The sequence below is a fragment of the Nycticebus coucang genome, chromosome 18, assembly GCF_027406575.1.
Source record: "Nycticebus coucang isolate mNycCou1 chromosome 18, mNycCou1.pri, whole genome shotgun sequence".
Classification (NCBI taxonomy): domain Eukaryota; kingdom Metazoa; phylum Chordata; class Mammalia; order Primates; family Lorisidae; genus Nycticebus; species Nycticebus coucang.
The window spans coordinates 11,492,564-11,636,742 of record NC_069797.1 but is presented as its reverse complement, the minus strand read 5'-3'; the positions used below and the strand labels follow the sequence as shown (position 1 = coordinate 11,636,742).

The window sequence follows — 144,179 nt, the reverse complement described above, 5'->3', positions numbered from 1 at the left end:
TTTTCACAAACATAGACTTGTCCATCTTGGCCCTCTTCAGCCTGTTATAATTAGACTCTTTCTGGTAGAGAATCTTCCTCATCTGTTCCTGCTCAGCTTCACAGAATCCAGCTTTGGCCATTTCTTGTTCAAGCTGCAACCTCCGGTTGACCTTCTGCTGGTAGGTTTTTATGACGTTTTCCACATGCTGCTCCATGAAGAACTTAAAGGCATAGGGCGAGTAGCTCTTGATGCGGGATTCTCTCTTCTCTTTGTCTCTGCTGTTTTTGCGCACAGGAACAGGAGAGGTCTGGATCTGCTTTTTATCCTTCCCACCTTTGTCCCCCTTGGCGCTCTTGTGGCTCTTGTTGCTCCTGTCGCCAGGCTCTGCCGCCCGGCCCCCAAGAAAGCTCTGCTCCACACCCACGCACAGGCTGTTCAGGTCGTACTGCTCCGACTTACTGCGCAGCAGCAGGTGCTTTGGGTAGGGCGGCGGGGGGCACCTGCGGTCCGGACTACAGTAGTCCACATCCAGGGGGTAGGTGCCCGCACTGCCCAGGACCAGGACGTGCTCGTCCTTGGAGTCCAGGGCCTCTGCGGCTGGGGCAGGCACCCAGGCGGGGTGTGAGGGCCCCACAGCTGTCTGCGGCTCAGGCCTGAGCACACGCATGCTTTTCACAGGGTGCAGGATGTGCGTGTGCGTGGCCGAAACCGCTGTGACGGTGTTAGGGGTTGGCAGGGAGGGCTCAGCCTTGCTGGGTGGGCCGGTCTGCGGCTGGTGGCTATTAAAAGAGTTGGTTCTGCTGGGCACTGGACCATCGGGGAGGAAGGCTACGTGCTGTCATGGGGGCACCTCCAGGCCTGGCTTCTGCAGGGAGTCGCGGCGAGCCAGGGTAGCGGTCGGCCGCTGCTGGACGGGGGTGCTGCCCAGCTCATACAGGTCTGAGTTGAGGCTGTTCCGGGAGGGAGCAAGCAGGCTCTGTGGGGGGCTGTCTCCGGAGAACACTGGGCGGGAGCCCATCGCGTGCAGCTGGTGAGCGGCAGGGCCTGCCTGCTTGTGGTGCGGGTGTGGAACGCAGACAGTGGCCGGAAAGGCGAGGCTGGCGCTTGCTGGGCCCTGGCCCTTGGTGGGCAGGCTGGCGTAGGCCCCCGGCTGGGATGGCGCTTGACTCTGGAAGGAGGGGCTGCGCTGCAGGCCATAGCCCAAGGGCTCTGCTGGCACCAGTAGGTGAGGCCGGCCGTAGTGCGCCTGCAGCGAGAAGTGCGCTGCCTCCGCGCCGGGGCCGTAGCCCTTGAGCTGGAGCTGGTGACCCTGCACACCGTGAGGCCCGGCTCCGGAGAAGAGGAAATCCATGTATTGCCGTGGTACCTCCTCCAGGGCTGTGGGGCCATCGGGGCTGAACTCAGGCCTCTCATAGGCCGCGCCGCTCGGCTGGTGGTAGGATGCAAAGGAATCGCTGGTTCTTTCAAAGCTGGGCCTCCGTGTCACAGGGGCTGGCAGCAGGCCCTTTCCTGGGGCGGTCTGCTTAATGACGCGCACGATCTGCTCATTCCTCGGGTCCAGGTAGCCCATCTTGCTGATGTACTCCAGGGTGGCCTCAATACTCCTGCTGCCAGTTTGCTGCCAGTTTGCTTGAGTGCTCTGCCAGCCATCTCCTGGTCACATCCTGCATTCACGAGCTCCTGCAGCATTTGCCGATTGACTTCTGCAGCTGCTGTAGTGCCCGATTCGTTAGCAAAAGGCAACAAGGAATATCTGATTTCCCTCAATGCTTTCTGGTAAGGTCCAAACTTTGGGGTGGCTCTCATCTGCTGCTGCTGCCTGGCAGCATCCTTGCTCCCCAGGACTTTGGCATCCAGGGGAGTGTCACTGTTTGGTCCCACGGGTAACCCCGAGCCGAAGACTTGGACGGCTGCTTTAACCCTTCTCGAATCTCTTGCAATCGCTGCCTACTATTTCCAGAATAAGTCGTGGCAGGAAAAGTCTTTGGCCTCATTGTTAGTCCAGTTTCCTTTTACCATAAATACAATCTTATTAAAAAAAAGAAAGAAAGAAAGAAAGAAAGAAACCTGTCAACAGTATCAGTTCATTGTAAACATACTTTCAAAACAATTTCCTTTTCAAAGTTTTCTTTCCTTCAATTTTTGTAGTTCCTATTGAGAACCTAAAATTCTCCAGAGTCTTCATTTTGAAGATCATCACTCTCTCCTGGGGCGCCGTCTACACCCTCGGGGGCATTCTGGCTCGCGGCTCCGGGGCCTCGCGCACCGGGAGACCAGACGCTGGTGGCTGGAGCTGCTGCTGACGCCGCAGGGACGGGGGAGCCCCGGGCGGTGGCGTGGAGGGCGACTGCTCCATCTTCCCGGGGCGCTCAAGCCGCGGTTCCAACGCGCAAACCCCGTGGTCATTTTCTTGACCCTTTGATTTTTGGTTTTCTTTTTCCACTGAGGATCTGGTCTTCTCGTCCTCATTATTATTTAATGTGGAGGACTTTAATTCATTGTCCTGACTGCTTTGTTTTATTTTCGAGAATGGATTTTGATCTCTGTCAGCCTTTTTTTCTCTGCTATTACTTGAGCTATTATGATCACAATTTTTAGAGTACATTTTTTTCTCACCCTCAGAATTTTCTTTTCTGTAAGAACTCTTACTTTCTTGGTTTCTGTACTTTTCTTTGTTCCTGCTTTGCCTTTCTTCTCTCTCTGAGCTCCGTGAATCTCTCCTCCTCCTCTTCCTCTCTTTACTTCTTCTCTCGTGTTGCTCTTCTCTCGGCTGCGTGGCCGTCCTCTTCTCCTGTTCTCTGTGTCCGTGGTACTCTTGCTCCTGCTGCGATCTCTGTCCCGGCTTCGCACTCTTCTGCTCCGGTCCCTGGTTCTGCTCTTGTAACTGTGTTTACCTTTAGTTACGTCACATTCTCTACTCCTGCACTGTGCACGTCTATCCTTTTCCTTACCTTTATTGTGATCATGCGCGTTACTTTTTGATTCTGTTTAGACTTTTCTTTACTTCTACTCCTTTCCTAATCTTTTCCTTTAGAATCAGACTGTTTTTCTTTTTCTTTAACATTCTCATGATCCCTTTCTTCTTGACCTCATCCTCTTTTCTTCATGTCTATTATGTTTTGACTCTCTTTCCTTACTTTTTGATTTCTCTTTGCTCTCACTCCTACTTTTAGATTTCACGCTTTTCTTCACTTTGTTTTTATTATATTTATCATCTTTTTCTGAATTTCTTCTGATGTTTCTCTCTTTGCTGTTAGATTTATGGTCTTTAACTTTCTTTTCCTTTTCACTTTTTCTGTTTGGACTCTCAGACACATGCCTGTGATCAATTGTTTTTCTCTCTTTTACTCTAACTGGGCTTCTTTGATTTTCTTTTATTTCATTCAACTCGCTTCCTCATTCTTTGAGCTCTCTGCATCTCTTGCCTCCAATGTGGAGGAGTCTCACTACGTCTGAAATGATCCCTTGATCTGGACCTGGAAGGGGTTTGATAACGCCTTGGTCCTCTTCCTTTAATTTTTCTGCCAGATCTAGTTACTAAAAGTCATCTCTGGTAGGAAGCTGGCTGGGAGTTAGGTGGATTACACTCTCTTTCTCTCTCTTGTTCTCTGTTTTTCCTTTACTTTTCATCAGCTTTAGGAAGACTCTTTCTCATTAGGAACCTATTTTCAGGTATAGGGGGGATCTCTTCTGGACAGACAGTAGACTGGGGTTGTGCTTCAAGATTTTCAGCCTCACTTTCACTTGATGCACTTTTCTTGCTTTTCTTTTGCTTCTTCTTTTCTTTCTTGTGTTTTCGGGAATTTTTCCTATGTTTCTTTTTTCTTTTCTTTTCTTTTTTTTTTTTTTTGATTTCTCTTCAGAAGCACTTTCAGAATCTGAAGAATCAGAAGAAGACTGAGAATCGCTTGAGCTATCAGTCACTGGATGAAGATGAAGAAGATGATGATAACTTATGCCTTTTCTTTTCTTCTTTCTTAACTTTAGATTTGGGAATTAGCTCTCCACAACTGAGTATCCGTACCTCAGCAAATGGTTTGCTAGCTGCATCTGTTTTCTGGTTTTCTATCTCTCTTACAACTTCTTGACCAGAGATCACTTGCCCAAATACAACATGATGCTCATCTAAATGAGGAGTTGGTTTGTGGTTATGAAGAACTGTGAGCCATTTGTATCCTTCCCTCTCTTGGCCATTGATAAGAGAAATTCTTTGTTGTGTTTAACAGTAAAACTCTCATCTTCAAAAAATCCTCCGTAAATAGATTCCCCTCCTCGTCCATTTCATTCACTGAAGTCACCACCTTGAACCATAAAATCCTTGGCAACTCTGTGAAACAGACAACTCTTATAATGTAATGGCTTCTGTGTTGATTACCCCGTCCCCTTTTCACCTATACAAAGACAAGGAAAGTTCTCACATGTTTTAGGGCACACATCCAAAAACAATTCAAAGACAACTCTTCCAGCAGGTTGATTGTTAATGGCAATGTCAAAAAAACATCCAGGATGCCGAACCTTTATTCCCATGGCTCCAATACTGCATCCTGCACTGGTAGAGTTTCCTCTACCCTGGGTCAGATCCTTTAAAGTGCTTCAAATCTACCGCCACCTGGTAACCGCCTCCTGTACTGGTTGTTTTGTAGCAGGTCTCTCCATTTGGGTTTGTCTGTTTTTTTCTCATGGTTAGACCAGGATTATGGTGTTTTAGGAGGAAGACCACAAGGCAAAGGGCCATTCTGAAGACATCATATTAAAGGTACATGATCTCAAGTTGACTTACCACTGTTGCTGTTGGCCTTGGTCACCTGGAAGAGACAGATTTCTCTGCTGTGAAGTTGCATCTCATTTGTTTTACTCCCCACAACTTGTTCATACTCCACTCTACTCTTTTAAATAGAACGTTCCTTTTTAAAAAATAAATAAATAAAAAATAATGTTCCTTGTTTTGTGTTTTTTTGCTATTTATTTATTCATTATTTGATTTTTGTTATGGATTATCAGTCAGAATAAACTGTCAATGAAGTTGAGCCCTGCTCAGAGTATCAGATCAGGAGACATGTGACATCCATTGCCTCCCATTGTGGCATCGGTGGTTCTAAACCATGGCATACAGATGCAGGGGGCCAACTGAGCAGCCCCACATTAAATGATTTTCTTATGTTGAGTCACCCTTGAATTCCCAGGATAAATCCCTCATGGTCATGGTATATAATCCTTTTATTGTGTATGATTCAGTTTGATAATATTTTATTGAGATCTTTTGCATTTGTATGCCTGAGGGATATTGATCTATAGTTTTCTTTTCTTTTGATGTTTCTGATTGCCTTTGGTATCAGGATAATTCTAGCCTCCTAGAATGAGTTAGAAAGTGTTGCCTTCTATGTTTTGGAAGACTTTAGGAAGTATCAAGGGTAATTATTCGTTAAATGTTCGTTAGAATTCACCAGTGAAGCTACGTGGTCCTGTACTTTTCTTTGTTGAAAGGTTTTTGATTACTGATACAATTTCTTATTGTGAGTGTGTTTAGATTCTCTATTTTTTCTTGAATTGTTTTTGTTAATGTGTGTATTTCTAGGAATTTTCCTATTTTATCTAGTCTGTTTACAATTGTTGACAGTAGTCTCTTATAGTCCGACTTATTTCTGAAAGGGTGTTAGTTATTTCCCCACTTTCATTTTCGAATTTAGTTATTTATGTCTTCTCTTTTTCTTTCTTTTTTTCCCTTTTTCCTCCTCCCTTCTTTTCTTTCCCTTTCTTTTCTTTCTTCACAGCCTAACTTTGTTGCCCTGGGGTTGAGTGCCACAGCATCATTGTAGCTCACAGCAACCTCAAACTTTCGGGCTCAAGTGATGCTCATGCCTCAGCTTCTTGAGGCTTCTGGGACTGCTACTTTCTCTATTTTCAGTAGAGATGGACTCTTGCTCTTGCTCAGGCTGGTCTTGCACTCCTGCACTCAAGGAACACACCTGCCTCTGCCTCCTAGAGTGGCCTAGACAGGCATGAGTGAGCCACTGTGCCTAGACTTCTCTTTTTCTTGATTGAACTTGCTAAATATTTGTCAATTTTGTTGATAATTTTTTTCTTTCTTTTTTAATGCTAGTCAATGTTGATATTTTCAAAGAATCTAGTTTTTATTTCATTGATTTTTTTCTATTTTAAAAAGATTCTCTGTTTCGTTTGTACTCCCTTATTTTTATTTCCTTTCTTCTGCAAAGTTTGAAATTAATTTACTCTTTTTTCCCCTAGTTCTTTAAAGTGTAGTGTTAGGTTGCTGACTTGAGGTCTTTTGGGGGCAATATTCTCTTTTTGTCAGAGATTGCCTTAAAATCCCAGAGTTAAAAAGAAGATAAAAATTGTCCTGTTGTCTTGGCACCTGTAGCACAGTGGTTATGGCACTAGCCACATACACCAAGGGTGGTGGATTTGAACCCGGCCTGGGCCAGCTAAACTGCAATGACAACTGCAACAAAAATAGCCGGGCATTGTGGCAGGTGTCTGTAGTCCCAGCTACTTGGGAGGCTGAGGCAAGAGAATTGCTTAAGCCCAAGAGTTGGAGGTTGCTGTGAACTGTAACGCCACGGCACTCCACTCAGGGAGACATAGTGAGACTCTGCCTCAAAAAAAAAAAAAATTTTTTTTCCTCCTGGTCTTTGTAAATTGGGTCTGAGCTGGAATGCTCCTACAGTACTTATCCAGGCCACCTAAATCTCAACCAGCGCCTGGTCCTTGCTGGCCTTTCCTGTTTCTGTACCTGGCCCTGGGCATGCTCACTGTACGCCATCCTCCCTGGTGTGTGCAGCAGCCGTTCAGAGCCCTTATTCCCTCACACAGTTCTCTCCTCATCTTCTTTTTTTTCAGTCTTTTCGGTTCATCTGCTGCCTTCCCTGTCTGCTGTCCCTCAGTGCACATGGCTGACGATATTGTATGATATCAACAGTTTTTCCACAGTTGCTTCCTGGGTCATTGATTAAGCTTGAGGTGAATAAAACAAAGACAAGCCTCGGCTCTGGCACCTCAGGGAACTGCCAGATAGTTCAGAAGCACAGGCACAGCTTTTGTGAACAGACTCCGTCTTGATCCTTGGCACCAGCAAGTCACACTGCAACACTGGGCAGCACCCAGCTACCCACACTGGGAATGGGGCTGGTGGCACGGACACCACTACATGCTTTCTTACTGAAAAAGAGTAGTGTTTTCTTCATTAAGCACTCCCACAGGTGCTGTAAGCTCTTGATTGGATTTTTGAGCTCTAAAAGAAGTTGATTCTGTCAGGTTTTTCTTGGCTAATGCTCGCTTCAGTGGAGCAGGTAACGCTCCAACCACCTTCTGCCCCTACTTTCTGTCACCGTTTTGCTCTCTTCCTCGGCTTTTTCAAGCTTTTCTTTTTTATTAGTCAGTTGCTTTGCTTCCAGTTGCTTTCTCTTGTGAATAGCACTACCTACATCTGTAGAGAAACTGCCAGTTTTCCCCCAGGAATTATTTTCACGGACCGTACCCCAAATGGAGAAGTTCCAGGCAGAGTTGTGCAGCTCTTGTTAATTATTACCAGTCACCTGGTTTACCATCCTACACCCCCCAGACAATCTTTTTCTTTTCTGTCTGCTGGGAAAAATTATATTTTTAATTTTTCTCATGGCTATTCTGTTTTTGTCTGATATGTGCCAAGTGCCTTCACCTCCTATTCCTTAATGCATCTCTTCAAAGTGAGTGCTTTTGGTCTGGCCGTGTACACACCAGAGTTCCTGGGTGCTTCCTCATAGTGACCTGGCCCACCACACAGATGGGGATTCTGATCTCCAGCATGGCCTAGAGGCACAAGGAAAGGTTGTAGAATACAGCTATGGAGTGTCCTTTTGTTTCATACCTCCCATTCTGTTAAAGCAAAGACAAGCAAATAATTCATGTCACTATTTTGAGAATAATAATCACCCACAAAATAAGAAAAGATGCCAAATGGAGAAGTCCTCCAAGAAGATAGGCAATGACCGTCTTGTCCCTGTTGTATTTACAATGCCCAACATAGGGCCACCCATGAAGGAGTCTTCATGCTAAGGAAGAAAGGAGATTCACCTTGCAGACTTTATATCAGACCTCATCCAACACAGTGATTTTCCTGGTTTACTCCAATGTTAGAAGATGTCTGACACTTTTTTTTTTTTTTTTGAGACAGAACCTCAAGCTGTTGCCCTGGGTAGAATGCCGTGGCCTCACAGCTCACAGAAACCTCCAACTCCTGGGCTCAAGCGATTCTCCTGCCTCCACCTCCCAAGTAGCTGGGACTACAGGTGCCTGCCACAACACCCGGCTAGTTTTTGGTTGCAGCTGTCATTGTTTGGTGGGCTCGGGCTGGATTCGAACCTGCCAGCTCAGGTGTATGTGGCTGGCATCTTAGCCGCTTGAGCCATAGACGCCAAGCCTGACACTTTTTTTTTTTTTGGTTGCGTTTGTTTCCGGCTCTGCTGTTGCAGCCTGGTGCATTTCCTAATGTGGTACAGACTCTAGTCAAGAGATGGTGCAGGTTGGACTCTGTTTCTTGGCCGGCCAAGTGGTTGTGTTTTTTTTTTTTTTTTTGGTTTTTAAAAAAATTTTTTTAATTAAATCCTAACTGTATACATTTATGGGGTACAATGTGATGATTTGATATACAATGTGGAATACTTAAATCAAACCTATTAACATGGCCATCACCTCACTTACATATTTTGTGTGGTAGGACATTTATAATTCACTCTTAGTTATTTTGAAGTGTACCCTTGCATTGCGCACATTAAGCAAGACCCCACCAAATGCCCTCCCTCCCTCCCTCTTTTCCCCTCCCTCTTGCTAGACTATATTTGTGTTTGTCATTCCTATGAATGTGTAAATGCTAATATATTGGTTTCATAATATTATTGAGTACATTGGATACTTTTTCCCCCTTTCTTGAGATACTTTACTAAGAAGGATATGTTCCAACTCCATCCATGTGAACATAAAAGATGTAAAGTCTCCATCTTTTTTAATGGCTGAATAGTATTCCGTGGTATACATATACCATAATTTGTTAATCCATTCATGGGTTGACAGGCATTTGGGTTGCTTCCACAACTTGGCAATTATGAACTAGGTTGCAATCAACATTCTGGTGCAAATGTCTTTGTGGTAAAGTAATTTTTGTTCTTCCAGGTAAATGCCTAGTAATGGAATTGCATTATCAAATGGAAGGTCAACTTTTAATTCCTTAAGGATTCTTCATCCTTCTTTCCATAAGGGCTGTATTAGTTTGCAATCCCATCAGCAGTGTAGAAGTGTTCCATTCTCCCTACATCCATGCCATCATCTGTAGTTCTGGGATTTTGTGATATGGGCTAATCTTACTGGAGTTAGGTATTACCTCAAAGTGGTTTTGATTTGCATTTCTCTGATGACTAAAGATGATGAACATTTTTTCATATGTTTGTGGCCATTCATCTGTCAACTTCAGAGAAGTTTCTGTTCAGGTCTCTGGCCCACAAAGAAATGGTGTTGTTTGTTCTTTTCTTATTAATTTGAGTTCTCTATAAATTCTAGTTATCAGATCTTTGTCAGAATCATAACTTGCAAGCTATCTGTTTGCTTTAGTTGTAGTGATTTTAGCTGTGCAGAAGCTTTTTAAGCTTGATCAAATCCCAGTAATTTGTTTTTTATGTTGCTTTAATTGCCAGGGGGATCATCCTCATAAAATATTTACACAGTCCGGGTGGCGCCTGTGGCTCAGTGGGAGGGCGCCGGCCCCATATACCGAGGGTGGTGGGTTCAAACCCAGCCCCGGCCAAACTGCAAGAAAAAAAAGATAGCCGGGTGTTGTGGCAGGCGCCTATAGTCCCAGCTACTCGGGAGGCTGAGACAAGAGAATTGCCTAAGCCCAAGAGCTGGAGGTTGCTTTGAGCTGCGAGGCCATGGCACTCTACTGAGGGTGACAAAGTGAGACTCTGCCTCTTAAAAAAAAAAAAAAAAATTTATCCAGTCAAATATCTTCAAAAATTTCCCTGTACTCTCTTTAGTATTTTTACAGTTTCTTATCTTAAATTTAAGTCTTTTATCCAGTGAGAACAATTTTTTTGTTAATGGTGAAAGGTATATGTCCATTTTCAGTCTTCTACAGGTTGCTAGCCAGTTCTTTCAGCACCATTTATTAAATAGGAATTCATTTCCCCAATGAATGCTTTTGTTAGACTTATCAAAGATCAAATGATGAGGCTTGGCGCCTGTAGCACAGTAGTTACAGCACCGGCCATGTGTACCAAGGCTGGCAGGTTGCAACCCAGCCCTAGGCTTACTGAACAACAATGACAACTGCAACAAAAAAATAGCTAGATGTTTTGGTGGGTGCCTATAGTCCCAGCTACTGGGAGACAGAGGCAAGAGAATCGCTTGAGCTCAAGAGTTTGAGGTTGCTGTGAGTTGTGACACCATGGCATTCTACTGAGCGCGATGTGGTGAGACTGTCTCAGAAGGACAAAAAAAAAAAAAAGATCAAATGATGAGGCCAGGTGAGGTGTCTCATACCTGTAATTCTAGCACTCTGGGAGGCCAAGGCAGCTGGATTGCCTGAGCTTCTAAGTTTGAGACCAGCCTGAGCCAGAACAAGACCTCATCTCTAAAAATAGCCAGGCATTGTGTTGGGCACCTGTAGTCCCAAATACTTGGTAGGCCGAGGCAAGAGAATCGCTTAAGCCTAAGAGTTTGAGGTTGCTGTGAGCTGTGATGCCATGCCACTCTACAAAGGGTGACAAAATGAGACTCTGTCTCAATTAAAAAAAAAAATCAAATGACGATATGTGGCTGGGTTCATCTCTAGATTTTCTATTATAGTCCATATATATATATCTCTATTTTTGTGTCAGTACTGTGCTGTTTTGATCACTATAGATTTATAATATAACCAGAAGTCTGGGTCTGGTGGTGTGATGCCTCCAGATTTTTTCTTCTTTCTAAGTATTATATTGGCTATTTTTTTTTCTGATTCTATGTAAACTTAAGTATTATTTTTTCAAGGTGTGTTTTGATGTGAACAGGTGATCTAGCCGGTGCTTGAAGGGAAATGGCAGGGAGAAAGCATTTAAGTGATGACAATATTGCAATGTGGATTTTTGGGGTCGGGTGGGGTTAATTTTTATTTCCAAAGCTTGGATAGCTTCAATATCCAGGTCATGGCAAAATCAGGACACGTATAAATTACCTTACAATACATTAGAGTCCCCCAAATACAGTAAATTTAACACTCTCATTACAGGAAATATATGATAAAAATAATATTAAACTAAAAGGTGAAAAAAAGGTGACCCTGGTTTCCTAAGGTACAGTTTACTCTTTACAACCAGGGTCCACAGGTCCAGGCTGCAGAGCGACAGGGGAAAGCATACCCTCCAATCTGGTTCTGGGTAACCTGGCTATAAAATCAGCCCATAATGCCACTCTAGCCTCTGAGACACCACACGCTGCCTAAAACAACTACAGCTCTGTAATTAGTAAATAGGTGAGTGATTTCCAAGAGGGTGATTTAAAATAAGATGCACATGGGACAGGCCATAGAAAGTTTCCAAGTTAAATTTGGTACACAATTGTTTGTATTCAGTCCATATCCAAACAAACCCTGTGCGGTTAGTCTCTCACTGACTTATGCTGCTGCCTCAGTATGGCTAGTAATTATCTTGATGTAGTTTGTACAGCGCCAACTGTAGATGTACCCAGGCTGTAGCCATACTAACCATAGGGTGAGTACCTGTAGCTGCCAGAGCCAGCCTGTAGCCCTGCTGATAGCTGTAGCCCTACTTCCAGAAGCTCCTGTTGGCCCTGCTTTCAGTACGTAGTGTAGCACTACTTCCAGTACTTCCCGTCACCCTGCACCCAGTAACTCCCAGGGCCCTATTTGTAGCAGTTGGTGTAGCCCTGCTTCCAGTAGCTCCCATGGCCCTGCTTCCAGTAATTTCCATTGCATTTTTTCCAGTAGCTTCCATGGTCCTTTTGCTAGTAGTTGATATAGCCCTACTTCCACCCTGTTCCCAAAGATGCGCTAGGTCTTATTTTCAGGGGACGTCTTATCTTTCCTGTACGTAGGTCTTATTTTCGGAGGATGTCTTATTTTTGGGAAAACAGGCTAGTAGTTCCCGTGACCCTGCTTCCAGTAGTCCTGTGGCCCTGCTTATAGTAGTTCCAGTAGCCCTGCTTCCAACTCTGACTCTGGCCTCCACCACCAGTGCCACTGCTGCTGCTTCGGTTCCCCCATTTGTGGTTTCCATGGCCTGCCAGTAGACTGCTGCTGATAGACCTCTTTGAGCTGGGACACCTCGATTTCACACTTTCTTCCACTGATAGTAAGGAACTTTTCTTCGCAGGTTCTTCTTCTTTAAAGATGATAAACACAAAGCTACAGTGTGGAGTTTGAGGACCGTGAGGTTGACGGAGAGTTTAGTGAGGAAAGTGAGCATTAAGAAATTCCTGTGCAGCGCCTGTGGCTCAAAGGAGTAGGGCGCCAGCCCCATATACCAGAAGTGGCGGGTTCAAACCTGGCTTTAGCCAAAAACTGCAAAAAGAAAAAAAGAAGCTCTTCCTGTAGGGTGGTGCCTGTGGCTCAGCGAGTAGGGTGCCGGCCCCATATACCAAGGATGGCAGGTTCAAACCTGGCCCTGGCCAAACTGCAACAAAAAATAGCCGGGTGTTGTGGCAGGCGCCTGTAGTCCCAACTACTAAGGAGGCTGTGATTATAGTATCACACCTATAATACTAGCACTCTGGGAGGCTGAGGCAGGTGGATCACTTGAGCTCATGAGTTTGAGTCTGGCTTGAGCAAGAGTGAGACACCCTCTCTACTAAAAATAGAAAAACTAGCTGCACAGTGTGGGGGGCTCCTGTCTCTACCAAAAATACAAAAACTAGCCATGCGATATGGGGATGCCTATAGTCCCAGCTACTTGGGAGGCAGAGGCAAGAGGATCACTTGAGCCCAAGAGTTTGAGGTTGCTGTGAGCTATGACATGCAATCCCTGTTGTGTGACAGAGTATGGAACTTTAAAATATCACCATCACGATAACCCTTCCAGCTATAGGCTGTGTATTATCATCACTTTCTTCTTTGTCACTAGCTTCAGATTCACTGGCGCTAACATCACTGCCTACAAGAAGAGTTTCTTAATGCTCACTTTCATCACTAAACTCTCTTTCAACCTCACTGTCCTCAAACTCCACATTGCAGCTTTGTCTTTATCACCTTTAAAGAGGAAGAACCTGTGAGGAAGGGCGGTGCCTATGGCTCGAGGAGTAGGGTGCCGGCCCCATATACCAGAGGTGGTGGGTTCAAACCTGGCCCTGGCCAAAAAGCTGCAGCAGCAACTACAACAACAACAAAAGAACCTGTGAAGGAAAGTTCCATATTATCAGGGGAAGCAAGTATGAAATTGAGGTGGCCCACCAGCAGCACTGTGGCTCTGGGGGCCGTGGAAACCACAGCACTCTACTGAGGGTGACAGAGTGAGACCCTGTCTTAAAAAAAAGTTTCCTCTTGGCTTGGCGCCCATAGCACGGTAGTTACTTGGGAGGCTGAGGCAAGAGAATCACTTAAGCCCAAGAGTTTGAGGTTGCTGTGAGCTGTGATGCCACTGCATTTTACCAAGGTCAGCATAGTGAGACTCTGTCTCAAAAAAAAAGAAAAAAGTTTCCTCTCATCTCCATTTTCCTCCAAATCTTTTGGATACTGCATTTAGTTCCTCTTGTCATGGCTCAAGGGAGCGTGTGTACCCAAGGGATCAATGCAAAGATCCTATGTACGTGGAAGAAATGCAATTAGAGATGAGACCACAGTGGGTTTCAAGAACGGATTCAATTCACATGCTGCAATCTGAGGGAGCCTACAAATTTTTTGCTCATGTGATTCAGAAGATGGTTATGTGTTTTCCCACATTCCCTGTTCTGGCACGACAACAGCAGAAAATCTAATTTGTCCTGATTTTCCATTTACATCTCGAATAGCGATTTATTTGGCACAAATGCTGCAACCACATAGGAAAGGTTCAGGCTATCACTTCTACACTGACAGGTTCTATTCAAGCCCTCAACTTGCTTGGGAATTGCGTTAAATGAACAGGAACAGTCATGGCTTCTAGGAAGAAGAACAGGAACAGGAAGAGTTATGGCTTCTAGGAAGGATTTTCCAAGTGATCTGAAAAAGAAGACTTTATGAATATGAATTATGTGCTTATCAATGTGATATTAAAATGATGTGCCTCTCATTCCATGACAAGAGGTTAGTAACAATGCTGAGTATATTCTTTGTCCCTCAAACACCGTTCATCACTGGTTACGAGAAGAAACGGCCTGTTCCATTTGAAAACCTGACAGTTATTAAAGAATACACAAAGTTTATGCGAAGAGTAGACAGAGCTGATCAGTACTGTGGATGTTATGGATTTACAAGGAAGGCCTACAAATGGTGGAAAACAATTATTCTTCTGGCTGATGGAAGTTGCAGCTGTGAATAGCTACATCCTTTATTCATTAGGTAAGAAGCAGAGTGGAGACACATCTTTCTTAAAGGAGAAATTTCATCTTGTGAGCAATGTGAAGAACAGAAATTCCAGAAAGAGGGGAAGACCATCTCCTGACACCGAAGAAAGGCTGAGTGACACATTTTATAATGAAGAAAATCAACAAAGGATCACATAGTTTGCAGCAGAAGAAATGAGAAGGGTGGAAGGAGAGAAACCATCTCCTACTGTGAGAAATGCAAGAGGAAGCCTGGACTGCATCCTGGAGATTGCTCTAGAGGTATCACACTCAAAAAAATTTATAAACACCCCCCTCAAGCCACTTTAGTTACTTTATGTAACCTAAAATAGATAATAAAATCATCAAGTGAGTTCATATTTATGTTTTTCTTTTTTAAAACTGTAGGAGAATTACAAGTAATACACCAACCCCTTTTTCTACCCAAAATAAATAAGAACTGGGGAGTATGTGGGGGCCAGAAAAATTGGATTGGAAAAGGTCCTCAGAGGTCCAGGAGAAGGAACTGGAAAGGCTATTGACATACAGAGTGGTTTTTCCAATTGTAACCATTCAATACTTGCACTATTCTCAGGAAGTCCTGACTTAAGTCATGAGAGCAGCAGAAACAATATGTCGTTCACAATGTCTTATTATCTCATGGCTCCGTGCAATGAGAAGCAGACCAGTGTTTAATGGAGAGAGTACAGAACATTTCAGACAGTAATAAGACAAAGACGTATAGACCGATTTCTCTGTAAGTACAAGTCTATACACACACAAGAGATTGCAGCTCCTATTGTAGTTCCTTTCCAAAAACAGCTTGGCTGCTAGGTAAAACTAAAAGGAGACGCAACTCATCATTCAACGTTGCTTTTGCTTCCACACCTTGATACCCGTTTGTGAAGGTCAATAGCAAAGTCCACTTCTGCAAGATGTTTCCATAGATCTTTTTGGTCAGTTTGAATTTACTCCTTATATTTTCTTTAATTGCTAACTCTTAAAATTTTGTATGGAAGAGATGTTTATTTCCTTAGAAGGTTACCAATCTCATTCTTGCAGAATTACAGAGAAGTAATAATCTGTTTAATTTTTCCCCTTCTTTCTTCTCATTATCATATCCTTTGAAGGTGATGCTCCAAATGTTTTTTTTTTTTTTTTTTTGCAGTTTTTGGTCGGGGTTGGGTTTGAACCCGCCACCTCCGGCACATGGGGCTAGCACCCTACCCCTTTGAGCCACAGGCACCGCCCAGCTCCAAATGTTTAAATGATGTGTTTTTGGTTGTTGCTGAAGATCCCTAACATTTATGTGAGTCTTGTGTTACCAATCTCTGTATCATTCCACATAGCACTGAGGTGGGGCTTCCATAAGACCACAGAAGAGAACACAATCAAGCCAAAAGGGAAACAATCACTATATGGTAGAATCTGGTTAGCTGAGATTTCATTTTTAGAATTTTTTTTTTTTTTTTTGAGACAGAGTCTCACTCTGTTGCCCTGGGTAGAGTGCTGTGGTGTCGTAGTCACAGCAACCTCAAACATTTGGGCTCAAGAGACCCCTTTGTCTCAGCCTGCCAAGTAGCTGAGACCATAGATGCCTGCCACCATGCCTGGCTAATTGTTCCATTTTTAGTAGAGATGAGGTCTGCCTCTTGTTCAGGCTGGTCTCGAACTGCTGAGCTTAGGCAATCTACCGCCTCCGACTCCCAGAGATTATAGGCCAGGATTATAGGCCTCAGCCACCATGCCCAACCCATTTTCAGAATTTTTGGTAATCAATCCTGAGGCAATTTTAAAATTTAACTTTTGTGTTGGCTATGAATAGGACTTTCTTTATTATGTTAGATTAAAAAGAAGCATAAAAATTTTCAATACTCAATAGTCTTTGTTTTTATATAAACAATGAAATGATAAAACACACTAATCATGTTTTAGCAGATACCCTAATTTAATTATGTGTTTATATAAATATATGTCATGTAAATGATTTGTGTCTAGGGACTGGGTATGGTGACTCACATCTGTAACCCTAGCACTCTGGGAAGCCAAGGCGGGTGGATTGCCTGAGCTATCCACTGAGTTGGAGCTCTGAGTTCAAGACCAGCCTGAGCAAGAGAGAAATGCTGTCTCTAAAAATAGCTCAGCGTGGTGGTAGGTGCCTGTAGTTCCAGCTACTTGAAAGGCTAAAGTAAGAGGAGAGCTTGAGCCTGAGAGTTTGAGGTTGCTGTGAGCTATGACGCCATGACACAAAGAATAATTTGTGTCTATTGATGTTTTTAGAACAGCTTTATTGATATATAACTGACATAACAATTTATCAATTTAGAGTGTACAACTCAATGGTCTTTAGAATATTTTACAGTTATATTGTCATTACCACAATCAATTTTGAACATTTACATTATCCCCCCCCAAAAAGAAATCTGTACCCTTTAGCTAACACTCTGCAAGTGCCCATTCCTCACAGGTCTAAGGAACCACTAATCTACTTTCTGTCTTTGTAGATATGACTATTCTGGAGAATTCATATAAATATTGATAAATCGTGGTATTTTGTGTGTGGCTTATTTTACTTAGCATAATGTCTCCAAGGGGCATCAATGTTGTGACATGTATCAGTATTTCTTTTTATGGCCAAATAATAGCCCATTGTATGGCTATGTGTGCCTCAATTGATGGGCATGTGGGTTATTCCTACCTTTTGACTATTATGACTAATGCTGCTATAAACATTTCTAAATAAAAAAGTGTTTTGATTTACAAATTTAGGAACTTATAAAGCTCAAATCACCTGAGGTCACATAGCCAAAAGGCAGATGAGGGACCCCAGAACATTGCCGTAGTCTCTATGAGCCTGGTGGCTTGCAAACGGGTTGACTGCCTGTACCATTTCAAGAATTAAAACAAACAGATCCAAATTTAAACTCAGAGGTAGAGTCTTGGATGATGATGGTGGTATAGTAGTTAAACCTCCCCAAATTTCACTATAAAAACAGAAAGTGCAATCAGGATGGCATACTAAATCCAGCAGACTAGAGCCATCACAAAACAAGTTGGCAAGGACTCAACTTTCATGAAGGTGTAAAAACTTAGGGAGCAGTGTAAGTATGAGCCCTTCCTGAGGTATCTGCCAGAACCTTTTTGGAGGATTAAAGGGGATCCCAGATCTTTTTGAAATTGCTACAATTGAGAAGATATATTATGCTTCCCCTGAATCGCAGAGGGCCCTCTGAATGCCATGACACTAGAATACCAAGGAAGGTAATGTGCCCATTTCTGGGGTCAGCATTAAGAACCTTGCAGCTAAAAGTAAAGGTGGCTCACACCTGTAATCCCAGCACTCTGGGAGGCTAAGCCAGGTGGATCGCTTGAGTTCACAAGTTCAAGACCAGCCTGAGCCAAGAGTGAGACCCTGCCTCTAACACTAGCCTGCCATTTTAGAGACCCTGCCTCTAAAACTAGCCTGCTATTGTGGCCTGTAGCCCAGCTACTTGGGAGGCTAAAGCAAGAGAATCACTTGAGACCAAGAGTTTGAGGTTGCTGTGAGCTTTGAATGTGACAAAGTGGGACTCTGTCTCAAAAAAAAAAAAAAGAAAGAAAGAAAAGAAAAAAAAGAACCTTACAGCTAAGGCTAGGTGCAGATTCTAGCACTGTGGGAGGCCAAGACAGGAGGATCATTTGAGGTCAGGAGTTCGAGACCAGCCTGAGCAAGAGCAAGACACTATCTCTACCAAAACCTAGAAAAACTAGCTGGGCATTGCGCTGGGTGTCTGCAGTCCCACCTACCCGGGAGGCTGAGGTAAGTGGATTGCTTGGGCCCAGGAGTTTGAGATTGCTGAGAGTGAGGCTGAAGCCACAACACTCTAGCCTGGGCAACAGAGCAAGACTATCTCGAAAAACCAAACAAAACCTTGGAGTTTTTACTTCCTGACTCTTACAGTGATGCTAGGGAAAGATAGTTACTAGTGTTAGAAGTCAGACCACCACCCCCCACTCCCAGGGCAGCCCATGCTGCCCACATACTGCAGCGAATGGACAGAAATTAAGGCTTGATCAACCCCAGCAGTTCCCCCCCCCCCGACCAGATACCCAGGTACGCCAAGGGGAGGAGCCCCAGCCAGCATCTGACTACACGCGGAGAGACGGATGGGAGAAGTACTGGCTGAACCAGTCAACTCACAGAACTCTGATGCTAAATCACTGTTATGCCGCTAAGTACCACGACCATAGACAAGCAGAGCTGCCTTACCACTGGAAGGGTGGTCCCAGACAAGGAGCACCAGCGTCACCCAGAACACGTCAGAAATTCAGACGCTCAGGGCCAGTGCTAGGTCTTCAGAATCAGAGTCTGAACTACGACTTGATCCCTGAGCCATTGTTCTAGGAACTGTGCTCAGACCACAAAATGCCTAGGACACGGGCGGTGGGACTGAGGACAGCCCCAGCAGAGGGCGCAGTGCGGGTCTCCACATGTGCCTCGAGTCCTCCCATGTCTGCCTTGTGCCTTGAACGCAGCAGGCCTTCTCCTTTACACTGGCTGTTCCCTCTGCTCAGAACATTCTCCCCCAAATGTCCACATGGCTCTCACCTCTGTGAAGTCTGTGTTCAAAATGAACACTCCAGGTGGGAACTTCCTGACCTCCCAGGTTTAGAATTGCCTAGTGCAAGGGAAGTGCTCCAGAAAGACAGGTTAACATTAACTTTGTTATTATCATGGGAGGTGAAGCCACCCTGGGTGTTTGGTTTGTTTTTTTTTTCTGTTAATTGCACCTAAGTACATGCCTATTTCTACACATGGCATGGCAAGGAATTCTTTAAAAAACTGAGATATCATTTACACGTAAAACTTATCTTAAAGTGTATAATTCAGTGTTTTTTTTTTTTTAGATATTCACAAGGTTGTGCAACCATCACCACTGTCTGATTTCAGAATATTTTAATAATTCCTTAAAAAAAGTTAACAGCCACAACTCCCCCCAACCCCCCAACTCCTGATCTCCTTTCTGTCTCTATGACCTTATCTATTTTGGACATTTCGTATAAATGAAATCACAAAATATATGGCTTTTTGTGTTTGTCTTCTTCTTCTTTTTTTTTTTTGAAACAGAGTCTCACAATGTTGCCCTTGATAGAGTGCCGTAGTGTCACACTCACAGCAACCTCAAACTCTTGGACTTAAGCGACTCTCTTGCCTCAGCCCACCCCACCCCCATAAGTAGCTGGGACTACAGGTACCCGTCACAACCTGGCTATTTTTGTTGTTGTAGTCGTCATTATTGTTTAGCAGGCCCAGACTGGGTTGGAACCCGCCAGCCTCAGTGTGTGTGGCTGGTGCCATAACCACTGTGCTACGGGCGCCGAGCCTTGTGTTTGTCTTCTTTCACTGAGCATAATGTTTTCTTTTTTTTTTTTTTTTTGTAGAGACAGAGTCTCACTTTCTGGCCCTCGGTAGAGTGCCGTGGCCTCACACAGCTCACAGCAACCTCCAACTCCTGGGCTTAAGCGATTCTCTTGCCTCAGCCTCCCGAGTAGCTGGGACTACAGGCGCCCGCCACAACACCCGGCTATTTTTTGGTTGCAGTTTGGCCGGGGCCGGGTTTGAACCCGCCACCCTCAGTATATGGGGCCGGTGCCCTCCTACCAACTGAGCCACAGGCGCCGCCCGAGCATAATGTTTTCAAGAAAAAAGACTTTGCAGTGCAATTCAGTGAAGGATCTTGACATTCCCGGATTATCTGGGTGGGCCCTAAATGCAATCATACGAATCTTTACAAGAGGGAGAGAGAGGGAGATTCACACACACACAGAGGAGATGATGGTATGAAGGAGGCAGAGATTGAAACAATGGGGCTGTAAGCCAAGGAAGGCTGGCCACCACCAACAGCTGTAGGAGGCAAGGAGCAGACTCTCCCTTGGATCAACCTGGCACATCCCAGCACAACCCTGTCAACACCTTAATTGCAATCCAGCGATACTGACTTCAGACTTCTGGCCTCTAGGACTATGAAAGAATAATGTCTGTTGTTTAAAGCCACCCACTTTGTGGTAATTTGTTATAGCAGTCTAAGGAAACTAGTACAAATGGTTTAAACAAGATAGAATATATAGCTTTTGCACATGAAAATCTGAATGTGGACAGTCCAGGGCTGCTATGGTAAGTCCACAAACAACTACAATTCAAATTGATCTTGCTTTCTTTTCCCCTGTTTCTAGGTGTGGCTCTGTCCTTGTGTTCCTGCTCAAGAGGGCACTCAGCACCACATTCCATTTCTAAGTAACAGGAGGAATGAGAAATTGAAAGGACAAAGAGTACCCATGAGCTGTCTTTTGAGAAAACTTCCTAGAAACTGTCATGTGACACTTAAGTTTCATCTGATTGGCCAAGGCCCAGTCATGTGGCTGTCAGAGTTGCAAGGGAAGCTGGAAAGTGGGAGATATAGTCTTTATTCCAGATGACCACTTTGACCAGCTGAAAATCAGGGGATCTAAGAAGGGGAGAACAGGTACCAAGGTTGGCAACTAGCTATCTTTTTGTGCTTGTCTTCATTTTATAAGTTTAAGAAATATTTTTTAAAAAGTTAGCAAGCATTATTTGTGTATTTTTGAATGTTTGAAATAAGAAGGAAAATAAAAAAAGCTTTTTCAAGTTGAAAAAAAAATCACCATGCTTTTGTTCTTTTCTTTTCTTTCTTTCTTTTTTTTTGAGACAGAGTCTCACTTTCTTGCGTCCAGTAGAGTGCCATGGCATCACAGTGTCACAGCTCACAGTAACTTCTTAGGCTTAAGTGATCCTTTTTCCTTAGCCTCCTGAGTAGTTGGGGCTACAGGTGCCCACCAAATGCCCGGCTAGGTTTTTAGAGATGGGATCTTGCTCTTGCTCAGGCTGGTCTCTAACTCCTGAGTTCAGGTGATCTGCCTGCCTTGGCCTCCCACAGTGCTGTGATTACAGGCGTGAGCCACTGCATCTGGCCCCCATGTTTTATTTCTGAATATATAATAAAATGTTTGAATGAAAAGGAGAACTGTTGTGCCCGCATTGTGGGATCCCCCACATAAATCACCCAGAGATCAAGTCTGATGCAAAAGCAAGAGGTTGTTTATTTACAAGCTCAAGCTGGGCCCCCTGGTCCTGGTGCAGCAGGAGAGCAGAGAAGCCCCAATCTCGAAAAGGAGGGAGGTTTTAAGGGTACAGAAAGGAAAAAAAGGGAGGGGGTGTGAGGCGAGCTGCTGAGGTGAGCTAATAGGGGTTTGGGGGACTGAGCAGTATTTGTCCTTGGCTGTCTGGAGAGTGCTGTTATCGCTCAGAGCAGATGTTGTGTAAGAGCACGGATCATGGGGCAAGGACGGGGGTTGGGGGAGGGAGCAGGTTGCCTAACGCCTTTGGTATGCAGCTACAAAATGAAGGCTGAGGGACAAGATGAAGTTAGTTTTAACAAAATGGAGTTAACTTGGTCCTTACAGAACAAAGAAGTTTTTAAAGCTTTCAGTAGACTAAATCCCGCCATCAGCCAAGCCTTTTCAGTGCCCAAAACCTCACTTTGGGGACTTAGGTTATAAAACAGCCTTAGAACCAAGCAAGAGCCAGTCATACCCAAAAGTGGATTGGGACCAGGTCACAAACCAAGTCACTTTCCCCTCTCTGGTTGTTATGTCCCACAATTGCCCAGAAACCCACCCTCCAGAGTCCAGCCACACCCAGAACCCTCTCCTTTGTCCCTCGGCTCTGTCCTACTGGAGCATGGGACTCAGAAGAGGCCAGTAAGTGCTGGCATTCCTGGAGTGAGTGATTGGTTCAAGGGTGGACGTGTGACTAAGCCTGTCCAGGAACAGTGAGTCTTGGGACTTAGGCTAGGACAAGGCTACCATCACCTCCTGGAAGGAGACAGCTCCTGAAGCTGTTGGCACCACCTGGGGACCTGTCTATAAGTGGAAGCAACACTGAGGAAGAACAGCCAAGGACAGAGGCAGAAAAAGGGGAGCCTGCTCCTGTCCTCTGAGCTCGGGATCAATGCTTGCTTGAAACTGAATGCAGGACTGTTTTGTTATATGCTAAAACTTCTCCTTCTCCTCCTCTTCTTCCTCCTTCTCGTCTTCTTTTTGGTTTAAGGCAGTTTGTGGCTTGCAACTAAAGGAAGCTACCAGAGACAGTGTGATGGAACGTACTTTCATCACAATGAACAGTTGGATTGGAGGGAGAGACGGGTCCTGTGATGAGGAGGTCAAGGCTGCATGAAACATGTAGGATTTGTATCATAATTTGAAGGCAGGTGGATTTAAACCAGAAGAATGAATTGACTAGTAAACCTCATAGGAAATAAAAACAAGAGGTGAATTCCTCAATTTTTTTCAATGCCCTATAATGAAAAAAATTCAAATATGCAAATGTTGGAATTATTTGATAAACAATTCACTTTCTCAAAACCTTGTGGATTCAACAGTTGTTGGTATTATTTGCTTTTGGTTAAGCCATTTCAAAAGAAGAAACAGACATTATGACTAGAAAGAAAGCTTTTGTGGCCAGACTGTAAATTCCTCCTCCTGTCTAAAGATTTGATTTTTGCTCTGAATTTAGATGGTGTTCCTGCAGAAAGTACTGTGTACTGTTAAAGTGACCCCAGAATGCCCCTTGGCCTGCTTTCAAGGTTAGTGCTGGTGTAACGTGTAATTTATGGAGTAAATTTCTACAGAAGGATGAGGGCCAGCCACTTACCTCTACAGCACTACTGATGAGCAGGGAGCATAAGCTGAGGACTTCAGACCAGCTGGTTTCTCTTTGCTTATATTACCCACAACTTGGATGTGCTCCATGAGTGGTGAACAAGGATGTCAAAAGCTATGTGTGAGTCCAGGTTCTCCAAGAGGCACTGCCAAATGTCCTGTCCCAAGTCCTTGCTAAGTGCATTAGTGATAGACTATTGTTTTTTTGTGAGTTTGAATTTCAGTCCTAATCCCAAACCTACTCCTGGGCAGTAACCTTTTACTTCTAGGCAAAAGATTGCTGCAAGACCATAGAAGTGGGTTTTAATACATCTTACTGCATCTCCTAAAAATAAGAAACATCTCATGCAACCAAAAAAAATTATAGCACAAAAGAAAATTTTAAAATTTTATACTATCATCTAATCTCTAGTCCATTTCCAAGTTTCCTCAACTATCTCCAAAATGTCCTTTAGAGCTGGTGTTTAAAAATAAGAATCCAGTAGAAGATTGAGCATGGGAGATTTTTAAGAGCCAAGCCTCAAAGTGGTGCAAGTCAGTTCTACTCACATTTCACAGGCCAGAGCACACGGCCCCAACTTCACTGCAAGGAAACTGGGATTGTTGAACTAGGCGTTGTTTGTTGCTCCCAGCGGCCATAGGAGGGACAGGGGGGAGAGCACATCACAGGAGTAACTGCCATGGTCACTGCTATTCTCTTCTCTGTACCCTTTCCTCGTGCCTGTATTTATTCCTTTTTTTTTTTTTTTTTTTGCAGTTTTTGGCTGGGACTGGGTTTGAACCCACCACCTCCAGCATATGGGGCCGGCGCCCTACCCCTTTGAGCCATAGGTGCCACCTATCCCATTTTTTTTATACCTGTGGCCATTATAGGTCCCTTTGCAGATGACTGACATGGTAAAATGATTTTTTAAAAACAAAATAATCAAGAGTCATGGCTAAAATTTTACATGAATTTTATGGGAAGCCATTGGTTTGGACTAAGTGCCTGCATTAGGTCCCAAGAGAGCAGACCAACCCAGAATTAAAATTTAAACTGAATTTTAAAATGGGACACTTCCCTTAAAATTGGGATATTTGAAGCAATAGAAGGTGCTCATGCAGTAAAGAAGTCTGCTCTGTTTTAACCCTGTAAGGAGAGTCTCTTGAAAACCATCCGCTCGTGTTTATATTCTCTGCATCTGCTTTTCATCTGGGAAGCTCCTCTCCTCTGCTCAGCTCCTGGGAGCACCTTTTCTATTTCATAGATGAGACACTGCCCAATTCACCAATTCATGAATTACTAATAGAAGCAAATTGTATCTTTAAATAAAACTTTCCTTTTTTGACATTCGATGTGCCTTTAAAAAATTTTTTTAGAGACAGGGTCTCACTCTGTCACTCACTGGGCTGAAGTGCAATGGTGTGATCTTATCTCACTATAGCCTTGAACAGTTGGGTTCCTGGGCTCAAACAATCCTTCTCCTTTAGCATCCTGAGTATCTGGGACTACAGGCACCTGCCACCATGCCCGGCTAATTTTTTTCATTTTTTGTGGAGATCAGTTTTTCTGTGTTGTCCTGTCTGGTCTCGGACTCCTCCCACTCACCCAAGCAATCCTCTCCCCTTGGTCTCCCAAAATGTTGGGATTACAGGTGTGAGCCAGTGGGCCCAGCCTGACGTGACTTTTGAATCTGAGGCAAATGATCTTCATCTCATACAAACAGCCTGTCCAGAGGGAAAGTCTATGACTCACCCTTCCCTGGCCCCCCAGCTAAGTTAGGTGACCTTCCACATGTCTTGAGGAGTATGTAAATCAGAACTGACCTTATCAAACCAGGAACTGATAAAGAAGGAAAGGTGAGTTAAAGAGAAGGAGTAGATCCTGGCTCCAATACTGCCTGACTCCGTCCTTCAGGCGAGCGACTTCCTGTCCCTGTCACTCTATGTGGTCACCCCAAGAACAATGGATAAGAAGGCTGTCTTGGGTGGGGTTCACTTCACTGATGGCTGCCCCTGGGTCCCCTCTCAGAGGACAGTGTGGGGACTGTATTGCTACTACAGCCTGCACCACCACTTTCAGCCCTGCCTGCTCTATTAACATTAGGCCTGGCCATGTGCTATGGCTTAAATGTGTCCCCCAAAGTTCATGTGTTGAAAACTTGATCCCCAATGTGACAGTATTAAGAGGTGGGAACTTTAAGAGGTAATTTGGCCATGAAGCCTCTGCTGCATGGGTAAACTAATGCCATTATTGCAGGAAGGGGCTACTGATAAAAGAATGAGTTAGGCCTCCTCTTGTTCTCTCTCACCCACTTGCTGCCCTTCTGCCAGCCAGCAGGCTCATACTGCATGCAAGCCCAGAGCCATGAGACCACACATTTCTTTTTTCTTTTTCTTTTCTGTAGAGACAGAATCTCATTTTATTGCCCTTGGTAGAGTGCCGTGGCGTCACAGCTCACAGCAACCTCAAACTCCTGGGCTTAGGCAATTCTCTTGCCTCAGCTGGGACTACAGGCACCCACCACAATGCCCGGCTATTTTTTTTTTTTTTTTTTTTTTTTTTTGCTGTTTGGCCGGGGCCGGGTTCGAACCCTCTACCCTCTGTATATGGGGCTGGTGTCCTACCCACTGAGCCACAGGTGCTGCCTGAGATCACACATTTCTCTTCATTGTAAATTGCCAGTCTGAGGATCTCTTGAGCTTAGGAGTTTGAGACCAGCCTGAGCAAGAGCAAGACCCTGTCCCCTGTCTCTACTAAAAATAGAAAAAAAACTAGCCAGGTGTTGTGGTGGGCACCTGTAGTCCCAGCTATTTGGGAGGCTGAGCTAGGAGTTGAGGTTGCTGTGAGTTAGGCTGATACCATGGCACTGTAGTCCAAGGAAACAGAGTGAGATTCTGTCTGAAAAACTAAATAAAGGAGGAAATAAGTTGCCCACTCTGTGGTGTTCTGTTATAGCAGCACAAAATGGACTTCCCTGGCCAATGCACATGTTAAAAAAAAAAAAAGCAAGTCATGATGACTCACACCTGTAATCCTAGCACTTTTGGAGGTTGAGGTGGGAGGATTGTTTGAAGCCAAGAGTGCATGCCCTGCCTTGGCAACATAAAACTTCTTTACAAAACATAAAACATCTCTACAAAAAATTAAAAAATGTAGCCAGACATATTGGCACATACCTGTAGTCCCAGCTACTTGGGAGGTTGAAGCAGGAAGATCACTTGAACCCTGGAGTTTGAGGTTGCTCTGAGCCATGATGTCACCACTGCCTCTAGCCTGGGCAGAGAGCAAGACCTCTGTCTCTTAAAAAAAAAAAAAAAAAAAAAAATTCAGCCATTGCTGTCTCTCGCATAAAGAGCGTCACTTCCCCAGGCCCACTCTGTAAATTCTACTCTATCTCTGTTGTCTTTATTTTCTTCATTCCCTCATCACCGACGAGCCCTGGGGACTCTCATGGGTTGTGTGTGGGCTGCCTCCCGACAGCAAGCAGCCCAACCTTTAACAGTGGTATCCAGTGGCTCAGAGATTCACCTTGTTGATGGAGAACGCCATGGCATCCTGGAGGTTGTAGAGAAGTTCTTTCGAGGCACACACTGGCCACCACCTTCTTGATGCTGTTCTCTAAGAGATCTCCCAGGTCCTGCATACCAGTAATGGGCCATCTGGATCAAGAAACTTACTCAGCTGGACCTGGACTCGCAACCCAGATGGCCCTCCTGCCTCTTCAAGGCCTCCAGGGGGTAACTTTTGATCTTTGTCATGGCGAGTCCCACCACCTCCTCAGCTGCCCTATGCTGCACTCTGAGTTGCTTAACAAGAGGCCCCTTGACCTGCTTTGTGAAACCTGCATGTCCCAGCCAGTAACCAGGTTTTCCTCAGGAGTTGGAGGGAAAAACCTGACAAAAAATTTGAGGGAAAGTGGATTGGCCCTGGGATATACTTCTCACAACTTCTATGCTGTCAAATTGTCAAGATTGATTCACTCCTGCATCAAGTCTTGGCCCCCTGAGAAACCAGTGAACCTGAGCCCAACCAGTGTACTTTGTAGCTGTGCAGAGACAATGGTTAAGAACTTTAGTCATCAGAATGAGAAGTATATCATTCTCAGACATCTTTGTTTGTTATTGTATTTAGTGTGCCCTTGTTGTCTTTTGTTAACTATGCTACATGGTGCTCCCAGTGTAACATTATTATTATTATTACTATTATTTGAGACAGAGTTTCACTTTGTCACCCTTGGTGGAGTGCTGTGGCATCACAGCTCACAGCAACCTCAAACTCTTGGGCTTAAGTGATTCTCTTGCCTCAGCCTCCCAAGTAGCTGGGACTACAGGTGCCCACCACAATGCCTGGCTATTTTGTTGTTTTTGTTGTTGCAGTTGTCATTGTTGTTTAGCAGGCTGGGGCTGGATTTGAACCCTTCAGCCCCAGGGGAATGTGGCCGCTGCCCTAACCACTGAGCTATGGGTGCTGAGCCTCCATTGTAACTTTAAACTTATCACTCAACTGAATGAGTTTGATCCCTGGACAAATGCAGTAAGTTATACTAATTATTTCCATTTAAAAACTGTTGCATAGATATGAAATTATAAAATAAGTGTAGGGAAATAAAGCCAGAAAAGCAGCCTACAAGATGTGGTGGGTAGGTCAGAGGAACTCCAAAAACAGAGCAAGCGTGGGCCACTTCATTTTGAGCATAAGGCACTCCATTGTGGCTTTTCAGTGACCTCTGCTGAAACCACCCCCTTCTGGGACCCTGTCAGAAGGAGCTAGGAAAAAAAAAAAAAAAAAAAGAAGGAGCTAGGAACTAGCAAATGCAATGGCTCCAGAAGAGCTAAATGAACAGAACAGTCTCAGTGGGTAGCCGGTTGGAACCGTACCTGGCAATGGTCACTAGAGCACCAAAGTAACACTCTCCCCTTTTTATCCTACCTAAAATCTTTAAAAGATAAGCACTCTTGCTCTTCAGGGCTGATGCTTCTTGGGTCTTAGCCCTCCTACACCAAGGCAGCAAATAAACTTTAGCTATTGCTCTACATAGCTAAAGTTTATTTGCTGTCATACATATTGTGACTTGACTGAGTCAACTACTACCTTATGGAGTAAGGATGGAGATGGAGTCTGGGAAGCTAAGCTGAAGCAGTGCAGTGAATGTAGTCTGCTGAGTGCACATTCCTCCCCATGCACCCTCCCCCATGATTATCTGGTTAAGGTTTCACTCTGATTGTGAGGTTGTTTATCTCAGGAGACTCTGGTGTTGTGATGTTGGTAGAGTTACTTAGATAATACAGTGTTTTCTCTGATGATTCTCTTAGATATTTTGTTAAAATGAAAATCACTTTTCTGTTGTTGAAACATTTGATATGTTAGAATAGAGACTACTTTTTATGTGATTTACTATCCGAAAAAGTTAACATTTTCTAGATTGGTTTCTATTGTAAAATTTATTGGAACTGTGACTGAGGCAGAACAGAATTGAAAGGCTGCTCTCACTGTTCTCCAGAATCACTGGCTTTTTAAAAATAAAGCTTGTTTAGACCTAAAACCCCATCTCTGCACATTGACTAGACAGTGACAGGCAGCCTACCCTCTTCATCCGTTAACACCTATGTTGTGATTTCAGAATGCTTTTCAGTAACTTAAAGCCTTAAAGTCATGTTTCGTTAAACTAGGATGATAATCATGAAATGTCTGAGTCATCTGTGAGATGTAATACTTCAACTGTCTATGATTGTTAGGGAAACTGAGTCTTTTCTCTGTCAAAGAATAAGATTTTTGCCTTGGAAAATCTTTTAATCGTCAATTTGGCTAAGCTAATTACTATATATATATAACACTATAGCTAATTACTATAATTAACTTCATAGTAAACTGTAATCTTGTTTTATAAAAAGCGGGTTTTTTGTTTAGTTGTTTTTTTTGTTTTTGTTTTTAGTAAGAAAGATTAAACAGAAAAAAAAATTGTGTAAAAAAATTCATTCTAACACTTCTTAAAGCAAAGTAAGGCAGACTTTAGTCAATGAGGGCTACTTGCAGGCCTTTGTGGGGCTTGGTTCGGTTCCCTCCCTGTCTATGGTGGGAATGGTGGTAGCTCCCCAACATCCCAACTGTTCTTCATCCTTAGAAACAGAGCTGCTAGACTGAGGTTCTCAAGATGTGAGCCCTGGGCTGCAGCAGGAGACTCCCTGGGAACTTGTTAGAAATCCAGACTCTCAGATTCTACTCCAGTCCTACTGAATCAAAAACACTGGTGTTGGCCCTGGTACTCTGGATTTCAATAAGCTCTCCAGTTGATTACAGTCTTACCTGCTCATGTTTAAGAACTACTGCTGCCAATATGGTGATGGCAATTAACTCAGCAAAAACTTGGTTTCCCAGCCACCTCTGCTGCTGAGTGTGGCCATGTGACCAGATTTTGAGATGTTCAGGTGAGATGTTCAGTGGAAGTGTGGGACTTCCAGGATGTCTCTTATCCTCCAGTTGCTGGCCTGGGATGCAGATGTGTAATAGTTGGAGCTTAAGTGTTGTTTTGAATCATGAAGATGGGGCCTAATAGTTAGAGATGGTAGAGTGGCAAGCTAATAGGAGTTTAGGTCCCTGAGACTTTGTGGAGTTGCCATATATGAGGGAGAAATAACATTCTGCCACTGTTATTTTGTTTTCTGTTAAGTATAGCTGTCTCCTCATAGACCATCTTCATGTTCTTCTCAAAGTCCTGTGCTTGCCTCATCAGCACATACATGCAAAGGCTGACCAGCAGACCCCCCTGTTGTGGCCATCCTGATCCCCAAGCCTGGACCTGTGTCTGTCTCCTCAGCTTCCTCCAGACCCATAGCTGTCCCCACACTCTCCTCCCAGACTTCGTTCCTGCCCTCAGCCTCTTCCAGGACAGTGGACTGAAGGGGTGTTCACTGTGCTGTCTATCCACACCCCCAGCTCTGAGTCCTTCACCTTCCAACGTTTGCCCAGCTGAGATAAACTGAATTGATTCCCCCAGACTTCACCAGTGTCCTGGGCAGTAGGTTCTACCTCTAAATGCCAGAAGAGAAGGGAAGGGCACATGCCAGGGAAGCATGTGAGGAATTCCTAGAGCCATGCTGCTGTGAGGGAGCAAGAAGGGCAGCTGAGAGCCCAAGGCTGGGTGGAAGGAGCACACATGAGGGCAGTACAGGGATGGGCTGGGAGGTAAGGATGACAGTCCAGACAGTCCAGACGGTCCTTTGGGGTCACATGCAGGGCAGATCATCTGTCCCTCAGGTGGGAAGATTTTCCAAAAATAAACTTTATAGAGTTGTAATTTACATATAAAAATGTGATCATTTTACAAGTGCCACTACCATGCTCTATGAGACTACAGAACTTTCCATCCATGAAAATTTCCCTCCTGTTCATTTGCGGGCACCAGGCAACCACTGATCCACTTTTGTGTCTCAGTTGGTAAGTTTTCCCTTTTCTAGAATTCCATTTAGAGGGACTCACACATCGTGTGGTCTGTCTCACCTGTCTTCTTTCTCTCAGGGCTTTTGAGAGGCATCCATGAGCAGGATTCTGTTTTGTTAATACGTTGTAATTTGTTTATCCATTACCCAGCTGAGGGACATTTGGGTTGTTTCCAATCTTTGGTGGCTATGTACAAAGCTTTTACACCTAGTGAATTAATTTTTATTTATTTTTTTTGTAGAGACAAGGTCTGGCCATGTTGCACAGGTGTTCCCAAATTCCTGGCCTAAAGGGAATTTTCTTTTCTATTGTTTCGGATTTCCTGAGAGTACAAAGAATTAGGTTACACTGATAGCATTTATTAGGTAAATTCCCTCTTATAATTGTGTCCTACAAAATTTTTATTATTATTATTATTATTCTTTTTTTATTGTTGGGGATTCATTGAGGGTACAATAAGCCAGGTTACACTGATTGCAATTGTTAGGTAAAGTCCCTCTTGCAATCATGTCTTGCCCCCATAAAGTGTGACACACACTAAGGCCCCACCCCCCTCCCTCCATCCCTCTTTCTGCTTCCCCCCCATAACCTTAATTGTCATTAATTGTCCTCATATCAAGATTGAGTACATAGGATTCATGCTTCTCCATTCTTGTGATGCATTACTAAGAATAATGTCTTCCACGTCCATCCAGGTTAATACGAAGGATGTAAAGTCTCCATTTTTTTTAATGGCTGAATAGTATTCCATGGTATACATATACCACAGCTTGTTAATCCATTCCTGGGTTGGTGGGCATTTAGGCTGTTTCCACATTTTGGCGATTGTAAATTGAGCTGCAATAAACAGTCCAGTACAAGTGTCCTTATGATAAAAGGATTTCTTTCCTTCTGGGTAGATGCCCAGTAATGGGATTGCCGGATCAAATGGGAGGTCTAGCTTCAGTGCTTTGAGGTTTCTCCATACTTCATTCCAGAAAGGTTGTACTAGTTTGCAGTCCCACCAGCAGTGTAAAAGTGTTCCCTTCTCTCCACATCCACGCCAGCATCTGCAGTTTTGAGATTTTGTGATGTGGGCCATTCTCCCTGGGGTTAGATGATATCTCAGGGTTGTTTTGATTTGCATTTCTCTAATATATAGAGATGATGAACATTTTTTCATGTGTTTGTTAGCCAATCGTCTGTCATCTTTAGAGAAAGTTCTATTCATGTCTCTTGCCCATTGATATATGGGATTGTTGGCTTTTTTCATGTGGATTAATTTGAGTTCTCTATAGATCCTAGTTATCAAGCTTTTGTCTGATTGAAAATATGAAAATAACCTTTCCCATTGTGTAGGTTGTCTCTTTGCTTTGGTTATTGTCTCCTTAGCTGTACAGAAGCTTTTCAGTTTAATGAAGTCCCATTTGTTTATTTTTGTTGTTGTCGCAATTGCCATGGCAGTCTTCTTCATGAAGTCTTCCCCCAGGCCAATATCTTCCAGTGTTTTTCCTATGCTTTCTTGGAGGATTTTTATTGTTTCATACCTTAAATTTAAGTCCTTTATCCATCTTGAATCAATTTTTGTGAGTGGGGAAAGGTGTGGGTCCAGTTTCATTCTTTCACATGTAGATATCCAGTTCTCAAAACACCATTTATTGAATAGGGAGTCTTTCCCCCAAGGTATGTTCTTGTTTGGTTTATCGAAGATTAGGTGGTTGTAAGATGTTAGTTTCATTTCTTGGTTTTCAATTCGATTCCAAGTGTCTATGTCTCTGTTTTTGTGCCAGTACCATGCTGTCTTGAGCACTATGGCTTTGTAGTACTGACTAAAATCTGGTATGCTGATGCCCCCAGCTTTATTTGTATTACTAAGAACTGCCTTAGCTATATGGGGTTTTTTCTGGTTCCATACAAAACGCAGAATCATTTTTTCCAAATCTTGAAAGTACGATGTAGGTACTTTGATAGGAATGGCATTGAATAGGTAGATTGCTTTGGGAAGTATAGACATTTTAACAATGTTGATTCTTCCAAGCCATGAGCATGGTATGTTCTTCCATTTGTTAATATCCTCTGCTATTTCCTTTCTGAGGATTTCATAGTTTTCTTTATAGAGGTCCTTCACCTCCTTCGTTAGGTGTATTCCTAGGTATTTCATTTTCTTTGAAACTATGGTGAAGGGAGTTGTGTCCTTAATTAGCTTCTCATCTTGACCATTATTGGTGTATACAAAGGCTACTGACTTGTGGACATTGATTTTATATCCTGAAACATTACTGTATTTTTTGATGACTTCTAGGAGTCTTGTGGTTGAGTCTTTGGGGTTCTCTAAGTATAAGATCATGTCGTCAGCAAAGAGGGAGAGTTTGACCTCCTCTGCTCCCATTTGGATTCCCTTTATTTCCTTGTCTTGCCTAATTGTATTGGCTAGAACTTCCAGCACTATGTTGAATAGTAAAGGTGACAGAGGACAACCTTGTCTGGTTCCAGTTCTAAGAGGAAAAGCTTTCAGTTTTACTCCATTCAGTAAAATATTGGCTGTGGGTTTGTCATAGATAGCTTCAATCAGTTTTAGAAATGTGCCACCTATGCCTATACTCTTCAGTGTTCTAATTAGAAAAGGATGCTGGATTTTACCAAATGCTTTTTCTGCATCTTTTGAGAGGATCATGTGATCTTTATTTTTGCCTCTGTTAATATGGTGGATAACGTTTATGGACTTGCGTATGTTAAACCAGCCTTGCATCCCTGGGATGAAGCCTACTTGATCATGATGAATGAGTTTTTTGATGATAAGCTGTAATCTATTGGCTAGGATTTTGTTGAGAATTTTTCCATCTATATTCATGAGTGAGATTGGTCTGAAATTCTCCTTTTTGTTTGGGTCTTTTCCTGGTTTTGGTATCAGGGTGATGTTTGCTTCATAGAATGTGTTGGGGAAGATTCCTTCTTCCTCAATTCTTTGGAATAATTTCTGCAGTACAGGAATAAGCTCTTCCTTGAAGGTTTGATAGAATTCTGGAGTGAAGCCATCTGGACCAGGGCATTTTTTGGTTGGAAGATTTTTTATTGTTTCTTTGATCTCAGTGCTTGAAATTGGTCTGTTCAGGAGGTCTATTTCTTCCTGGCTAAGTCTAGGGAGAGGGTGTGATTCCAAATATTAATCCATTTCCTTCACATTGTTAAATTTCTGGGCATAGAGTTTCTGGTAGTATTCAGAGATGATCTCTTGTATCTCCGTGGGATCAGTTCTTATTTCCCCTTTATCGTTTCTGATTGAGGTTACTAGAGATTTTACTTTTCTATTTCTCGTTAGTCTGGCCAATGGTTTATCTATTTTATTTATTTTTTCAAAAAACCAACTCCTTGTTTCATAAATTTTCTGAATGATTCTTTTGTTTTCAATTTCATTGATCTCTGATTTGATTTTGGATATTTCTTTTCTTCTACTGAGTTTAGGCTTAGATTGTTCTTCTTTTTCCAATTCCATAAGATGGCTTGTGAGATTGTTGATGCGCTCTCTTTCTGTTTTTCGAATGTAGGCATCTAAAGCAATGAATTTTCCTCTCAAAACTGCTTTTGCATATCCCACAGGTTTTGGTAGCTTTTGTCTTCATTGTTGTTATGCTCAAGGAAATTAATGATTTCCTGTTTTATTTCTTCCTGCACCCATCTGTTATTCAACAGAAGATTGTTTAATTTCCATGCCTTTGGGTGGGGTTGAGCATTTTTGTTAGAGTTGAGTTCCACCTTTAGTGCCTTATGGTCTGAGAAGATACAAGGTAAAATTTCAATTCTTTTGATTCTGTTGATATTTGTTTTGTGTCCCAGGATATGATCAATTTTGGAGAATGTTCCATGGGTTGATGAGAAGAATGTATATTCTTTATCTTTGGGATGAAGTGTTCTATATGCGTATATCAAGCACAGTTGTTCTAGGGTCTCATTTAAGTCTCTTATATCCTTGTTTAATTTCTGTTTAGAGGATCTGTCCATCTCTGTAAGAGGAGTGTTAAGGTCCCCTATTATTATGGTATTATCAGATATCATATTGCTCAGACTGAGTAAGGTCTGTTTCAAGAATCTGGGAGCATTTAAATTGGGTGCATAGATATTTAGAATTGAAATGTCTTCTTGTTGAATTTTTCCCTTGACCAATATAAAGTGACCATCTTTGTCTTTTTTGACTTTAGTTGCTTTAAATCCACATGTATCTGAAAATAAGATTGCAACTCCTCTTTTCTTCTGAATTCCATTTGCCTGAAAAATTGTCTTCCAACCCTTGACTCGGAGCTTTAATTTGTCTTTTGAAGCCAGGTGTGTTTCTTGCAGACAGCAAATGGATGGCTTGTGTTTTTTAATCCAGTCAACCTATCTATGTCTCTTCAGTGAGGAATTCAAGCCATTAACATTTATTGAGATAATTGATAAGTGTGGTAGTATTCTATTCATCTTATTTGGTGAGAGTCCATTGCTTAGTTTTATCTTTTGCATCAGTGTGGAGGTTAGGTTCTGTCCTTTGATTTCTGAGTTCTTACTTTGCTGCTGATCCATTATGGTGGTCAGTGTGCAGAACAGGTTGAAGTATTTCCTGTAGGGCTGGTCTTGTTGTGGCGAATTTCCTCAATGTTTGTATACCCGTAAATGATTTGATTTCTCCATCAATTTTTAAGCTTAGCTTAGCAGGGTACAGAACTCTGGGCTGAAAATTTTTCTGTTTAAGTAGATTAAAGGTAGATGACCATTGTCTTCTTGCTTGGAAAGTTTCATTAGAGAAGTCTGTGGTCACTCTGATGGATTTGCCGCCAGTCAACTGGCGCTTACTCCTGGCAGCTTGCAGAATCTTTTCTTTTGTCTTGACTTTGGACAGGTTCATCACAATGTGTCTTGGAGAAGCTCGGTTAGAGTTGAGGCGACCTGGGTTCCGATAGCCCTCTGAAAGCAGTGTGTCAGAATCTTTGGTGATGTTTGGGAAATTTTCTTTTATAATATTCTCTAGTATGGCTTCCATTCCTCTGGGGCATTCTTCTTCCCCTTCTGGGATTCCTATAACTCATATGTTGGAACGCTTCATAAAGTCCCATAATTCTGAGAGCGAACGTTCTGCTTTCTCTCTCTTCTTTTCTGCCTCTTTTACTATCTGAGTTATCTCAAGAACTTTGTCTTCTACCTCTGAAATTCTTTCTTCTGCATGGTCTAACCTGTTGCTGATATTTTCCATTGCATCTTTAAGTTCCCTAATTGACTGTTTCAGTTCCTTCAGCTCTGCTATATCCTTTTTATATTCTTCATATCGTTCATCTCTTATTTGATTCTGTTTTTGGATTTCCTTTTGGTTATTTTCCAGTTTATTAGCAATTTCCTTCATTGTTTCCATCATTTCTTTCATTGTTTTCACCATGTGTATTCTAAATTCCTTTTCTGTCATTCCTAACATTTCTTTACCGGTGGAATCATCTGCAGTAGCTACCTCATGGTCCCTTGGTGGGGTTGTTCTAGACTGGTTCTTCATGTTGCCTGGAGTTTTCTGCTGATTCTTCCTCATGAGTGATTTCTTTTATCTGTTTCCTTGCCCTAATTTTCCTTTCACTTCCTCTTGCTCTTTAAGTTCTTGTGCCTGTGGACTAAGGGTTACAGGACCAGAAGGGTGAGAAGGTTGAAGATCAAAAAAGGGATGAAAGAAAGGAGGACCGAGTGATAAGAAAAAAAAGAAAGATAGAGAAAGGAGAGGGGGTGGGTATAAGGAATATTGACAAAAAGAAGAGAGGCACAGAAAGAGGGAGACAGGGCAATATAGGTGTACAGTAGGGTACTTTGACACAACCTTAAAAAAACCCCACCTTCTGGGGGTGCCCAGTTGCGTGGTTCCCTTGAGGTCAGCAGCTCTTTGCTAACCTGATCAGACACAGTACCCCACCTCCACCAAGTAGAAAGGAAAGACAAAAATGCTATAAATCAAACCAAAACAAGCAAACAGAAAACTTTACGGGATAAAATTGGGTGGAAAACCAAATGATAGCAGTAGAAACACTAGCAAAAATGAAGTTCTAGTTATTAAAAAAGGCAGCAATGGGAAATTATAATTAGAAAAATTGAGAAAGAAAAAAGATCTGTATGGAAAAGATTGAAATTAAAAAACAAAAGAACATCAACAATGTCAAAATAAACAAAAAAAAACAACCAAACAAAAAAAAAAGAAAAAATACACAACCAAAAACAAAGCAGTTTGTATATGTTATTGAATATTCTCTGGGCAACACATGGTCTTCTGGGGTATGAGATGTTAATCACAGTTCTGATATGACTGGAGGCTGCTGATTTCTCAAACCCTAGCAGGTAGACACCCTAAATCTCTCTTCAGCCCACTTAAAAGGCACTTTGATCTTGTAAACTTGCTGAGCAGAAGCTTTCCCAGCTTTCTCGCTGGAATCACTGCTGAGGTGGCTATCCACTTACTCAGTGTGCCAAAACCGGTCTCACTCTGCCCCTGAGGGTTAGGGCTGCAAGGCAGCTCAGACCCCACCTTTAGGCTTCTTGGTTGCTGGGTTACCAGCTCCCACCCGTTTCTAGCTCTGGGACCCTGAGGGCGGAGCTTGCCGGGGCAGATCACTGACAATGGTTCCGTGTTATCCACCGCCAAACACTATTAGCTCCGTCTGGCTCAGCGGCTCAGACTGGGGCCCTAGACAACGGCCAAAGTTCTCCGCACTCCCGCTCAGGCCCTCCCCAAGGCAGTTCCACTCAGTGCCAAGTCCAAGGACACCAAAACAGTTCACACGTAAGGCCTTTCTGGTTTGCAGTCTCGCTGCTACTGAACTTACAGTTGTGGGTGGGTTTAGACGGATTGAACACACGCGACCACTTGCCGTTTTTCCACTGTTTTAGTCCTCCTCTTGGGGTCCAGAAGTCTCTCGCTGACTCCCTGTATCCTCATAGGAGTCATGATAGGCAGATCCCACCAGCCAGAGATGCCTGGAGTCCTATCTCCCCAGACTCACGGTGCCCAGATGTAAGGAAGCTGTTACTCGGCCGCCATCTTGCTCCACCTCCTCCTACAACATTTTTAATGGACATTTGTTTCCATTTCTCTTTTGTAAACACCTAGGGGAGCGATTGCTAGGTTTTGTGGTGTGTTTAAATTTTTTTTTTTTATTTTATTTTTTGTAGAGACAGAGTCTCACCGTACCGCCCTCGGGTAGAGTGCCGTGGCGTCACACGGCTCACAGCAACCTCTAACTCTTGGGCTTACGTGATTCTCTTGCTTCAGCCTCCCGAGCAGCTGGGACTACAGGCGCCCGCCACAACGCCCGGCTATTTTTTTGTTGCAGTTTGGCCGGGGCTGGGTTTGAACCCACCACCCTCGGCATATGGGGCTGGCGCCCTACTCACTGAGCCACAGGCGCCGCCCGGTGTGTTTAAATTTTTAAGAGACTTCTAAGCCAGAGAGTTCGCTTATGTCTGTAGTCCCAGCTACTCGAGAGGCTAAGGCAAGAGGATTGTTTGAGCCCAAGAGTTCAAGGTTGCTGTGAGCTATGATGCCAAGGCACTCTATTGAGGGTGACAAAGTGAGACTCTATCTCAAAAAAATATATATTAAAAAAAGAAACTTCCTGGCTGCTTTCCAAGGTGATATACCATTTTAGATTCCCATCAGCAGGGTAAGAGAGTTCCTGTTTCTACACACCTTCACAATACAATATTGTTCAAAAAATTAGTTTAGTGGTATATCATGTGGCTTTAATATACATTTCCTTGAAGACCAGTGATATTGAGCATCTTTTCACACACTTTTCTTTTTTTGTCATTCATATATCTTCTTTGTTAAACCTCCATTTAAGTCTTTTGCCTGTTTTGAAAATTGGACTATTTGCTTTCTTACTATTGACTTTTTAGGTGCAATTCAAATAACATACATTTAATCATTATGCCTTTTAAAGCATACCCTTCTGTGACATTTAGTGTATTGGCAAAGTTGTGTAACCATCACTTCTCCCTAGTGTCAAGCCATTTTTATCACCCACCTCCCCAACTCCAGAACCATTAGCAGTCCCTCTGTGTTCTCCCTCTCTACAGCCCCTGGCAGCCTCCTCTCTGCTCTCTGTTTCTATGGATGTGCCTGTTTTGGAAACTTCATATAACTGAAATCATATAATATAATATGTGGTCTTTTGTGACTGGCTTCTCCACTCAGCATCGCGTTTCTGAGGTTCATCCATGATGTAGCATGGATAGGTATTTTATTCCTATTTATGAATGAATAACATTCTTTTGTATGAATATGCTACAATTTGTTTATGTATTTATCTGCTGATGGATATTTGTAGTATTCTTGTCTTTTGGCTATTGTGAATAATGATGTTGTGAATATTCTTGCACAAGTATTTGTTTAAACATCTGTTTTCAATTTTGGGAGGGTATGTACCTAGGATCAGAATTGTTGAGTCTATGACAACTTAATTTTGTTGTTTTTGTTGTTGTTGCAGTTGTCATTGTTGTTTAGCTGGCCCAGGCCAGGTTCAAACTGCCAACCTCGGTGCCATGGGCATTGAGCCTGACAACTGAATTTTTAACTTTTATGTTGTTTTGTTTTGAGACAGAATACAGTGGCATTATCACAGCTGATAGCAAACTCTAACTCTTGGGCTGAAGCAAACCTCTTCCCTCAGCCTCCTTAGTAGCTAGGACTACAAGTGTGTGCCACTACACCTGGCTAATTTTTTCTGTTTTGTGGAGACAGGGTCTTGCTGTTGTCCAGATTTGTCTCAAACTCCTGAGCTCAAGCAATTTTCTAGCCTCAGCATCCCAGAGTGCTGGGATTGCAGAGGTGAGCCACCACGCCTGTTTCAAGTTTTCTTTTTAAGAAACCAACACAGTTTCTCATAATAGCTGCACTATTTTACATCCCTTTCAGCAATGTTCAAGGGTTCCAATTTCTCCACATCTTCACCAACACTTGTTATTTTCTGTTTTTTAATTGCTATTATGCCCAATCTGGTTGGTATGAATGGAACCTTATTATTGAATTTTAAGACTTCTTTATATATTCTGGCTAAATGTCTCTTGTCAAATGTATTTATGTCAATATTTTCCCCTACTCTGCATCTTTTGACTGATTCTGTTCTGGCAGACTTTGAGTGATATATTACAGAGTCACATTGTTTAGGTAAGAAGTGATACGTTAGGTAAGAGTTCGTGTGTTCCTGATAAAGTGGCATATAGACCATATCTGCGTGATCAGCCTTCTGAGGGCTGTACACAACTTAACATTTGCACAACTGTAACACTTAAATGAGAGAGATTCAAGCATATCTGAGACACGTATGTGAATACTGAGTTCTATCTGTGTGAGCGGGAGATGGTAGTGGATGTGCAATGTCCGAGTGTGTATGTAATTTATACAGGTGTGCCGTCCACATGGGGACATTGGAGCGTGTTGCATCTGCATGTATGCGTGAGACCTCAGGGTGTCAGAGTGTGTGACATCAGAGTCCTCCATTAGAAATTGAAAAGGACCCTGAATAAGGCAGGACCTCTTTTTTACTGAGATGACAATACCATATGGGCCTCCAAGTGCTGCTGGCCCTGTTGCCAAGGATAGAGCTTGCCTGAGAATACATGTAAAACCACGAGAGAAGAAGAAAGCTGAAAGAATGTTGAGATAAAGAAAGACAAAACCTTGGGGATAGCTGGGGCCTGGATCTACCCATACCAGAAGCTTTACCTTGGGCTTTTTAGCTATAGCAATCAATCAGGCTGGGTGCACTGGCTCACACCCGTAGTCCTAGCACTTTGAGGTGCTGGGACAGGAGGATTGCTTGAGCCCAGGAGTTCGAGGTTTTAGTAAGCTAAGATGATACCACTACACTCTAGCCTGGGTGACAAAGCAAGACCCTGTCTCAAAAAAACAAAAACAAAATGACAAAAACAAAGAAACAGAGAAGAAAAAACAAAGGAAATCAACCAGCTTCCTTCATCTCAGCCCTATCCTTACCTTTTATATTAAGCTGGTTTGAGAAGAGTTGATTAATACAAATGCTTATGAGAGAATGTGAATGGGGAAAATCTTCTTTCTGACTGTTACAGTGTCAAGCAAATACAAAATATGAGTGAGTGGTGGAAGCTCCAGAAGGACATGCACCAGCTTTACTCCCTGGAGGCCCCACCAGGCCACAGTCCTTAGGCTTCCCTGGGAGTGTCTTCCAGCAAGGGAGAAGGAGCAGGTGCCTAAGACATGGCATAGGAGCTTGGGGAGGGAGGGCAGGTCAGATGGAGGAGGGGGTTGCTGGGATGGCAAGATGCCCTCAGGTGCTCCTCCCTCAAAGTTTAAGGGGGAATTTAAGGGGGCTGAGCCAGTGAAGTAGGGGTTGGGAAGTGTGTTCAGCAGGGTGGGACCCACTACTGTTGTGTTGGGTGTACCTTACAGGGGGACCATCAATGCTCAACCCTGCACTTTCCAGTTATGAAAATGAAAAAAAAAAGCAAATTCCTGGGGGATGGGTCCTATTGTGACTCAGCACAGTATCACCAGTAGCCCCGAGGAGAACACACAGAGAGAGTGAAAGTCAGCAAAAGACTTAAAGCCCCCCTTTGTCTGAGTGCTGTGAGGTGGAAGAGGCTGCCACAGGGGCCTGTGTCGGGGCTGGGTCAACCTCACCATGGCTTTGGTTTATGGCCGTATATACATGGTTCCACACCATCCTCTTAGAGTCAGAGGCAGGTGTCATTAGCCCATTTATAGATGAGGAAACTGAGGATGGCAGATAAATGACTTCTAAGGTCCTACAGCTAAAAATTCATGTCTAATGAATGTCATACATGATAATACTATTCATATATTTAAAGAATACTTATTATATATTTACTTATAAATATGTAACTTATGTAGTAGAGTTTATTGGGTACTAAAGCCGGACTTCGCTAAAAACTTCATGTGTACAGGTTGTTCTGCTGTGGTCGCCTTACGAGGTGCTTTGCCACTCCCTGCTGTAGCGTCAGATCTCAATCAATATTTATACAGGGAATGAATGGAGATGAAAGTCAACCAACAAGGGGCCAGGGTAGCTACAGGCAGCCTAATCAGACGAGTAATTTGAAACATGGCTCACTCATCCAAGTTAGAAAGTGGATAGTGCCTGGTGCCATGATGAAGCACAGATGAGAATGTAAATTTATAAAAAATTTTAGGGGAACAAAAGTTTAAAAATATATGCACTTTGACCAAACAAGCTACTTCTAGACATTTAACATAACATGTTAGATGGCAATGGCGGACTGAAAAATGCCTAGTGATTAGCTTTCCATGTAGGATATGGCAAATGTCTTTTTAAATTTTTTCTGCTTGCTTGTTTGCATTTTTTATGACATGAAAATATTATTATAATCACAAAAGACAATGAAGGTCTTTTAATTTGAGGGGAAAACAGAAAAAGGGGAAAAGCTAAGAGATTGGTGAGAAGACTCAATGATATAAAGCCCCCTTAATTGGTGACCTGGCCTTGGCCTCTGTTTTTCATCCCTGGATAGCCAGAGGTGGAAGAGAAGCTGTTTGCAAGTGGGCAGCCTGGCGGCAGGGATAGCTCCTGCTTTAGTGTGGGAGAGCAGGGGAAGGCTGCGTCCATTCAGCACTGCACTCAGAGAACTGCCGGTGAGCCCTGCAGTTCTGAAGACTCCCTGATGAACTTGGTCCCTCTCTTGCCCAATAAGCCTTAAGGATAAAAGTGGTTAAACTGGAGAAGGAAGTCCAAGGTTTAATGATGAGATACCAGAGATCTATATAAAGAGGTGAACCAAGAGATGTGTGGAACACACCAAGATATCTGGAATCCAGTGTTTCTGTAAGGACTTGGTGGAGGTGGCAGACCTCTTGGAAAAGACTACAGAATACATTTCTAAAGAATCAGAGCCTGGAGACCAGCCCACTCTGGAGAAGGTCTTCTGAGGGTTGTTGCTTTTAGAAGCAAAGCTGAAAAGTGTGTTTGCCAAGCTACCACACAAGGGTGACACATATGACCCTCATGAGAATGGACTCATCTGTCATATGCTAGCTGGTGTTGGGATGCAGCCTGGCACTGTGGCATTAGTAAGATAAGACAGCTATAAACTTCATGGCTGTACCCTTGGACTTGTCCGGTGGAAGTGGAGTCTTAAAGAACACTTTGGACAGGTCCTCATCAGGAACTGAATGTTCTGCCAGAGCGCAGTCACCGTATTTTTTTACTTATTAAACTAGGTTTATATTGTACATGAGGTGCTTTGTGTGATGTTTTGAATTTAGTCATATTGGCTTTATTTTTAAGGTATCTTGTTAATTTACTATGACTTGTTTGGTCTCATCAGAAGTCTTGCCGTTGAGCATTTGAACAATGTGACAATTGTTCCTAGCTATGGTGTTTATCAGAATACGTTTAGGAAAATTATTTTCAAATTGGTACTCTGCTGACTTCAAATCCAAAATTATTTTAACTATGTGTTTTCTACTAAATATTTCTTTCTAGGGTCCATATAGCAGGAATTACATAGTATCTTGTATTTTACTCTATAATGTACAAATGAATGATTTGGGTTGATTTTTATACACATAGATTTTCGAGATGTCCCCTCTTAGTTTTGTTATTTTTCCTGTAGCTATCTTCCCATACTCATCTCTCTCAGACTCCCATGTGCAGAAGCGAAAGGCCCAGGCAAAATTTGGAAGACAGGAAGCATTAAGAAATTCAAGCTATACAGATTCCTTTCAAGCAAGAATGGTCAAGAAACTATTATTTAAATTATTTTCAGGTTCCCTAGGTATGTAATCATTCCAGGAAAACGGACGCAGCACCAACAGCTAATGACCCAACATCTCATTCTACCAGCCCTTCCTTCCCCCCCCATTAGATTTGCCTTGTGACCCTTTTCTAGACTATAAGGGAGGGTTGTCTGGACAAAAAGGTTAGGTACCTGCAATTTCTCATTTCATTTAGTTATGCTGAAAGGGTTTTTTTTTTTGTGAAAGTTTACTCATATTATTATTATTATTTAATTATACTTATTAATGTAAGTATTCTCCCCTCTTAGCAAATTTCCTCTGCCCCAATTCTTTTATTTAAAATTCCACAGATGTGTGGTTTTGCTGTGTTGCCCAGGCTGGCTTTGAACTCCTGGACTCAAGGCATCCTCTGTCTTAGCGGAGTCCAGTAGCTGGGACTACAGGCACATACAACCATAGCCCATGAAACAAAATTTATTTAATTGGCACTCACAAATTACTACCTCTTTTACATTGACAAGCTTTATTTCCTAGTTTTTGTATCTGTCTTAGGTCACATCTATAAAAACATTTACCTCTCCTCTTATATATATCAATCTTCTACAGTTAATGGACATATGTGTTTATTTTTTCCAGTTTTGCTTATAGCTGGTGTTCTATAAAAGAGGTGTGTAATAAAGGATAATGAATGAATGACCTATCAGTCAGAATTTAAAAGGAGGTCAATTGTGGATACTTTAATGTTGGAAAAAGGCTTAATGATCTACACTCACCCTTTCTGCTTCTCCTTAAGTATAAAAATCTAGTCTTTTTAATACTGGACCCAAAGCATAAAAACTTCTACACTAAATTTCAGTGAGAACTTGAATGAGAAACAACTAGATATCAAATTCAATCATTTAATATCCCATATGCCGGAGGTGGCGGGTTCAAACCCAGCCCCGGCCAAAAAAGTCACAAAAAAAAAAAAAAAAAAAAAAGCTCCAGGGGAAAAGTCAAATGGTGTAAAATAATCATGGGGCAGAAAAACTCTGGTAGCACAAATAACCAGAATAGATCAATCCCCCCAAGGAAAGATATGGCAGATGTAACTGAAGATCCCATTCATAAACAGCTGGCCGAGATGTCAGAAATCGAATTCAGAATTTGGATTGCAAACAAAATTAATAGAATGGACAAAAATTTGGAAGTAGAAATTCGAAGAGCAATTCAAAAGTCAGAATTAGAAATTCGAGGAGAAGGGCAGCGCCTGTGGCTCAGTGAGTAGGGCGCTGGCCCCATATGCCGAGGGTGGCGGGTTCAAACCCAGCCCCGGCCAAACTGCAACCAAAAAATAGCCGGGCGTTGTGGCGGGCGCCTGTAGTCCCAGCTGCTCGGGAGGCTGAGGCAAGAGAATCGCGTAAGCCCGAGAGTTAGAGGTTGCTGTGAGCCGTGTGACGCCATGGCACTCTACCCGAGGGCAGTACAGTGAGACTCTGTCTCTACAAAAAAAAAAAAAAAAAAAAAGAAATTCGAGGAGAAATTCAAAAGTTGTCTCAAGAATTTAATGAATTTAAAGACAAAACCACCAAAGATGTCAATGCACTGAAGCAAGAATTTGCAGCCCTCAAATATCTGAAAAATACAGTAGAATCCCTCAGTAACAGAGTGGAGCAAGCAGAAGAAAGGATTTCTGACATTGAAGACAAAGCTTTTGAATGCCCCCAAACTCTCAAAGAGGAAGAGAAATGGAGAGCAAAAACAGATCATTTTCTCAGAGAGCTTTGGGATAATTTGAAGAAGGCTAATATCCACCTCACGGGAATCCCTGAAAGTGATGAAGTGGCCTCGCAAGGCACAGAGACCCTTCTCCATGAAATTATGAAAGAGAATTTTCCAGACATGCCAAGAGATTCTGAAATTCGGATAGCAGACAGCTTCAGAACCCCAGCACAATTCAATCAAAATAAGACATCCCCCAGGTATATTATAATTAACTTCACTAGTATAAATATGAAAGAGTAAATTCTGAAACTAGCCAGATGTAAGAAATCCATTGCCTACAAAGGGAAGAATATTAGAATTACTGCAGACCTCTCTGCTGAAATTTTTCAAGCCAGAAGAGGATGGTCATCGACTTTTAATGTCCTAAAACAAAATAACTTTCAACCCCAGATCCTGTATCCAGCTAAACTGAGTTTCATTTATGATAGAGAAATTAAATACTTTAATGACATTCATATGTTGCAGAAATTTGACATAAGCAAACCAGCTCTTCAGGATATCCTCAGACCTATCCTCCATAACGACCAGCCCAATCCTCTGCCACAAAAGTAAACTCACTCAGAAACTTTTGATCAAACTCCAACTTCCACAGTGGCAAAAGGATTAAAAATGCCCACTGGACTTTTGAAACACTCGATACCCAAAAGTTCACCAGACTTATCAATATTCTCCATTAATGTGAATGGCTTAAACTGTCCTCTAAAGAGGCACAGGTTATCTGACTGGATACAAAAACTTAGGCCAGATATTTCTGCATACAAGAGTCACATTTCACCTTAAAAGATAAATATAGACTCAGGGTGAAAGGATGGTCACCCATATTTCAGGCAAATGGTAGCCAGAAAAAAGCAGGCGTTGCAATTCTATATGCAGACACAATAGGCTTTAAACCAACAAAAGTAAGGAAGGACAAAAATGGTCACTTCATATTTGTTAAGGGTAATACTCAATACGATGAGATTTCAATTATCAATATTTATGCACCCAACCAGAATGCACCTCAATTCATAAAAGAAACTCTAACGGACATGAGCAACTTGATTTCCTCCAGCTCCATAATAGTCGGAGATGTCAACACTCCTTTGGCAGTGCTGGATCGATCCTCCAATAAGAAGCTGAGCAAAGAAATCTTAGATTTAAACCTAACCATCCAACATTCGAATTTAGCAGACATCTACAGAACATTTCATCCCAACAAAACTGAATACACATACTTCTCATCAGCCCACGGAACATACTCCAAAATCAATCACATCTTAGGTCACAAGTCTAACCTCAGTAAATTTAAAGGAATAGAAATTATTCCTTGCATCCTCTCGGACCACCATAGTATAAAAGCTGAACTCAGTAACAACAGGAACCTGCATACTCATACAAAAACATAGAAGTTAAATAACCTTATGTTGAATGATAGCTGGATCAGAGATGAGATCAAGAAGGAAATTGCCAAATTTTTGGAACAAAACGACAATGAAGACACGAATTATCAGAACCTCTGGGATACCGCAAAGGCAGTCCTACGAGGAAAATTTATATATTAAATTTATATCTTCCTCAACAGAACTGAAAGAGAAAAAGTTAATAACTTAATGGGACATCTCAAGGAACTGGAAAAAGAAGAACATTTCAACCCCAAACCCAGTAGAAGAAAAGAAATAACCAAAATTAGAGCAGAATTAAACGAAATTGAAAACAAAAGAATTATACAACAGATCAATCAATCAAAAAGTTGTTTTTTTGAAAAGATCAATGAAATATATAAACCTTTGGCTAACCTAACCAGGAAAAATGAGTAAAATCTCTAATCTCATCAATCAAAAATGACAAAGATAAAATAATAACAAACTCCTCAGAAATTAAAAAAATCCTTAATGAATATTACAAGAAACTTTATTCTCAGAAATATGAAAATCTGAAGGAAATTGACCAATACTTGGAAGCATGTCACCTTCCAAGACTTAGCCAGAATCAAGTGGAAATGTTGAACAGGCCAATATCAAGTTCTGAAATAGCATCAACCATATGAAATCTCCCTAAAAAGAAAAGCCTAGGACCAGATGACTTCACTTCAGAATTCTACCAAATCTTTAAAGAGGAACTAGTACCTATATTACTCAACCTGTTCTGAAATGTAGAAAAAGAAGGAAGGCTACCCAACACGTTCTATGAAGCAAACATCACCCTGATCCCCAAACCAAGAAAAGACCCAACAAGCAAAGAAAATTATAGACACATATCGCTAATGAATATAGATGCAAAAATATTCAACAAGATCTTAACAAACAGAATCCAGCAACACATCAAACAAATTATACATCATGACCAAGTCGGTTTTATCCCAGGGTCTCAAGGCTGGTTCAATATACGTAAATCTATAAGTATAATTCAGCACATAAACAAATTAAAAAACAAAGACCATATGATTCTCTCAATTGATGCAGAAAAAGCTTTTGATAATATCCAGCATCCCTTCATGATCAGAATGCTTAAGAAAATTGTTATAGAAGGGACATTTCTTAAACTGATAGAGGCCATCTACAGCAAACCCACAGCCAATATCGTATTGAATGGAGTTAAATTGAAATCATTTCCACTCAGATCAGGAACTAGACAAGGCTGCCCATTGTCTCCACTGCTCTTTAACATTGTAATGGAAGTTTTAGCCACCACAATTAGGGAAGAAAAGGCGATCAAGGGTATCCATATAAGGTTAGAAGAGATCAAACTTTCGCTCTTCACAGATGATATGATTGTATATCTGGAAAACACCAGGGATTCTACTACAAAACTCTTAGAAGTCATCGAGGAATACAGCAGTGTCTCAGGTTACAAAATCAACACTCATAAATTAGTAGCCTTTATATATACCAACAATAGTCAAGCTGAAAAAATAGTTAAGGACTCTATTACATCACAGCAGTGCCAAAGAAGATGAAATATTTGGGAGTTTATCAAACAAAGGACGTGAAAGATCTCTATAAAGAGAACTATGAAACTCTAAGAAAAGAAATAGCTGAAAAGGGTGGCGCCTGTGGCTCAGTCGGTAGGGTGCCAGCCCCATATACCAAGGGTGGCGGGTTCAAACCTGGCCCCGGCCAAACTGCAACCAAAAAATAGCCGGGCATTGTGGCGGGCACCTGTAGTCCCAGCTACTCGGGAGGCTGAGGCAAGAGAATTGCTTAAGCCCAGGAGTTGGAGGTTGCTGTGAGATGTGTGAGGCCATGGCACTCTACCGAGGGCCATAAAGTGAGACTCTGTCTCTACAAAAAAAAAAAAAAAAAGAAATAGCTGAAAACGTTAACAAATGGAAAAACATACCATGCTCATGGCTGGGAAGAATCAACATTGTTAAAATGTCCATACTACCCAAAGCAATGTACAATTTTAATGCAATCCCTATTAAAGCTCCACTGTCATACTTTAAAGATCTTGAAAAAATAATACTTTGTTTTATATGGAATCAGAAAAAAACTCAAATGGCCAAGACATTACTCAGCAATAAAAACAAAGCAGGAGGAATCACGCTACCCAGACCTCAGACTATACTATAAATCGATAGTGATCAAAACAGCATGGTACTGGCACAAAAGCAGAGAAGTAGATGTCTGGAACAGAATAGAGAACCAAGAGATGAACCCAGCTTCTTACCGTTATTTGATCTTTGACAAGCCAGTTAAAAACATTCAGTGATGAAAAGATTCCCTACTTAACAAATGGTGCTGGGTGAACTGGCTGGCAACCTGTAGAAGACTGAAACTGAACCCACACCTTTCACCATTAACTAAGATAGACTCTCACTGGGTTAAAGATTTAAACTTAAGACGTGAAACTATAAAAATATTAGAAGAGAGTGCAGGGAAAACCCTTGAAGAAATCGGTCTGGGCTAGTATTTTAGGACCCCCTGGGCAATCGAAGCAGCTTCAAAAATACACTACTGGGACCTGATCAAACTAAAAAGCTTCTGCACAGCCAAGAACACAGTAAGTAAAACAAGCAGACAGCCCTCAGAATGGGAGAAAATATTTGCAGGTTATGTCTCCGACAAAGGCACCTGTAGTCCCAGCTAGTTAGGCTTAGGCAAGAGGATTGCAAGAGACCGAGGTTGTTGTGAGCTATGATGATGCCATGGCACTCTACCCTGGGTGACAGAGTGAGACTCTGTCTCAAGAAAAAAAAAAAGGTTTTTTTAGTAGCTGGGCATGGCTTCTCATGCAATTAGTTCCAGGGCAGACTAAGTAGCAGTTTGAAGTTATAGTGGGTCATCATTGCACCACTGTACTACAGCCTGGGCAAGACTCTACCTCTTGAAAAGATAAAATAAAGTAACAAACAAACATGTAGCTCTTACCAGGTGTCAGTTCAGGCCTGGTATTCTTTTACACGCTTTACATATACATAAACAGCATTTAATCCTCCCACGAGCATAAGGTAGATACTATTATTCTCTCCATTTTAATACTGGGTGATTATAAAAGTTTCGTGATACACACAAATCAGGAAATGTAAAATCCGCATGGAGGGAAACAAATGAAGCCCTCCCAGCAACACTGATAAGGCCCGCAAGTTGAAACTTACAAGGGAGAAATGAGAAAGGACTCTTTGGACTGTGTTTCTGGGAAGTGAAATAATGGACCTTACCACAGTCTGTCTCAAAACTGGCATTTTGACCCACATAGTTGTGGAAACTGAGATACTGGTTTTTCAATGACAAAGCAATGAACAGAATTTCAACCAGGAGGCCTTGCATTAGTGTTTGCTAACCCCATACCACACAGCCTCTCCAATTCCATTTAGGACTTTTCACAAGAGTGAGACATGAAATCATTCATAAAAGGATGCACAGCTAATTAGAGGGAGCCAGTCGTTATTCAACCTTTTATTTTGCAGAAGAAGAATACAAGCATCGCAATTTATGAATCACAAATTAGGGGATACTTTATGAAATGGAGTCATTTGAGACATCCTTCGCTTGACAACTTTACAAGGACACACCTCCTCACAAAGAGCATGACAAAACTTGACTCCCCTTCCAGTAGACCTTTGCAGGGCTTTCGCCCCTCCTGCCTGTGGACAAACCCCTAATGCCCGGCTTTGTTTGGCGTTGACTCCACCCTTCACGTGTTGGCATGTGACCTGATCTGGCCAATCAGAGCAGCTCACCCTTCTCTGTGCTCCGATTGGCTCAAAAGATAGGCGGTTGAACCAATTGGAGCCCAGAAGACACCATCCCCAGCTCCCCGACCAGGGACTGAGGGCTGCTGTCTCTTGTTGGTTGCAGCTGCTGTTAGGCTGTCAGGAGGGGAAGAGAAAAAAAAAGAGAGAGGGAGAGAGATACTGACCAGGCCTAGTTGAGTTCAAGTTCAATCTGACGTCAGTGGTCTCTGGACCTTTCAGATATGGAAACCAATAGGTTCCTCCCTTCCACCCTCTGAAGCTAGAGTGGGTTGGGTGCAGGATCCACTTGGTCTCGCCTGTTTTCTTCTCCATCGTTTTGAGCCTGGGCACCAGGTGCCTGAACTCTGGAGACACACGCTATTCCTGCCTCCCAGCATGCTTTTCTTCTTGAGTTCCCTCCTCGCCCCCAGCCACAACTCTCACTTAAATTTTGTATCTCAATTGTAGATAAATTGTAGTTCAGTTGTCACTTTCAAACCTTCCCTAAAGCACCTGCTCCCCAAACAAAACTATTGCATGTGCTTTTCCTTCATCGAGTTCATCACAATTTCTAATTATTTATTTGGGTGATTATTTGATAAGTATTCCCACCCCAGCCCCTGTGGACTGTAAACCCCACGAAGGCAGGCCTTTTGTCCTTGCTGGCTGCTCTTGCCCAGTACCCAGCACAGTATACAAGTATGGCACTCAAGAAGTGTCTGAAAAATGGGCTCCTGTTCCTTGATGGAAGGGAGGTGGGCAGTAGCACAGCATTACATAGCACTTGCACCATACAAGGATAATAACACTGAAGTGTTGTCTAAAAGGCATTCTAATGAGCCAGTGTGAGCTGGCTGCAGCATACCACTGCCTCCGGGGTTCCACAGTGAGATGCTTGTTCCTCCTCAATTTCCCTTTCTTCAGGTGCTTGGTCTGAAGCTTACCTTGCTCTGATACAGCAGATACCACTCTTCCTTCTGCCTTCCATTCTGCAAAAACTATTGAAATCCCTTGTAGGTCAAACCTCCCATTCTCATTATCTTTGGAATTTAGGCCATAGGAGTGCGCCGTGGCAGACATCCAACAGGTGACCGCAGCCCCAGCAACCACCTGACTGCAGCTGTATAAAAGGCCCTAATTAAGAATCACCTACCTGAGACCAGTCAAATCATAAAAAAGAATAACATTTAGTATTAAAGCATGAGTCTGGGTTATTTATTACACAACTATGGGCAGTGAGCAAGAAAGGAACAAAGGCAGAATGTAAAGCATGTGGTCAGTTCTGTGCCAATGCAGTTTTGGGGTAGTCCTATGCCTATGTAAACGTCTGCAATCAAAGAGTTTGCATTTAAGGGACGTATTCAGCCTGCCTGCGGCACATCGTTGGCCATATTCAAGGGTCAGAGTGCTGCTTGTAAAAGATGGACCAAGATGCTCAAGTCTAAGACATTTCTCTTTAACAGTTTCTTTAAGGGAAGAAAAAGAATCTTTCCTATATTTTGATAGAAGTTTGTTGGAAGTATGGTGTAACAGAAAACACAGGCTTTTCCTCCAAATGATTGCTGAAATGAAAGAACAGAATCTTGCTGTCAGTCACTAGGACTAGGGTCTGCATCTCACCTCCCCTTCACTGTAGAAATGACCCAGATGGATCCGTCCATCTCTCTAAGCCTCAGCTTCCTTACTTGACAAATGGGCACTAATATCAGCATCTGTACAGAAGGTGGGGATGAAGAATGACCTTCCCAGGAAGTCTCTGTGTAAGGCGCACCAGAGGGAGGTGTTTTGCAGCAGCTTCTTTTTTTTTTTTTTTCAGTTATTTCACTTTGGATTTTATTGAAGTTGTATCTGAATATTACCTTTCATCCTCAGTTTTTCCTACTTGATTTTGCTTTACTGTTCAAAGAACTTTTCACTTACCAAATCCTTTGCCATGTATGAGAGCACCAAATAACTTACATCAATATTGAATTGACTGATTTCTTTATAATAGTCGGGAAGATCAGTAAAAGATTTCTAGAATCCAAGTACAATAATACCAAGATCTCCACTTCAAGTGAGCTAAAACTTCTTTCCAGATCATCTGTAAGCCAATGCTTTTCACTTTACCATTAAGATGGACACATTTTTTTTGCTCTTTCAGTCTAAGAATGTGGTTTTCTTGTGGTGTGGTTTATACAAAAGAAAAAAAAAAAAAAAAAACACCCAGAAACTGGACAGACAATAAATCACTGTAAATGATTAGCTTACAGGTTTTTATAATCATTACTTAATAAGTCTTTCCCTTTACCTACATTTCAAACGGCTATCAAAAGGTAGGAAAAATAATGTGCATGATAAAATAAAAATAAATATCTGAGGGCCTACCACAGTAAGCAATTAACAGATTTCATTCAATATTTGAAATATCTTGCAAGACTTGTAATGACCATTTTACAGACTTGCTCAGGAGACTGAAATGACAGGTGCCCAAGTCCCACAGGTGACTGAACTGGGATTTATTCTGACCAAGCCTATGCTTTATTACAATGTTCTGGCTCCATTCGGCCCTTCAATTTAAGATTCTTACTATTTTAGCTTCATCTTCTAATTCTAAATTAGAATTTGTTATTCTGCAAAACTACTGAATAACAAACGAATCTAAAATTACTCTCAATCTACTTGCAAAAACAGGAAGTGTAACAGAGATTTAGAAAACTCTTCAGGTGCTGGGAATGGTGGCTCATGCTGGTAATTCTAGCACCCTGGGTGGATTGCTTGAGCTCAGGAATTCAAGACCAGCCTGAGCAACAGCAAAGCACCATCTCTACTACAATGGAAAAACTAGCCAGCCTTTGTGCTGGATGCCCTAGTCTCAGCTACTCAGGAGGCTGAGGCAAGAGGATCACTTGAGCCCAGGAGTTGGAGGTTGCTATGAGCTATGATGCCAGGGCACTCTACCCAGGGTGATAGAGTGAGATTCTGCCTCAAAAAAAAAAGAAAGAAAGAAAAGAAAAGAAAAAGAAAACTCTTGATGTAATCACAACATCCCATACATAAAATTCTTATGGCTAATTCTAATTCACTGGTAATGATAACTAGAATGAAAAAAAAACATATTTATAATTGGCTCATTTTCTTCTTGTCAGTATCAATCAATCTCAGAACAAAGGCAAAAAGGATAATTTTCCTACTGTGAAGTTTGACTGCTCATGACATTTACAGTGTGCACCCTATGGGATGCCAATAAGTCTGTGGTTTTAAAATCTTACCACTAGTCTTTTTTTTCTCTCACTAGTCTTTTGATTGCATTTTAAAGTGCATATTTACTTGTTTTTTAGGGCCTAAATCTGATGAGAGAAGGTAGGGCCTACAGGGGGATGGCTTTATTGACACATAACTGTTTAGTGTCTGAGAATTAACCATGTCCAGAGGATTAACTTTTTTATTTTTATTTATTTATTTATTTATTTTGAGACAGAGACTTACTATGTCGCCCTCAGTAGAGTACCGTGGCGTGACAGCTCACAACAACCTTAAACTCCTGGGCTTAAGTGATTCTCTTGCCTCGGCCTCCTAGGTAGCTGGGACTACAGGCACCTACCACAACGCCCGGCTATTTTTTTGTTGTAGTTGTCATTGTTGTTTAGCAGGCCTGGGCCGGGTTCAAACACACCAGCCCCGGTATATGTGGCTGGCATCCTAACCACTGAGCGATGGGCACTGAGCCCAGAAGGGTATCTTTTATCACCCCACTGAAAGAGATCAGAGTTCCAGTAAAAGTGAATTTTACTCTATGGGTGACTGAAACCTAAACCTATGCAATCTGGACCTCTAACAACATCTCATTGTCTCCTGGGGACTCCTTGAGCCACAGGTGCTGCCCTCCCCTGGAGCTTTGTTGAGGATCCGTACAATGCTACGGCCTGAGAGACTGGGGACCTATTTGGTGTGGTGGGGCTAAGTGGTTTTGTCTTGTTTTCAGCTGGTCTCTATTTGACCCTAGTGAAACAGTTACTCTGGGTTGAAGTCTCAGCTGTGGAGAAATACCAGCAATTAAGTCACCCCGCCCTCCCACAGGCAACAACTGGAAAAGGAAAAATCAAACCTTCTTACAACCACACACCCAGGGCACCACTTGAAAAGTCCCCAGGAGATTGGCTCAGTTCAAAAGGTCCAAATCAATTGTCTCAGTCAGCATCTGTCTTAGGTGTGAGAGTTTCAAAGGTCTCTGGGAACTGGGTCACAGGGGTCTGGTGACAACTCAAATATGACTTGCTCCAGTGCTCTGTGATGTCAGGAGGACCGCCCAGCAAATAGAGTAGTCTGGGAAGATTGATGCCTCCTTCCCCACCTTGCACCTCTGTCACCACCAATCACTGATAGCCCTCATAGGGCTGTGACTCAGTTGCCTCCAGTGAGCAGATACTCCAGGGGTTTGTACCTGCCTGAATCACAAGGAAATCTGTGTCTGCTCAGTCAGGCCACTGCTCTTTGCCTCTATCCAGCAGAGGGTGGTGAGGCCTGACAACCTTGGGCGCTTGATGGAGGCTAGGGGGTGTTCACTCAGTTCCAGCTCCACCCCTGATAGATGTTACTGACAGAACCAAACAACTTTGTGGGAGTTTGTTTCTGTCCCTGATACATCCTCTGCAAAAGAGAAACTGTTTTAAATTCCCAGAATCTGTACCTCAGGTCCTGTCTTTACTCCTGCAGGTTTGTATTCGTAGCACGGTCAGCTCTAGCCTCCAGCCTTCCTTTGTCTATGGGCTGATGATCCCCTGAGAGCCGGGTGCGTCTTAGACTCAGTAAAGCGGTCCTCTGGGTCAGCCCCACCCTGGGAATTTCCCTGGTCTGTGTGTGTGTTTTCTAGTCCCCGAGCTCCACCCAGGCTGGTTCTGCTACAGGCAAATCCTTTACTCACGGGGCCTGTGTTTCAGTCCCAGATCTGTTCCGCAGTGGTTGCCATCAGAGAAGATGCCCAGCCTTCTCTGGTTGCCCAGGGAGACAGGGGTTGTGGCTTCAGAATACCCGGGGGTGGGCCGTATTATTGCCAAAACGGCTGCTGCTCTGCGCCTCAGGGCCCTGCCACTCCCGTGTGGTTCCCTCTCAGCCGACTGTCGTCTCCTCACTCCCGTGCTGCAGAATCAGCACTGACCAGCTGCAGTCCAGGCCCTGTCCACACCCCTCGAGCAATGACCCAAGAATCTGGACTCCTAGGGGACAGGCCTCCAGACCTCAGAGTGAGAGTGGAGGGGAGTGCTTGGAGCTCAGAATTGCAGGTCGAAACACCAAATTTATTGAGACCAAATGTGCAAATAAACAAATAAAAAGGCTACCAGACACACAAGCCCACAGATGCACAATCAATCAGAAACACATAGACATACAGACAACAACAACAAAAGAAAGCAACTACAATAAAAATTATGATAATTATAGAATAATTGAGAAAAATAAAAAAAAGAAAAAAGGTAAAAAACATACAAAGAAAATGAACAAACAAAAAACCCTCTAGAAATCTGATGTTAGCACTCTCAGAAACCATAAGAAGGGAAGAAGAGGGAGAGAGAAGGGAAAGAAAAAAAGTGGTATTCATAAAAACGTTAAAAAAGAAGAAAGAAAAAATTAAAAATAGAAAAAATAAAAATAAAAAAGTATATATAAAAAATAATAAAAATTAACAATATTTCCTCCAAGATGATGAGAGAAAAGAAAAGAAGGGCACCAACCACAAAAATATTATTCTCGTATATATGTAGAAATATAGATCTATATGTATGATGTAGGGATCAACTTTCGTAGGAATATATTTATAATGCAATATGCTTTCTGGACACCAGGTGGCGCTGTGAGTTGTTCCCAGGCTTATACCTGATTCACAGTTTAAACTGTTACCAGAGTAACCACCCTACCTGGCTGATGGCTATTTTGGAGTTTGTGTAAAAGTTCTTTTACCTAATTGTGCAACCTTAGCTGCTCTGTTCCGGACTGCACTCGTATCTGACCTCCCAACTCGGTGCAGGAGTCCAGGCTTCACAAATCTTTCCACTCTGCTCCTGCGTTCTCCAGCAAACTGGTTATCCTGCTGTGGGGGAGGGGCTGGCTGCCCCAGGGTCTTGTGGTTGGCGGCGCGCTGCAGCGCATGGAAACCTTCTGCTCAGTTTATGTGGCTCAGAGTCTCACTTTTGAGTATAGATATTTGAGTCCAGCCACCAGCCAGTTCGCCGCAGAGCCTGAACTGCCAGCCCACACCAGTATTCCCCACCCAGAACAGTCTGCTCTATTTAATCACTCCTGTTGTTCTGGGGGAAGGTGCCCGCCGTTTGGACAATTCAAAATGTCTGTTTCCTGGGTGGGATCCCTTCCCTTCAATTTTCCATCGGGTTGCTTAGTCCCTTGTGGCTCTGAGTGGGGCCCTTTTTGGGTCGCTAAACTCGGCTCAGAAATAAATTTTCGTCAAATGGGTTTTGCCAGGAATTGCAAGCTGCTGTCCTCCGTGAGCAGGGAGCACAGCAGAGCAGGGAGAATCTCTACAACAGAGTCCATGGTTTTAAATTACACCTCATATACAGCAATCCACCAATTCGCTGCGTGTCTCCAGCTGTCTGCCTACAGCAATAATCCACGCAGGGAAAAGGTCCAGACCCCCCTTCCTCTCACCTGATGACTTGGGAGAGGTGGGCTACATATCTGTCCTGTTTGCCATCATGCTCTGCCTCCCTGTATTTCTCTTTTAGTAGAGACAGTGTTTTCACTTTTGCTCAGGCTGGTCCCAAACTTCTGAGCTCAAGCTATCCACTTGCCTCAGCCTCCCAGAGTACTAGGTTTACACGAAAGCCACCTTTTTTTGAGATGGGACCTGGTTATAATGCCAAGCTGGTCTCAAACTCCCAGCCTCAGGTTATCCTGCTGTCTTGGCTCCCCAAAACACCAGGATTACAGTGTTAGCCACCACACCTGCCCTGCTTTTGTTATTATTATGTTGTATTCCAGTTGAACCCCTGTAAATTGGCCACCCAAGGAACTCTAACAAACTGGTCAACATATGGGGGCAGTCAACCTAAGGAACTAGGCCTAAAGTACCTGATATGTACATGATTTTGTACAGCTTTTATTAGAGAATATCACGTGAAATCATACGTAATCAAAATCCAGTAAAATCATACAAAATCAACACATTTACTGTTTTCTTATGGGTTAATAGTTGTTTCTGATAAAAGAGTCAGTATCAGTCTGTTTCTTATTCTTGTTACAAACAGAAGTGGAGAAATCACTGGCTACACCACTCAGCACACCTGGGCATTTTACCACAGCAAATGACTTAATTGCATTATCAAATGCTTGACATCCTCTTCTTTTCTGTGTCATCCTCACCCGCTTCTTTCATCTTGTCAGCTGCTTCTTACACTTTTATTCTGGTCTGTACTTTGGTCACCATCTCTTGGAAAATTGCTCTGGGTCTGGTTCATTACAGGTTGCCGCCTCATCTAGTGTAAGAAAACCTTCAAAATCCACTCCTTCAAATTCTGCCATGGGAGATGGACTGTCTGGTGGGGACCAAACATGGATTTCGTGGGATGTGGTAAATCCAACTTTGTTGAAACACTCTGTATCATTTCTGGCTGCACTGTATTCCAAGAACTGACCTAGAGGGCAGCATCCAGTGGGTTAACTGATGCAGCAGATGAAGCTGTTTCTACGGGTGGACCACAGGTTTGTGTTTTAGTGGTGACTCACTGCAGGAGCTCTAAGTGTTTTGGTGAGGCTTTGGTCAAGAGGCTGGATTTCTGCCTCTGTTTGGAGGCAAAAATTTCAGTATCACTTTTGTGAGATGATTCATTTGTGGCTGGCCATGACAGCTGTCTACTGTCAGTAGAACAGACTGCTTATTCTTCTTCATTTATTGGTTTATACCTCTCACCCCTTACTCCTCAAATTGGGCACCGTGTGCACCAGTCATCCATGTGCATTTGTTTCATTTCCAAGTGACAGGGAGGTCTTTGGGCTGCAGGTTCTTTTTTTTTTTTTCATTTAATATGTATATCGGTAGTTCATCTCTTCCAAAAACAGCATTTTAATTGCATTCAAATTGTATTCATTTTACATATCAACCAACCCATCATTTACATATAGGGATAGATGTTACAAAACAGATGGAAATTAAAACAAGTTCTATTTTTTAAAAGTCCCTCTAAATTTACAACACTGTGAACTACTAAATACATACTAAAAATGTATGTGTTATCAGGAAAACACAAGTTGCTCTAATAAGAAAGAACTATAATATGCATACAGTGGAACATAATTCACATAGGCTCCATTTACAGGTATGTTTCAAAGTACAAAAATAACTACAAATACAGGCAAAAATCACACCTTACATTCTAGACTAATGCACCAATATATGTTTTCCCAGAGAAAGTAGAAGGGTTCTCAAGATTTTCCATTGACCAATGATTTTCTTTATTTTTTTTTCATTAAATCAAACTTGTGTACATAATATGATCATGGGGCACCATACACTGGTTTTATAGACCGTTTGACACATTTTCATCACACTGGTTAACATAGCCTTCCTGGCATTTTCTTAGTTATTGTGTTAAGACATTTATATTCTACATTTAGTAAGTTTCACATGTACCCTTGTAAGATGCACTGCAGGTGTAATCCCACCAGTCACCCTCCTTCCGCCCATCCTCCCCCCTTCCTCATATTCTTAGGTTATAACTGGGTTATAGCTTTCATATGAAAGCCATAAATTAGTTTCATAGTAGGGCTGAGTACATTGGATACTTTTTCTTCCATTCTTGAGATACTTTATTAAGAAGAATATGTTCCAGCTCCATCCGTGTAAACATGAAAGAGGTAAAGTCTCCATCTTTCTTTAAGGCTGCATAATATTCCATGGTGTACATATACCACAATTTATTAATCCATTTGTGGGTCCACGGGCACTTGGGCTTTTTCCATGACTTAGCAATTGTGAATTGGGCTGCAATAAAAATTCTGGTACAAATATCTTTGTTATAATGTGATTTGTGGTCTTCTGGGTATATACCTAGTAGAGGAATTATAGGATTGAATGGCAGATCTATTTTTAGATCTCTAAGTGTTCTCCAAACATCTTTCCAAAAGGAATGTATTAATTTGCATTCCCACTTTAACTAAATGAGTGACTATTAATTCCCAATGATCTCTGATCCTGTTACTAAAGGTTCAGTACTTGTCCCTGAGGCTACATCAGTAAGAATAACTAGGACAAGTGATTTTTAAAAAGAAAACAGAAGTTTATTAATTTGCCAGCAGTGAGGATGGCAGTAGACCAGCATCTCAAAGACCGTCATCTCTATTTTAAGAAGAAAAACAGAGTTTTTTAAAAAGAGGGATTTTGGTGGCAGTGCCCATGGCTCAAAGGAGTAGGGCGCTGGCCCCATATGCTGGAGGTGGTGGGTTCAAACCCAGCCCTGGCCAAAACTGCAAAAAAAAAAAAAGAAAGAAAAAAGAAAAAAAGAGGGATTTTGGTAGTTGGGCTTAGATCTACAAAACCAGTCTCAACGTCTGGCTTTAGGCTATTTTACCTATAATTGGTGGTTTTGGCTGACCTTATCTCTGGTGACCCTCATCAAGACAATTCTGTTGAGTGATCTCCTATAGTTTAAGACGTTAGAAAATAGAAAGAAAATTTTTCTGCCCCTTTCATTAAAGGTCTCTGGGAGGAATATAGGTTTTCCTCCTCCAAAGGATGGGGGTTTTAAAGAGACAACTTATAAATCGTTTCATGGTTCTTTTTCAGACCTTTACCTCTATTAAAATCCTATTTTGATTTGAGAGAGGATACCCGGAAAAAGTAAGGTCTAAGAGAACAGAGGTCTTCTCAAGGATACCCCAGCCAGGTCTTCCCTGTGGTGACTCAGCTCTTAGGAATTTGTAAAAACTTAACTTCCTGGGACCTGGAGGCTGATGCTTGCTTCTGCTTCTGTGAAAGCCCAGCAGTTCTTTAAAAGCTGGAGACTGCCTCTCCAGTTTGATTCAAACTGACCAGTGAGAAAGGTACCTGTGGGTGAGTACTTTCTGGCTGGAGATAAAAGGGAGAAGACTGAGCCAGCTGGAGTGCATAGCCCTTTTTCTGACCAATGATTTTCATGTCTTTCACAAATACAGAAGCAGAGAACTTAGATTCCTTTTTGTGTTTAGTCATGTTTAGGGGTTTTATTAATAGCAACAATTGAATGTATTATGAGAAATGCTACCAAACTTGTTCTATTTAGAGCTCAGTAACCAAGACATTTCTCTCTTTCCTATACTTCCATTTTCCCTTTTCTAAGGAAGTTCATAGAGAGTGGTAGTAAAGAGATCAAACATTTCAGAGATGGCACAGAAATATGAGACTTGGCTTCAGGTCCTTGAATGTGTGTGACTTTGCTGATTTACCCATGACCAAGGGCTTTAGTTCCCCTCTGGTCGAGCTAGTGCAAAGAAGAACTGTGAAACATTCTTTGGAAAGTTTTCTGCTCTTACATTTTTCACCCTTCTTGACGTGAGGTTCCTGTCAGACATCGCCTTGAAAAAGAGTCTGCTGTGCTCATCAGCATTAAAGATGTCATCATCTTTGAAGCCTCTGCCAAAGTCTGGGAACTTTTTGATGAACGCCTTCACATCTTCTACTGGAACTTCATTGGATTCACTACACAAGACCTTCTAGAAAATACTGTGTTGCAGTTTAAATTTCTTGAGCCAACCACTTGATGCTTGGAAATCTGCCACTCTGAATTCCTGTGCAAATTTTTAAGCAATTTCTTGGATCATTGGCCCAGAGATTCAGGCACTAACTGCTCTCATTTGTTTGAACTAGCTTCATGTGGCTTCATTCACTTCATCGAGGGAAGTTTTCCTCCTTTTCTGCCATAGGTCCCTGCTTTCCTTACCTTGTCTGTCCAAATACTCATGTTTACAATTTGGGATGTTGCTAACTGTGTTCTTGCTAACACCAAAATGTTCTGCCATCTTTCTTTGGCTGCTGCTTTCCAGAAAATCAGCCTTTTCCTTCAATGTCAGCACTCTAAGTTCTTTCCTTTGGGCCACCATGTCTTGATTAACTGTAAACATTTTCAGTAATTATAGGATGTATCTATAATTCACACCAATCCTTCATGTTGAAAAAAATTTTTCTGCAACATGTTATAAACAATAGGACATGAGGCCTAATCCAATACGCTGTAATACTAAAACATGGAAAAATAACATACTTAAGAAAAATAAAACACCTATGGAGCCGAGCCCACACATTCTATCCCTTGGTTAGAGTGGACTCAACTGGCCAGGTTAGAGTGGGTAAATTAATGTAACGTGTCACAGTCCAAGTGGTCAAGATACAACGTAAAGAGGTATTCCTTTGAGTACATGTGGTGCAAGTCCAGTCTATGACAAATAGGTCAACTTAAGGAGGTGATCGATGTAGGGAGGTGGAGGTGCTACTGTATATGATGAAGAGTAAACATATTTGACTTATGAAGAATTCAGGCAATGGATACCAAAAGCTCTAATTCCTTTATAATAAAAGAAGAAAGGGCAATAAGACAAGTAATCATGGTGATAATAACTGAACATTTACTAAATGCCAGGAAGTGTGCTAAGGGTGCTGTAGGTGTTGTCCTATTCCATCTTCACATCAGCCCTATGAGATGGGTGATGGCTATCGTCTCCGTTTTTCACACGAAGAAACTGATTGTCAGAGATGTGAAGCGACCCGCCCAAGGTTACAGACGAGTAAAGCCTGAACCTAGACCTTTCTAAGACCACTTCCGTTAACTTGGCTCTCGCCGTCACCAAAGGCGGTGGGCTCGCTCCAACCCAAGGGCCCCAACGGGCGTAACCCGCCTACTCCGCCGCCCTCGCGTTACCCGGACCCCACCCTGCGGCCTCGCCCGCTACTCCTTTCCCTCCCACCCGGTGGGCCACGCCCACCGCCCGGAGCCAGGTGCCTCCGCAGGCGCCGCTCTGGCCCCGCCCCGCCCCGCCCCGCCCCCGGGCCTCGCAGTGGCCGCGGACGCCGTTCTTGCGCATGGAGTCGCCATTTTGCTCCTAGAGACGCTGACTGGAGATCTGGCTCTTTCTTCCTTCGGCAGCGGAGGCTGCGGCGGGGCCGGGGCTGGGGTCGGGGCCAGGTAGGCGGGCGGGAGCCGGTGGCGAGTGGCGGCGCGGACTGGCGGGCTCCGGCATTGCGGGGCGCAGGTGCACAGGGCGGCGGCGCCGGACGGGTCGGGGTCCCGGGCGGCGTCTGGTGCGGGTCCCGCGTACGCCGGCCTCGCGCCCGCCGCCGCCGTCCCCTTCCTCCTCTCGCGGCAGGGCCGGGGGCCTGGGCCTGGCGCGCTGCCCCCAGGGCTCTCTCCAAGTCCTAATTATGGGACCTACTGTTCAGCGGCTACCCAGCCATCTCGCATCCGTATTCTGACACGGGCCCCGCGTTTTAATTTACCTGTCTTTGCTAGTCTTGAGCATTTCTCTTACCCCTTCCCATAAGGGATGATTTTATTGCAATTCGAATTTACCCCAGCAGAGATTGGGGGGAGGACTGCAATTTAATTTTTAAGTATTATCCTACTTTAAAATGTTTTGCCCCCAATATGTTATATTGATAAAGACTTCTAAAAAATGCGAATGTTAGCTCAATTCGGATGTTTAGCTTTTGTAAGGAATTTGAAAATGCAGAATGAGGCTTTGGGCCCGACTAAGTGTGATCTCTAGTGTTTAAAAAATTTAAGTGCACAAATAGGAAAAATCCACCCACGTTATTGAACCTCACGAAAACATACCCTTCTTGTTGACATTACTTTCCTGCCCTCCTCTTAGCGTTATTATCCAGTCGTCATCAGAGCCTAACTCTAGGCACTTCTACAGCCTAGTGCTGAATATTTATTATATCGAATGCGTATTCTAAGTTTTACTTAATTGCCCCGCTATGGAATCTTTACACATGTCCATTGTACTTACTCTTAAAAACCTTGTATTGACCATCGTTGAACAATTAAGCCTTTTTCTTCTTTGCTTGGGATAATTTCCAGAAGTGGCCATACTGAATATCTTTCTTTAGCACTTGATATGTGTATAAATTGCTTCCCAAACAAGGCATGTTTAGAACAGACATTTCCCAAAATCTAGATAGTTGTCCTATTCTGCTCCCTCTGTGGGGAGTTCAGCGGGATGCCTAGTCATTTTTGTGGGTTGTGAGACAGGCTGTGCAGCCTATTGTCTCATACAGCAAACTGCACCGATGAGCGCGTCTGCATTGTAGAGGCTGTATGCAGCCCGCGTGTCTGCTGTGTACAGGCTGTGTGCAGCCCTGAGTTTGCTCTTAACTTCACTTCCTGTCTAAACTGGATGTCACTGTAGTGTAGTCCCTGCTTCACTGGGTTTTCAACCATGAGAAAAAGGTTACCTTGGAGAGATGAGCAAGCACCGGGGGTCATACAGGACTGGAAGAGCAATTCCATAAGATTTTGCCCTTCAGATCCTCTTCAATATTGCAATAGAAAAAAAGGAAATTTTCCTGGAGTATGTCACTAGCATAAATAATAATTTGTATACTTTTTGTGTATGTGTCCTGGGATATGTCACTAGCACAAATAATAATTTGTATACTTAATGATGCCTTTTAGTTTACAAAAGACTTTTGGTTTGGTTTGTTAATCATTGCAATTCAACGAGGTTAGGCTTCAATTGACAAACCTTTGTTGAGCCTCTACCATGTGTCAGGTGCTTTTAGGCACTGGGTAAACCTCAGAGAACACTATTTAAAAAAACAGTGAAAAAATCTCTGTTATCTGGTCCTTACATTCTGATGGAGGGAAGCTTTTTTACAAAGCTTCTGTCTCTTTGGTCTGAAAGGTAAAGGCCAAGAGCCAGCGATGCCAAGTAATAAGCCTGAGGCCTGGCGGCTGGTGACTGGAAGTCAGACCCCAGTCTTTCTGCTCCTAGTCTGGTGATTTAAGTTTTTTTTTTTTTTCTTTAGGGACACAGTCTCTGTTGCCCAGGCTGGAGTGCAGTGGTGTAATCATAGCTCACTGTACCTTGCAACTCCTTGATCCCCCTGCCTCAGCCTCCCAAGCAGGTGGGCCTCCAGCTATTTTTAAGTAGAAGTTATTTACATAGTGGATGCTTTATAGCCTTGGCTTTCAACCTCTTTTATATCATGGCACACTTGAACCTATAGTTAAACTTCTTTGGCACATTTAAATTATGTTGATTAAAAAAACAGTAAATGAATATACTTACCTTGCTTTGAACTTCTTTCAAAAATAATGTAATCAAAAATTTTCATGGCACACTAGTTGAAAATCACCGCTTTAGAGGAAAACAACACACTTTAATCTGAGCCTTCCTCATCTGAATGTGAATGAATGGTTTTGAAATGAATGTCTGTCCAGAGGAAGTGAGCTCTTTCAGTGTGGTTCCTCACTCATGAAACTTAAAAAATTGTGACATTCAAAGACAATTGTGATTTGCTTTTTTTTTTTGCAGTTTTTGACCTGGGCTGGGTTTAAACCCGCCACCTCAGGCATATGGGTGATTTGCTTTTTAAAGTGCTGAGATTTGTTTGAAAAGGATATGTTTTCATTCATGTTAAGTAATTTTCACACATTCTAGAGTAAATTTAGAATAAACATAGAAGAACTGAAGATCATAAAAAAATATAGGAACATTCTCTTTTTTTTTTTATTGTTGGGGATTCATTGAGGGTACAAGAAAGAGCATTCTTTTTTCATTTTACACTAAAACCTTGTAATGAGCCTCTTGCCAGCCTCATTCTGGATAATCTTTAAAACTCCTTTTTTGAAGCTTAGTAAAGAGCACAACCTGAGTTTGCAGCTGGAGAAAGGAGAACTAAAACTAGAAACAGCCCTTATGTTTGAACAGCTTGTGAAGTGACTAGTTACAAAACATGACTATATTAGTAGTTCCATTTTAAGTGGATGCTCCCCAGGACCCCTACCCATGTCATTTTGAGAGTGGACTTAGGTTAGAATTCTGTTAGAGAAGCCTGGAAACTCAGAGGCCACAGTCAGTGAGTTGCAGGGCATTTAAATCAGCGGTTCTCAACCTGTGGGTCGTGGCCCTTTTGGGGGTCGAACGACCCGTTCCCCTTTCACAGGGGTCGCCTAAGACCATCGGAAAACACATATTTCCTATGGTTTTAGGAACTGAGACACCACTCCTTGTGTGGGGGTCATGAGGAACTGTATTAACATTAGGAAGGTTGAGAATCACTGATTTAAATGATGAAGGATAAGGAAACACTTCAAGAAATCCCTGGAGAAAAGACACAAAATGCAGCCTGTCTTGAAATAGGTTGGATGGAGGCTGTCCTTTAAAAAAGAAATGTAATGTTTCCTATAAACCTTCAAGGAAAGGACCAGGAGTAGTGGGTGTAGTCTTTAGGGAGCAGAATGTCAGCCTGTTTTGAGGAAGAATTTGGAATGATGGGCCCTCAGTGGATGTGGGAATCAGTTACAGCTTCTGTGGAATGGTACCTTGATAGGAATCCTGCAGATGGTTTTCTAACAGGTTTAGGAGAATGGGCTGAATTACTTCTGAGATCTCTTCCTACCCCTAAAATACTTTGATTCTAAGTGTTCTAGCTCCTACCAACACTGTTCTAAGGAGCTTCTTATTTAAAGGTTAGGGGATACGAAAAGATGCCACCCCCCTCCCACCCCGTGCATATTACTGTATCACTGTACTGGTTTGGTAGATAACCCAGATATGAGGAGTCATTTAAATGTAGCACATCCTATATGCAGCGTACTGTGTTAAGAGCCTTGCAGAAATTTACAGTAACCTGTGAGGTCAGTTTTTGCATTCGTGTGGATGAAGGAACTGAGGCTAAGGAATTTATGCAAGACCTTGCTGTGATTTAAGGGGAAGTAGGAGCCAGGATACAAACTTGAGTTTGACTCCAAAGCCTGTATGTACAACTATAGGAGAATTGGTTTTGGTTTTGTTTCCATTCCTGGACCGACACCCTCTGTTCTCAGATGTCTATTCATGAAAATGGGCCTTAGAAGTCAACTAAGACTCCTTCTACCTCTGAATGTTAATGGTTAAATGTATTATTCAGTTATACCAGCCACTCTGCCCTTGATGCTACACTCTCCCGTAAAGCAGGGGTCCGCGATTTTTTTCTATAAAGGACAAAGTGATAAGTGGGCTTTGTGGGCCATACTGATTGCTTTTTGTTTTGTTTTAAAACAAGTTTTTGTTTGTTTACAAAATTTTTTTAGAGACAGGGTCTCTGTTACTCAAGTTGCTGGAATTCAGTAGTGCAACCATAGCTCACTGCAGCCTTGAACTTCAGGACTCAAGCGATCCTCCTGGCTTAGTTTGCTAAGTAGCTGGGACTACAGATGACATGCCACCTTGCCCAGCTTATACTCAGTGTTATCAAATAAATATTTCAGGCTTTGTGGGTTACATTCAATGCTATTATTGTATCTAGAAACGATTTGTAAACAAGTAATTGTGGCTGTGTTTTACATAAACAGGACTTGGAAGGATCTGATTTGGCCTGTGGGCTGTAATTTGCTGATCTGTACTTCAAAGCCTACCAAAAGGCACCAGTGGTCCTCCTTGGTCACAGCTGGCATGTTTCTGTTTATAATTTTTCTGTAAATTTAAAATAGATGGTGTTGTAGTCTGCCATATTTCCTGTTGTGAAATCCTGTGTTGTGCTAGCTGGAATGCCCCTTGGGGGGTGCTCTGTGGGAAGTGTGCCCTCCTCACCTGCTGGGGGTACTGACCTACAACTGCTTGTGACCTGGTGGTCCCACTGTACATTCACAAAGGTCTCTTGAGACCTGGCTGAAAGTGCATATCCACACTGTGGAAGACTAGACAGCAGACTGTCTTTCAGCAGATAGAGCAAACTCTGTCTATATCTTCTAACTCAACTTGCTAAAATAGGTAATTGAAAAAGCAAATCATAGATTTGGATAGTGGTAGCTTTTTGTGTTAGAAACACTGGATGATGCATGTTATTTTTTGCGCACATTATTTTTATGGTGGTCACGTGAGTACACAGAAGAATAAAAGGCTCCAAGGTTCATACCAAACAAATGAGAACCCTCACTTGGGGAGATGGGTGGGGATGAGCCTGGGGTTGGGGCTGGTGACTTTAGCCTTAACTGTTAAATTTCAGGTTTTTATAAGGAGTATGGTTTTATGCTTTACTGGTGTAATTAAAATTTAAGAATAACAAAAAAGATAGCTTAGTTTTAGCCCATTTATATTTCCATAATCTTCCCAACAACGGAGACAGAGTGGGCTTGCTGGGAAGGGCCCTGCCCTCACGGCCTGCCTGGTGGTTGCTGCTCTGCCTGGTCCTATAGCCCTGTTGCAGATGAGGACGTAGCTCAGAGTGGAGGGGGTGGGAACCTTCGTTCTCATGACTTCTAGGCCAGGGTCCTTTTTATTTGTGGCCTGTCACCTGTCATTTGGGTGGTCACTTAACATTCCTTATTATCCAGTTCTAGGTGAGTAAAATGAAGACGACAAGGCCAATGTTAGACATTCAGATGGCAAGGGGCAGCTGGAGAGGCCAGGAGAAGTTTGTGTGGTAGACAGGATTACAGGAAAAGCTGGATATAGATGGGTCATTTGTTCTTTGTTTAAGGATCAATCAGTCCATGTCCTTGCTAATGGCTCTGCCATTTTTCTGTGTGTTAATCCAGGAGGAATTTTGTTGTCAAAGAATAAAAGGAGGTTGTCCATAATTGACTTTAAGCAGCAAACAGTAAAACACTGAGCTCGTCAGCTCCGCCTTTCTTGTAAGTTTATTATTTATTCCTAGTGGTTATGAAAACTAATTTAATCATATGATAGTATATTTCCATAAATTTGGAATCCTAAAGTACAAATGAATTCTGTTCATCCATATACATATATCTCTAATATAAAAGACACCATTATGGTGGAAACTAATTTCCTTTAGCCGAAGTCATTTGCTATTTAAAAAAAAAAATCCATCTGTGTCTATTTCATATCATATGGTAGCTCTTAAATACATATTATATCCTTTTAGGCTCTGAGAATTGGAAAACCAAGAAGGTTTTGATGTTTTGTGTGGCGCCACCTGAATTAGAAACCAAGATGAACATAACCAAAGGAGGTCTGGTGTTGTTTTCAGCAAATTCTAATTCATCGTGTATGGAGCTTTCAAAGAAAATTGCTGAGTGAGTTATTGTACTATTAAAATCTATATTAAGTAATATTTTAAACTTGATAATCTGTGTAATCTTTGTATCAAGGGCTAACCTTTTTGTCTACTGTCACACCTCCTTGTATTCATTCATTTATTGAGTGCCTCATAAGTACCAGGGATTGTGTTAGATACTACATAATGTACAGAATTATTGGAGTACTCATATAAAGAACACTGAAGTGTATACTGTATGAAAACAGTTTATAGTTCAGTATAGTTTTAGATGCTAAATACTGAACTCCTGCTATGTATTAGGCCTTGATCTATATTTTTTTTTGGTTTTTGGCTGGGGCTGGATCCGAACCTGCCACCTCTGGCATATGGGGCCGGTGCCCTACTCCTTGAGCCACAGGCACCGCCCTAGGCCTTGATCTAGATGTTGGGGAGACGTATAGAGAATCTTTAAGAGCCTGCCTCCTTATGAAATTTACATGTTAGTATGGGAGCCAGACAGAAAGCAAGTCAGCAAAATAAATAAGATAATTTCAGATAGTGTCAAATGCTATGAAGAAAACTGTGAGAGTAGTAATGGGGCAGTTGTCCTGCTTTAACTTTGGTGCTCACGTGCCTTTAAACTAAGGGGATTGGGCTTGAATTAAGAAACATGATGAGGCTTGGCACCTGTGGCTCAAGCGGCTAAGGCGCCAGCCACATACACCTGAGCTGGCGGGTTCGAATCCAGCCTGGGCCCGCCAAACAATGACGGCTGCAACCAAAAAAATAGCCGGGTGTTGTGGCGGGCGCCTATAGTCCCAGCTACTTGGGAGGTGGAGGCAGGAGAATCTCTTGAGCCCAGGAGTAGGAGGTTGCTGTAAGCTGTGACAGCATAGCACTCTACCCAGGGCGACAGCTTGAGGCTCTGTCTCAAAAAAAAAAAAGAAAGAAAAGAAAAAAGAAACATGAATGAGCCACCAAGTGAAAGTCTGAGGTAGAGCCTTCCAGCCAGGCTTCAGGGCCCTGCAGTGCATGCAGAAGAGGCCTTGGTGAGTCTCAGGTGCAGAGAGCATAAGGAAGACGGCTGAGGAGGCAGGCCAAGGCCAGCTGTGTGGGCCTTCCTGGGTTGACATGTGGTGAGGGTGAAGGGGGTAAATAATAGACTGACATACAATTTTATACTGACTTTAAATTTTAGTAAGAAAATTTTATTTTACTGTTAACAACTTGCACATCTCTTTAAGTAGTAATGTTGCTGGATCTGTTCTATCGCTGTTTTAGCCTTCCTCCTCTTTCTCTTCTCTAGGCGGCTGGGGGTAGAGATGGGCAAAGTGCAGGTTTACCAGGAACCTAACAGAGGTGAGCTATCTTGGACATGAATAACATTGATCTCTTTGTGAGCTATGTCATACTGGCTGCGTCCTGCATCTCTCCTATTGAAATGATTTGATTCAGTCATCTAGTTTTGTTAGCAAGGAGTTAGGCAGGAAAGGTAGAAGAGAGTGGGGTTTTTTAGTTCTCCCTAAAACCAACTAGATATGTAACCCTGGTGCACGTCACATCTGGAGGCTTGAATTTCAGTTCTTAGACCACATTCAATAAAAACTTTGTAAGTAGAAAGAGCAAACAATCTCATTTATTACTGGGCAAAAGACATGAACAGAACCTTCTCTGAAGAAGACAGATGAATGGCCAACAAACACAGGAAAAAATGCTCATCATCCCTAGGTATCAGAGAAATGCAAATCAAAACTACCTTGATATATCAACCTAACCCCAGTGAAAATGGTCCACATCACAAAGTCCCAAAGCTGCCGATGGTTATGGTGAGAAGGGAACACTTTTGCACTATTGGTGAGATTGTAGACTAATATAGCCTCTTTGGAAAGAAGTATGGAGAATCCTCAAAGAGCTAAAAGTAGACCTTAAATTTGATCCTGCAATCCCATTACTAGTCATCTACCACAATCTAGATTGTGGACATTTGCACTAGATTGTTTATTGCAGCTTAATTTACAGTTGCCAAGATGTAGAATCAACCCAGGTGCCCAGCAATCCTGAATGTATTAATAAACTGTGGTATATGTATACTATGGAATACTATTGAGCTATAAAAAAAGATGGAGACTTTACATCGGGGGTCACAAACTTTTTAAACGGGGTCGATTCACTGTCCCTCAGACTTTTGGAGGGCCGGACTATAGTTTAAAAAAAAAAACTATGAACAAATTCCTATGCACACTGCACATATCTTATTTTGAAGTAAAAAAACAAAACAGGAACAAATACAATCATACTGCCTCATGTGGCCCACGGCCACAGTTTGAGGACCCCTGCTTTACATCTTTGGATTAACCTGGATGGAGTTGAAGAACATTCTCCTTAGTAAAGTATCTTAAGAATGGAAAAGCAAGTATCCAGTGTACTCAATACTAACATGAAACCAGTAGATGAATAAATACGTGCCATGAGACAGAAAAATGCAATTAAATTCAAGTGAAGGGGAGGGGGGAGGAGGGCAGAGGATTGGTGAGCTCTTACCTAACAGGCACTATGCAGGGGTATGTGGCACACCTCCTGGGTTAAGGGCTCAACTACAACTTGGATTTTACCTAAAAAATGGAAATAATGTAACCTAATCATTTGCAACCTCATATTAATCTGAAATTTTAAAAGAAAAAGGATAAAACTGCAAACGTATGAACCAGCTGTCAGCTGAATGAAAACATTAGCTTGACCATTGGTCGAATTGGGACCATGGTTTTAGGTGGTTATTTTTTACCTCCACCTAAGCTGCCATGGGTTAGACTTCATGAAATCTTACTAGGAACTACTTTCTGCTAATTAGTATATGTTATTACATAATCTTCCCAAGTTGTAGGGTGGCACCTGTAGCTCAGGGGGTAGGGCGCCAGCCGCATACACCAAGGCTGGCGGTTTGAACCCGGCCAGGTCAGCTAAATAACAATGACAACTGCAACAAAAGAATAGCTGGGCGTTGTGGTGGGTGCCTGTTGTCCCAGCTTGGGAGGCTGAGGCAAGAGATTCACTTAAGCCCAAGAGTCTTGAGGTTGCTGTGAGCTGTGATGCCAAGGGCGACATAATGAGACTCTGTCTCAAAAAACAAAAAAAATTATCCCAAGTTGTAAAGAAATGTTATTTAATCTTTGTAATTTCTTTAGAAATGGTGAATTTTAGAAACTATTCTAACAGGAGCAATGGACAGCTTGCGTCGGCTTGAGAGTCGTACACCTTAGCTTGATAAGTTGTTTAACCTTTCTACCCTGTAAATAATTAGGGCTGTTTTGAGGATTAAGTGGAAAAATTTGTGTGCTTAACACAGTTCTTAGCGTATAAGAGGTGCACAATAAATACTTGTTCTCATTCCTTTTCTAATACAGGATTTTGTCTAGTATTTAAATACTGTAAAGCTTATTGCAGGCTTCCATGAAATAGCACAAATTCATTGTTCCAGTATTCATCTCTGTAGCCTCCTTCCTGTCTCCTACAGCCCCTATGTAGCTTCAGTAGGGGAAAAAGTGTAACTGAAGAAATTATGCAGGCAGAGTTTGGGAAAGATTCTGCCACTAGTGGAATTGGCTTCTGTGCTTGGGTGGCTGGCAAGGAGGGACGAGGGGAGGAGCAGTGTTGGAAGACATGGGGAGGCTGGTCTACTCTCCAGGTTTCTGAAAGAAGGGAGGAAGGTATTTGGTGTCTATTGGGAAGGAAAGAGGAAACTAACATTTGTAGATTTCTTACTTTTCCCAGGTACTGAAAAATAGTTTAGATATGATATTAGGGACAGGGTCCCAGAAACTGCACAGAGTCGGGATTAACATCCAGAGCTTCCTGATGCTCATTTTCTTTCTTTCCTTTCCTTTTTTTTTTCTTCACAAATAGGACTCTATTTATCACTATTACAAGCCTGAATTTTAGACAGATCTTGGACTGGTGGTTCATATCCATCAGCTCGTTCAACTTTAGCACCTATCTTGTCCCCAGTAGCTTTTCCAGGACTGCTACTTTTACCATGAAGCCCCGTGAGTTTTCTCAATTCAAACTCGGCCTTCAGCATTTTCACTTTTCTAACAAAGACATTGTGGAGAGAGTAAATTGATTGGCAAGGCTTTCCTATGTCATTTCCAATGCTGTCTGGAGTCAGCTTATTTATTTATTTTTTTGTTAGAGACAAAGTTTCAGTTTGTCGCCCTCGGTAGAGTGCTGTGATGTCACAGCTCGCAGCAACCTCCAGCTCCTGGGCTCAAGCAATTCTTCTGCCTCTGCCTCCAAGTAGCTGGGACTACAAGCACCTGCCACAATGCCCGGCTATTTTTTGGTTGCAGCCATCGTTGTTTGGTGGGCCTGGGCTGGATTTGAACCCGCCAGCTCAGGTGTATGTGGCTGGCACCTTAGCCGCTTGAGCTACAGGTACTGAGCCTTCTCCAGCATTGTTTTTTTTTTTTTTTGCAGTTTTTGGCCGGAGCTGGGTTTGAACCCACCACCTTCGGCGTACGGGGCTGGCACCCTACTCCTTTGAGCCACAGGCACCGCCCTCTCCAGCATTTTTAATGAAAATGTTTAAACAGCCAAGAAAGTTGAAAGAATAGTACATTGAACACCCATACTTCTATCTGCTACCTGGGTTCAGCAGTTAACATTTGTGAACGTGTATGTGTGGAAGCCATTTGAGAGTGACTTGCTGAAGTCGAGACACTTAAGCCCTGTATACCTGACCATGCATCCCCTAAGAATACTTTCTCCTACTTAAATGTGATATCATCATCACATTTAAAGAAATTAACAGTTCTCTAACCATCTAATATCTGATCTATATTCATATTTACCCAGTTGTCCTAAAGGGTCTTTTGTAACCTTTTTTTTTTTTTTTTTTTGTAGAGACAGAATCTCACTTTATGGCACTCGGTAGAGTGCGGTGGCCTCACACAGCTCACAGCAACCTCCAACTCCTGGGCTTAAGCGATTCTCTTGCCTCAGCCTCCCGAGTAGCTGGGACTACAGGCGCCCGCCACAACGCCCGGCTATTTTTTTGTTGCAGTTTGGCCGGGGCCGGGTTTGAACCCGTCACCCTCGGTATATGGGCCGGCGCCTTACCGACTGAGCCACAGGTGCCGCCCACCTTTTTTTTTTTTTATAAGACTGGTTTTGCTGGATTGCCCAAGCTGGAGAGCAGTGGCACAATCATAGCTCACTATAACCTCAAACTCATAGGCTCAAGCAACCTTCCCACCCCAGCCTCTGGAATAACTAGAACTACAGACACACACCACTAAGACTGGCTAATTTTTAAACTTTTTGTAGAGACAGGGTCTGGCTATGTTGCCCAGGGTAGTCTTGAATTTGCAGCCTCAAGTGAACTTCCTGTCTTGGCTTTCCAAAGTGCTGGAGTTACTGGTGTGAGCCACCGTGCCTCGTACCCTCCAAACCAGGATTCTTGGTTAAACAGTGTTTACTGTATCTCTTCAGTCTCGTCTGTTCCCTCACCTTCTCTTGTTTCTTCCTGTGACATTGACTGTTCAAGAGCTTGTCTTGAAGAATGCCCCATAGTGGATTTATCCAGTTGTTCTCTTGTTGCTGATACCAGATTTTTTAAGATTAGGGATGTTAGATCCTACTTATCTTTGTTCTCACAACTTGTAACATAAGTACAAGTTCTTAAGTGATAGGAGTCTAATGAACAAGTGTGTAATTTCCTGTAAAGATCCTATTCTCAGAGGGGTACAGCACTCACTGCTTGCACAGAAAGAGAGTGGGAAGTGTGGATTTGCTTAATCAAGTCAGAAACGTAATTCATTCTTAAAGCTGTCATCTAACTGAATATGTTTAAAAAGTATCATTAATGGCTGTATGTTTATTATCCATTGTAGCATTTGAAGCCTACTGAGTTTTATAATAGTTACAGTTTCCATATTTTTAACATTGGGGAGTAACGATGCATATTTTTTGTGTGTTTTGAAATATTTGAATTATATGCCTTCACCACCCCTCTTTTCCTTTTCCTCCCAGAAACAAGAGTACAAATTCAAGAGTCCGTGAGAGGAAAAGATGTTTTTATCATCCAGACAGTTTCAAAGTGAGTAGTTATCCAGTAGAAATGTTGCTTTCTGGGTTTCTGCTTAGGCATGCGTATTTAGAATAATGGGAGTTGGCTAGACAGGAACAGTTAATAATAGTTTTAAGATTGGTGTATCTTACTCTGCTAATTTTTCTGAATAACCACTGACTTTTATGTATTCTTTCGGTGTTCTTGATTGGTGGAAATAACCAAGAATTGGAGTAGAAGCTCTTAATGAAAATAGAGCCCATTTAGTTTCTTTCTTACTTTCTTTTTTTTTAAGAGACAGAGTCTCACTCTGTCGCTCTCAGTAGAGTGCTGTGGCGTCACAGTTCACAGCAACCTCCAGCTCCTGGGCTTTAGACAATTCTCCTGCCTCAGCCTCCCGAGTAGCTGGGACTACAGGCACTAGCCACAACTCCCGACTATTTTGTTGTTGTTGTTGCAGTTTAGCTGGGGCTGGGTTTGAACCCACCACCCTCGGTATATGGGACCGGCGCCCTACCCACTGAGCCACAGGCACCGGCCGAGCCCATTTAGTTTCTTAAGAATCAATAGCCAGAATTTGTAAAAGCTCTTGTTGCAGATAATTTTAAAGTGATCACTTATTATTTTATTGTATATGTTTAATGAACTAGGAAGATAAAAGTCTATACTGAATGAATAGGTATTCCTGTCTGGTGTGACACTGGACACACATGTTTTCTCGGAGTTGTTGGGGTCACAAGTGGGTGTAGAAGATTCAGTGCAGTGAGGCTGTTTGTGCCGCTCTTGAAGGGAGGGAATCACATGGAGCCCCAATGTCCATTGTGTGCTTGTTCACAGAGGTCCCTACATGCCTCTGTGTATGCAGTTCTTTCCTCAGAGCAATTTTTAATAATGTCTAGAAATCAATTTATATAGTGTGTCATTTTTTAACTTAGTCTAAAAATGCTGCATATATATGTATATATGTGTGTGTGTATATATATATATCAAATATTGAAGAAAGGGAAGAAGAACCAAATGTCAGGGGAATTTAGTTTTGGAACACACATTTTCACCTAAATTTTGAACATCTCTGTCCTGGTCTTTGGTTCATTGAGATGAAGTCACAAAATCCTACAACTCCCCTAGGAAAGGGAGTGGCAAGGGACCTATCATTGTATCCCATTGCTCTGGAGTGTGGGTGTGCCTTGAAGGAGGGAGGGCATGGTTATACCCTGGATTCACCTTATACCCTGATACCCAGTATCCTCTGAGTGGGACACCAGGTGCTTGCTGCCTCTGCTTCAGCCAGGATGCTAGAGGATGACTCACTTGTGCCTGCACTTCACATTCACTTCAGCATTGGGGTAGGGAAGGTACAAGCACAGAGCACTGTACCCTGCTTCTGGCTCCTGGGTGTCTGTAGTACTTTTATTTTCCTTGGAGACACCTGTAACTTCATTAGGTAAATGCCCAGAGGTTGCGTGGGTTACTCAAAGGGGTAGGTAGGCATTGAAGGCCCCTATTGGACTTAGAATTCAGAACTTTAGAAGGGTGGCTGCCAATCCATCCCATTTTTAAGCTATTTTATTTCTCTTCTGTGTTTTTGTTCATTTCAACCCTTTCATTCTCTGCCCCTGCCTCTTGCTGTCAGTTTTATATTCCTCAGGTCAGAAGCACTTAGCACTCCCTTCATTTTCTCTCCATGCCTCATCTTGCATTGCTGTGTGTGTGCTGGGAACTTGGTTAACTTGAGTTCTGAGCCTCATCCAGGTTGCAGAAGGCCTGGACGTCACGGTCTTCATGAAATACTGAGAAATAGTATTGAAACTATGCTAAAATAAACTATTCTTCATTTTAGCATAGATGAGTGATAGGCTTATAACAGTTAAGAAAAGTTTAAGATAATTCTGCCCATTAATTTGAAGTTCTGCAGTAATTCAAATGAGACTTTGATTATGTGAGTTGAGTGGTCAGAGCCCGTGCACATGCTCCTTTGATGGAGTACTTTTCTTGGTGAAAAAGAAAATAGAGTCGGGCCAAGTGTGGTGACTCTCGCCTGTAATCCTAGCATTCTGGGAGGCCGAGGGAGGATTGCTTGAGCTCAGGAGTTTGAGACCAGCCTGAGCAAGAGTGAGACCCTGTCTGTATTCAATAAAAAATAGAGAAATTAGCCTGGTGTCATGTACGTGCCTGTGATCCTAACTAATTGGGAGCCCAGGAGTTTGAGGTTGTGGCGAGCTATGATGATATCATCACTGCACTCTAACTTGAGCAACAGAGCAAGATTCTATTGCAAAAAAAATAAAAAGTGAAAAACGAAGGTCATTAGTTGAGTGAATGAATATGAGAGGAGCTGAGGGAGGCCTGGAAAGAGAGGAACTGGTTTCCTTGTTGTGCCGTATGTCTCCTAGGAGCACGAGAAGCACACGCTGATGCTTGTTGGGACGGGCAGTAGTGTCTTAGATCTCTTGATGGGATTTGCTGGGTCTTGGTTACAGGGATGTGAACACCACCATCATGGAGCTCCTGATCATGGTGTACGCATGTAAGACCTCTTGTGCCAAGAGCATCATTGGCGTGATCCCCTACTTCCCTTACAGCAAGCAGTGCAAGATGAGGAAGAGGGGCTCCATCGTCTCCAAGTTGCTGGCCTCCATGATGTGCAAAGCTGGTGAGTAGGAAGGGCAGGTGCTTGACAGTTTGGGGCCTGGGAGTTTTATTTTTACCTTAGAAATTTTAAAGTATTAACATTTTAAAATTAGAATGCTAAACAGAGTAAAAATAGTGGTGCAGCTTTTAAATGATTAGTTTATTATAAGAAGACAGTGCCGAGAATTCCCCCATAAGAGGGAACACAAAGGCAGTAAAAATGACTTATTTTTTCTAAATTATTAATATAAAAATTATATTGATATAGCAATTTAAAATCAGAGTTGTTTTGAACAGGGAAAAGTCATTCTGAATTCTATGACTGAATTCTAATACAGTAACTTTTTTTTAACCTCATCCCTTTCCTAGGACAGATAGGCATATTTATTTTTAATTTTAATTTTAACTTTTTTAAGAGACAAAGTCTTGGCTGGGCAAGGTGGCTCATGTGTGTAATCCTAGCACTCTGGGAGGCCAAGACATATGGATTGCTCAAGCTTAGGAGTTGAAGGCCAGTCTGAGCAAGAGCAAGACTCTGTCTCTACTAAAATAGAAAAACTGATTGGGCATTGTGGCCATCGCCTGTAGTCCCAAGCACTTGGGAGGCTGAGGCAGGAGGATCCCTTGAACCTGGGAGTTTGAGGTTGCTGTGAGTTAGGTTGACACCTAGGCAACAGAGTGAGACTAGGTCTCACAAAAAAAAAAAAGGCAAGAGAGACAAGGTCTCACTGTGTTACCCAGGTTGGCCTTGAACTCCTGGGCTGGAGCTGTCCTCCTGCCTCAGCCTCTGGAGTAGCTGGGACTATAGGTATATGCTACCACACCTAACTCAGAGAGGCATATTTTATAAATCATATGTACTAAGTATTACTTTGTGTTAGAAATTTTCAGGTAACGTCTTAAGTATTTTCCCCTTATTTCTAAATAATTCCCATGGTTGCCATTGTGTGTGTGTTATTTGTGTATGTGTGTGCTTCTATGTGTTTACATGATTAAGAAGGTACATGTCACAGATCACATAACACAGATCCTTATTGTAGAATAAATTTTCTAAGGTAACCTTCCAGTAAAGGGAAAAACAAAACAAATTTTCAAACCCAAACTCTGGCGACCTTAGCAGTCTTCCCCTTTGAAAACACTGTGCCAGGCAGCTGGTAAGGCGGACAGGCTGGCTTGCTGAATCTTCTGGAAAGGTTTCACCCACTCTTCCAGCTTTGTTCCTGGACAGGCTACCAGGCTCACTTTCCTGGTCTTTGGGTGAGTAGTGCTTTTTAAAATTTTTGTTATTAAGGCTGGCTGGAGTGTAGTGGTGTGATCATAGATTGGTGCAGCCTCAAACTCCTGGGGTCAAGCAGTCCTCCTGGCTCAGCCTCCTGAGGACTGCAGTGATACACTGCCAAGCTCAGCTAAATCTGACATTCTTTTTGTGGAGATGGGATTTCAGCATGTTGCCCAGGCTGGTGTTGAACTCCTGGCCTCAAGCATTCCTCCAACCTTACTCTGAAAGTGCTAGAAGTATAGGTGTGAGCCACCATGTCTAGCTGCATTTAAAATTTTTTCATATTGAATTTTCCCTGTATTTTTCTACTGATCATTTCAGATACCTTGAAGGATATGATAGAGATAAAGGTTCTTTATTTTCTGTGATTTCCAGGCTGGTGTAGTTTGTCTGGATATCTTAAGATTGGGCTTTGCCATGCCTATTAAGGAAACTTTAAGGAGATGTAATCTGCTCTATTAGAATTTTTAGAGACATTTCTATATTGCTATTATCTTTGCTATTTTAAGTAGATGTGAAAATCATGCAGCTCATAGTACTAAAAATTAAAAAAAATAAAGGTGCTGAGGTTTTTTAATGGGAGAGCAATTTTCTAATAGCATTTTAAATGTCATACAGTGCAACTTATTTTTAAACTATTTATATGCTTCTGTCTGCTTTATTTTCAAAGGTCTAACTCATCTTATTACTATGGATTTACACCAGAAGGAAATTCAGGGCTTCTTCAATATTCCTGTTGATAACCTAAGAGCGTCTCCCTTCTTATTACAGTATATTCAAGAAGAGGTGAGCTAGCTCAAACTTTTTAAACATTCTAATTGAGGTTAAAAGGTACATTTCCATTTCCTTGAGCTGACCCTAAAGGATTAAAACTTGATATAATCTTTTGCCCAAGATACTATTATACTTTATAAATGTAATTCAGTGTATTTTAGAATTCTTGACCTGGGATTTATTTTGTTGCTAAGCTCTTAAAATTGCTTTTGCTTGAGATCTCAAGTACCTAGAATCATGATTGTAACGAGTAACTCACTCTTATTATTGCTCCATGCTTGGTCCTAGTCCTTTCTTGTCTATCCATCCTCTCTCTCTGTCCATCCATCTTTAGGTGGTCAGCACCCATGATCCTACTGCCCCACGAGAAAACTAGAGTCGTCATCACAGCTTACATAGCTCATGTGCTCCTTCTCTGTGTCCCTCACCCCGCCTCCTTCCACCCAAGGGAACTATCATCCTGAAGGGTTTTGGATTTGTCAAATTCTTTTTCTGTTCACTTGAGATAGTTGTGTGGGATTTTCCCTTCATAATGTGGTGCATTACATTTGTTTTTCTCATCCTGGGATAAATCAGACTTGTATAATTTTAATGTGGTCACATTTATTCTTTGATATAAAAGTTAGCACTTTTGTGACTTAATACTTAAGGAGCCTTTTTAAATTGTAATTTATATAACACTTAGCTATTGAGAAGAAGTCAAGGTTGAGCCCTCATGACGTTCGTGGTTCAGCAGACAAGGGACGTGGTCTTTTGTTTCTGATATTGAACTAATTGTGATGACTCTAAACATTTTAGTTCTAAAATTCTCTGTCCTTCATTCAAAGAAAAATGTTTTAAAAGCCATATAAGATTAAATACTACATGGGAGCTTACTGTTAAAAAGGAATTTTTATTGTATTACCTTTTTACAGTTTGCTTGTATGCTTTTGTTTCTGTGGTAAAAGCTTCTTAAAGCAGGGGAGAGACAGACCATATTTCACTGAATGTAAGATGCTGTCAATCAAGGCTTATTTTATGTCACCAAGGAAGAAGCAAGCACTGCTAATTACACTGTGCCAGTGCTTCCGTGTCACTTAGCGATGCTGTTGTGATACTGACACTTTCCTATTTGACAACTCAGGCTTTCTGTTTCTCTTGAGTTTGTCACTGGAATTAAAGCACCTTCTGCCAGAGTCAGAAGGAATGTTCTGATACCAGGCTGCTCGCAGCCTTGAAACTTTCATGGTCTATTCTGAGGAGTCTGGCAGTGTCCCCTGCATGGCTGGGCATGTGTCAGGCAGTCCTTGTAGAGTCAGTCCTTTTTACAGCTTCACTTTCTTCCTTGGATTTCTAAAGCATTTGATGTTGCCTTGCAAGAACATTTGGGATTGAGTTCCTTCCTCCAGTGATCCACGAATGTTAAACCTTGCTGCTCTCCTCCTGCATCTTTCTGCATACATGGTAGCTTTTCACTGGAATGAAGACAATCATAGTGAACTCTTTCTGGAGACATGTTAAATGGCAAACACAGCCCGATTAGAACCAGCTCTGCCGGGTCCCATTTGAGCTGAGGACTGTAGGAATGCTGTGGCCACTATGCATATGAAGGGAGGAAAAAGCCCATCCCAGCTGCTGTGGGACACTGCCCAGTGTGAGACATCTCAGTGTCAGGGATGCTAAAATATGACAGAAAGTGGTTTGGCGTTGCTTAAATACAGTTCATGGTTTTGTGGGGTTATTTTGAGGGGATGGATTTTAAGATAGAGTCTCTGTTGCTGGGCCAGAGTGCAGTGGTGTCATCATAGCTCACTGGAACCTCAAACTCCTAGGCTCAAGTAGTCCTCTTGCCTCATGCCTCCCGAAGTGGTAGGGTTTTAGGAGTGAGCTGCTGCACCTAGCCTCCAGTGCATGTTTTTGAAAAGTGATTACATATAATGGGCTCACCAGGATTTTATAAGGATAAAAGGAATAGTAGATAAAAAAGGAGGGTCACAATTATTGTTGTAATGTTTTTGTGGTATATGTTTGTATACATCTAATCCTATCTCTGTTTTTTTATTTCATTTTTTATTTATTCTTTTGAGACAGAGTTTCACTCTGTTGCCCAGGTTAGAGTGCCAGGTACCAGCCTAGTTAGTTCACAGCAACCTCAGGCTACTGGGTTCAAGCGATCCTCCTTCCTCAGCCTCCTAAGTAGCTGGGACTACAGGGACCCACCATGTCACCCAGCTAGTTTTTCTGTTTTAGTAGAGATAGGGTCTAGCTCTTGCTTAGGCTGGTCTCAAACTCCAGAGCTCAAGGGATCCTCCCTCCGTGGCCTCCCAGAAGGTTAGGATTATAGGCATGAGCCACCGTGCCTGGCCTCCTTTTCAGTTATTTATTTATTTATTTATTTATATTTGAGACAGAGTCTCACTTTGTTGCCCTCAGTTGAGTGCTGTTGCATCCTAGCTCACAGCAACCTCAAACTCTTGGGCTTAAGCAGTCTTCTTGCCTCAATTTTTCTATTTTTAGTAAAGACAGGGTCTTGCTTTTGCTTAGCCTGGTCTCAAATCCATGAGTTCAGGCAATCCACCCACCTTGGCCTCCCACAGTGCTGGGATTATATGGGTGAGCCACTGTGCCTGCCCTCTTCTTTAGTTTTTTAGATCAGAACTTCTAGAGTTATCTGGTTCTGGAGTCCCGTTCCCTCCCAAACCCTGGGGTTTTTCTGAGTCTTTATATCGAGCCACTGTCATTATCACAGAAATGAGACATGGTAAAGAATGGGACAAGAGCAGCAAAGGAGAGTGTGGTGTGGGGTGGCTCCTTGGTGGCTCTGCATCCCTCTAGCAGCACGTGTAGCAGAGCCCATTTCCGATGCCCTTCCTGACACATCGTCACAACTGTGAAAGATTTTGCCATCTTAGTGGGTAAACAATACTACATTATTTGAATTTTTACTTCTCTGATTTCTACTGAGATTGAGTATTTTATCGTATGTTTTTTGGAGGGCAGGTAGTAAAATTAAAATAAAATTTTATATTTTTTCTTGTGATTCAGAGTTTCACCATGTTTTGTTTTTATGGGTCTTTTATCCTATTCCTCTCCCTAGATACTCAGGGATCCCCTTTATTCTCTGGGATATGTTTTCTCTTGTTTGAATGTTTCATTCCTGGTGTTTGTTTTATTCTTTTCCTTTGGGAACTTTAGACCCTAGAAATTTATATCTAGTCTCTATATTGTAACTTAAAAAATTATTTTAATTATATAAACATTCTGGGAAAATTTCTTGGATTTATCCTCCCAAGTATTCCTTTTTTTGTTGTTGAGACAGAGTCTCACTTTGTTGCCCTGGGTAGAGTGCCGTGGTGTCATATTTCACAGCAACCTCAAACTCCTGGGCTCATGAGATCCTCTTGCCTTAGCCTCCTGCTTAGCTGGTACCACAGGCGCCTGCCACAATGCCTAGCCAGTCTTGGGTGTAGCTCTGGCTCAGGCTGGTCTCAAACTGATGAGCACAGGCAGTCTACCTGCCTTGGCCTCCCAGAGTGCTAGGATTATAGGCCTGAGCCACAGCGTCTAGTTTCTCCCAAGTTTTTCTTAAAGCAGAGTTCATTCGGTCATTCCACCATCCAGCTATTGAGTTTATTATTTTAGACCAAAATAACTTTCTCCTCCTTGATTTCTTTTTAATTCTTTATCATAACAATTTTTTTCTTTATGTATATGGTTTCCTGTTTTGACCTCAAAAGAGATGACTTTTATTGAAGTCTTTTTTTTTTTTTTTGAGATAGTGTCTCTTTCTGTTGCCCAGGCTAGAGTTAGTTCCATGGCCTCCATCTGGCTCACAGCAAGCTCAAACTCCTGGGCTCAGCCTCCTGAGTAGCTGGGACTTATAGGTGCCTGCCGCCACGTCCATCTAATTTTTCTATTTTTAGTACAGATGGGGTTTCCTTTGCTCAGGCTGGTTTCAAACTCCTTAGCTCAAGAGATCCTCCTGAGTTGGCCTCCCAGGGTACTGGGATTACAGGTGCAAGCCACCCTGCCCAGCCTGAGTCCTTTCTTCTAGGTCTCCTATTACTTGTTTTGTTAAATGTTTCCTAGGTTGGTTGGTGTTTGTTCTCCTCGCTAGGTTTGGGGCTATTTGATGATGTCTGATGAGGCAATAATGTACATGAAGCAGTTTAGAAAGACTCCCAGAAAAAATAATGAAATAAATGAAAATACCCTGAGAAGGCCGGGTAAATCAGGCTCCTTGTAGATACATCGGTCTGTGTGACTGTGCTGCATGCACCTGCATGAGCCCCTCCTTCACATCAATCAGTTTTTTCTTCGTTCACTAGGTATTTCTTCCTTAGTGCTCTTAGTGTGCTGGACCTTATACAAGGTGCTAATTGTGGGAAACAAAGCAATGGAAATACATTTGAATGATATAATTTAATTTAATGAAATAGCTAGATTTCAAGAACAGAATTTGAAAATATTACCAAGATGAGGAAACAGCAAACCATTGTTCAGTTTTACTTTTTTTTTTGAGACAGAGTCTCACTTTGTCGCCCTTGGTAGAGTGCTATGGCATCACAGCTCATAGCAACCTCAAACTCTTGGGCTTAAGCGATTCTCTTCCCTCAGCTCCAAGCATCTGGGACTACAGGTGCCTGCCACAACACCTGGCTACCATTGTTCAGTTTAAATGCAGTTTTATCTTCTACCCTTTCTGACCTTGATAATGGGTACATCTTTGATTATGATTATCATTACACAGATAACTTAAATCTTTAAGAGTAAGAAGACTCCAAAGCAGCTGATACTTTAGGGGTTATTTTGTGTTTTTGTGTGTGTGTGATAGTTTCACTTTATCACCCTCAGTATAGTGCCGTGGTGTCATACCTCACAGCAACCTCCAGCTTTTGGACTTAGGTGATTCTCTTGCCTAAGCTTCCCGAGTAGCTGAGACTATAGGCACCCACCACAACGCCCCGCTATGTTTTTGTGCAGTTTGCCAGGGCTGGATTTGAACTCGTCACCCTCGGTATATGGGGCTGGTGCCCTACTCATTGAGCCATAGGCGCCGCCCTATTTTGTGTTTTTTTAATAAGAGTTCTGAATATCTTTTTAAAATTGCACTCGGCTTGGCGGTGCCTGTGGCTCAAAGGAGAAGGGTGCTGGCCCCATATGCCGGGGGTGGTGGGTTCAAACCCAGCCCCAGCCAAAACTCCAAAAAGAAAAAAAAAATTGCACTGGGCTGATTGTCCTGTAACAAATTGCTTTCTTTGGCATGTCATGACTGCAGTATGTTAAATAGTCATCTATTTGGACTGCACTAATTTGGGATTTGACAATTAACTTGCAATCAAATTTGGTGGATCTATCCTTGTACTATAAGAGTACATGTAGGCCAAGTGTAGTGGCTCGTGCCTGTAATCCCAGCACTTTGGGAAGGTGAGGTGGGAGGATCATTTGAGGCCAGGAGTTTGAAGTTATGGTGAGCTATGATTGTGCCACTGCACTTCAGCTGCCTGGGGGACAGAGTGAGACCCTGTCTCTTAAAGAGAGAGAGATTACATGTAATTAGGATCCATAAGAGAACTTCCTTTTGACTTTATAAAGATATCGTTACACCAAGTTATCAGTATTTGCTGGCAAAGAGATATGAGCTAATCACTGGTTATCTCAACTATTTTTTTCTTTCTTTCTTTTTTTTTGTAGAGACAGTCTCACCCTGTCACCCTTGGTAGAGTACCGTGGCTTCTCAGCTCACAGCAACTTCCAACTCCCAGGCTTAGGCGATTCTCTTGCCTCAGCCTCCCGAGAAGTTGAAACTACAGGCACCCAGCACAATGCCCAGCTGTTTTTTTGTTGAGGTTTGGGCAGGGCCAGGTTTGAACCCGCCACCCTCGGTATATGGGGCCGGCACCCTACCCACTGAACCATAGGCGCAGCCCTAAACTATTTTCTTTTCTTTTTATTTATTTATTTTTTGTAGAGACAGATTCTCACTTTATGGCCCTCGGTAGAGTGCCGTGGCCTCACACAGCTCACAGCAACCTCCAACTCCTGGGCTTAAGCGATTCTCTTGCCTCAGCCTCCCGAGCAGCTGGGACTACAGGCGCCCGCCACAACGCCGGGCTATTTTTTGGTTGCAGTTTGGCCGGTTTTGAACCCGCCACCCTCGATATATGGGGCCGGTGCCCTACCGACTGAGCCACAGGCGCCGCCCTCAACTATTTTCTTAAAAGAATTTCTGAGTGGTGTAATATTTTTTTCCTTGGTATAGGTACGTCTTCATTTTCCAAAGGAAAATTTTACTCTGATCTTTATCTTTTTTTGGAATGCTTCTAAGTAACCAGATGATGTTTAGAGTCTGTTGGAATATTCCTTTTTCTTGATTGTTGGGATAGCTTCTTGAAGACATATAGTAATCCCTGCCCTCATGTCTCTCACAGATTCCAGATTATAGGAATGCAGTCATTGTGGCCAAGTCTCCAGCCTCAGCTAAGAGGTAGGTGGGATCTCAGATCCTCTCTTTGTATCTGCTCCTAAGGGTCGTGTTGCTGACGGATCCCAGTTCCAGGTTTTGTAAACTGGACTTTAGTAGTTCCCACTGGTATCCCTTATTTTTCTTCCAAAGGCTGATACTTTAAGATTGTTCCTCCAACTCATTAACAACGTATTTTAGATTCTTTTTTTCTTCTTCTTCTTTTTTTTTTTTTTCCCATTCTCAGTCTATGATTGCCAATCATATCTCTTGACCCACGCTGTCCAGGTCTGGGAATCCCACCTATTTCCTCACACCCAGATGGGCAGCCACTTGTCTCTCTTCAAGTATGACATTTCGGATACTGGTGAATATACTTTGCAGTTGTTTACTGCCTCTTATTTAGAGAACTCAGTGAGAGTGTCCAGCTGAGAGGCCACAAATTAGTATGTTAAAAGATGACATTTTACAAAACTGAAAAAACCCTAAGGTATACCACAGGGGCAGCCCCAAGAGCATCAGTAGAGCAAGTCACACATAACTGCGTATGTATACTGAAGATTATATTTGATTCATAATAAAATTGTTTTGTGGAGAAGCCACTCCATTAGAAAGAACAAAATCACATAAAGGCTTGTCCTAAAAAAGCCCTTTTAAAATTATTTTCCAATGGAATGTCTTTGCTCGATGCATCTTGTTGAGTCCTATGGAGTGAAAGAAAGGCCTTGTGGGCTGTTAGTGTTGAAGGATGAAGGAGAACTTGCATGTAGTAAACACTGATTTATTAAGGATAGCACTCAGTGTATGTGCTTAGCATGTGATATAAGATGGCATTTGGGGCCAAATGCTATGGCCCACACCTGTAATCCCAGCACCCTGGGAGCTGAGGCAGAAAGATTACTTGAGCCCAGGAGTTCACGACCAGCCTGAGCAAGAGTGAGACTCCATCTCTACAAAACATAAAAAATTAGCCAGGCATGGGTGGTGGGCACCTGTAGTCTCAGATCACTCAGGAGGCTGAGGCAGGAGGATCCCTTGAGCCCAGGGTCATTTAAGGTTGTAGTGAGCTATGATGATGCATTGCACTCTTGCCCACCAACAGAGTTGGACCCTGTCTCAAAAAAAAAAAAAAAAAAAAGTTGGCATTTGAGGTAAAACCATTACTTAGCTGTGTTCCTGTGTTGACCCCGTGCCCCTCATGCATGTGCCCTTCAGTGATCTGCATCATGTCTCCTCGGGTGCATTTAATTAGATTGTAGGAAACCTTGATTCATTCAGGGATATAAACATTTAAAACAGCTTCTCCAAATAACTGTTCAAAGGTTGAATTAATTTTAATGATTTATTTTTCTCTGAAAAATCACAGAACATACTAATAATCATTTTAACACATTGACTACCGCAGACTCCCAAGGTCAAAAGACAGGTGAGTTATGTATGCTTCGTGAGGCTGTAAGCTGAAAACTAAACACAACTCACATGGCAGTTAATGTGCTCTAGAATAGAACTAACTGACTGGCATTCGATGCATTCACAATATTGTGCAACCACCACCTGCTTCCAAACTTTTTCATCATCCCAAAAGCACACCTTGTGCCCATTAAGTAATCACCATTTGTCCCTTGTCCCCTCCTCCCTTATTAACCACTAACTGTTTTCTGTCTGTGGATTTGCCTGTATAGGTAGTCCTCAGAACAAGATAGATTCTCTATCTAGGTTTGTCTTAAGTTGAATTTGTATGTGGATTGGAAGAGGTACACTACCTGTTACTTGTAATAGCCTCTCTTCATAAGTGTAACTCAGATGTCAGATGTTTGTAACTTGGGGACTTACTGTACTAGCACCTGTTTGTAACAGAGTGAGTTGTATGTAAGTTGGAAGTTGTAATTCAGGTATTGCCTGTACTGGACATTTCATTTCTTTTCTTTTTTTTTTGAGACAGAGTCTTCCTTTGTTGCCCTTTATAGAGTGATGTGGCGTCATAGCTCACAGCAACCTCCAACTCTTGGGCTGAAGCGATTCTCTTGCCTCAGCCTCACAAGTAGCTGGGACTATAGGTGCCCAACACAACACTGGGCTAGTTTTTTTTTTTTTGTTTTTTTGTAGAGACAGAGTCTCACCGTATTGCCCTCGGGTAGAGTGCCGTGGCGTCACACGGCTCACAGCAACCTCTAACTCTTGGTCTTGCCTCAGCCTCCCAAGCAGCTGGGACTACAGACGCCTGCCACAACGCCCCGCTATTTTTTGTTACAGTTTGGCCGGGGCTGGTTTTAGAGACAGGGTCTTGCTGTTGCTCAGGCTGGTCTCGAACCTGTGAGCGCAGAGCAATCCACTTGCCTCGGCCTCCCAGAGTGCTAGGATTACACGTGAGCCACCACACCTGGCCTGTACTGGACATTTCATCTAAATGGAATCAAAGTATACGGCCTTTCACAGATGGTTCTCTCACTTAATGTAATGTTCTCGAGGTTCATCCATGGTGTAACATGTATTTGGGTACTTTGTTCCTCTTAATGGAATAATGTATATAGTATAGTTTGTTTATCCTTTTATCTGTTGGGAGACATTTGTGTTTTTATCTTTTCCCTATTTTGAGTACTACTGCTGTGAACATTGCTATGTAAGTTTCCTGGTGGGCATATGTTTTCATTTCGCATGGATGTATACTAGGACTGGAATTGCTGGTGATGTGGTAGTTTTTGTGTTTTTTACACGGCAGCTGCCTTATTTTATGTTCCCACAAGCATTGTATGAGAGTCCAATTTTTTCACATCGTCAACACTTATTTTTTATTATTTTCTCAATTGTAACGATCCTAGTGGATGTGAAGTAGTACTTCACTGTGGTTTTGTGTTTCTCTAATGATTAATGATGAATTTCTCTTCATTTGCCCATTTTATATATGATTAACTTTTTATTGAGTTCTAAGTGCTTTTTGTATATTCTCAATGCTGGACCCTCATCACATATAATTTACAAATATTTTTCCCATTTTGTGGTTATCTTTTCACTGTCTCGATAGTGTCCTTTGATACACAAAAGGTTTTAATTTTGATGAAGTTCAATTTATCTTTTTGTTATTGCTCATCCATCTGCTGACATATTCAAGAAATCATTGCCAATTCTAAGGTCCTGAGATTTTAATCTTATGTTTTCTCCTAATAGTTTTAGGTTTTGCTCTTATATTTAAGTCTTTGATCATTCTTACGTGGAGTAAGATAGGTATCCAGCTTTATTCTCTTGCATGTGGACATCCAGTTGTCTCAGCAGTATTTGTTGAAAAAAAAACATCTTTGCTCCTTTGCATTGCCTTTGCCCCTTTGTCAAAGATCAGTTGAGCATATTAATGTAGGACTATTTCTGGGCTCTCTATTTTGCTCCATTGATTTATGTGTCTGTTCTTTCACTGGTACCATGCTGTCTTGATTACTGTAACTTTACTATATTAAATCTCCAAATCAGTATTAACAGTCCTACAACTCTGTCCTTGTTCTTCAATTTTGTGTTGGCTGTTCCGAGTCTTTTGCCTTTCCGTACACGTTTCAGAATCAGTTTGCTGATATCCACAAAATAACTTGCCAGTATTTTGATTGGGATTGTGTTAAATCTGTATTAAGTTAGGTAGAACTGACTGATTTCTTTTTTTTTTTTTTATTGTTGTTGTTGTTGTAGTTGTCATTATTGATTTTAGCAGGCCCAGGCCAGGTTCCAACCCGCCAGCCTCAGGTGTATGTGGCCAGTGCCCTAACTGCTGAGCTATAGGCGCCAAGCCAAACTGACTGATTTCTTGACAATAGAGTCCTTGTCCATGAACATGGACTGTCTCTCTATTGAATACTGTCATCGGGAGTTTTGTAGTTTTCCTCATATAGTACACATTTTGTTATATTTATATCTAAATGTTTCACTTCTTTGGGTGTCCTTTAATTTTTTTTTTAATTCTTTAGTTCTTTGAACATACTTATGATAGCTGATTTACTCTGTCTAGTAATTCTGACATTGGGTTTCTTTTTTTTTTGGCCAGGGCCAGGCTTGAACCCACCACCCCTGGTATATGGGGCTGGTGCCCTACTCCTTGAGCCATAGGCGCCGCCCTCACATTGGGTTTCTTAAGAGAGTTTCTGTTGACTGGATTTATCCTGTGTATAGGCTATATTTTCTTTTTTGTTTGCATGTCTTGTAACTTTTAGTTAAAAACAAAATTTTAAATTATATAATGTGACAAAATCTGAGGATCAGATTTTACCTCCACCAATTCCCATGGTATGTTGTTCTTGCTGTCGTCTCTGCTATGTGTTTGTTTATGGCTTTCCTGCACTTAATCTGCAAAGGCTGTATTCTTTGTAGTGGGCAGCCACTTAAGTCTTTGCTTGGTTAGTTTAGTGGCCAGCTAATGATTGGACAGAGATTTCCTTAAATGCTTTTAACCAGTAAATTTCCCATTTTTTTCCCAAGGCCTGTGTACACATGTTGGGGCATGTTTTCAATTCTCCCAGCAGCATGCAGCTCTCCCTTAGCCTTTACTTCTTGCTTGTACAGTGCCTCACAGTCAGTCAAGGTGAAAGGTCAGGGCCTTTTAGGGTCTTTCTTGACCAAAGAAAGCCTACATATGCAGAAATAAGGTTTTCAAGACCCATACGGGCATCTCACTCTCCAGATTTTCCTTTTGTTTTGTGGCTAGCCTGTTTGACTCATCTGGTATTGCCACTTAAGGCAGCTGCAATGTTAAACATTTGCCACTTATTTTGATACTCTGGGGATAGGGCTATTCAATAGAGTGGGCTCTGAGTGGGGTCATATGTTCTCCAGCCCTAAACCATAACAAGCTGCCCAGTAGGTATACTGCTGACCATTATCTGAGAACGAGGCTTCTTGAGAAAGCTCCAAACCAGTTTTTTCCTCTCCAGTGGTTGTTAGGCAGTCGTCTTTCACAGCCACCATGGTTACACAGGCTTCTAGTTTTGTCCACTGCAGAGCTACAGATAGGGGCATAGAAATAGGGCAAGTGAAAACCCCCAAAGTTTGCTTTTTTTTTTTTTTTTAGCAAGATTGGGGTTGTTTTTCTTAAGCATTCCTCAGATTGTTGCAAGCTTTTGGTTATTAACTTCCAGAGTTCTGAAAAAGTTGATTTTCATAATTTTTATAGGAGTTCTTATTTTTATGGGGCAGTAGATTTTCTGAGGTATTATCCCACCATCCCAGAATGCTTCTTCTTTGGTATTTTTGTGTGTATTACTTTTTCTTTTCTATTGTTTTCTGTTGTTGTTGTTATTGTTGCTGAGATAGAGTCTCACTATGTTACCCTCAGTGGAATGCCATGACATCACAGCTCACAGCAACCTCAAACTCTTGGACTTAAGTGATTCTTTTGCCTCAGCCTTCCAAGTAGCTGGGACTACAGGTGCCCACCACAAGCCCGGCTATTTTTTGTTGTAGTTATCCTTTTTTGTGTATGTGTAGCTGGCCTGGGGCTGGGTTCGAGCCCGCCAGCTTGGGTGTATGTGGCCGGCGCCCTACCCACTGAGCTATAGGTGTGGCCAATTTCGATTGTTTTTTAAAGGCAGAGTCTTAGTCTGTCACGTAGTTAAGAGTGCAGTGGCATCATCATAGCTCACAGCAACCTCAAACTCCTTATTTGGTCTCAAGTAATCCTCCTGCTTCAGCCTCTTGAGTAGCTGGAATTACAGGTGTACACCACCGTGCCCAGCTAATATTTCTGTTTTTAGTAGAGACAGGATCTTACTCTTGTTCACGCTGTTCTTGAACTCCTGAGCTCAAATGATCCTCTCACCACAGCCTCCCCGAATGATAGGATTACTGGCAGAGTATATTTCTTTATGTAGCTGTGTTAGTGGTGGCTCTAAGTATTACATTATATGTAAATAACATATGCCAGTGTCATTTTACCAGTTTAAATGAAACACAGAAACCTAACCTCACTTTATGTCTCTTTACTCTCCCTGTGTATGTTTGTCTTAAATATTTCTGTATGTACATTTAGACTCTTAGGAAGCTACTATAATTTTTGCTTTAACCATCAAACATAGTTTAGAAAAGTCAAGAAGAGAAAGAAAACCTTATTTTGCGCAAATGTTTGTTTCCTTCTTCCTTCCTGAGGTCCCAGAGTTGTGTTTATTATTTCTTTTCTGTTTTAAGTACTTCCTTTTGTCCTTTTAAAGTGGTATTTCTGTTAGCAACAAATTTTCTTGGTTTTCCTTCATCTCCAAATGTCCTGAGTGTCCTTTCATTCTTGAAGGATGTTATTGCTGACTATAGGGTTTTTTTTCTTAAAAAAATTTTTTTTTCACCTTTTTATATATTTATTTATTTATTTATTGTTGTTGCAGTTTTTGGCTGGGGCTGGGTTTGAACCTGCTACCTCCAGTATATGGGGCTGGTGCCCTACTCCTTGAGCCATAGGCGCCACCAGAGTTTTTTTTTCTTTTAGCACTTGAAAAGTATTTGGGTTACTTTCTTCTGGTCTCCATAATTTCTGATGAGAAATTAGTTGTCATCTGAATTGTTTTTCAAGGTTTTTTTCCTTTGTTTTTAGTTTTCAGAATCTTAATTGTGATATGTCTTGGCATGGATGTCTTTGGTTTTATACTGTTTGAGGTTTGCAGAACTTCTGGAGTCTGTAAGTTTATGTCTTTTGCTGATTTGGGGCATTTTCAGCCACTATCTTTGGAAGTACTTTTTCAGTCCTGCTCTCTTTCTTCTTTCCTTCAGAGACTCTGGTGACATGAGTGTTAGATCTTTTGTTATAATGTAACAGGTCCCTAAGATTCGGTTCATTTTTTTCTCTGTGTTGTCTGGATTGAGTAATTTCTGTGTCTTCCAGTTCACTGATTTTTTTCTTTCATAACTTCCATTCTATAATTGAGCTTATCCAACTGACCTTTTAATTTGGATATTGTGTTTTTTAAGTCCAAAAATTACTATTTGGTTCTTTTTCTTATCTTATGTTTCCTTGATTCGACTTTCTAGTCTTTGCTTAGACTTTCTGTTTTCATTTGTTTCAACATGTTTGTAATTGCTCCTTGTAGCATTTTTATGGTGGTTGCTCTAAAATCTTTGTCATATCATTTTAACATGTCTGTCATGTTGGTCTTGGGATCTGTTAATTGTCTTTTTTTCATTCATATTGAGATTTCCCTGGCTTGTGGCATGGTAAATGGCTTTTGATCGGAAGCTGGACACTTGGGTATTGTGTGTGAGACGTCGTCCTATTCAGACGTAGTTTTGCTTTTCGTGGCTCTTGCAGGGACTCGTGACGGCCAGGTGGAGTATAAATCCATGTGGACCACCCCAGGGGACAGGGGCTCCCATGAGCTCTCCCACTGGCAGCAGAGGGAGCAGCTTCCTAACCATTGGGTAGTACTGAAAATCCCAGTTCTTCTAGGCGTCTCTTACTCTGGGAAGGGAGGCCACCTCTTCACTGCTGACTTGGGGTAGAATCTAGGTTTTACCCTCCACTGACTCTGGGAGGCAGGCTCTCACTACTACTAAGTGACAATGAAACTCCTGTTTCAGGGGTTGAGGTGCCTCATGACATCCTGGCAAGCCAGGATGTTCAGGCCTGCTGCGTGGCCTTTGCTCACGTTGGGGAACCTTGGGGCTACAGTTTTCCTCTAGTATTTGGCTGTAGTAGAACAGTCATTGTCTCAAAGTTTCTGGCTTGTCAGGTTACCCTTTTCCAGACCCTTTGGCTAGAGAGAGCAGCTCTCACAGGGACTCGTCTTGTCTTTGCTCACTGGCTTTGTTTCCACCTGCAAGTCTGGGATTATAAGGCAAAAAGATTGCCCAAGGAAGTGACCACCGTGTTGGTCCTTGGGTCCCAGTCTGCCTTCTCCCTGCCTTTCACTAGTCTTTCCATGTCTGTTTTGTATGTATAGTCCAAGGTTTCAGTTGGGCTTAATAGAAGGAGTAAGGTAATCAATTTTAGTGGACACAGAAATGTGAACATTTTTTACCCCACTAAATACTAGAAGAATGTGATGAATTTTTGTTTTGACCTTGGCTTATGATATCGTCTGAAATCTTCAGTTAGCATCTGGCACCCACGTGTTTAGAGAGGGACACATGTGGTGGCCTTTTCCTCAGTTTCTTTGGCATTTGTCAATGACGTTTGTCATTCATCTATTCAGGTACTTTAAGAGAACCTATGTACTGGGTCTTCGGAGGCCCAGGAAAGTGCCCCCGGGAGTGCATGGGTATAGTGTCAGGGGTTTCATTTACACTACCTCACGTGGTCGTCGTCTTCTTTTTTTTTTTTCTTTTGAGACAGAGTCTCACTATGTCGCCCTGGGTAGAGTGCCCTAGCGTCATAGCTCACAGCAACCTCAAACTCTTGGGCTTAAACGATTCTCTTGCCTTAGCCTCCCAAGTAGCTGGGACTACAAGTGCCTACCACAACGCCCAGCTGTTTTTTTTTATTGTAGTTGTCATTGTTGTTTAACAGGCCCGGGCCAGGTTCAAAGCCGCCAGCCCTGGGGTATGTGGCTGGCCCTGTCACCACTGAGCTGCGAACACTGAGCCACATCATGTGGTCTCTTAACCTAGGAAGTCAGCAGTTGTTGTCTGTCACAGGCAAGGAAACAGACCCAAGGAGATGGAGGAATTTTTCCAAGGTGATTCAACAAGAGGTTCTTTGCTTGAAGGTAGTATCACTGCCCATCCAGGTCCTTTGCCTACTGCCCAGATAGAAGCCAGTGTATGGAGGCAGCAGGAGTTGGAGCAGAGAAAATTTAATATCAGGGCACCAAGGAAGGAGATAAATTTCTCAAGTTCATCTCCCCAGTGATTTGGGGAATGAGACTTTTAAAGGTGGTTTGCTGAACAAAGGGCTAGGGTAGTGATTTTCAACCAGTGTCGGTATGCCACACTTCCTTAAAGTGTGCCATGATAATTTTTAAAGATCATAAATTATGTTCAAAAGAAGTTCAAAGCACAATAAGTATGTTCTTTCTGTTGCTCTTTTTTTGGATTAGCATAATACAAGTGTGCCGTGGAAGTTTAACTATAGGTTCAAGTGTGCTATGAGATAAAAAAGTTTGAAAGGCTTGGCACCTGTGGCTCAAGCGGTTAAGGCGCCAGCCACATACACCTGAGCTGGTGGGTTCGCATCCAGCCCGGGCCCACCGAGCAACAATGACGGCTGCAACCAAAAAATAGCCGGGTGTTGTGGCAGGCGCCTATGTAATCCCAGCTACTTGGGAGGCAGAGGCAGGAGAATCGTTTGAGCTGGAGATTGTAGATTGCTGTGAGTTGGAGATTGCTGTGAGCTGTGATGCCACGGCACTCTACCCAGGGTGACAGCATGAGGCTCTGTCTCAAAAACAAAAAAAAGGGTTTGAAAAACACTGGGCTAGGGAATTGGGTCTGCTGATTGCTTGGGGTTAAAAATAAAGGGTTGGGAAGCAGAAATTGTCTTGTTGGCTAAGACAGTTCCTGGGTAGAGGGTTGCAGGACCTGTTGGATCAGTTCCCATACGTGGGCATTGGTCCAGTTGATGTTAATTGGTCCCACCAAATGGAGATGATTTCTCAAAGACCAGTTTTCAGTTTTACAATAGTGATGTTGCCTATAGAAGTGATTAGCAAGTCACAGATGTTCCCCCGTCAAGCAGTAAGCAGTTACAGTAGTGGGTAAGTTAGGACACAGAGGCTGGTTAACTTTTAGCTACTCCTATACTTCCATAGAAATCAGACTTTTATCACAGTTCTTATCTTATGGTCTTACATTATAAAATAATATAATACATTGAAAAGATAGGTGATTTCAATGATAGGACCACTAATTACTTCTTAGAGTATTTTCCATACTCAGAGATTAGGGGATCTGGGTGTTGGCCAAATATGATTGAAATTGACTTGCCCTATTGGTCAGTCTCCACTCTGCACATGGCAAGTATTGTAAGCAGCATTGTGGATGTGGCAGTAACCAGTACAGACAGCTTTCTACTCCCGTGGGGCTTGCAGACTGCCCTCATTCGTGGTTTGACTAGTAGGTCAGTTGGGTACATTGAAATAAAGAAGCCAATCTCTTTTTTTCCCAGCTCCTGTAATTGAGTCCAGATAGGCCACACTGCATTAAATAAATGGTTTAGAATGAAGATGGGCACTACAAAAGGCTTAGTGTTTCAGTGATGAGGCAGTGAAGTAAGTAGAGTTGTGACTTGGAAGTTTGGTCTCTGTTTAATGTGTTGTGAGCAAGAGCTCTGTAGACAGCATCTAACACAGTGAAGTTGGCTTTGATTGTTTCATCTCGTATAGCTGTGTGGTGGTCATTCCTTGGTTCTAGTGCCCTGATTTACATATTCAGGTACAGTTTAAGGAGGAGACAGTACTTTCTGACCCAGGGACATGCCAGGTTGTTCCTAGCTTCCTCCTCTAAGTTTTTAATTTTTCAAATTAAATTTAGAAAACTGTTGTAGTTGATTTAAAAGACAGCCTGAGACAGCAGGAAGATAGTTAAACTAGCAGCCAAAAGACATGGGGCTCCCAGTTGTAGCTTTCAGCCAGTCTGTGAGAAGGTGGTCAAGGGTCTCTGCAAGCCTCAGTCCTCATCAGTGGGGTATTTGCATTGCTTATCTTTTTACAGAAGGACTCTGCAAATTCAATACCAGTGTGTGAAATGGTGGCTAGTTCCCTTAGGATCCTGAAGTTATTGGTGAATAGTTGTAGGCCTAGAGCTATTGTTTTGGAGTTCTTTGATAGTGAGCAGTTGTTTTTGAACAGAAGGGACCATCTGAGAATGTAATGTTGCTTTAATAAGGTGTCAGACTTGCTTTGGCATTGCTTTCTTAGAAACTATGTGAATAGGGAAAAGAAATGTTAATTGAGATTTTGTGTCTTGTTCTTTCTGACCCATGATGTCAATCAACCCTCGTTACTGTATGATCAGGAGCAAGATTGAGTTGCTTTGGATTTCCTTTAGGACTGTCAGTGTGTAAAACAAAATGACACACAGAAATAATCCTGGCCCTTTGTGGACTCAGGTGTGAATGCAAGGTATGTGACTAAATGATATAAAGTATCCAGAAACTACCATCAGTGTGCAGGTAATGGTTTTTATTTATCTTGAAAGTGTTGTATTTTCTGGAGGTTAATAGTATTAAAATATTAATCTAGGAAATGGCAAACCTCCATGGATCCCAGATAGAGAAAACTCCCTTAGATGATAACTGAGAGGTGACTTCTTTAACAGCAATTTTATTTGCAAAGCCAATCTTGAATTTGAAGAAAGTACTAATCTCCATGGTGCCAGAGAGTAGTGAACACGGAGTCTCACTTCATTGCCCTCGGTAGAGTGCTGAGGTGTCACAGCTCACAGCAACTTCAAACTCTTGGGCTTAAGTGATTCTCTTACCTCAGCCTCGCAAGTAGCTGGGACTGCAGGCACCTGCCACGATGCCCAGCTATTTTTTTGTTGCAGTTGGTTAGCTGGCCCTGGCTGGGTTTGAACCTGTCACTCTTGGTGTATGTGGCTGGTGCTGTAACCACTGTGCTACAGGCGCTGAATCAATTTTTAAAAAAAAAAAATCTTGAGAAATATAGATCTACAGGCGGAGCAAGATGGCAGCCGAGTAACAGCTTCCTTGCATCTGGGCACCGTGAGTCTGGGGAGATAGGACTCCAGGCATCTCTGGCTGGTGGGAACTGCCTAGCATCACTCCTATGAGGATACAGGGAGTCAGCGAGCGACTTCTGGACCCCAAGAGGAGGACTAAAACAGTGGAAAACCGGCAAGTGGTCGCTTGTGTTCAATCCGTCTAAACCCGCCCACAACTGTAAGTTCAGTAGCAGCGAGACTGCAAACCAGAAAGGCCTTACCTGTGAACTGTTTTGATGTCCTTGGACTTGGCACTGAGTTGAACTGCCCTGGGGAAGGCCTGAGCGGGAGTGCGGAGAACTTGGGCCCTTGTCTAGGGCCCCAGTCTGAGCCGCTGAGCCAGACGGAGCTAATAATGTTTGGCAGTGGGTCACACGGAACCATTGCCAGTGATCTGCCCCGGCAAGCTCCGCCCTCAGGGTCCCAGAGCTAGAAACGGGTGGGAGCTTGTAACCCAGCAACCAAGTAGCCTAAGGGTGGGGTCTGAGCCGCCTTGCAGCCCTAACCCTCAGGGGCAGAGTGAGACCGGTTTTGGCACACTGGGTAAGTGGATAGCCACTTCAGCAGTGATTCCAGCGAGAAAGCTGGGAAAGCTTCTGCTCAGCAAGTTTACAAGTTCAAAGTGCCTTTTAAGTGGGCTGAAGAGAGATTTAGGGTGTCTACCTGCTGGGGTTTGAGAAATCAGCAGCCTCCAGTCGTATCAGAACTGTGACTAACATCTCATACCCCAGAAGACCACGTGTTGCCCAGACAATATTCAATAACATATACAAACTGCTTTGTTTATGGTTGTGTATTTTTTTCTTTTTTTTTGTTTGTTTGGTTTTTTTTTGTTTGTTTATTTTGACGTTGTTGATGTTCTTTTGTTTTTTAACTTCAATGTTTTCCACACAGATCCCTTTTTCTTTCTCAATTTTTCTAGTTTAATTATAATTTCCCATTGCTGCCTTTTTTAATAACTACAACTTCATTTTTGCTAGTGTTTCTACCCCTATCATTTGGTTTTTCACCCAATTGTATCCCCGTAAAGTTTTCTGTTTGCTTGTTTTGGTTTGATTTATCGCATTTTTGTCTTTCCTCTCTACTTGGTGGAGGTGGGGTACTGTGTCTGATCAGGTTAGCAAAGAGCTGCTGACCTCAAGGGAACCACCCAACTGGGCACCCTTGGAAGGTGGGGTTTTTTAAGGTTGTGTCAAAGTACCCTACTGTACACCTATATTGCCCTGTCTCCCTCTTTCTGTACCTCTCTTCTTTTTGTCAATATTCCTTATCCCCACCCCCTCTCCTTTCTCTATCTTTCTGTTTTTTCTTATCACTCAGTCCTCCTTTCTTTCATCCCTTTTTTGCTCCTCAACCTTCTCACCCTTCTGGTCCTGTAACCCTTAGTCCACAGGCACAAGAACTTAAGAGCAAGAGGAAGTGAAAGGAAAATTAGGGCAAGGAAACAGATAAAGGAAATCACTCATGAGGAAGAATCAGCAGAAAACTCCAGACAACAGGAAGAACCAGTCCAGAACAACCCCTCCAAGGGACCATGAGGTAGCTACTGCAGAGGATTCCACCTATACAGAAATGTTAGGAATGACAGAAAGGGAATTCAGAATACACATGTTGAAAACAATGCAAGAAATGATGGAAACAATGAAGGAAACTGCTAATAAAGTGGAAAATAACCAAAAGGAAATCCAAAAACAGAATCAAATAAGAGATGAACGATATGAAGACTATAAAAAGGATATAGCAGAGCTGAAGGAAATGAAACAATCAGGGAACTTAAAGATGCAATGGAAAGTATCAGCAACAGGTTAGACCATGCAGAAGAAAGAATTTCAGAGGTAGAAGACAAAGTTTTTGAGATAACTCAGATAGTGAAAGAGGCAGAAAAGAAGAGAGAGAAAGCAGAACGTTCACTGTCAGAATTATGGGACTTTATGAAGCGTTCCAACATATGAGTTATAGGAATTCCAGAAGGGGAAGAAGAATGCCCCGGAGGAATGGAAGCCATACTAGAGAATATTATAAAAGAAAATTTCCCAAACATCACCAAAGATTCTGACACACTGCTTTCAGAGGGCTATCGGACCCCAGGTCGCCTCAACTCTAACCGAGCTTCTCCAAGACACATTGTGATGAACCTGTCCAAAGTCAAGACAAAAGAAAAGATTCTGCAAGCTGCCAGGAGTAAGCGCCAGTTGACCTACAGGGGCAAATCCATCAGAGTGACCGCAGACTTCTCTAATGAAACTTTCCAAGCAAGAAGACAATGGTCATCTACCTTTAATCTACTTAAACAGAACAATTTTCAGCTGAGAATTCTGTACCCTGCTAAGCTAAGCTTCAAAATTGACGGAGAAATCAAATCATTTACCGATATACAAACATTGAGGAAATTTGCCACAACAAGACCGGCTCTACAGGAAATACTTCAACCTGTTCTGCACACTGACCACCACAATGGATCAGCAGCAAAGTAAGAACTCAGAAATTAAAGGACAGAACCTAACCTCCACACTGATGCAAAAGATAAAACTAAGCAATGGACTCTCACCAAATAAGACGAATAGAATACTACCACACTTATCAATTATCTCCATAAAGGTTAATGGCTTGAATTCCCCACTGAAGAGACATAGATTGGCTGACTGGATTAAAAAACACAAGCCATCCATTTGCTGTCTGCAAGAAACACACCTGGCTTCAAAAGACAAATTAAAGCTCCGAGTCAAGGGTTGGAAGACAATTTTTCAGGCAAATGGAATTCAGAAGAAAAGAGGAGTTGCAATCTTATTTTCAGATACATGTGGATTTAAAGCAACTAAAGTCAAAAAAGACAAAGGTGGTCACTTTATATTGGTCAAGGGAAAACTACAACAAGAAGACATTTCAATTCTAAATATTTATGCACCTAATTTAAATGCTCCCAGATTCTTGAAGCAGACCTTACTCAGTCTGAGCAATATGATATCTGATAATACCATCATAACAGGGGACTTTAACACACCTCTTACAGAGCTGGACAGATCCTCTAAACAGGAATTAAAGATATAAGAGATTTAAATGAGACCCTAGAACAACTCGGCTTGATAGACGCATATAGAACACTCCATCCCAAAGACAAAGAATATACATTCTTCTCATCACCCCATGGAACATTATCCAAAATTGATCATATCCTGGGACACAAAACAAATATCAACAGAATCAAAAGAATTGAAATTTTACCTTGTATCTTCTCAGACCATAAGGCACTAAAGGTGGAACTCAACTCTAACAAAAATGCTCGACCCCACCCAAAGGCATGGAAATTAAACAATCTTCTGTTGAATAACAGATGGGTGCAGGAAGAAATAAAACAGGAAATCATTAACTTCCTTGAGCATAACAACAATGAAGACACAAGCTACCAAAACCTGTGGGATACTGCAAAAGCAGTTTTGAGAGGAAAATTCATCGCTTTAGATGCCTACATTCGAAAAACAGAAAGAGAGCACATCAACAATCTCACAAGAGATCTTATGGAATTGGAAAAAGAAGAACAATCTAAGCCTAAACTCAGTAGAAGAAAAGAAATATCCAAAATCAAATCAGAGATCAATGAAATTGAAAACAAAAGAATCATTCAGAAAATTAATGAAACAAGGAGTTGGTTTTTTGAAAAAATAAATAAAATAGATAAACCATTGGCCAGACTAACTAGAAATAGAAAAGTAAAATCTCTAGTAACCTCAATCAGAAACGATAAAGGGGAAATAACAACTGATCCCACAGAGATACAAGAGATCATCTCTGAATACTACCAGAAACTCTATGCCCAGAAATTTGACAATGTGAAGGAAATGGATCAATATTTGGAATCACACCCTCTCCCTAGACTTAGCCAGGAAGAAATAGAGCTCCTGAACAGACCAATTTCAAGCACTGAGATCAAAGAAACAGTAAAAAAGCTTCCATCTAAAAAATGCCCTGGTCCAGATGGCTTCACTCCAGAATTCTATCAAACCTTCAAGGAAGAGCTTATTCCTGTACTGCAGAAATTATTCCCAAAAACTGAGGAAGAAGGAATCTTCCCCAACACATTCTATGAAGCAAACATCACCCTGATACCAAAACCAGGAAAAGACTCAAACAAAAAGGAGAATTTCAGACCAATCTCACTCATGAATATAGATGGAAAAATTCTCAACAAAATCCTAGCCAATAGATTACAGCTTATCATCAAAAAAGTCATTCATCATGATCAAGTAGGCTTCATCCCAGGGATGCAAGGCTGGTTTAACATACGCAAGTCCATAAACGTTATCCACCATATTAACAGAGGCAAAAATAAAGATCACATGATCCTCTCAGTAGATGCAGAAAAAGCATTTGATAAAATCCAGCATCCTTTTCTAATTAGAACACTGAAGAGTATAGGCATAGGTGGCACATTTCTAAAACTGATTGAAGCTATCTATGACCAACCCACAGCCAATATTTTACTGAATGGAGTAAAACTGAAAGCTTTTCCTCTTAGAACTGGAACCAGACAAGGTTGTCCTGTGTCACCTTTACTATTCAACATAGTGCTGGAAGTTCTAGCCAATACAATTAAGCAAGACAAGGAAATAAAGGGAATCCAAATGGGAGCAGAGGAGGTCAAACTCTCCCTCTTTGCTGACGACATGATCTTATACTTAGAGAACCCCAAAGACTCAACCACAAGACTCCTAGAAGTCATCAAAAAATACAGTAATGTTTCAGGATATAAAATCAACGTCCACAAGTCAGTAGCCTTTGTATACACCAATAACAGTCAAGATGAGAAACTAATTAAGGACACAACTCCCTTCACCATAGTTTCAAAGAAAATGAAATACCTAGGAATATACCTAACGAAGGAGGTGAAGGACCTCTATAAAGAAAACTATGAACTCCTCAGAAAGGAAATAGCAGAGGATATTAACAAATGGAAGAACATACCATGCTCCTGGATGGGAACAATCAACATTGTTAAAATGTCTATACTTCCCAAAGCAATCTACCTATTCAATGCCATTCCTATCAAAGTACCTACATCGTACTTTCAAGATTTGGAAAAAATGATTCTGCGTTTTGTATGGAACTGGAAAAAACCCCATATAGCTAAGGCAGTTCTTTGTAACAAAAATAAAGCTGGGGGCATCAGCATACCAGATTTTAGTCTGTACTACAAAGCCATAGTGGTCAAGACAGCATGGTACTGGCACAAAAATAGAGACATAGACACTTGGAATCGAATTGAACACCAAGAAATGAAACTAACATCTTACAACCACCTAATCTTCGATAAACCAAACAAGAACTTACCTTGGGGGAAAGACTCCCTATTCAATAAATGGTGTTGGGAGAACTGGATGTCTACATGTAAAAGACTGAAACTGGACCCACACCTTTCCCCACTCACAAAAATTGACTGAAGATGGATAAAGGACTTAAATTTAAGGCATGAAACAATAAAAATCCTCCAAGAAAGCATAGGAAAAACACTGGAAGATATTGGCCTGGGGGAAGACTTCATGAAGAAGACTGCCATGGCAATTGCAACAACAACAAAAATAAACAAATGGGACTTCATTAAACTGAAAAGCTTCTGTACAGCTAAGGAGACAATAACCAAAGCAAAGAGACAACCCACACAATGGGAAAGGATATGTGCATATTTTCAATCAGACAAAAGCTTGATAACCAGGATCTATAGAGAACTCAAATTAATCCACATGAAAAAAGCCAACAATCCCTTATATCAATGGGCAAGAGACATGAATAGAACTTTCTCTAAAGACGACAGACAAATGGCTAACAAACACATGAAAAAATGTTCATCATCTCTATATATTAGAGAAATGCAAATCAAAACATCCCTGAGATATCTAACCCCAGTGAGAATGGCCCACATCACAAAATCTCAAAACTGCAGATGCTGGCGTGGATGTGGAGAGAAGGGAACGCTTTTACACTGCTGGTGGGACTGCAAACTAGTACAACCCTTCTGGAAGGAAGTATGGAGAAACCTCAAAGCACTCAACCTAGACCTCCCATTCGATCCTGCAATCCCATTACTGGGCATCTACCCAGAAGGAAAAAAATCCTTTTATCATAAGGACACTTGTACTAGACTGTTTATTGCAGCTCAATTTACAATCGCCAAAATGTGGAAAGAGCCTAAATGCCCACCAACCCAGGAATGGATTAACAAGCTGTGGTATATGTATACCATGGAATACTATTCAGCCATTAAAAAAAATGGAGACTTTACATCCTTCGTATTAACCTGGATGGAAGTGGAAGACATTATTCTTAGTAAAGCATCACAAGAATGGAGAAGCATGAATCCTATGTACTCAATCTTGATATGAGGACAATTAATGACAATTAAGGTTATGGGGGGGGAAGCAGAAAGAGGGATGGAGGGAGGGGGTGGGGCCTTAGTGTGTGTCACACTTTATGGGGGCAAGACATGATTGCAAGAGGGACTTTACCTAACAATTGCAATCAGTGTAACCTGGCTTATTGTACCCTCAATGAATCCCCAACAATAAAAAAAAAAAAAATCTTGAAATAGAATGATTTGAGAATGAATTTAAACTTCTTTTTGTCTTAAAGTTCTTTTTTTTATTTTAATTTATTTATTTATATTAAATCATAACTATAATTATGGGGTACAGTGTGCTGATTTGATATACAATGTGGAATGCTTAAATCAAACTGATTAACATAGCCATCATCTTACTTATTTGTTGTGGTAAACTTCTTGAGATCATTATGAAAAAGCAACAGAGCTCTCTCCCTAGTTGTATAGTGCATGTGGGATATCTAGTAGATGGGATTTCCCACGACTCACAGACTCCACATACTCAGCACTAGTTAGAATTTTCAAGTACACTGCTCTTCGTGTGTTGTAGAAATGCCTTGTCTTTGCCTAGGATGGGAGTACTAGTGGGATTCAATATAATCCCTAATGGGTTTTTTTTGGTTTGTTTTTAGTGAATCTTGGGAGCTGTTAGTAAGAACTTATATTGAATTTGTGGTGTTGGAAAACCAAAACTGGAGAACTTGTTGGCTCCTTAAATGTGTGAACAGTTACTATGTATTGCGTATTAGGTGCCTGGGATGGAAAAAAGAGTAAGACTCAGTGCTGTCCTCAGGAGTCCAGTCCAGGGGGGCTGCAGCATGCCCTGAAGCAAGGTACAAGACAGCGAGGAGGAGCGGGGGAGAGAGTCAGAGTAAAAACTGGGGCAGTTACATGCCATGGTAAAAGTAGCTCTTTAAAAAGCTGGGGCAGGTGTATTAAAATCAACCAAATAGAGATAAAAAAGATAACATCAGAATTGTAACCATTATGAACTGAAAACAGTTTCAAAATATTAAAGGGAAACACTGATGATTGCAAGGAGAAATAGAGACATCCCTAATAATAATCAGCAGTTGACTCCCTCCTCTCTCAGTGGTTGGCTGAACTAACAGACTGGAAGCTGGTGAGGATGCAGAAGACGCAGATGCCGTCAGCCAGCTGAGCCTGATCAGCGCTGCACAGACCACTCAAGGGCAGCAGGACATGCGTCCTTTTTGAGCCAGAACTTGTTTAGTAAGAAAGACCATATTCTGGGCCATAAAATAATCCTCACATTTAAAATTATTGAAGCCATACAAAATAAGAATATTTTTAATAACAGAAGTGTCTTTGGCTTAGCACCTGTAGTACAGTGGTTACAGTCCCAGCTACAGGGGCTGGCGGGTTCAAACCCAGCCTAGGCCAGTTAAACAACAATGACAACTGCAACAAAAAATAGCCTGACGTGGCGGGCGCCTGTAGTCCCAACTACTTGGGAGGCCTAAGCAAGAGAATCGCTTGAGCCCAAGAGTCTGAGGTTGCTGTGAGCTGTGAAACTACGGAAAACTACGGCACTCTACCAAGAGCAACATAGTGAAACTCTGTGTCAAAAAAAAAAAAAAAAGAAGTCTTTGGAAAAGTCCTAAATATTTGTTAATAGTGACTAAATGATATAGTTTTAGATAAACCATGAGTCAAAGAAGAAATCAAAAGGGAAATTAGGAAGTATTTAGAACTGAATGAAAATGAAAACATAAAATTTGTAGTATGCCACTAAAACAATACATAGGGAGAGATCTATGTACTTTTATTAGAAAGAAGATCTCAAATCAATGATCTTTGCTTCCACCTAAGATACTAGAAATAGCTAAGCAAAATAAAACCAAAGTAGGCATAAGAAAGAAAATAATGAAGATTAAAGCATAAACCAATGAAATAGAAAATAAAAAACAGCAGAGAAAAGCAATGAAAGCTGAATTAGTGATTTCTTTGAGGAAATCAATAAAATTAATAAATGAAATTCACCATTGAAATCTGGGCCTGAGAATTTTCTTTATGGGAAATTTTTCAGTTTAATTTTCTTTGATAGCTCTATTCAGATTATCTAGTTCTTCTTGAGTAGACTTTGGTAGTTTGCTTTTTTCAAGGAATTTGTCCATTTCCCCTAAGTTGTAGAATGTATTTTCTCCTTATCCTTTCAACATCTGTAGAATTTATAGTGATACCACTCTTTTTTCCTAACATTGGCAATTCATGTCTTCTATTGTTGCTGACCAGTCTGGATAGAGGCTACTTTAACATTTTAAAATATCAATAAATGTAATTTATATTAATGAACTAAAATAGATTAAGCATAGTGGCTTCTGCTTGTAATCATAGCCCTCTGGAAGGCCAAGGCAGGAGGATCACTTGAGGTCAGGAGTTTGAGACCAGCCTGAGCAAGAGTGAGACCTGTCTTTACTAAAAACAAGAAAATTAGCTGAGTGCAGTGGCATGTGCTTGTAGTTCCAGCTACTCAGGAGGCTGAGGCAGGAGGATCACTTAAGCCCAGGAGTTTGAGGTTGCTGTGAGCTAGGCTGACACCATGGCACTGTAGCCTGGGCAACAGAGCATGACTGTGTCTCAGGAAAAAAAACAAAACCCTAAGTCATGTACAACTAATTAAGCTGATCATGCTCCTTTCTCTTGGGGGCCTGATGTGCGGTGGCTGCGAATAGCAGCCTCCTTGGTAGTATGCACAGCCTGGAGCTTGTATGGCTTGGAAACAGACCTTTCCTAGTGTATGTTCATGTGTGAGGCAGCCTTGTGCTATCCCCAGTCTAGGCTCCCGTTGGATGTGTGTGGTGCCTTTGGAAAACTGGGCATGGGTTCACATTGGCCAAGTTGCCATGTCCATCACACCAAACTGCAGAACAAGAAGCATGTGATAGAGGCCTGAGTTCCAAGTTCCTTGGCCACCAGAAAATACACATCTGAAAGAAATGGGGCTTTCCCAAATTTAATATAGATGAATTTAAAGGTAAGGTGGCTAAGAAGCACATCATCCCAGGTGGCTCTGCAGTCAAATATATCCCCAGTTTTGGCCCCCAAGACAAGTGTTGGGCCCTGCACTCAGGAGGGCTTCCCCTCTGTTGCCCCCTCATTTGCGCCCATCAATAAATCCTACTTCGTGTACAAAAAAAAAAATTTTTTTTTTTTTTTAAATGAAAAACTGTATCATCTGGTAGATTCAAAAAGCATTTGGCAAAATCCATCTTCTATTCCTGATAAAACCTTAAGCAAACTGGGAATAGACAAGGACTTCCTCATCTGATAAAGGGATTATGAAAAACTTAGAGCTAATATCACATTTAGTGATGAAAGATTTGCTTGTGTTCCCCTGAGATCAGGGGCAGGATGAGGATGTATGTTCTTCTTGCTTCTGTTCAACATTCAACTACATAGAGGTTCTAGACAGTGCAATAAAAAGGAAAAAGGAAAGGAATCCAATACAGAAAGGCTAGAAACAAAGCAGATGTCATTTGCAAATGGCATGATCGTTTATATAGAAAAGCAGGTAGAATCTATAAATATGTGACTGGTGAGTGAGTGGTCAGTGAAAAAAAGAATCTACAGAAATGCTAAAATGTAGCAGTTTAGTAGACTTGCAGGATACAAGACTAATATACAAATATACTAATAAACAAAAATCAACTTCGTATTTCTGTATACTAGAAATGAATGATTGTAAATTGAAATTAAAAAAATGATTCAAAGACCCCCAAAGTAAGTGACACCCTTAGGAATGAATCTAAGAAAAGATGTATAAGACCTGTACATGGAAAACTAGAAAACATTGCTAAGAGAAATTAAAGAAGATCAACATTAATGGAGAGAGGTACTGTATTCATGGGTTGAAAAGCTCATATTGTTAAGATGTCATTTCTTCCCAGATTGGTCTATAGAATTGACATCATACCAATCAAAATTTTAGCAGTTTTTTTTTTAGAAATGGAAGTTGATTCTGAAATTCATACAAAAATGGAAAGAACCTAAAATAGTCAGAACAACTTTGAAAAAGAACAAGTTGGAGATCTAACACCACTTATAGTCAAGATTTATTTATAAAGTTATAGCAGTCATGATAATATTGAGATAAAGATATAAAAATCGGAAGCAGAACAGAATAGAGAGTCCAAAAATAGACTCATATATCTGTAGAACTGATTTTTAATAAAGGTGCAAACACAATTTAATGGAGAAAAGACAATCTTTTCAACAGATAGTGGTGCTGGACTATTGGATGTTCATTTGCAAAATAATAAATTTTGAGCCACACCTTGCAGCACATACAAAAATCAATTCAAAATGAGTCATAGACCTAAGTGAAAAACCTAAAACTTTAAAACCTTCAGTTTTAAAGGGGTGTGGTGACTTAGGCCTGTAATCCTAGTACTTTGGGAGGCTGGGACAGAAGGATCACTTGAGGCCAGGAGTTGAAGACAAGCCTGGGCAATATAGTGATAATCCATCTCTACAAAAAATAAATTAGTGGGGCATGATGGTATGCACCTATAATCCCACCTACTCGGGAGGCTGAGGCAGGAGGATCATTTTAGCCCAGGAGTTTGAGGTTGCTATGAGCTATGATGGCACCACTGCGCTCTAGCCTGGGTGACAGAGTGAGTCTTTTCTCTAAAAAAAAATTTCTAGAGAAAAACATAGAGACAAGTCTTTGTAATATTGGGTTTAAGCCAAGACTTCTTTGACACCAAAGACACAATTTATAAGAGAAAAAATAAGTAAGTTGGACTTCATCAGAATTAAATACTGCTTATGAGAGGAAAAGGCACAGAGTGGAAGAAAACATTTGTAAAGCATTTATCTCATAAAGGATTCGTTCTCAGGATATGTAGAGAGTTTTTAAAACTTAGTAAGGAAACCAGCCCATTTTAAAAATAGGCAAAAGAGGCCAGGTGCAGTGGCTCACACCTATAATCCCAGCACCTTGGGAGGCCCATTCAGATGGATTTCTTGAGCTCAGGTATTGAGACCAGCCTAAGCAAGAGTAAGAGGCTATCTCTACTAACAATAGAAAGACTAGCTGGGCATTGTGGCAGTTGCCTGTAGTCTCAGCTACCTGGGAGGCTGAGGTAGGAGGATGCCTTGAGCCCAAGAGTTTGAGGTTGCTGTGAGCTATCATGCCACAGCACTCCACCAAGGGTGACAGAGTAAGAGTCTTAAAAAAAAAAAAAAAAAATATATATATATATATATGCAAAAGAAGGCCAACCAAGTCTCACTCTGTTGCCCTGGGTAGACTGCCATGGTGTCATCATAGCTCACAGCAACCTGAAACTCCTGACCTCCCAAATAGCTGAGACTACAGACACTCACTCGCCACTACTCCTGGCTAGTCTTTCTATTTTTTGGTAGAGATGGGGTCTCACTTTTGCTCAGGCTGGTCTTGAACTCCTGAGCTCACCCGCCTTGGCCTCCTAGAGTGCTGGGATTATAGGCGTGAGCTGCCACTCCCGGCTTGGCAACTGTTTAATGGAGATTGTCTCGTATGGTTGGTCCTCACAGGTAGGTAGGTAGGTAGAATTGGTAGTTACAGGTCAGGAGGCTGAGAGCAGGTTAACTAGCTCACTCAGGCAGCTTGCAGACCAAGCCAGATGCTGCCCATCGTTGGTGCTGTTTCAAGAGGGAAGCGTTTAGCAGGTGGGGGTCTCCATAGTTAGTCCTGGATACTAAGTGTATGAGGCTGTTTTATTCTCTATTTTTCCTTATTCCCTTAAGAAACTGTATTTTACTTATGTTCTCTTAACATTTTCCCCTGGAATGTTAAAAGAAAACAAAGCTGTGTCGTCTTTGAGTTTATGTCTGATCTTTCCCTTAGGGCACAGTCTTTTGCCGAGCGTCTGCGTCTGGGAATTGCAGTGATTCATGGAGAAGCGCAGGATGCAGAGTCAGACTTGGTGGACGGACGCCATTCCCCGCCCATGGTCAGGAGTGTGGCTGCTATCCACCCTAGCCTGGAGATCCCCAGTAAGTTGCTGGAGCCTCTCAGATGTTTCCTCTGATGTGAAGGCTAACTAAACTGTTTTGTGTTTTTTTTTTCTTTTCAATGTGAACGTTCTCCTTTTTTTTTCTTATTAAGTTGGCAAAAACCATTTAACACCTTTCAGTCAGATGTAATGTTGATTCACTTTTCTGATGACCCTGTGAATAACAGAGCCCTTTACAAGCAGTCTTTCTTTGCAAGGCTTTATGACAGTGTCTGAACTATTTAGACTCAGTCATGGCATTTCAGAGAATTTTATTGATGCATTTAGAAGTATATCCTAGAGGGCGGCGCCTGTGGTTTAGTCGGTAAGGCGCCAGCCCCATATACCGAGGGTGGCGGGTTCAAACCCGGCCCCGGCTGAACTGCAACCAAAAAATAGCCGGGCGTTGTGGCGGGCGCCTGTAGTCCCAGCTACTCGGGAGGCTGAGGCAAGAGAATCGCTTAAGCCCAGGAGTTGGAGGTTGCTGTGAGCTGTGTGAGGCCACGGCACTCTACCGAGGGCCATAAAGTGAGACTCTGTCTCTACAAAAAAAAAAAAAAAAAAAGAAGTATATCCTAGAAAGTAGTTTTAACATAAGCAAAAAAGTTTTTGTATGTATAAAGTTAGTGACTATGGTGTATTTTTCTTACAATACAAAATATTGGAAAGGTTTAAATGATTTCACAGAGGGTAGGGCTTAGTAAGTTGTATCAGAACAGCTGATTATCCAGCCTTTAAAATAATCAGAACTATCTGGAAATAGGAGACAGTATCTGGAATATATGAATAAGCCAAAAATGTCTTAGTCACTTTAGCATAATAACCTTACACTAGACACTTTATAAACAAGAGAAATATATTATTCATAGTTCTAGAGGCTGTGTAGCTATGAAGTTCAAGACCAAGGTGCCAGCACTATGATACCTGGTAAAAGCCTGCTCCTCAGAAAGAGCACGCTCTTGCTGCACCCTGACATGGTGCAACTTTTATGAGAGTACTAATCCCATTCATGAGAGTGGAACATCATGACCTAATTACGTCCTTAAAGGCCCCAGCTCTTATCACCACTACAGTGGTTTTCAACATGAATTTGGAGTTGTGCAAACATTCAGACCATAACATTTTACTCCTGGACCCCAAAATTCATGTCCCTTTTAAATGCAAAATGCATTTATCATAATAGCCCTTAAAGTCTTAGCTTCAGTTAAGCATTTAACTTCTAGCATCAGTGCTGAAGTCCAAAATCTCATCTAGAGATCTTCTAAATTAGATATGGGTTAGACTCAACCTTAGATTCATTCTGAGGCAAATTTCTCTCCTGCTGTGCCTGCAAAAACAGACAAGTAGATGGTTCCAAAATGCAGTGATGGGACAGAAACAGGATAGACATTCCCATTCCAAACGGGAGAAATAGGAAAGAAAAGGACCAAGAACTGACCAAGTGCAAAACCCAGCAAGACAACATTAAATCTTAAGGCTCTAGAATAATCTTTAACTCAAAGGCCCACCTTTCAGCCACTGGGGCAGGGGTTGGCCCTGTAAGGCTCTGAGCAGCCCCACTCGTGGCTCTGCTGGGAGCACCCTGTGCAGCAACTTTTTACACATTGGGAGTCTCTAAGGCGGGTGTTACACACTGGTGGCTCTTCCAGTCTGGTGTGTTGGGGACAGCTCTGCCTCCACAACTATACCTGGCATTGCCTGATCAGGGTTCTCTGTGGTGGCCCTGCCCCTGTGGCAGTTCTCTGCCGGGACCCTGGTGCTTCTTGGGGCATCCTTTGAAGACCAGGTGGAGGTGGCCATACTTCCATAGCTTATGCTGTCTGCGTACCATGGAGATGGCAGTGCATAGACCTTCCATGGTTTACTGCCCAAGCTTTACCTTGGCCTACCTGGGCCATAGCTGAGGAGCCTAGGAGCACTGCTCAGAAGGCTGGGAAGGGAGCCCCAAAGATCTCAGAAACACCTTTGAGGATCGCTCCTCCATTGCCTTGATGACTGGCATCTGGCTTTCTTCTGACCACACTGACCTTCTTATCAGACACTGGCTTGGTCAGACCCCTGGGGTTTCAGCATGTTTTTGCATTCTCCATGTTATGGCCAGACTGATAATTTTCCATATATTTAAGTTCTGCTTCCTTTTTAATGATAAATTTCATCTTTGATTTGTTTCTCTCTTGCATTTTCTGTAAGCAGGCAGGAGAAGCCACACTGTATCTTCAGTACTTTGTGTAGAGATTTCTTCTGCCAAATACCTGTAAGTTCCACCTTTCACAAAACATTAGGAAATGAACACAATTCAGTCAAGTTCTTTACCACTTTAAAACAAGGATACCCTTTTCTCATTTCCAGCATGTTGTTCTTCATTTCTATCTGAAACCTCACCAGAAAAGTATTTATTGTCTGTATTTCTGCCAATATGCTGATTGTGATCACTTAGGTAACTTCTAAGAAGATTCAGGCTTTCTGCCACAGCACTCTACCCAGGGCAATAGCTTGAGGCTCTGTCTCAAAAAGAGAAGATTCAGGCTTTCTCTATAGCTCTGCTTTTCTTCTGAGCCTGTCTTAGTCCATTTTGTGTTGCTGTAACGTAACATCTGAGACTGGTATAGAAAAGACAATTACAGCTGGTCCTCAAATAACATCATTTTATTCAATGTCATTTTATTAACAATGTTGGTGGAAAAAACAACAATTCCTGCCAGGGCCATTGTCTGTGTGGAGCTTGCACGTTTTCCACATGTCCGTGTGGACTTTGTCCAGGTCCTGCAGTTTCCTCCCACTTCCCAAAGATGTGCATGTTAGGTTAACTGGTAAGTCTAAATCTTTCCAGTATGAATGAACGTGGGTATGGGTGTGAGTTATCCTGCTGTTTGAACAGTGTCCTGGCCGGGGTCGGCTCCCGCTGTGCACCCTGCTGGGATAAACTCTGCCCACCTGAGACCCTGAACTGGAATAAGTATGTTGGAAAATGAATGAATGAATACAAATTATTACAAAATAAACATTCATAAGGTATATGATAATCATACAAATACACAAAAGCAGTGAGGTGCCCAGTGAGCAGCTGTGTGTGTTCTCGTCTGTGAACTGTGCAGTGGGAGAAGCGCTTCTTGCAATTTTTAGTTTTCCAAACATTTATTCTTTGATTTAACCCACCATCACCATGACTACTGTCAATCACTGATTTGCCAAAAATTAGGTAAATATTTATCCTACTTGTTTTTATTAATCTCTCTTAAATGTACATATAGCTTACATTTATTTCACTGTTTAATATTAAAGTGTTTTGGGTCTTTATTTAGAAGTCTGACATGTTTTCATGACTAGAACTAAGCAGTAGGAATTCAACTCTTGTTTTATCAACTAGCCTAGGGCAAAATTGGTTTAATGCTACATCATTTGACTGGAAGTCACAATTTCCAAGAAACTGTTGATGACTTTAGGTGAGGACTTACTATATTCAGCTCATGTTTCAGCAAGTTCATAAGTTGAAGAGTCTGTGCCAGGGTTTGCTGCTTCTGGTGAGGGCTGCTGGCTAGGTTAAGATGTGGCAGAGAAGTAGCAGATGAGTGAGTGTGAACAGAGGGATCACCAGATGAGAGGGAGTGAGAGGCGAGAAAGCCAAGCTGGGTTTATAACAACCTGCTCTGGTGGGAACTAATTCATTCCCACGGGAATTCCCGCACTCCTCCGGGGTGGAGAATCAATCTATCAGGAAGGATCCCCCCATGCCCCAAACACCTCGCATGAGGCCCACCTCTCAGCACCACCACGTTGGGTCAGATTTTCATATGAGTTTGGTAGGGACAAGCCTGACCCAGCGATAGCAGAGCCCTCACCAGTCACTCTTCGTGGTCTGCACATGGCAGTATTGCCATATTTTAGCCACCTTCTGTTCCAGCCTCTGCCTGCTCTCCAGTTCTAGAAGCTACTTGTGCAGTTTAGGCATTTGATACAGCAGCACCTTCCTTCTCAGTACCAGTATTGGGCTAGGTAATTTATAAGTGACAGAAATGTATTACTCACAGTTCTGGGGGCTGGGACGTCCGCAGTGAAGCAGGCAGCAGAGGCAGTGTCTGAGCAGGGCCTGCTCTGCCTTTAAGGGGGTCCCTTACTGCTGCGCCTCACATGGGGGTGGGGTGGCTCCCCCAGCCTCTGTTTAAGAGGGTGCCTCATTGCTGTGCCTCATGTGGGGGGTGGGGCGGCTCCCCAGCCTCTGTTTAAGTGGTGCCTCATTCTGCGCCTTGCATGGTGGGGGGCAGGGTGGCTCCTACAGCCTCCGCAAGGGCAGGGAGTCCCAAAGGGTGCCACCTCTTAATAGCATCATGTTGGGTGTGAGGCGCCAGCATTGTGTTTGAGGGGGACCCAGCTATCAGGCTGTATTTGTGCCAGGACCAGGAGGGACCCTGAAGAATGGAAGTAGTGGCAGTGGTCTAGTAGAGTTGTGCACAAATTGGGTTTTGTTCTTGTTTTCAGGAAACTTTTGTCATGTTTTACTAACATTTTTTCAGTTAATAAAGAACACTACGTTTGTGGGCGGCGCCTGTGGCTCAGCGGGTAGGGTGCCGGCCCCATATGCCAAGGGTGGCAGGTTCAAACCCAGCCCTGACCAAACTGCAACAAAAAAAAAAAATAGCCGGGCGTTGTGGTGGGCGCCTGTAGTCCCAGCTACTTGGGAGGCTGAGCCAAAAGAATCGCCTAAGCCCAAGGATTTGGAGGTTGCTGTGAGCTGTGTGATGCCACGGCACTCTTCCGAGGGCGATAAGGTGAGACTCTGTCTCTACAAAAAAAAAAAAAGAATACTACCTTTGTTTGAATTTGTTGGGGAAGAAAAACTTTCTCTGTGTCCTAGGTTTGGTATAGGTAGCCTATGAATCAAACTGACAAAAGACAGATGAGCACAGGGAAGGAGAGATTTTAATCACGTGTACAGGGAGGGGTTCACAAAAGTGACTCAAAGAGGTGGGTAGAATTTGGGGCTCACATATCTTAATATAAGGACAGGGAGGGGCAGAAAGGCACATCTGAGAAAATAGATGAATTCTCCATAAGGGCAGGGAAGGAGGGAAAGGGGCACTTGTTGGAAATGTCTGTGGGGAGAACAGAGGGGTGGTGGGGTAGTTGGTGCCTGTGTCTGTTCAGATCGTCTGACTTCGAGTGGCAAAGATTAGTCTTCCCTGATTATTCCCAGGTAGGGGATTTATGACAATAGGTTCTTGTGGGAGGCCCTACTTTTTGACATGTAAAGTATTTTAGGAACTCAAATGCTTTCAGTTCAAAGTAATTTTTGGTCACAGGTGTACTCTGGACTCATAAGAGTTCTTGCTTGGCTTTGGATTTTGCTCATTTATAAACTGAGAAAAATACAGAGAAGGAAGTAATGTAGCTGGAATAGCCATGAGGGAGCTGAGATTCCAGGGAGATTTGCGGCTTCCAGTTAGTATAAGTGGAGATCATGGGTGTTCAAGGAGGGGGTTGAGTCTTGAGTGGCAGGATAGCCGAGGGAGGGAGGCAGGCACCAGGGGCTAGGGCTGGGGCTTCTGTCTGCTCCATCATTTATTAGCTGTGTGTCCTTATGCCTGAAAAAAAGGGGCAGTTAGAGGCCCTGTGTCAGAGTTGATCCATATGTCAGAGTTGACATGGCCAGGTGGTGGAGCCCTCAGGACTTAGCTGCTGTCTTGTTACTGGGAGTGAGATGGGACTTCAGTGATGAGGTGTTGTTGATGGGATGAGCCTGGTGTGGCCAAGAAGGGTACCAGCCTGACCAGAAGAGAAGGTCAGTAAAGGGAACAGATGGCATAAGTTGCAGTATTCTCCTGGGAGAAGACTGAGGAGGAGTTGAACACTACTGACCTGCCCGTGTCGTGAAAGGCTCTGGAGCCGGGAGCAGCAGCCACCTACATCTGCGCTGTGGAGAGATTGCAGGAGGGCCAGAAATGGGAGGCCAGACCCCGAGGCTGCTGCAGTTAAGCAGGGGCATGGGAGGGGCTTTCATCTCATGGGCTGTGCTGCCAGCCTGGTGGCCTCTGGTGACATTTGGCTCCCACACACTGGGAATGGGGGTGAGGACGGGTATGAGTGTGAAGGACACACATTTGTGACTTGCACTGTTTCTGTTGTACGTTGCTACTCTAGGGGGGTGGTGGCAATGGGAATGGAAGGGACAGAACATGTTGAGAGATGTGACAAAAGATGGGAGGAATGAACATTTATACTGTACTAATCTGGGGCAGCCCTGTTAATTGAGTGATGAAATTCCATCTTATAGAAAAAGAAACAGTCAGAAAGGGAAAGAGACCTCTCTATGGTCACATAGTGACAACACTGGTCTTCTCTGACCCTAAAACCTGTGCTTCTTGGGCTCTGTGATGGGGGCAGGCAGCAGGTGGGGCCAGGGTTCAGGGCTCAGGGCTGAGAAGGATTCATAAAGCATTTGGCTGAGGGGACAGCCCTCTGCCTGTATGTAAACAGCATTTTTATTGGCTGCCTAATAGCTTATCTTAGGAATGTGGCTTAGACTGCCCAACCACAGCCTAATTTGGAGGGTGTGTTTTCTTTTTTTCTTCACAATGTAACATGGCAATGAACATATGTGGGTTTTCCCATACTTTGACTTATTTCATTACAAGCTTCTTGCAGGGGTCCTCAAAGTACAGCCCACAGGCCACATGAGGCGGTGTGATTGTATTTGTTCCCATTTTGTTTTTTTACTTCAAAATAAGATATGTGCAGTGTGCATAGGAATTTGTTCATAGTTTTTTTTTTTTAACTATAGTCCAGCCCTCCAACGGTCTGAGGGACAGTGAACTGGCCCCCTATTTAAAAAGTTTGAGGACCCCTGAAACTTATGAGCCAAAGACTGTTTGTCAGATTGATTTCCGAAAGAGCCTTCCATCGTACCGCTCGCCAGCATGGAGGTCAAGTGTTCTGGGAATAGGAGTGTTGAAAGGCAGCTTTTGTTTCAGCCCTGGCGTCTTGGTTCTGTTTCAGTTTGTCCTCCCCCTCACACTAACCTCGTTCACAGTTTGCATCAGATTGTCGTGTCTTTAATCTCTTGACTCTGGAGCATTGGTTCTCAATTTGGGTGGGTAGGGTGGATTCTGTCTCCTGGAGGACCTTGGGGAACGTCTCAGATGTTTTTGATGGTCTTGATTGAGGGAGTTACTGTGGGTTCTAGTGCGTAGAGGCCAAGGCTGCTGCTCAAGTCTCTCAAAATATGCAGGACAACCCCTCCCAGCAAAAAATTGGCCCAAGATGTCAGCGTTGAGAAGCCCTGACTGAAAGTAGTCTACTTTTCTCTTCAGTGACAGACCTTATTATTTTTTTTTTTTTGTAGAGACAGAGTCTCACTTTATGGCCCTCGGTAGAGTGCCGTGGCCTCACACAGCTCACAGCAACCTCCAACTCCTGGGCTCAAGCGATTCTCCTGCCTCAGCCTCCCGAGTAGCTGGGACTACAGGCGCCTGCCCCAACGCCCGGCTATTTTTTAGTTGCAGTTTGGCCCTGGCCGGGTTTGAACCCGCCACCCTTGATATATGGGGCCGGCGCCTTACCAACTAAGCCACAGGTGCCACCCCAGACCTTATTTTTTTAAATTAACGTCAAAGTCACATAACAGGATTAACCCTTTTAATGTGTAAAATTCACGGGCATTTAGTACATTCCAGTGTACAACTAACCTTTCTAGTTTCAAAATCCTCCTTACCCCAGAAGAGCACCCTGTTTCTAGTAAGTAGTCCCTCCCCAAGCCACTCCCCAAACCCTGCAACACTAAGTTGCCTTTGGCTCTATGAATTTACCTCTTCTGGACATTTCATAGAAATAGAATCATACGATGTGTGGGCTTTTGTGTCTGGCTTCTTTGATCATGCTTCCAGGATTTCCCATGTTGGCTGAATTCCTTGTGATGGTTAAGGAGTGTTCTGCTGGGTGGGCCCAGCACCCTCAGCTGGTAGGAGTTGGGTCATTTCCACCTTCCAGCTATACTGCTGCTGTGGCATCCAGGTACAGACCTCTGTGTGGACATGTTTCATTTCTCTTGGTGTGTATACCTAGGACTGGAATTGCTCCATGTATGACTTTTAAGAGCCACCATCCTCTTTTCCATAGCAACTGCACTGTTTTTCATTCCTACCAGCAAAGCATAGAGGTTTCAATTTCTCCATATCACCAATGCTTATTTTCTGATTTTTCTTTTTTATTATAGCCATCCTAGTGGATTTGAAATGGCATCTCACTGTAGATTTTTTTTTCTGAAATTTATTTCTTTTTTTCTTTATTAATATTAAATCATAGCTGTGTACATTAATGCGATCATGGGGCACCATACACTGGTTTTATAAACAGTTTGACACATTTTCATCACACTGGTTAACATAGCCTTCCTGGCATTTTCTTAATTATTAAGACAATTATATTCTACATTTACTAAGTTTCACCATCCACCCTTGTAAGATGCACTACAGGTGTAATCCCACCAATCACCCTCCCTCTGCCCATCATCCCCCCTCCCTCCACTCCCTCTCTCCTTTCCCCATATTCTTAGGTTATAACTGGGTTATACTTTCATATGAAAGCCATAAATTAGTTTCATAGTAGGGCTGAGTACATTGGATACTTTTTCTTTCATTCTTGAGATACTTTACTAAGAAGAATATGTTCCAGCTCCATCCATGTAAACATGAAAGAGGTAAAGTCTCCATCTTTCTTTAAGGCTGCATAATATTCCTTGGTGTACATATACCACAATTTATTAATCCATTCGTGGATTGATGGGCACTTGGGCTTTTCCATGACTTAGCAATAGTGAATTGGGCTGCAATAAACATTCTGGTACAAATATCTTTGTTGTAATGTGATTTTTGGTCTTCTGGGTATATACCTAGTAGAGGAATTATAGGATTGAATGGCAGGTCTATTTTTAGATCTCTAAGTGTTCTCCAAACATCTTTCCAAAAGGAATGCATTAATTTGCATTCCCACCAGCAGTGTAGAAGTGTTCCCTTTTCTCCGCATCCACGCCAACATCTCTGGTCTTGGGATTTTGTGATATGTGCTAATCTTACTGGAGTTAGATGGTATCTCAAGGTAGTTTTGATTTGCATTTCTCTGATGATTAAAGATGATGAGCATTTTTTCATATGTCTGTAGGCTGTGCGCCTGTCTTCTTCAGAGAAGTTTCTCTTCAAGTCCCTTGCCCAGCCTGCGATGGGATCACTTTTCTTGCTTATACATTTGAGTTCTCTGTGGATTCTGGTTATTAAACCTTTGTTGGAGACATAACCTGCAAATAACTTCTCCCATTCTGAGGGCTGTCTGCTTGCTTTACTTACTGTGTTCTTGGCTGTGCAAAAGCTTTTTAGTTTGATCAGGTCCTAGTAGTGTATTTTTGAAGCTGCTTCGATTCCCCGGGGGTGTCCTCCTTATAAAATACTCGCACAGACCAATTTCTTCAAGGGTTTTCCCTGCACTCTCTTCTAGTATTTTTATAGTTTCATGTCTTAAGTTTAAATCTTTAACCCAGTGAGAGTCTATCTTAGTTAATGGTGAAAGGTGTGGGTCCAGTTTCAGTCTTCTACAGGTTGCCAGCCAGTTCACCCAGCACCATTTGTTAAATAAGGAATCTTTTCCCCACTGAATGTTTTTAATTGGCTTGTCAAAGATCAAATAACGATAAGTAGCTGGATTCATCTCTTCCAGCTACTACCTGTTCCAGACATCTACCTCTCTGTTTTTGTGCCAGTACCATGCTGTTTTGATCACTATCGATTTATAGTATAGTCTGAGGTCTGGTAGCATGATTCCTCCTGCTTTGTTTTTATTGCTGAGTAATGTCTTGGCCATTCGAGGTTTTTTCTGATTCCATATAAAACGAAGTATTATTTTTTCAAGATCTTTAAAGTATGACAGTGGAGCTTTAATAGGGATTGCATTAAAATTTTTGTACATTGCTTTGGGTAGTATGGACATTTTAACAATGTTGATTCTTCCCAGCCATGAGCATGGTATGTTTTTCCATTTGTTAACATTTTCAGCTATTTCTTTTCTTAGAGTTTCATAGTTCTCTTTATAGAGATCTTTCACGTCCTTTGTTAGATAAACTCACAAATATTTCATCTTCTTTGGCACTACTATGAACGGAATAGAGTCCTTAACTGTTTTTTCAGCTTGACTATTGTTGGTATATATAAAGGCTACCGATTTATGAGTGTTGATTTTGTAACCTGAGACACTGCCGTATTCCTCGATGACTTCTAAGAGTTCTGTAGTAGAATCCCTGGTGTTTTCCAGATATGCAATCATATCATTTGCGAAGAGCAAAAGTTTGATCTCTTCTGACCTTATATGGATACCCTTGATCACCTTTTCTTCCCTAATTGTGGTGGCTAAAACTTCCATTACAATGTTAAAGAGCAGTAGAGACAATGGGCAGCCTTGTCTGGTTCCTGATCTGAGTGGAAATGATTTCAATTTAACTCCATTCAATACGATATTGGCTGTAGGTTTGCTATAGATGGCCTCTATCAGTTTAAGAAATTTCTCTTCTATACCAATTTTCTTAAGTGTTCTGATCATGAAGGGATGCTGGATATTATCAAAAGCTTTTTCTGCATCAATTGAGAGAATCATATGGTCTTTGTTTTTTAATTTGTTTATGTGCTGAATTATACTTACAGATTTACGTATATTAAACCAGCCTTGAGACCCTGGGATAAAACCGACTTGGTCATAATGTATAATTTGTTTGATGTGTTGCTCGATTCTGTTTGTTAGGATCTTGTTGAATATTTTTTTTTTTTTATTGTTGGGGATTCATTGAGGGTACAATAAGCCAGGTTACACTGATTGCATTTGTTGGGTAAAGTCCCTCTTGCAATCAGGATCTTATTGAATATTTTTGCATCTATATTCATTAGTGATATGTGTCTATAATTTTCTTTGCTTGTTGGGTCTTTTCCTGGTTTGGGGATCAGGGTGATGTTTGCTTCATAGAACATGTTGGGTAGTCTTCCTTCTTTTTCTACATATCAGAACAGGTTGAGTAATATAGGTACTAGTTCCTCTTTAAAGGTTTGGTAGAATTCTGATGTGAAGCCATCTGGTCCCGGGCTTTTCTTTTTAGGGAGATTTCATATGGTTGATGCTATTTCAGAGCTTGATATAGGCCTGTTCAATATTTCCACTTGATTCTGGGTAAGTCTTGGAAGGTGACGTGCTTCCAAGTATTGGTCAATTTCCTTCACATTTTCATATTTCTGAGAATAAAGTTTCTTGTAATATTCATTAAGGATTTTTTGAATGTCTTTTTTTTTTTTTTTTTGTAGCGACAGAGTCTCACTGTACTGTCCTTGGGTAGAGTGCCATGACTTCAAACAGCTCACAGCAACCTCTAACTCTTGGGCGTACGCGATTCTCTTGCCTCAGCCTCCCAAGCAGCTGGGACTACAGGCGCCCGCTGCAGCGCCCGGCTATTTTTTTGTTGCAGTTTGGCCGGGGCTGGGTTTGAACCCGCCACCCTTGGCATATGGGGCCGGCGCCCCACTCACTGAGCCACAGGCACCACCCGATTTTTTTAATTTCTGAAGTGTCTGTTGTTATTTCATCTTTGTCGGTTCGGATTGATGAAATTAGACATTTTACTCTTTTTTTTCCTGGTTAGGTTAGCCAAAGTTTTATCTATTTTATTGACCTTTTCAAAAAACCAACTTTTTGATTTATTGATCTGTTGTATAATTCTTTTGTTTTCAATTTCATTTAATTCTGCTCTAATTTTGGTTATTTCTTTTCTTCTACTGGTTTTTGGGTTGGAATGTTCTTCCTTTTCCGGTTGCTTGAGATATCCCATTAAGTTGTTCACTTTTTCTCTTTCCGTTATCTTAAGGAAGGCTTGCAGTGTTATAAATTTCCCTCTTAGGACTGCCTTTGCAGTATCCCAGAGGTTCTGATAATTTGTGTGTTCATTGTCATTTTGTTCCAAAAATTTGGCAGTTTCCTTCTTGATCTCATCTCTGACCCAGCTATCATTCGGCATAAGGTTATTTAACTTCTATGTTTTTGTATGAGTATGCAGGTTCCTATTGTTACTGAGTTTAGCTTTTATTCCATGGTGGTCTGAGAGAATGCAAGGAATAATTTCTGTTCCTTTAAATTTACTGAGGTTAGACTTGTGACCTAAGATGTGATTGATTTTGGAGTATGTTCCGTGGGCTGATGAGAAGTATGTGTATTCAGTTTTGTTGGGATGAAATGTTCTGTAGATGTCTGCTAAATCCAAATGTTGGATGGTTAGGTTTAAATCTAAGATTTCTTTGCTCAGCTTCTTGCTGGAGGGTCGATCCAACACTGCCAAAGGAGTGTTGACATCTCCGACTATTATGGAGCTGGAGGAAATCAAGTTGCTCATGTCCATTAGAGTTTCTCTTATGAATTGAGGTGCATTCTGGTTGGGTGCATAAATATTGATAATTGAAATCTCATCGTATTGAGTATTACCCTTAACAAATATGAAGTGACCATTTTTGTCCTTCCTTACTTTTGTTGGTTTAAAGCCTATTGTGTCTGCATATAGAATTGCAACACCTGCTTTTTTCTAGCTACCATTTGCCTGAAATATGGGTGACCATCCTTTCACCCTGAGTCTATATTTATCTTTTAAGGTGAAATGTGACTCTTGTATGCAGCAAATATCTGGCCTAAGTTTTTGTATCCAGTCAGATAACCTGTGCCTCTTTAGAGGACAGTTTAAGCCATTCACATTAATGGAGAATATTGATAAGTCTGGTGAACTTTTGGGTATCGAGTTTTTCAAAAGTCCAGTGGGCATTTTTAATCCTTTCGCCACTGTGGAAGTTGGAGTTTGATCAAAAGTTTCTGAGTGGGTTTATTTTTGTGGCAGAGGATTGGGCTGGTCATTATGGAGGATAGGTCTGAGAATATCCTGAAGAGCTGGTTTGCTTATGTCAAATTTCTGCAACATATGAATGTCATTAAAGTATTTAATTTCTCTATTATAAATGAAACTCAGTTTAGCTGGATACAGGATCTGGGGTTGAAAGTTATTTTGTTTTGGGACATTGATGGTCATCCACTTCTAATTGGCTTGAAAAGTTTCAGCAGAGAGGTCTGCAGTCATTCTAATATTCTTCCCTGTGTAGGTAATGAATTTCTTACGTCTGGCTAGTTTCAGAATTTTCTCTTTCATATTTACACTAGTGAAGTTAATTATAATATGCCTGGGGGATGTCTTATTTTGATTGAGTCGTGCTGGGGTTCTGAAACTCTCTGCTATCCGAATTTCAGAATCTCTTGGCATGTCTGGAAAATTCTCTTTCATAATTTCATGGAGAAGGTTCTCTGTGCCTTGTGAGGCCACTTCATCACTTTCAGGGATTCCAGTGAGGCCGGTATTAGCCTTCCTCGAATTATCCCAAAGCTCTCTGAGAGAATGATCTGCTTTTGCTCTCTATTTCTCTTTCTCTTTGAGATTTTGGGAGCATTCAAAAGCTTTGTCTTCAATGTCAGAAATCCTTTCTTCTGCTTGCTCCACTCTGTTACTGAGGGATTCTACTGTATTTTTCAGATCTTTGAGGGCTGCAAATTTTTGCTTCAGTGCATCCAAATCTTTGGTGGTTTTGTCCCTAAATTCACTAAATTCTTGAGACAACTTTTGAATTTCTCCTCGATATTCTAATTCTGACTTTTGAATTGCTCTTCGAATTTCTACTTCCAAATTTTTGTCCATTCTATTAATTTTGTTTGCAATCCAAACTCTGAATTCGATTTCTGACATCTCGGCTAGCTGTTTATGAATGGGATCTTCAGTTACATCTGCCATATCTTTCCTTGGGGGGATTGATCTATTCTTGTTATTCATGTCACCAGAGTTTTTCTGCTGATTCTGCCCCATGATTATTTTACACCGTTTGACTTTTCCCCTGGAGCTTTGTTGAGGACCTGTACAGTGCTACAGCCTGAGAAACTGGGGACCTGTTTGGTGTGGTGGGGCTGAGTGGCTCTGTCTTATTTACAGCTGGTCTCTATTCGACCCTAGTGAAACAGTTACTCTGGGTTGAAGTCTCAGCTGTGGAGAAATACCAGCAATTAAGTCACCCAGCCCCCCACAGGTAACAACTGGAAAAGGAAAATCAAACCTTCTTACAACCACACACCCAGGGCACCACTTGAGTAGTCCTCAGGCAATTGGCTCAGTTCAAAAAATCCAAATCAGTTGTCTCAGTCAGCACCTGTCTCAGGTGGGAGAGTTTCAAAGGTCTCTGTGGACTAGATTGCAGGGGTCTGGTGACAACTCAAATATGACTTGTTCCGGTGCTCCATGAAGTCAGGAGGATCCACCCAGCAAATAGAGTAATCTGGGAAAGTTCATGCCTCCTTCCCCACCTTGCACCTCTGTCACACCCAGTCACTGATAGCCCCACAGGTCTGTGACTTAGTTGTTTCCCATGAGCAGATACTCCAGGGGTTTGTACCTGCCTGAATCACAAGGAAATCTATGTCTGCTCAGCCAGGCCACTGCTCTTTGCCTCTATGCAGCAGGGGGTGGTGAGGCCTGATAACCTCAGCCACTTGATGGAGGCTGGGGGGTGTTCACTCAGTTCCAGCCGCACCCCTGATTGATGTTCTGCCCCTGACAGAACAGAACAACTTTGTGGAAATTTGTTTCTGTCCCTGCTAAATTCCTCTGCAAAAGAGAAGCTGTTTTGAGTTCCCAGAACCTGCACCTCAGGCCCTGTCTTTGCTCCTGCAGGTTTGTATTTGGTTACCTGTCAGTTCTAGCCTCCTGCCTTCCTTTGTCTATAGGCTGGGGATCCCTTGATCTGAGCTCCTAGCACTCCCCTCCACTCTCACTCTGAGGTCTGGAGGCCTGTCCCTTGGGGTCCAGAATAATATTTTTGTGGTTGGTACCTTTGTCAGGGCAGGGTACGTCTTAGACTCAGTAAAGCAGTCCTCTGGGTCAGCCCTGCCTTGGGAATTTCCTGGCTCTGTGTGTGCGTTTCCTAGTCCCCGCGCTCCACCCAGGCCGGTACTGCCACTGGCAAACTCTTTACTCACGAGGCCTGTTTTCAGTCCCAGATCTCTTCTGCGTTGGTTGCCATCTGAGAAGATGCCCGGCCTCCTCTGGTTGCCCAGGGAGACAGGGGTTGTGGCTTTGGAATACCCGGGGGTGGGCCGTATTGTTGCCAAAAACGGCTGCTGCTCTGCGCCTCAGGGCACTGCCACTCCCGTGTGGTTCCCTCTCAGCCGACTGTCGTCTCCTCACTCCCGTGCCGCAGAATCAGTACTGACCAGCTGCAGTCCAGGCCCTGTCCACACCCCTCGAGCAATGACCCAAGAATCTGGACTCCTAGGGGACAGGCCTCCAGACCTCAGAGTGAGAGTGGAGGGGAGTGCTGGGAGCTCAGAGTTGCAGGTCGAAAAACCACACCCATTGAGACCAGATGAGCAAATAAACAGATAAAAAGGCTACCAGACACACAAGCCCACAGATACACAAACAATCAGAAACACATGGACATACAACAATGGCAAAAAACTACAATAAAAATAATTATAATCATAAAATAGTTGAGGGGAAAAAAGGGTAAAAATCATACAAACAAAACAAACAAACATACAAAAAACCCTTTAGAAATCTGATGTTAGCACTCTTAGAAACCATAGGAAGGGAAGAAGAGAAAGAATGAAGAAAGAAAAAAAGTTTTGTTCATGATAACGTTAAAAAAGAAGAAAGAAAAAGTTAAAAATAGAAAAAATAAAAATATATTAAAAAAATAAAAATTAACAGTTGTTCCTCCAAGAAAATGATGAGAAAAAAAAGGTACCAACCACAAAAATATTATTCTTGTATATATGTAGAAATATACATCTATACATATGACATAGGGATCACCTTTTGTAGGACTATATTTATATTGGAATATACTTTCTGGATACCACATGGCGCTATGAGTGGTTCCCAGGCTTATACCTGATGCACAGTTTAAACTGTTACCACGGTAACCACGCTACCTGGCCGATCGCCATTTTGGAGTTTCTGTACAAGTTTTTTTACCTCATTGTTGTGCAACCTCAGCTGCTCTATTCCAGACAGCCCTCCTATCCGTCCTCCTAACTCAGTGCAGGGATCCACACTTCACAAATCTGTCCACTCTGCTCCCGCGTTCTCCTGCAAACTGGCAACTGCAATTGGCTGTGGGGGAGGGTGCTGGCTGCCACCGGGTTGCTGCTGCTGCAGCTGCAGCACACAGAAACCTTATCCTCAGTTTTGTGGCTCAGAGTGTCACTTTTGAGTCTGGAATTTTGAGTTCAGCCACCCGCCAGTTCGCCGCACAGCCAGAACTGCCAGCCCGTACCAATATTCCACACCAGGAATGGTCTGGTCCATTTAATCACTCCTGTTGTTCTGGGGGAAGGTGCCCGCCATTTGGACAATTCAAAATGTCTGTTTCCCAGGCAGGATCTCTTCCTTTCAATTTCCATTGGGTTGCTTAGTTCCTTGTGATTCTGAATGGCTCCCCTTTCGGGTGCCAAACTCTGCTCAGGAATAAATTTTTGTCAGTTGGGTTTTGCCAGGAATTGCAAAGTGCTATCCTCTGTGAGGGAGGGACCTGCTGGGCAGCACAGCCAAGCAGGGAAAATCTCTACAACAGAGTCCGTGGTTTTAAATTACACCTCATATACAGCAATCCACCAGTTTGCTGCGCGTCTCCAGCTGTCTGTCCACACCAATAATCCACGTGGGGAAAAGGTCCAGACCCCCCTTCCTCTCACCTGATGACTTGGGAGAGGTGGGCTACACGTCCGTCCTGTCTGCCATCATGCTCCGCCACCTCATTGTGGTTTTAATGTGCATTTCCCTAATGACTAATGATGTTGAGTATCTTTTCATATGCTTCCTGGGCTAGAGGGCAGTGGCATAATGACCACCACCTTAGACTCATAGGCTCAAGCAATCCTTCTGCCTTAGCCTCCCAAGTACAGGCATGTGCGACCATGTCTGGCTAATTTTTCTATTTTTAGTAGAGATAAGTTCTGGCTTTTGCTCAGACTGGTCTTGAACTCCTGGCCTCAGGTGAACCTCCCTCCTCAGCTTCTCAAATGCTAGGATTACAGGTGTGAGCCACTGGGCTGGCCTTCTTGACTGTAAGTATATCTTCTTTGGAGAGATAGCTATTCAAATTCTTTATCCATTTTAAAAATCTTTTTTTTCCCCTGCCTGCTCCTTTCTCCATTTTTATTTATTTATTTATTTTTTGAGACAGAGTCTCACTTTGTTACCATCAGTAGAGTACCGTGGCATTAACACCTCACAGCAACCTCAAACTCTTGGGCTCAAGTGATTCTCTAGCCTCAGCCTCCTATGTAGCTGGGACTACAGGTGCCCGCCACAACTCTTGGCTATTTTTTTGTTGTTGTTGTCATTGTTGTTTAGTAGGCCCAGGCTGCATTCCAACCTGCCAGCCCTGGTATATGTGGTCGGTGCCCTAAGCACTGAGCTGTGGGTGCTGAGCCCTTTCCCCTTTTTTAAATTGACTTTTCTGTCTTTGTGTTGTAAGCTTTCTTTATATATTTAGGATACTAGACTCTTAAACAGATAAGTGATATGCAAATGTTTTCTTATTCTATAGGTTATCTTTTCACTTTTTGATAGTGTCTTTTGACACAAAAGTTTCATTTTGATGAAGTCTGATTTTTATGTGTTGCTTATCTTCAGGCATATTATTTAGGGATTGTGGCCAGGCACAGTTACTTTGGAGGCTTAGGTGGCAGGATTGCTTGAGGTCAGGAGGTCAAGAGCAGCGTGGACAATGTAGTGAGACCCCCATCTCTTGGGACAAAAAGGAATTAACCAGACATGGAGGTGCACATCTATAGTCTCAGCTATTTAGGAGGCTGAGGCAGGAGGATCTCTTGAGTCCAGGAGGTTGAGGCTGTAATGAGCTATGATTGTACCACTGCATTCAAGCCTGGGTGACAGAATAAGACTCCAGCTCTAAGAAACAGATAAAAAAAAATCTGTTTTTAATTTTTTTCAACAATATTTTATAGTTTCTCCTCTCAGTTAAATTTATTCCTAGGTATCTTTTTCTTTAGATCCTTTTGTATATAGAATTACATTTTATCATTTTTTTTTTTCCATCAGGTTATTCATTTCTGGTGGTAGAAGCCCAATTGATGTGTGTCTGCTGGTCTTGTGCCCTGTTGCTTGGCTGAATTGGTGTCTTAGCTTAGGTCAGTTTTTTTGGATTCTTTGGTGTTTTTAATATGTAGGATCATGTTATGTGCTAATAACGTTTTAGTTCTTCCTTTCTGATCTGGATGCCTTTTCTTTCTTTTTCTTGCCTAGTTGGCACATCCAGTGCAGTGGTGCAGAGCAGTGGTGTGATCAGGCTCCCTGGCCTTATTCCTGATTTTGGGGAAAGCTTTCAGTCTTGCTTCATAAGGTGGTGTTTGCTGTGGGTTTTCATAGTTGTCCTTCATCAGATTGAGGAAACTCCCTTCTGTTTCTATTTTGTTTGGTGTTTTTATTATGAGGTCATGAGACCTTAACTTCCTAAAGGCTTTGTTTTACTTTTTAATACTAAAACAACTTTGGTGTGTTTGTTTTATTCTGACCAGTGCTGATTCCTAAAGAAAAGCCCCCAATCACGGTTGTTGGCGATGTTGGAGGAAGGATTGCCATCATTGTGGTATGGAACCTTTTGTATTATTAATTTTAGTATTTACTACTATTCTGTTGATTTACTTATTAGTTGTGGGCATACAAAAGGCTAGGGATAGTGGTCTTGTCAGGCCGGCCTCATGCTAGACATTTACTTCAGCCCACAAATTGAAAAACACTATCATTAGTTCATTTTAAAAATTCCTAATTACATAATTAACTGAATATTGTATAGCTGTTTGCTATAATGTGGGAATTTTTGTTTGTTTTGAGACAGGGTCTCACTCTTATTACTTTGGCTAGAGTGCAGCGGCATCATCATAGCTCACCCTAACCTTTAATCCTGGGCTCAAGGGGTCCTCCTGCCTCAGCCTCCTGAGTAGCTCAGACTATAGGCATGACCACCACAGTTAGATAATTTTTAAATTTCTTTGTAGAGGTGATGTCTTACGCTTGTTCAGACTGGTCTCAAGCTCCTGGGTCCCAGTGATCCTTTCCTCTTGGCCTCCCAAAGTGCCCAGATTAGAGATGTGATCCACTGCGCCCAGTCAGAAATGGTTTTGTAATAGGAGTAGGAAACGAAGTTGATTAAGACATATGTGTTTTCACTCACCATTAAATCAGTGCAGAAAAGGAATATACTTAAAGCCTCCATGGTTTAGAGAATAGAATGGACACTGGGCCCCTGCTAGTCTGCTCGCAGATGCGGCATCACCAGGTGCACTGGAGGCCTCCTGGGGACCTACCTGGGGCTCCCTCCTCACGCTCGCCTTCAGGGGCTGTCACTAACCTGAAGCCTGTCCTTTTGTGCCCTTCTTTCTCTTCACAGTCTGCCGCGAGTGCACATTCGCTCAAGTCCTATCTGGTTTTACCTGGTTTTGATGTTTGTATAAATGATGTCCTGTGTCCTTCATGACTTTTTGTTTACCGTTGGAATTTACCTGTGGTTGTACATTATTCCTCACAGGGTATAGCTGTAACACAACTGATTTATCTGTTCTGTAGACATTGAACCGAGGTTTTTCTATTTCCGTTTTTTTTTTATTTTTGAGACAGAGTCTCACTATGTCACCCTTGGTAGAGTGCCGTGGCGTCACAGCTCACAGCAACCTTAAACTCTTAGGCTTAAGCCATTCTCTTGCCTCAGCCTTCCAAGTAGCTGGGACTACAGGCACCTGCTACAATGCCTGGCTATTTTTTGTGTTTGTTTGTTTAAATTGTCTTTGTTGTTTAGCTGTCCCGGGCCAGTTTCAAACCGCCAGCCCTGGTGAATGTGGCTGGTGCTGTAAACACTGTGATATGGGCGCCAAGCCCAGTTTTTTTCTATTAGAGCAATACTGCTTTGAATGTTCTTGCCCCTATTTTCTGCTGTTTACATGGAAATTTTGCAGTGCCTAGACTGGCATTGTTGGGTCTGAAGCTACACATGTTTCTAGCTACACCTTTGCCAGGCACTGCCACACTGTTTCCAAAGTGATGGCCTAGCAGTGTTTCTCAGACTCTGTACTGCCTGTTACCCCTGGTGCTTAGAATTGTGTTGACATCTTTTTCAAGTTGGACAATCTCCCACATCGCCCTACAGACTGATACTGCACAGCTGTCCATTAATGTCTTCCTCACACTCCTCAGCCAGCAAAGCCTCTGGGTCAGCAGCACTTTGTTTCCCTTTCTACTGCAACTGCTTTTTCTTTCTTTCCTTTTTTTTTTTTTTTTTGAGACAGTTTCACTTCATCACCCTCGGTAGATTGCCGTGGTGGCATCACAGCTCACAGCAACCTCAAAGTCCTGGGCTCAAGCCATTCTCTTGCCTCAGCCTCCCAAGTAACTAGGACTACAGGTGCCCGCCACAATACCTGGCTAGTTTTAGAGCTCGAACCTTTGAGCTCAGGTAGTCCACCTGCCTCGGCATCCCAAGTGCTGGGATTATAGACGTGACCCACTCCACCTGGCCTTAACTGCATTTTTCTTTTTTCTTTTTTTTTCTCAGAGTCTCACTTTGTTACCCTGGGTTGAGTGCTGTGGTGTCATAGCTTCACAGCAGTCTCAAACTCTTGGGCTCAAGCCATTCTCTTGCTTCAACCTCCCAAGTAGCTGGGATATAGGCGCCTGTCTCAATGCCTGTCTAGTTTTTCTATTTTTAGTAGAGATGGGGTCTCGCTCTTTCTCAGACTAGTCTCAAACTCCTGAGCTCAAGTGACCCTCCTGCCTTGGCTTCCCAGGGTGCTAGGATTATAGGCATGAACCACTATGGCTGGCCTTACTGCAGTTGCTTTTTATTTTGAAGTAATTATAGATTCACATGAAATAGGGACACACATTAGGGGCGTCCTGCATGCTCTTTACCCAGCTTGTCTGTCTGGCTTACCAGTGGTACAGTAATGCAACCTGGAAATGTCCAGCACCAGCCCACAGACAGCCCCGTTCTCCATGGTGTGTGTGTGGGGGTCATACAGGTGGCATCTAGAACCACCACTGTCCAGACACAGCAGGGCCCCTTCACCACAGAGCTTCTGTGCTTCCTCTTCACCCAGCCCCAAATCCTGATGTCTCAGTCCATTCTGTGCTGCTGTTAACAGAATACATTTTTCATAAATTTATAAAGAACAGAAATTTACCTAGGTATGGTAGCTCACACCTGTAATCCTAGCACTTTGGAAGGCTGAAGCAGAAAGGTTACTTGAGGCCGAGAGTTCAAGGTCAGCCTGAAGAATGGTGAGAACCCTTCTCTACACAAAACACAGAAATTAGCCAGTGGCTAATTGTGCCACTCAAGTAGTTGTCACAGCTACTTGAGAACTGTTTTGTTATTGAAAACAACGGTCATTGTCTTTTCCCCCATTTTAATAACATGGAAAAAGCATATTTCCCATATGCTTTGTGGAGAAAATTTGGAAATAAAGTAAAAAAAGAAGGGGCAAGAGCCACCTGCAGTTCCATTACCTACAGACAAATGCATCTTGTAACAGTTTTTCTATGTACACATATTTTTAAAAAAATTACTCCATCATCATGTCTGGTGCTACCTGCATGATTCTGGCTAGTCAGCGTGCAAAGATGGAGATGATCTCCGTCTCTCATGCACACACACACACACACACCCGCCCCAGAGCCTATAGAGTGGTGGGAGATAGCCCTGCAGTGGAGATGGGGTGCAGGAGGCAGCTCAGAGTGGGGCACTGGGCTGGGACTGTGTCGTGACCGTACCATCTTCAGTCTATGGGACAAAAGAGCAGATTTGTCATAATAATTCAGGCAGGCCCTTCCCTGCCCTCTTCTCTCACCTCCCCTTACAAAAGTGCTCATTGCCTCTTGGTTCATTTGTGATTTGGCAGGATGACATCATTGATGACGTTGACAGCTTTCTTGCTGCAGCAGAGACCCTGAAGGAGAGAGGTGCATATAAGATCTTTGTGATGGCAACTCACGGCCTGCTGTCTTCTGACGCCCCCCGGCTGATTGAGGAGTCAGCTATTGATGAGGTAATGGGCAGGGCACGCTGTGTACTCACAGGTGCCTGGCACTTTGGCACGTCCTGATCCTTAGTTATAGACGGCAGGTATGGGAGTGAGCTCTTTTGTAGTTAAAATGGATTCAAAGGGTGGGTTACATTTGGGTTTCGTTGAATATAAGTCTCTAATGCTGCCAGACATGGTGGCGTGCACCTGTAGTGCCAGCTACTTGGGTGTCTGAGACGGGGATGGCTTGAGCCAAGGAGTTCTGGGCTATAGTGCCCTATGCCAATTGGGTGTCTGCACTAAGTTCAGCATCAATATGGTGACCTCCCAGGAGTAGAGGGGCCACCAGGTGGCCTAAGGGGTGGTGAGCTGGCCCAGTTTTGAAACAGAGCAGGTCAAAACTCCCATGCTGATCAGTACTGGGATCACACCTGTGAATAGTCACTGTACTCTAGCTTAGGCAACACAGTGAGACACTGTCTCAAAAAAAAAAAAAAAAACTCTAACTGCCACTTTTTTTAGATAACAGATCGAGATACAATTCACATACCATGCAATTCACCCACATAAAGTATATAATCTGATGGTTTTTAGAATGTTCAGGGTTGTATAATCATTATCTCAGTCAATTTGTTGATAATTTTTTTTTAATTTTATTGTTGGGGATTCATTGAGAGTACAAGAAACCAGGTTACACGGATTGCATTTGTTAGGTAAAGTCCCTCTTACAATCGTGTCTTGTCCCCAAAAGGTGTGGCACACACCAAGGCCCCACCCCCCTCCCTCCTTCCCTCTCTCTGCTCTTTCTTTCCCCACCCCCACTGTGACGTTAATTGTCATTAATTGTTTTCATATCAAAATTGAGTACATAGGATTCATGCTTCTCCATTCTTGTGATGTTTTACTAAGAATAATATATTCCACTTCCATCCAGGTTAATACAAAGGCTGTAAAGTCTCCATTTTTTTAAATGGCTGAATAGTATTCCATGGTGTACATACACCACAGCTTGTTAATCCATTCCTGGGTTGGTGGGCATTTAGGCTGTTTCCACATTTTGGCGATTGTAAATTGAGCTGCAGTAAACAGTCTAGTGCAAGTGTCCTTATGATAAAAGGATTTCTTTCCTTCTGGGTAGATGCCCAGTAATGGGATTGCAGGATCAAATGGGAGGTCTAGCTTGAGTGCTTTGAGGTTTCTCCATACTTCCTTCCAGAAAGGTTGTACTAGTTTGCAGTCCCACCAGCAGTGTAAAAGTGTTCCCTTCTCTCCACATCCACACCAGCATCTGCAGTTTTGAGATTTTGTGATGTGGTCCATTCTCGTTGGAGTTAGATGGTATCTCAGGGTAGTTTTGATTTGCATTTCTCTAATATATAGGGATGATGAACATTTTTTCATACGTTTGTTAGCCATTTGTCTGTCTTCTTTAGAGAAGGTTCTATTCATGTCTCTTGCCCATTGATACATGGAATTGTTGGTTTTTTTCATGTGGATTGAGTTCTCTATAGATCCTAGTTATCAAGCTTTTGATTCAAAATATGCAAATATCCTTTCCCATTGTGTAGGTTGTCTCTTTGCTTTGATTGTTGTCTCCTTAGCTGTACAGAAGCTTTTCAGTTTAATTAAGTCCCATTTGTTTATTTTTGTTGTTGTTGCAATTGCCATGGCAGTCTTCTTCATGAAGTCTTTCCCCAGGCCAGTATCTTCCAGTGTTTTTCCTATGCTTTCTTTGAGGATTTTTGTTGTTTCGTGCCTTAAATTTAAGTCCTTTATCCATCTTGAATCAATTTTTGTGAGTGGAGAAAGGTGTGGGTCCAGTTTCAGTCTTTTACAGGTGGCTATCCAGTTCTTCCAGCACCATTTATTGAATAGGGAATCTTTCCCCCAAGGTATGTTCTTGTTTGGTTTATCGAAGATTAGGTGGTCATAAGTTGTTGGTTTCATTTCCTGGTTTTCTATTCGAGTCCAAATGTCTATGTCTCTATGTTTGTGCCAGTTCCATGCTGTCTTGACCACTATGGCTTTGTAGTACAGCTTAAAATCTGGTGTGGTGATGCCCCCAGCTTTATTTTTATTACTAAGAACTGCCTTAGCTATATAGGGTTTTTTCTGGTTCCATACAAAACGCAGAATCATTTTTTCCAAATTTCAAAAGTACGATGTTGGTATTTGAATAGGAATGGCATTGAATAGGTAGATTGCTTTGGGAAGTATAGACATTGTAACAATGTTGATTCTTCCCAGCCATGAACATGGTATGTTCTTCCATTTGTTAATATCCTCTGCTATTTCCTTTCTTAGGATTTCATAGTTTTCTTTATAGAGGTCCTTCACCTCCTTTGTTAGGTATATTCCTAAGTATTTCATTTTCTTTGAAACTATGGTGAAGGGAGTTGTGTCCTTAATTAGCTTCTCATCTTGACTGTTGTTGGTGTATACAAAGGCAACTGACTTGTGGACGTTGATTTTATATCCTGAAACATTACTGTATTTTTTTGATGACTTTCAGGAGTCTTATGGTTGAGTCTTTGGGGTTCTTTAAGTATAAGATCATTCGTCAGCAAAGAGGGAGAGTTTGACCTCCTCTGCTCCCATTCGGATTCCATTTATTTCCTTGTCTTGCCTAATTGTATTGGCTAGAACTTCCGGCACTATGTTGGATAGTAATGGTGACAGATGACAACCTTGTCTGGTTCCAGTTCTAAGAGGAAAAGCTTTCAGTTTAACTCCATTCAGTAAAATATTGGCTGTGGGTTGGTCATAGATAGCTTCAGTCAGTTTCAGAAATGTGCCACCTATGCCTATACTCCTCAGTGTTCTAATTAGAAAAGGATGCTGGATTTTATCAAATGCTTTTTCTGCATCTATTGAAAGGATCATGTGATCTTTATTTTTGCCTCTGTTAATATGGTGGATAACGTTTATGGACTTGGGTATGTTAAACCAGCCTTGCATCCCTGGGATGAAGCCTACTTGATCATGATGAATGACTTTTTTGATGATAAGCTGTAATCTATTGGCTAGGATTTTGTTGAGAATTTTTGCATCTATATTCATGAGTGAGATTGGTCTGAAATTCTCATTTTTGGTTGGGTCTTTTCCTGGTTTTGGTATCAGGGTGATGTTTGCTTCATAGAATGTGTTGGGGAAGATTCCTTCTTCCTCGATTTTTTTTGGAATAATTTCTGCAGTACAGGAATAAGCTCTTCCTTGAAGGTTTGATAGAATTCTGGAGTGAAGCCATCTGGACCAGGGCATTTTTTCGTTGGAAGCTTTTTTATTGTTTCTTTAATCTCAGTGCTTGAAATTGGTCTGTTCAGGAGCTCTATTTCTTCCTGGGTAAGTCTAGGAAGAGGGTGTGATTTCAAGTATTGATCCATTTCCTTAACATTGTCAAATTTCTGGGCATAGAGTTTCTGATAGTATTCAGAGAGTTTCTGGTGGTATTCAGAGGTGATCTCTTATATCTCTGTGCCATCAATTGTTATTTCCCCTTTATCATTTCTGATTGAGGTTACTTGAGATTTTACTTTTCTAATCCTTGTTAGTCTGGCCAATGGTTTATCTGTTTTATTTATTTTTTCAAAAAACCAACTCCTTGTTTCATTAATTTTCTGAATGATTCTTTTGTTTTCATTTTCGTTGATCTCTGATTTAATTTTGGATATTTCTTTTCTTCTGCTGGGTTTAGGCTTAGATTGTTCTTCTTTTTCCAATTCCGTAAGATGGCTTGTGAGTTTGTTGATGCGCTCTCTTTCTGTTTTTCAAGTGTATGCATCTAAAGCGATAAATTTTCCTCCCCAAACTGTTTTTGCAGTATCCCACAGGTTTTGGTACCTTGTGTCTTCATTGTTGTTATGCTCAAGGAAGTTAATGATTTCCTGTTTTATTTCTTCCTGCACCCAACTGTCATTCAACAGAAGGTTGTTTAGTTTCCATGCTTTTATGTGAGGTTGAATGCTTTTGTTGGAGTTGAGTCCCACTTTTAGTGCCTTGTGGTCTGAGAAGATACAAGGTAAAATTTCAGTTCTTTTGATTCTGTTGAGGTTTGTTTTGTGTCCTAGGATGTAATCAGTTTTGGAGAGTGTTCCATGGTGGCAATGAGAAGAATGTATATTCTTTGCCTTTGGGATGGGATGTTCTGTATGCGTCTATCAAGCACAGTTGTTCTAGGGTCTCATTTAAGTCCCTTATATCTTTGTTTAATTTCTGTTTAGAGAATCTGTCCAGCTCTGTAAGAGGAGTGTTAAAGTCCCCTGTTATTATGGTATTATAGGATATCATATTGCTCAGACTGAGTAAGGTCTGTTTCAAAAATCTGGGAGCATTTAAATTGGGTGCATAAATGTTTAGAATTGAAACGTCTTCTTGTCTTTGTCTTTTTTGACTCTAGTTGCTTTAAATCCACATGTATTTGAAAATAAGATTGCAACCCCTCTTTTCTTCTGAATTCCATTTGCCTGAAAAATTGTCTTCCAACCCTTGACTCGGAGCTTTAATTTGTCTTTTGAAACTAGGTGTGTTTCCTGCAGACAACAAATGGATGGCTTGTGATTTTTTAATACAGTCAGCCAATCTATGCCTCTTCAGTGGGGAATTCAAGCCATTAACATTTATTAGATAATTGATAAGTGTGGTAGTATTCTATTCATCTTATTTTGTGAGAGTCCATTGCTTAGTTTTATCTTTTGCATCAATGTGGAGGTTAGGTTATGTCCTTTAATTTCTGAGTTCTTACTTTGCTGCCGATCCATTGTGATGGTCAGTGTGTAGAACAGGTTGAAGTATTTGCTGTAGAGCTGGTCTTGTGGCGAATTTCCTCAATGTTTGTATATCCGTAAATGATTTGATTTGTCCATCAATTTTTAAGCTTAGCTTAGAAGGGTACAGAATTCTGGGCTGGAAATTGTTCTGCTTAAGTAGATTAAAGGTAGATGACCATTGTCTTCTTGCTTGGAAAGTTTCATTAGAGAAGTCTGCGGTCACTCTGATGGATTTGCCCCTGTAGGTCAACTGGCGCTTACTCGTGGCAGCTTGCAGAATCTTTTCTTTTGTCTTGACTTTGGACAGGTTCATCACAATGTGTCTTGGAGAAGCTCGGTTAGAGTTGAGGCGACCTGGGGTCCGATATCCCTCTGAAAGTAGTGTGTCAGAATCTTTGGTGATATTTCGGAAATTTTCTTTTATAATATTCTCTAGTATGGCTTCCATTCCTCTGGGGCATTCTTCTTCCCCTTCTGGGATACCTATCACTCATATGTTAGAATGCTTCATAAAGTCCCATAATTCTGTCAGTGAACATTCTGCTTTCTCTCTCTTCTTTTCTGCCTCTTTAATTATCTGAGTTATCTCAAGAACTTTGTCCTCTACCTCTGAGATTCTTTCTTCTGCATGGTCTAATCTGTTATTGATACTTTCTATTACATCTTTAAGTTCCCTAATTGACTGCTTCAGGTCCTTCAGCTCTGCTATATTCTTTCTATATTCTTCATATCATTCACATCTTATTTGATTCTGTTTTTGGATTTCCTTTTGGTTATTTTCCACTTTGTCAGCAGTTTCCTTCATTGTTTCCATCATTTCCTTCATTGTTTTCATCATGTGTATTCTAAATTCCCTTTCTGTCATTTCTAACATTTCTTTATAGGTAGAATCCTCTGCAGTAGCTACCTCACGGTCCCTTGCGGGAGTGGTTGCTCTGGACTGGTTTTTCATGTTGCCAGGAGTTTTCTGCTGATTTTTCCTCATGAGTGATTTCTTTTATCTGTTTCCTTTCCCTAATTTTCCTTTCACTTCCTCTTTCTCTTTTAAGTTGCTATGCCTCTGGACTAGGGTTTCAATGCGTCCTTTTGGTACAGGACCAGAAGGATGAGAAGGTTGAAGAGCAAGAAGGGAAAAAAGAAAGGAAAAAAAAAAAAAAGAGAGAGAGAAAGGAAGAGGGTGTGGGTAAAAGGGAATATTGACAAAAAGAAGAGAAGCACAGAAAGAGGAAGACAGAGCAATCTAGGTGTACAGTAGGGCACTTTGACCCAACCTTCACCCCCAACCTCTGGGGGTGCCAGGTTGGGTGGTTCCCTTGAGGTCAGCAGCTCTTTGCTAATCTGATTGGACACAGTACCCCACCTCCACCAAGTAGAGAGGAAAGACAAAAATGCTATAAATCAAAGCAAAACAAGCAAACAGAAAATGGGATAAAATTGGGGGAGCAAAAATGAAGTTCTAATTGTTGAAAAAGGGAACAATGGGAATTATATTTCAACTAGAAAAATGAAGAAAGAAAAGTCTATAGAGAACATGTTAAAATTAAAAAACAAAACAACAAAACAAAAAAACTCTCATAAAACAAAACCAAAAACAAAGCAGTATATATATCTTGCTGAATTTTATCTGGGCAGCACGTGATCTTCTGGGGTAGGAGATGTTAATCACAATGCTGATACAACTGGAGGCCTCTGCTGATTTCTCAAACCCAGCAGGCTGGAGACCCTAAATCTCTCCTCAGCCCTCTTAAAAGGCACTTTAAACTTCTAAACTTGGCTTTCCCAGGAAAGCGCTTGTTGCTGGGATCACTCCTGAAGTGGCTATCCACTTACCCAGTGTGCTAAAACCAGTCTCACCCTATGCTCCTGAGGGCTAAGGCTGCAAGGTGTCTCAGTCCCTGCCTTTAGGCTGCTCAGTCACTAGATTACTCGCTCCTGCCCAGTCTTTGCTCTGCAACCCTGAGGGCAGAGCTTGCCTGGGCACTTTCCCCATAATGGTTCTGCAGGGCCCATAGCTGAACACTATTAGTTCCCGTCCGGCTCAGCAGCTCTAGACAACGCCTAGGGCCCTAGACAACGCCTAAAGCCCTCCACACTCCTGCCGAAGCTCTCTCAAGGCAGTTCAACTGAGTGCCAAGTCCAAAAAAAACAAAGTAGCTCACAGGTAAGGCCTTTCCAGTTTGCAATCACACTGCTGCTATACTTAACAGCTGCCAGCAGGATTAGACAGAGCAACCACTTGCCAGTTCTCCACTGCTTTTGTCCTACTCTTGGGGTCCAGAAGTCTCTCACTGACTCCCTGGGTCCTCAAAGGGATGTTTATGGGCAGATACCACCAGCCAGAGATGCTTGGAGTCTTCTCTCCCCAGACACACCGTGCCCAGTTGTAAGGAAGCTGTTACTCAGCCACCATCTTGCTAAGGAAGCCTATCTCAGTCAATTTTAGGACATTTTATTTTCCTGGAAAGAAACCCTGTATGCATTAGCAATTACTCCACATCATCTCTGCGTCACCCAAGCCCCTGGCGGCCGCTGAGCTGCTTCTGTCTCTTTAGACTCACCTCTCCTGGGCATTTTGTATGAAGGAGATGCAGCATGTGGTCTTTGGTTTCTGGCTTCTTTCACTCAGCATATTTTCATGGTTTCTCTGTGTTGTAGTTTTGCTCAGTATTTCATTCCTTTTTATGAGCAAGTAATACTCTTTTGTGTGGATAGACCGTATTTTGTCTCTTTCTCCATACATGGATGGAAATTTGGTTTATTGCTACTTTTTTACTATTATGAATAATTAGCTTTGGATACTTATATGGAAGTTTTTGTATGGGCAATATGGTTTTAATTCCCTTGGATATATACCCAGGATTGAAATGGATGGGTCACATACTGACTTTATGTTTTAACTTTTGAGGAACTGCCAGGCTATTTTTCCAAAGCAGCTGAACATTTTACATCACCAACAGTGATGGTTCTAATTTCTCTACATTCTCACCAACACTTGTTATTATCTCTTTTTTTGGCTGTAGCTGTCCTGGTAGGTATGAGGTTATCAAATCTTAGCCACATGCAGTGGCCCACACCTGTTATCCCAGCACTTTGGGAGGCTGAGACAGGGAGGATCACTTGAGGCGAGAAGTTCAAGACTACCCTGGGTAACATAGCGAGACTACATCTTAGGCTTGGCGCCTGTGGCTCAAATGGCTAAGGCACCAGCCACATACACCTGAGCTGGTGGTTCAAATCCAGCCCAGGCCAGCCAAACAACAATGACGGCTGCAAAAAAAAAATAGCTGGGTGTTGTGGTGGGCTCCTGTAGTCCCAGCTACTTGGGAGGCAGAGGCAAAAGAATCGCTTAAGCCCAGGAGTTGGAGGTTGCTGTGAGCTGTGACTCCATGGTACTCTACCCAGGGCAACAGCTTGAGGCTCTGTCTCAAAAAATAAATAAAATAAAATAAGAAAAGGGTGGCGCCTGTGGCTCAGTGGGTAGGGCACCAGCCCTGTATACCGAGGGTGGTAGGTTCAAACCTGGCCCCGGCCAAACTGCAATAAAAAAATAGCCGGCATTGTAGTGGGCACCTGTAGTTCCAGCTACTCGGGAGGCTAAGGCAAGAGAATCACCTAACCCCAGGAGTTAGAAGTTGCTGTGAGCTGTGACACTACGGCACTCTACCGAGGGTGATAAAGTGAGACTCTGTCTCTACAAAAAAGAAAAAAAAAAGAAGAAGAAGACAATTAGCTGGATGTGGTGGTGCACACCTGTAGTCCCAGCTCCTCAGGAGGCTGAGGTAGGAGGATTACTTAAGTCCAGGAGTTCAAGACTACAGTGAGCTATGATTGTGCCACTACAGTCTGGTGACAGAACTAGACCTTGTCTCTCTCTTTTTTTTTTTTCTAAGGCAGAGTCTTACTGTTACCCAAAGTAGAGTGGCTTGGTATCAGCCTACCTCACAGCAATCTCAAACTCCTAGACTTAAGCAATCCTCCTGCTTCAGTCTCCCAAGTAGCTGGGACTATAGCCACCTGCCACACCATCTGGCTAGTTTTTCTATTTTTAGTAGAGAGCGGGGTCTCCCTCTTGTTCAGGCTGAAGAGAGATGAACAAGGCTGAACAAGAGGGAGTCCAGAACTCTCAGTCTAGAACTCCTGAGCTCAAGCTATCCACCTGCCCAGGCCTCCCGGAGTCCTAGGATTACAGGTGTGAGGCACTGTTTCCTGCTAGACTTTGTTTCTAAAAAATTTAAAAAATAAAAAATAAATCTTAACCTAAGAAACGCAGGTAGGTTCATATTAACCGGAAATGTGTTAAAGGGTAGACAGTCTTCCTATCTAGAAGAATCTCAGAGATTTCGGAGTGTGTCACGTTTTCAGACCAAAGCACAGAGCTGTTGGTATTTTGATGCTCTTGGTTTTTTCCTCTTGATTCACAGGTGGTGGTGACCAACACAATTCCACATGAAATCCAGAAACTCCAGTGTCCCAAGATTAAAACTGTGGATATCAGCATGATCCTATCAGAAGCAATCCGTCGGATTCACAATGGGGAGTCCATGTCTTACCTTTTCAGAAACATAGGTTTAGATGACTAAGAGCTCTCTGTTTTTAAAATTCCCGAGGGCCAAACTGGAAACATGTGAGTGATACTGTGAGGGCATGTGCTGGCTGGGCGTGTCCTGCCAAGCTGGTGTGCTCTGTCCTCCCTGCCCCTGTACCCTGTCTTCTTGTTGATTCCTATGAAGATAGACCAACTTTCTATGTCAGTTTGGGTGTTTGTGGGTTTGGGGGGCAATTTTTTTTAAAGAAATACTTTATTCTCCTCTTAAAATAAGATCTGAGGTTTTTTAAGTTTATTTAAAAAATAACTTGGAGTAAGATTTTTAAGCTCACAAACAAGATTTTTTCCAAAGTTGCTTGAGTCAAATGCTAAAAAAAAGGTAATAAAATAAAATGGTCTACTGTGTGATACCTATAGTTGAAAACCGAAAAGTTATACTGTTGAATCCAGTAAATGACATTTTTAGAATTGCTTTTATAGCAAGCCTATGGAATATGTGATTGTATTTATTTTCTGCAACTGAAGGAGTAAAAACTTGTGTTTTTGTGTGTTTTTTAAAATGTTGTGTTTTGGCAACTGTTTTATAACTAAAATAAAATGAAAGCTGAGCAAACCTCTGTGGGTGTTGAAATGTTTATCAGTTTGCTTCTTCTTTTGCTACTTTTTGGGGGATACAGTAGTTTCTTGAAGATATAATATTCCCTATCCTGACAGTTTGTCAAACACCCTGAAAGTTTCTGGCGTGGAGTCAGGGGGACAGGAGAGGAGTTTGGATATCAGGATGAGGCAGTACGGGGCACAAGCTGCCACCCGGTCTCCAGGACATGGCTCCGCTCCTTTTTCCACAGCCCTAACATTGTTGACACAGGTCATGCCACTGATGTTCTGGGGGGACTGTCCCAAAAGGCAACTGAAGTGACCCTTGTCAGTGGTCTAAGTTTGGGCTGTGTTCGAGTTTAGAACTTCCACCTTAGTGTTTATTGGACTGAGCTCCCCTGTGCTGGTGCCCCGGGAATTAGGCTAACATGTCCTGCCCCTAGAGAGGAAAATGTCAACGCTTTCATAGAGAGTGATGTTCCTTCCCTCCCAAACACCTTAGACCTCGGCTTCTGCCTGCAGTCTCACCTGGGATGAAATAGCAGTTATTCAGCCTTCCCTATGTTGGGGCTTCTCATTCTGTGTGTGCAGAAGATCTGAGAGCCCCACCACCACCACCACCATCTAAAAGCTGCCTGTACACATGTGGCTCCCACACCCTCACACTCGGCACACCCAGCAGCGCTTCCCCACACCACATTTTACTTGTGAGGAGACAGCTTGGGAGAAAGGTATTCACCCAGAGTTTTCAAAGCCAGTTAATGACAGCCATTTATTTAAAAACGTGTCCTCTACTCGGGAGGCTGAGGCAAGAGAATCACAGAAGCCCAAGAGCTGGAGGTTGCTGTCAGCTGTGTGATGCCACGGCACTCTACTGAGGGCAGTAAAATGAGACTCTGTCTCTACAAAAAAAAAAAAAAAAAACATGTCCTAAAAATGGGAACTCCCAATCTCATGAATGAGCAGCTTGCAGAGCTGGTGGCTGCTTTGGCTGGTGCAGCTCTGGTCAGTAGCAGGTTGTCATCTTCCAGCCAGTCACCAGGTTTGGGAGTAAGGTTTGGGACAGGTGTAACTCTCCTAAGAGGGGCCTGCCTGGGGCATTGGGACCTCACAGTTTTGTAAAATGGGCTGAAGAAGCTTCAGCAGCAAATCTCACATCTCCGGGCTTTCCTGTATTTGGCTTTTCCCACCTCTGCCCCTGTGGACACTGTCACACCATTTTCAAGTATAGACCATAGTTGAGGAAGCCAACATGCTGTTTGACTTTAGTTTTGAGACAGGGTCTCTTGCTCTATTGCCCTGGCTGGAGTACAGTGGCACTGTCACAGCTCACAGCAGCCTCAAACTCCTGGGCTCAAGGGATCCTCCCACCTCAGCCTCCCCAGCAGCTGGAACTGCAGGTGCCTACCACACCCAGCTCAATTTTGTTTAGGGCATATGACATGCACTTTCTGAGTGGTCTGCTCTTCCGTGGGTGGCTTTATTGGCACAATGACCCTTGGAGGAATGGCAGTATTGCTACACTAGTGAAGGAGGATGGGTTCTGGTCTAGAATTCATTTGAGAGTAAGTGTGCTTTTGAACTCCATCAGTGGGAACTTCCCTCCTGCTGGCTGTTGTCAGGTGACATTTGACCTCCACGGGTTTTCCTGGCATGTCATCTGTCATGAAGAAAAGTCACATTTACAGAAGTGATGGAAGATGCTTTGCAGGACTGTTTTCCTCTGAGTGATGAAGTTCAGTGAAGTGAGGATGCTTCACACCCATGAAGGACACGTTTTGTGTTAGCTCTGGAGGGAGGTGATGGGAGCATGGGAGGAGCGACACCTGGTGTGGCAGGAGGCCCAGGCACTGCAGAGTGTGGAGCCACTCTTCTGTATGGGGCCCGAGAAAGAATCCAGAGAATGGGGAAGGCCAGTGGGACTGCGGCAGGCTCTGGTACGCTGGGAGTTCTGGGGCCCAGGGCTTCAGGAGAGTCTAGAATAGAGAACATCTACCTTCCCACCCAGAGGCAGCCATGGAAACCAGTTTCCCCATGTACTGTGGAATTTGCTTCAATCAGAGAAACCCATACTGCTGTCTCCATTTAATAACCAAAGATAATGGGGAAGGTGAACCCAGAAAGTCTACAACAAAAGCCTCATAGTTTCCAACTCTGATTGTGAGTCTCCTTGACAGACAAATGTGTGTTTGAGCAATGCTCTCGGGGCCAAGCACCTGGACGTCAGCAAGGGTCACGGATTATGGATGACTACCAATCCAGCCCCTGCGTGCTAGGAGCATTAGTTCTTTGGTTCTCACAACTTACTATCTCCAGGCGCTGCACCGTGACTGGCTCAGGAAGGCTCTTTCCAAGCACCTTCAGCATCTCCTGACTAAAGGCCTCAACCCCCTTGGTGTGGGCAGGACAGCAGACCACGAGAGCACCTTCCTCCAAGGCACTGGCTTGTGTCAGCCTGGGCCAGGGTCTGAGCTTTGCGAGGACAGCCTGCCTGCACAGTCTGTGGGTGGTGATATTTGTGTCT

The 144,179-nt window shown here is 42.4% G+C and overlaps 2 protein-coding genes, 1 non-coding gene and 2 pseudogenes across 4 annotated transcripts in view; 3 read left to right on the top strand and 2 right to left on the bottom strand.

Moving 5' to 3' along the window:
* Nucleotides 1-2,374, bottom strand: part of LOC128570157 (serine/threonine-protein kinase LATS2-like) — a 2,883-nt gene extending 509 nt beyond the window's left edge. Inside the window, 3 exon segments of the mRNA XM_053569132.1 lie at nucleotides 1-1,609; nucleotides 1,612-1,877; nucleotides 1,880-2,374. The exon segment at nucleotides 1-1,609 is cut by the window's left edge and continues 509 nt beyond it. Coding sequence (XP_053425107.1) covers nucleotides 1-1,609; nucleotides 1,612-1,877; nucleotides 1,880-1,976 — 1,972 coding nt within the window. The 5' untranslated portion in view covers nucleotides 1,977-2,374.
* The window catches only part of LOC128569902 (peptidyl-prolyl cis-trans isomerase G-like), a 5,350-nt pseudogene extending 812 nt beyond the window's left edge, over nucleotides 1-4,538 (bottom strand).
* Nucleotides 4,539-39,956: 35,418 nt separating this feature from the next.
* Nucleotides 39,957-42,782, top strand: LOC128571012 (grpE protein homolog 2, mitochondrial-like; annotated as a pseudogene).
* A 19,666-nt stretch (nucleotides 42,783-62,448) lies between these two features.
* Nucleotides 62,449-141,613, top strand: PRPSAP2 (phosphoribosyl pyrophosphate synthetase associated protein 2). 2 transcript variants are annotated; one of them, XM_053568626.1, is made up of 12 exons: nucleotides 62,449-62,481; nucleotides 67,974-68,069; nucleotides 68,324-68,474; nucleotides 69,744-69,796; nucleotides 74,462-74,528; nucleotides 76,979-77,151; nucleotides 79,079-79,194; nucleotides 85,593-85,648; nucleotides 109,465-109,613; nucleotides 128,249-128,319; nucleotides 131,624-131,770; nucleotides 140,934-141,613. In XM_053568626.1, the coding sequence occupies exons 3-12, from the start codon at nucleotides 68,356-68,358 to the stop codon at nucleotides 141,090-141,092; spliced, it is 1,110 nt and encodes a 369-aa protein (XP_053424601.1). In that variant the 5' UTR covers nucleotides 62,449-62,481; nucleotides 67,974-68,069; nucleotides 68,324-68,355; the 3' UTR covers nucleotides 141,093-141,613. The 2 variants fall into 2 exon arrangements, with proteins under 2 accessions (XP_053424601.1, XP_053424602.1); XM_053568627.1 differs by lacking the exons at nucleotides 62,449-62,481; nucleotides 67,974-68,069 and having other exon boundaries at nucleotides 68,322-68,474.
* Nucleotides 106,238-106,367, top strand: LOC128571417 (small nucleolar RNA SNORA70). Its single transcript, XR_008375834.1, has one exon. It is a non-coding gene; the product is annotated as a small nucleolar RNA SNORA70 (small nucleolar RNA).
* Nucleotides 141,614-144,179: the final 2,566 nt, after the last annotated feature.

Bases quoted from the DNA above. Each gene is read 5' to 3' on its own strand.
- PRPSAP2 (XM_053568626.1), top strand. From the start codon at position 68,356: ATGTTTTGTGTGGCGCCACCTGAATTAGAAACCAAGATGAACATAACC. The intron at 69,797-74,461 runs GTGAGCTATCTT...TTTTCCTCCCAG, and splicing joins TTACCAGGAACCTAACAGAG to AAACAAGAGTACAAATTCAA. The intron at 109,614-128,248 runs GTAAGTTGCTGG...TATTCTGACCAG, and splicing joins CCCTAGCCTGGAGATCCCCA to TGCTGATTCCTAAAGAAAAG.